Genomic DNA, 132,159 nt, shown 5'->3' with positions numbered 1-132,159 from the left:
ACAGCCATTGCATAAGTCAGTGTGGAGATTCTGAAACAGCTCAAAATAGACTTACCATATGCCCCAGTAATACCTATCCTAGGCTTATATCCTAAGGACTCTACTCACTACCTTAGAGATACTTGCTCATCCATGTAAATTGCATCTTTATTCACAGTAGTTAGGAAATGGAACCAGCCTAGATGACCCTTCACTGATGAATGGATAATGAAGATGTGGTACATTTATACAGTGGAGTTCTATTCATGCTCAAACAATGGTCCTCATCTGACAAAAATAATTTCAAGCTCCGTGGTTCTGTTTCCAATGTTCTCTGGGTAATTGGTACCCACACAGGTATCTAACTAATCAAAAATGTTTTCAAACACAGATGCTAAGACTTTATACTGTCAAGCACTTCTCTTAATATTTATACCCTTATATTAATGCTACTCTCACTTTGGGTAGAAAATCTTCTCTTTTCAGATGGCAGTGACCTTGGGATGACTCAGAAGGTATCATAGTGCTGGAAAGAAGTGACTGGAGTACTGAGTAACATCTCAATCACACCTTCCAAGGCTCAGGGTCTAATGCAGAAGAGGTGGCAGAAAGAATGTAAGAGCCACAGGAAGGGTAGAACTCCTTACAACGTGCTCCTCCAGACACAAAATGTGTGGCCTGCATATCCATGACCTCATAGTGCCTGACACTACCTACACAAGACCATCATAAGAGGAGGAAAAGATCATGACATCAAATAAAAGAGAGACTGGTTGAGATGGGGAGGGGATATGATGGAGAATGGAATTTCAAAGGGGAAAGTGTGGGGGGGGGCGGGTATTACCATGGGATATTTTTATAATCATGGAAAATGTTAATAAAAATTGAGGGGAAAAAAGACTTTATACTGTCTTACTTGTCCTTTTCTTACAATTTCTAGGTTAAATTAATTAGTCTGTTTGTCAATTAATTGGTATTGTTTTCAAGACTGGTAACAGGCTGGACATGGTAGTGCATGCCTTTAATCCCAACACTCGGGAGGCAGAGGTAGGAGGATCACCATGAGTTCGAGGCCATCCTGAGACTACATAGCAAATTCTAGGTCAGCCTGGGCTAGAATGAAGCCCCATCTTGAAAAACCAAAAAAAAAAAAAAAAAAAAAAAACCCACAAAGACTGGTTACAGATTCTGCCTATCCTTATAACTGTTAGGTATTTAAAGTGTAGGATGTGCCTACTTTCTATACCACAGATATATGGCTTGTGCTGCCACAGGACAACAAAATTTTAAAAGGTTGGACAAAATGGTTTTAGAAGCCCTTGTGCCATTCTTTAACTAAGTCTATTTCAGTAATCAAATGTGCTCTATATGTACACACACCCAGGCTGGTGTAACTACCTTTCTGGGTGTTAGCTACCTATGTAGAAGCCAAAGCCAATTGAAATCATGGGAGCAAAAAGGGCTGATATTTTGGCCTGTTCTCCCAGGTCATGAGGCCACTGAAGATGATGGGACACTTCTACACTGGCCCCCTGGTAAGTCAACTGTCTTCCTGAGCAGGGAGGATTTGGAAACCCAAACAAAATTTGTGTACAGTCTGAAACAGGATAGTCACAATTGAGGAGCAATCAGTCTTCCTGACTTCCCAAAAAAGGGAAAACTATTTGGCCAACATGGCCCTGACTCATCCTAACAGACAGAAAACACCAGTAAGCTATAGGGCTGCTCCTGGGTCCCTAAAGTCTCTTTGGAGAGCCATTAGTGCCCTCCAAAATTAAACCTTAATTAAATTTTGGCTATCTGCAGGGTCTTAAACACTCAGAGAAAAATGTATAACCAAAGATTTAAAAAAAACTTAAATATATAAATGGCTTGTTAAGAAATACAACAAGGGGGGGTGGGGAGGGAGGGAATTACCATGGGATATATTTTATAATCATGGAAAATGTTAATAAAAATTAAAAAAAAAAAAGAAATACAACAAGGGCTGGAGAGCTGGCTTAGCAGTTAAGCGCTTGCTTGTGATGCCTAAGGACTCCAGTTTGAGGCTCGATTCCCCAGGACCCACATTAGCCAAATGCACAAGGGGGCACACGTGTCTGGAGTTCGTTTGCAGTGGCTGGAGGCATTGGCGTGCCCGTTCTCTCCCTCCCTCCCTCTCTCTCTCTCTCTCTTCCTCTTTCTCTCTGTGTTTGTTGCTCTCAAATAAATAAATATAAATAAACACATTTTTTTAAAAAAGAAACACAACAAGAGCTTTCCAAGAGGGGAAACAAACAAGACCTTAAGACATCTTTTCCCCATAGTTCTAATTCTATAATAAAGAAAAACAACTATAGATGTCAAAAGTATTATTTTCAAATCTCGAATATATAAATAAGTTCTGAGGCCAATACAATATATTTGTACAACCTTTAATGACACCCAATGGCTCTCTATGATCAAGGTTAAATGTTGCGTATATGTTTCTGCCAATTCTGCTAATATCTCATCTATTTTACAAGCCATGTTGAATACTACTGTGCCATTTGATGAACAGTTCTGGAACAAAAATCTCAGCCAGCTCATGCTCAGAGGGTCCTGAGACAATGCAAGCCTTTCTACCTGGATTCCCTCAACCACAAAAAGGACCAGTTTGTTGTGTGCTCACTTCTCATTAACTCCTTACTTTTATTCTTTCTCCCCAATGTTCTCTTCCAAGACTATCTTTCTGCACTCCGGGGTCCTCTAGAATAGTTCCCCTCTTTGGAAGAGACTCTCTAACTGCCACAAGCCACAGCTTCATGCCCCATTCTGCAGGAAGTAGTAAGGATCTGAAGTCCTTTGTTCTTTGTCCTCTAACAGCAGTTAAAGTATCTTCTCATAAAAGAGAGAAATAAAGGGGGATAGAATTAGGGTGACTGGACCCCCCGAAGGTAAAAAGGACAAGAAAATTTATCTTATCTCTTGCCCAGTTGCAAAGAACTGTTTTTCCATGTGTGCACTACATTCATGGCTCTGCAAAGGACAGGTGTCGCCCTCTTTGATGCCAGTCAAGTTATGTCTCTCTGCCTGTCCAGTGCTAAGCTGACCAGAGCTGAATGCCTGCTTAATATTTCCATAATTAAGACCAGTTGTGTCAAGACACCCACTCTCCTTTGGTGCAAAAGGAGTAATCACACCATGCATAAATATTTCCTCTCCCACTTATTGTTCCCCAGTCTTGATTGCTTTACAGGTGTATCCCTACAAGAAAAAAGCGGCCTACAAACTGCCTGCGCCATCCAAAAGATATCTTCATCCCCCTGCTGGTGGGCTTTGGCGTGACACTGTCTCTGGGTGCCTCTGGTGACCAACAGCCTCGAATTTCTCCAGAGACAATTGAACTTTCTTGTGGGTGTGGTACTTCAAAACCATCTAGCTTTAGACTTCATTACTGCTGAACATGGGGGACATGTATGGTCTTGGGACAAAAATATTGTGTGTGTGTTTTTTTTTGTTAACAAATCAAATGTTAAGCTGCTTGACTGCAGCCTGAGGACCTCACCACCTGGTTCTCTAACCCTTTAGTTACTTGGCTTCTCCTTAGCCCCCTCCTTACTATAGGAACCCTATTGCTTGTAGGCCCCTGTCTCATCAAATTTCTCAGATAACAAATAACTAATATTGCTAAAGTTGCTACTAATCAGGTCTTTGTACACCACCTAGCTCTATCTGGACCTATGGTAAGTTATAAAGAACCCATTCAGGATGACACTGCCCCATTATAAAAACAAAGGGGGAGTTGTCGGGCACTGCCAGACACAGGCTGGCGCCTTCAAGAGAGGGGCCTGAGCTGCCAGGCATGACTAAGGACCCCAGGGGCTACAGGAGGCCACTCTCTCTCTAAGCCCAGCACACCTGAACTTAGGCTTTGCCCATAGCCCTGTAACCTTTGGCCAGCTGCCTAGGAAACTCCTTATTAGACATTACACAGCCCATCCCTATGAGACCCAAGATCACCTGAACACCCCCCCCCCGCCATTGCCTACAAGCTGGAATGAATGCCCCCATGTGCTAATTAGGCATCAGCAATGAACCTTGTGCATCCAGTCCCCTTAAGACCCTCATCCTGCCCTCAGATGCTTATAAACCCATTTCTCTGACAATAAACTGAGAGATCTGTTCACTGAAAAAAAAACAACCTAGAGCAGGGCGGGGGGGGGGGGCGGTGTCATGAGCCCTAGGGGTATAATTCCTGCTGTTGTCTGGCTAAATGTACATATTATGCTCACCAAACTGTCCTGTAAGCACTTTTGTTAATGTTCATACCCATATATTAATGCTACTCTCACTTTTTAAAATAATTTTTTATTGACAACTTCCATAATTATAAACAATATTCCATGGTAATTCCCTCCCCCCCCCCACTTTCCCCTTTGAAACTCCACTCTCCATCATATCCTCTCTACCTCTCTATCAGTCTCTCTTTTATTTTGATGCCCTGGTGCACCAATTCTCTGTCTCTCTTGCTCTCTCTAAAAACATTTAAAAAAAAATTAAAGCCAGGTGTAGTGGCAAATGCCTTTAATCCCAGCACTTGGAGGGAAGAGGTAGGAGGATCACTGAGTGTTTGAGGCCACCCTGAGATTATATGGTGAATTCCAGGTCAGCCTGGACTAGAGCGAAACCCTACCTTAAAAAAACAAAACAAAACAAAGAAAATTTTAAACAGGTCACCATAATGCTGAAAAGTGATGGTGGAATGTTTAGCACTGAGACATCTCTATCACACCTTCCACTGCTCAGGCTCCATTGTGGAAGAGGTGGTGAAAATAATGTAAGAGCCCTAAGTATCAGATATACGATCTGCATAGTATGTTTCATCAAAAATATGTCTTACTCCTGCTTTGAATGCTCCTGAGTAAACACTCATTTAAAATGAAATTCCCTGGACAGATTTCCCCTGTAATATAGATAGAAATATTCTTTTTCAGAGATTTAGAACACTGTTTTGTTAATTGGTAAGTGGATACAAATGTAAATATGTAAGAATGTTTACTTGCTGCACATAACTTTTTTGATATAAAATAAATATAGAAGAATGTAAGAGCCAAAGGAAGGGTAGGACTGCTTATAATGCAAACTTCTAGACACAAAATGGCCTGGATATCCATGACCTCACAGCGCCTGACACTACCTACACAAGACCATCATAATAGGAGGAAAAGATGACGACATCAAAATAAAAGAGAAACTGATTGAGAGGGGGAGGGGATATGATGAAGGGTGGGTTTGTGAGGGAGAAAGTGGAGGTGGGGAGGGAATTATAGGTTATTATCTATAATTATGGAAGCTGTCAATAAAAAGTTCAAAAATAAATGAAACGAATGAAATTAAATAAATAATTAAAACATGATTTCAGGGCTGGAGAGATGGTTAAAAGGTGGTTGCTTACAAATCCTGATGGCCCAAGTTCCATTTTCCAGTACCCATGTAAAGCCAGATGCAAGATGCACAAAGTGGCACATGTGTCTGGAGTTCATTTGCGGTGGCAGGAGAGCCAGGTGTGTCCATTTCTTCTTCCTCCTCCTCCTCTTCTTCTTCTTCCTCTCTCTCTCTCTAAGTGTGTGTGTGTGTGTGTGTGTGTGTGTGTGTGTGTGTGTTTGTGGTGTGTTCACAAATAAAAATTTTAAAGTCTCTCAGGCCTAGCGCCTTTTTCTCAGCAGAAACCTCTGCGCCATGAGAGTGAAGCCGAGGAAGAAGCGAATGCGCGGACTGAGAAAGACGAGGGAGAGGTCCACGTGGGGGGCGCGTGCACCCTCGGGAGCAGGAACCCGGAGAGCCGGAGGCTGGGGCACCGTGTGCTGGGGCCGCATGCCCACAAGGACAAGCTTGTGTCGCTGGATCTGGAGCTGCCACCGTGTGATTGCCACGACCAGCATTGGGCATTGGCCTGGCTTACTACCTGCCAACTCCGTCCAGGTGGGTGCTTTGACCTGAACCTCTGGCATTTTGGACTGGTTCTGTTCTCCTTTGTGGCCAAGTGTAACTCGTGTACAGCAAACCACCTCTTTTGCTGTCTCTAGAGAATCAAAAACAACATATATATATATATATATATATATATATATATATATATATATATATATATATATATATACATACATACACACACACACACACATATATATGTGTATATATATATATATATATACACACATATATATATGAAAAATATTATTTTTTCAGAACCATTCAGTTTTACTAACTAAACAAAATTCAAACAAAATATACACAGTATTTTAAAGTCCATTCTATGGTCTCTTGAGAAAATAGTATACAAATCTTTAGAAAGCTAGTTCTTCAGATAGAATGGCCTGAGAGTTGTACATTGTGAAGGTTATTATTATTATTATTTAATAGAGAAAGAGGGAGATAGAGGGAGAGTGATAACGGGTGTACTAGGGCCTCCAGCCACTGCAAACAAACTCCAGACGTGTGCACCCTCTTGTGCATCTGGCTAACATGGGTCCTGGGGAATTGAACCTGGGTCCTTTGGCTTTGCAGGCAAATACCTTAACCATTAAACCATCTCTCCAGCCCCATTGTGCAGTTTTAAATGGACAAGTTTGTAAAATTGGGATAAGTTTACATTTGCTCAGAAATGAGTTATCTAATGACTAACATCATAACATCAGTGTTCTATTTCTTTCAACCACATCAGCTAATGATGTAAAACTATAGACAGAAAGGCTGGAGAGATGGCTGAGCAGTTAAGATGCTTGCCTGCAAAGCTTAACAACCTGAGTTCAACTCCCCCATACCCATGCAAAGCCAGGTGTACAAAGAGCACATGCATTTGGAATTCATCTTGCAATGTCTGGAGGCCCTGGCATTCCCCTGCTCGCTCACGCTATCTCCATCTCTTTCTCTCAGTGTCTTTCTCTGTCTGCTTGCAAATAAAAATGCTAAAAACAAAACAAAACAAAACAAAAAACTATAAGCAGGGCTGGAGAGGTGGCTTAGCCATTAAGGCACTTGCCTGCAAAGCCGAAGGATCCATGTCCTCCATCTCTCCAGATCCCACTTTAGCCAGATGCGCAAGGCGACAAAAGTGCAAGGCCACGCATGCCTGCTAGGCAGCACATGTGTCGACTTTATTTCCGTGGCTGGATGCCCTGGCACACCAATTCTGTCTCATAAAAAAAAAAAAATAAGCAGAAGTTCAAGGTTTTGCCACATTCCACATATCTATACAATTTCAGTCCTATATGAATCCTGTTATGTTCATTAAGATCTAGATGTGAGTAAAAGTTCACTTTCTTCTTTATACTTATATAAGGATTTCAAGTATGACTATCTAGCTAACTTGGGGGTCCACATGATCACACTGAAGGTTTTTCTCTACTATGGGTTCTTAAGGTGTCCAGTAAGCGTTTTATACTTGTTCAAGGTCTCACAACAATCTGTGCATTTGTAATTTCCCTCCTGTATAAGTCTCGTGGTGTCAACTCAATGCTGTAGTGTTGATCAAGGCTTTGTCACATTCTTGACATTTAGTATTTATTTATTTATTTATGAGAGAGAGACAGAGGAAGAGGCCGAAAGAAAGAGAGAATGCGTACACCAGGGTCTCCTGCCACTGAAACGAACTCCAGATGTATGCGCCCCCTTATGCACCTGGCTTACATGGGTCCTGGGGAATCAAACAGGGTCCCTAGGCTTTGCAGACAAACACTTTAACCACTAGATAGACCATTTCTCCAGCCCCACATCCTTGACATTTAAAGGGATTTTTCCCTTTATATTTGTTGTGTTTTTTTAATATAAATTTGTTATTGTTGTTTTTCGATGTAGGGTCTCACTCTGGCCCAGGCTGACCTGAAATTCACTATGTAGTCTTAGGGTGGCCTCGAACTCATGGTGATCCTCCTACCTCTGCCTCCTGAGTGCTGGGATTAAAGGCGTGCACCACCATGCCTGGCTTTATTTTTATTTATTTACTTATTTGACAGAGAAAGAGAGAGAGAGAGAGAGAGAGAGAGAGAGAGAGAGAGAGAGAGAGAATGGGGTGCCAGGGTCTCCAGCCACTGAAAACGAATTCAAAACACGTATGCCCCCTTGTGCATCAGGCTAATGTGGGTCCTGGGGAATTGAACCTGGGTTCTTTGGGATTTCAGGCAAATGCCTTAACTGCTAAGCCATTCCTCCAGCCCTCCTTTTATATTTGATGTTAAGTGTTGAACTACTATTGAAGGCTTTGACTTTCTTTACACTGGTAGGGTTGGAGTATGAATTTCCTGGTGACATGTAAGTCTTGTGTCAGATAGCCTCATGCTGCTGGGATGAACCTCCAGACCAGACACAGTTTATGGGAGGAAGAAGTGATTTGTTTGAAGTTTACAGATTCAGGGAAAGTTCCACAATGACAAAAAAGAGAAAACCCGCCACCAAAAGCAAAAGCCAGCCAGGTGTGGTGGCATATGCCTTTAATTTTTAATCCCAGAACTTGGGAAGCAGTGGTAGGAGGGTCACCATGAGTTCAAGGCCACCCTGGGACAACATAGTGAATTCCAGGTAAGCCTGGACTAGAGTGAAACCCTACCTCAAATAAATAAGTAGGGCTGGAGAGATGGCGGTTAAGCGCTTGACTGTGAAGCCTAAGGACCCCGGTTCGAGGCTCGGTTCCCCAGGTCCCACGTTAGCCAGATGCACAAGGGGGCGCACGCATCTGGAGTTCGTTTGCAGAGGCTGGAAGCCCTGGCGCGCCCATTCTCTCTCTCCCTCTATCTGTCTTTCTCTCTGTGTCTGTCTCTCAAATAAAAAAAAAAAAAAAGCTGCTTCTGACTTACAAAGTTTGAGAGCCAGCAATTTAATAAATAAATAAATAAATAAGTAAATAAATAAATAAAAGCAAGATCCAAACCTCAGGGAGTCGCAGGTAGAACTGAGGCATTTTGCATTTCCTGGTGTCATTTAAGCTGGGAAGAGCAGCAACAGGCTTGGCCACATCCCTTACACCTACTGAGTTTCTCTCCAGTATGAATTCTCTGGCGTACACAAAAAGTTGAGTGCTTCTGAAAGGTGTTGCCACATTCTTGACAATGGGAGGGTCTCTTTCCAATATGAATTATCTGATGTCATTTAGGCTGTGAAGAGCAGCCATAGGCTTTTCCACATTCCTTATACCCATAGGGCTTCTCTCCAGTATGAATTCTCTGATGCTTAAGAAGATCTGAAGGGCAGATCAAGTTTTGCCGCATTCTTGACATATATAGGGTCCCTCTCTGGTATGAATTCTCTGGTGACCATTAAGATGTAAGGAACATTTGAAGGATTTACTGCATCCTTTGCATCTACAGGGCAGCCCACAGGATTTTCAACTGTGGGATCAAGTATGCAGAACATTTAAAGGTTTTGTCACATTCTGTACAATTGTAGGGCTTCTCTTCTGTATGAGTTACCTGGTGTTGACTAATGCGTTAGGTGACGATGGAAGGTTCTGCCACACTCTTGACATTTGTAGGGTCTCTCCCCAGTATAGATTATATGGTGTTGGAGAAGAGTGGTGTTTAAAGGCTTTGTCGATTCATCACGTTGGTAAGGTCTCTCCACTGAGACTTCTTTGGTGCTGAGTGAGGGTTGAGTGTGTAGTCAAAGCTTGGCATTCTCTCCCATGTGAATCACATGATGTCGAGTGAAGCTTGCTTTACTGCTGAAGATTTGCCACACATTCTTTGGTCTTTTTTTTAAATATTTTTTTTTTTTGAGGTAAGGTCTCACTATAGCCCAGGCTGACCTAGAATTCACTATGCAGTCTCAGGGTGGCCTTGAACTCATGATGATCCCTTACCTCTGCCTCCTGAGCCGGGATTAAAGGCATGTGCAACCATGCCTGGCCTCCTTTTTGTTTTTTTGAAATAGGATTTTGCTCTAGCCTAGGCTGACCTGGAAGTCACTAAGTAGTCTCAGGGTGGCCTTGAACTCATGGCACTCCTCCTACCTCTACTTCCTGAGTGCTGGGACTAATGGTGTGTGTCACCATGTCTGGCTTCATGTTTGCTTTTAACCAAAGAATTGGATAAAAGGAGAATGAGAAGGGTAACTTATGAAACACCTCATTTTTACTTAGGAAGAGAGAGAGAGAGGATCTGTGAACCAAGGAAGGGAAAATGAGCACACCCACATAGTCCATAATCCCATGTGGAAGAACAAAAATGAGCCTTGGAACGAAAAAAGGTGTTTAGAGAAGAAAGTGCAGAGAGATCCTGCATGCGACATGGGAGGCAGGAGTGGGTAGAGAGTCTATGGGGGGTAGGGGTCTCCCCTTGTCTGAGCTGGGAAGGCTTACCAGAGCAAGATCCAGGAAGTTCAGGAGAGATGACCAGCCAGCCAAGACAGCCCTGTCCACCTGGTAAGTGGCTACTTAAAACCTTATTGGCTTCACCTTCAGGCTTAGGTGAGTCAGAGTCAGGGCTCATTGGTCTGAGCTAGGGGCTGCCCAGTGAGAGGCCAGCCAGGAAGCCAAGTTTTAGGGTTGAGGTTAACTGATCCTATACCAGGATCAAATTTAAATTCTAGGAAAGGGACTGGAGAGATGGCATAGCGGTTAAGCGCTTGCCTGTGAAGCCTAAGGACCCTGGTTCAAGGCTCAATTTCCCAGGACCTATGTTAGCCAGATGCACAAGGGGGTGCATGCAACTGGAGTTGGTTTGCAGTGGCTGGAGGCCTTGGAACGCCCATTCTCAATCTCTCTATATCCACCTCTCTCTCTTTCTCTCTCTCTCTGTCACTCTCAAATAAATAAATAAAAATAAACAAAAAAATTTAAAAAAAAATTCGAGGAAAGGGGAACTCCTCCCCACAGGAGGTGCTCAGGTTGTTAGTGGAAAAACAGATCTAGGTAACTCCTTTTGTCAAGAGATGAGAAGATGGGGCTGGAAAGATTGCTCAGGTGCTTGCCTGCAAAGCCTAGGGATCTGGGTTCAATTCCCCAGTACCCATTGAAGGACCCAGAAACTGAATGACGCCATGACAGACTTCAAGAGAGTGCTTCCCTGGTTAGGCCTAAGTTACAAGTTTCAGCTTAAACAAAGGCGCAGCTGCCCTGCCCCCTGCCCAGGACACCTGAGACTTGCCAAGACTTGTCCCTCCTACCTCCCTGCCCCGGCCAATTAAGAGATTTATTCCTCCTACTTCCCTGTCTCGGCCAATTGAAATACATAGAAATGTTATTGCTGCTTATTGCTTAGTTACCTAGCTTCGGCCCACCAACTTTGCCGCCAAAATCCTAAGCCAATCAGAAGAGTACATGCAGTTACTGTTTAAATCAACCAATCATGTACCCATCCCCTTCTTCTATGTTCAAATCCCTATGAAAACCCTACCCTCCCACTGCTCCAGGCTCTTGCACTGATCCAGGATCTACTGCCTTGTTGAAGTCAAGAGACTGAGCTTAAGCCCGAATTAAAGCTCCTTGCCCTTGCATAAGTTTTTGGTTCTCCTTGCTGGTCACTGGGGGTGCTGAGAACTGGGCATAACACCATGTAAAGCCAGATGCACAAAGTGGTGCATGCAACTGGAATTTGTTTGCATTTGGCTAGAGACCTTAGCGCACCCATTCTCTGTCTTCTTTCAATGCATCTTCCTCTCTCTCATAAATAAACAAATAAATAAATTTTTAAAAAGAGATGAGGGAGGAGAAATCCATTTCTGATCTCTAATAAAGTGGAGATTGTAAGGCAGATTTAAGGACATTTCTGCTTTTTAAATTCAGGGACCAGCCACCCCAAACTACCCTACAAAGTTACCTTGAGAGGGAGTCAGGTAGCTTTGTTAGGTAATTTAGGGTAATTGGGCCCCCACAAAAAGTCAGGAATGCCCTTACAATCTCCACTTTGCAAGAGATCAAAGAGTGATCTGACTTCTTATCTCTTGCCTAAAGGAGTTCCCTAGACTTGTTTATAGCCCATTATTTTGATTGGGTTGTTTGATTTCTTATTTAGTTTTTACAGTTCTTTGTATATCTTGGATATTAATCCTCTGTCAGATGTATAGCTGGCAAGGATTTTCTGCCATTCTGTAAGTGTCCTTTTCTGTACAGAAGCTTTGTAATTTCATGAGGTCCCAGAGGTTGATTAGTGGTTTTACTTCCTGAGCAACTGGGGCTATATTTGGAAAGTCATTGCTTAGGCCAATATGTTGAAGTGTTTCTCCTATGTTTTCCTGTAGCAGTTTTAGAGTTTCAGGTCTAATATTAAGGTCTTTGATCCATTTGGACTTGATTCTTGTACATCAAGAGAGATAAGGATCTATTTTCATCCTTCTACATATAGATATCCAGTTTCCCAACACCAGTTGTTAAAGAGGCTGTTTTCCTCCAATGAATATTTTTGGCCTTTTTGTCAAAAATTAGATGGCTATGGATGCCTGGAGTTACATCTGGTTCCTCTATTCTGTTCCATTGATTTATGTATCTGTTTTGTTTTTAATTTATTTTTTATTGACAACTTCCATAATTACAGATAATAACTCATGGTAATTCTCTCCCTCCCCCCACTTTCCCCTTTGCAACTCCACTCTCCATCATATCCCTTCCCCCTCTCAATCAGTCTCTCTTTTATTTTGATGTCATCAGCACTGTGAGGTCATGGATAGCCAGGCCATTTTGTGTCTGGAAGAGCATGTTGTAAGGAGTCCTACCTTTCCTTTGGCTCTTACATTCTTTCTATCACCTCTTCTGCAATGGATCTTGAGCGTTGGAAGTTGTGATAGAGATGTTTCAGTACAGAGCACTCCTCTATCACTTCTTCTCAGCACTCTGGTGCCTTCTGAGTCATCCCAAGATCACCACCATCTGAAAAGCTTCTATAATCAGAAGTGGGAGTAGCATTAATATATAGGTATGAACATTAAAAGAAGTGCTTAAAAGCTAGTTTGATAAGTATAGTATATACATTTAGCCAGACAGCAGCAGACATTACACCCCTAGGCCTCATGACTACACTTGTTGTAGGTTTTCAGTATCAGGCGTGTATTCCCTCCCATGGAGTGGGCCGGCCTCCATTCCATTTAGAGAGCATCTGGTTTCCACCATGACAGATATGTCACTATGGCAGCCATTGGCTCATTTGGCCTGGCTGGCCAAATTTAAGGCTTGCAGTGTCCACTGTTAAGTATCTTCACTGGTGATTTCTCTCTTTTCCATAGAACTGCATGAAGCATAGCTTTTTCCAGCTGTCAGCTGGTCTACATGGAGGAGGTTTTCAGCTCAGCTCCATCAGGGTTTCTCAGTGACCTTGTGGCCCAAGTATGTGGAGTTTTCAGCAATAGGGTCTTACCATCTAGTCCTGGTGGGGAACCAAGAGCCTCGGCAGTGGCTTGTAATGTTTTGGGGGTATCAGAGACCTCCCTGGCCAACAACTCACTGGAAGGTATCCCATATCTGGCACTGAACATTTTCTACTAACAATCTATGGCTTCTGAGTGTCCATTGTCCAAAAAGTAGGTTTCCATATAACTTATTCATACCCTCTTAGAATTTTTAAAAATTTATTTGACAGAGAAAGAGGCCTTCCTCATTGGGGATGCAGGTCAACCCCATGGGGATTGTGGTGTGGAGAGCTGCGATGCGCCGCGCCCTAAAGATGGCGTCGGCTTCTGCCTTCCGCTAGCCCGATAGCGAGCGCTCTCTGGGATAAACAAGTCCTTATTTGGCTGAGGCTGCTTAACTAATTCTGCTTCCTTAATCGCGGACCTATCTGCATGGGCCACGTGGCTCATTAGGGTTGGCTAGCGCAGGACTACTTAGCTTGTGGGTCGGCTCTCCCCGGGGTCAGAAGACTGTTCAAGGTTCCTGAATAAACTGCTTAAAGAAGAGCTCTCGGGTCGCGTCATTCTTGCTGGTCGAGGTGGTCGCGACAAGTGGTGGCCCGTACGGGGAACCTCTCTCGAAGGAGGAGGCTCAGAACTTTTTGCAGTCAGGGCAGCGCTGGTAAGTTCCCTAAGGTAAGGTGGGACAATAAAGATCGTGGGGAAGCGACAACTTGTGCTCTACTCTGTAGATAAAAAGAGAGCGAAGAAGAGTTCGCGGTGATAGCGAACCCAAAGTAAAGTCACTGCGGACCAGTGAGCAGAGTTAAAGGTAAAAGTAACTATGGGCACTTCTCATTCACACCCAATTTTTTTTGGCTCTTCAGGAGCTGCTTTTGTCAAAGAATTTAAAAGTTAAGAAAAGTACCCTAATGTGTTAAATGGAAAGATGTGCTCACGGGAACGTGGCATGGCCCTGATCCTATATTGACGTGGACGAGAGGGTCTGTTTGTGTTTTTCTGCAGGATCATCAGGATCCAGTGTGGGTGCCCGAGAGACTGACCAGAAAAGTCCAACATGAAGACCCTTCCGCTAGCTGGTCTCCTGGTGCTGGCCTTCTTGGTGGGCCTGTGGTGTCTATGCAAGATGAGGGTCACACAGCAAAGGAATGCAGCTATGATTATTCAGGCCTTTACAGCCATTGAGGCAGGACAGTCCCCTTACGCATGGCTTGCTGTCATGAAGAGCTAGAACACTCAGCACGTTCAGGTTGCGAGGCAAAGCACTGCACTCTCGGTATGCCGCCTGCAGTTAGCAGCCTAGAGGAGAGAGCATGTCTGAGAGAAAGCAGGTTAGTACCGTCCTTTCCCCGTAATATCCATCCTTACTCCCGCCTCTGGAAAAATCGGTACTGGGTTTCACTACAGAGCTCAGACCTCTACTCTCACCTGTTTCGTTTAAAACAAAAAGGGGGAACTGTGGAGAGCTGCGATGTGCCGCACCCAAAAGATGGCATCGGCTTCCGCCTTCCGCTAGCCCGATAGCGAGCGCTCTCTGGGATAAACAAGTCCTTATTTGGCTGAGGCTGCTTAACTAATTCTGCTGCCTTAATCGTGGACCTATCTGCATGGGCCACGTGGCTCACTAGGGTTGGCTAGCGCAGGACTACTTAGCTTGTGGGTCGGCTCTCCCCGGGGTCAGAAGATTGTTCAAGGTTCCTGAATAAACTGCTTAAAGAAGAGCTCTCGGGTCGCGTCATTCTTTCTGGTTGAGGTGGTCGCGACATTGTGGGTCATGCATTATGGGGGCAGCAGTCAGTTTATGGGGGATAGGCAATGTCTTTGTGCAAAATGTCCCAACTTGTGGCTCCAATAATCTTTCTGCTTCCTCTTCAACAAAATTCCCTGATCCATGATGGGAGCATTTTAAGTCTACTTCAGTGATGGGCACTTAGGAGCATCTGGATGTCTGGTTTGGTAGGTGTTGCGTGTCCTCAGTATCTTTCTCCATCACCCTTGTGCTTATATCAGATTAACTAAGAAAGCAGCATTCTTGCTTGTTTCACCAATTCCTTTGTGGTTTCAGCTGGGGCTGGGATGGAGTGTGCTGGGTCACTTATCTCCTCAAGTCTAGTTTCCATCTGAAAAAAAGAAGCAGATTCTCCAAAGGAGTGTGAAATCAGTACCAGTTAATTGGGATAACCATTATTATTTTAGAGAGAATTAAAAGGGCTGAGACACTTTTATAGTCTAAGGTTTGTGGGAGCTTGACAATGGAAAGCAGAATCATTATCTGGATATGATTCTGACTTGTTTCCCAGTTCCAGATATGGTTTCTTTTCCACTGAGCAGATCTGTTAGCCAATCCAAGAGCAGTTGGTTACCCACATGGCTGTGTGCCACTATTGCACTTGTGTGAGCATCACATCAGGTTGCTTGCTTCTGAGTTGCTTAGACTTTGAGTTGCTTGGACAGATCTTGGCCACTTACCCCTGGTAGCTCATGTAGCACCTTCCAGCACTAGATGGGCTAACTATCTGAGAACTGGCTCTCCTCCAGATTCCAGCCAGGTCTCTCCATGGTCTGTGCTGACAGCATTTGGTGTCTTCAGCAGTAGGGTCTTACCATTAACCTCTGGTGGGTAATCAAGTGCTCTGACAGAAGTCTGTCTTGTTTGTTTTGGGAGATCTAGTAGGTATCTCTGATTAACAGCTCATTGTGGATGTAGACCATATCCTGGTATAGTCACTTAAAGCTATAGCTTTCCCTCTTTGGCTAACTGCCTTCATTGTGTCCCCATAGGTTTTGGTATGTTGTGTTATCATTATCATTCAATTATTTGAATTTTTTATATCCTTCCTGATTTCTTCAATGACCCATTCATCATTCAGTAGTGTACTGTCTAGTCTCCACGGTTTTGTGTATGCTCTATAGTTCTTGCATTTGTAATTTATCCCATTGTGATCAGGTAAAGTACAATGAATTGTTTCAACTTTCCTATATTTGCAGTGGCTGGAGGTCCTGGCACACCCATTCCCTTTGTCTCTCTGTCTTTTCTCTCTCTCTCTCCTTGAAAATAAGTAAATATATTTTTTAAAAGAGTTATTATGGAAAGGTATGCATTTATTCTTGTTTGTAGTGCTTCCTGCTTTTCCTTGACTCTTTTGTATTATCTGTTTTTTGAGTATTCTATTTATTTATTTATTTATTTGGTACAGAGAAAGGCAGGTACAGAGAATGAGTTCACCAGGGCCTCTAGCTAGTGCTTATGAACTCCAGACACATGTGCCCCCTTGTGCATCTGGCCTACGTGGGTCTTGGAGAATTGAACCTGGGTCCTTAGATTTCACAGGGAAGCATCTTAACCACTAAGTCATCTCTCCAGGCCCTATCAATTATTTTGAACATGGTTTACTTTTCTCCTGTTTTCTCATGTGTGTGCTTTTCTTTCTCTTCAGTGTGAAGGATCCCTTCAAGTATTATCTTTTAAAAATTTTTTTTTTAAATTTAGGTAGAATCTTGCTCTAACCCAGGTTAACCTGGTATTCACTATGTAGTCTCAGGGTGGCCTCCAACTCATGGTGATCCTCCTACATTTGCCTCCCAAGTATTAGGATTAAAGGCATACACCACCATGCCCACCCCTTAAGTATTTTCTGTAGAGCTGGCTTAGTGGTCATATATTTCTTCAGCCTGTTTTTGTTGTCAATTATGATGGATAGCTTTGCTGGATATAGTAATCTTGGTTGATAGTTACTATCTTTCAGAACTTAGTATACTTCATTTCATGCCCTTCTGGCCTATAAAAGTTTGTGTTGAATAACCCGCTGTTATCTTTATGAGCTTGCCTTTATAGGTAACTTGATTTTTCTCTCATCCTCCTTTCAATATATTTCCTTTGGTGTGTTTGGTAGTTTAATTATAACATAACATGTCAAGGAAAGGCTCTTTCCTGATTTTCTCTGTTTGGTGTTCTAAAGTCTTCCTGTATCTGCATTGACATCTTTTTCTCTACTAGGGTGACATTTTCTTCTTTGATTTTGTTGAAAAGACCTACTATGTCTTTGGAATGAAATTCTTCTTCTACTATACCCTGAATTCTTATGTTTGATCACTTCATAGTGTCTCAAATGTCTTGAAATTTTCATTCATACCTCCCTATTAGTTTGTGTCTGTTAGACTGATATTAGATCTGCCAACTGATCTTCTAGTTTAGATATTCTGTCCTCCTCTTCAATTTTATTGGTGAGACTTTCTACAGAGTTTTCTTTGCTCTAGCTCAGGCTGTCCTGGAATTCAATATGCATTCTCAGGGTGGCCTCGAACTCATGGTGATCCTCCTACTTTGGCCTCCCACATGCTGGGATTAAAGGTGTGCCACCATGCCTGGATTATACAGAGTTTTTTATTTGACTTCTTGTGTTTTTTATTTCTAGTATTGCTGATTGTATTTCTTCAGTATTTCTATTTCCTTACTCATATCTTGTATTGACCGCTTCAATTTGTTTTCTTCTTTGATGTCTTTGAGCATTGTTATAATCATTCTTTTGAATGATTCTTTGTCATGCATTTCAACTAAATCAGTCTCACTGGCAGACATTTCTGATGGATTTATAATTTTTGGTGGAATTATATTGTCTTGTATTTTTGTGTTTCTTGTATTATAATGCAGAGATTTTTGCATTTTTAGATAATTTGGTGCTCGGGTTTTCTAATTTTCTGCATTATTCTTAGGCATGTAAATCAGATGTTGTATATCTTTTTTTTTTTTTTTTCCAAGGTAGAGTCTCACTCTAGCCAGCCTAATCTGGAATTCACTCTGTATTCTCACAGTGGCCTCAAACTCCTACCTCTGCCTCCTGAGTGCTGGGATTAAAGGCATGCGCCACCACGCCTGGCTGTATATCTTTACTTATACTGTAGGAGCCTAAGATGTCAGGTGTGGCTTTTATATTACTCCCAGAGTAACAGCAGAGGTGACCCCAGGTGTTGGCGTTGCCTGTTATGCAGATATTCTAGTCGGCTGTGGGGGAGCAAAATACAGGTTTGTTCTAAAATCCAACTGAGCAATATACATACTCAATCAAAACCAGCAGGAGTATTTATGCAAGAGTGGGGACAAACAGATAACCTAACAAAGCCAAAGTCCCTGAAGGTGTGTTCTTCCCCACACCCTTAATCCTGTTGACTGGGAGGCTAAATGAGATTCCTGGTCTGTAAAGGGTTCCAGGTCAGCCTGGGACCAAGTGAGACCCTGCTCTAAAGAAAGACAAAAGAAAAAGACAAAAAGGCACTATAAATCAGAGAATATAAAAAACAACAAAAGCCAACCCCAAAGCACAGTTTATTTAAGAATGATAAAGCTAGACTGAAGAGATGAATTAGTGGTTAAGGCACTTGCTTATGAAGCCTAAGGACCTACATTGGATTCCCCAGTACCTACGTAAACCAGATGCATAAGGTGGAGCATGCATTTGGAGTTCATTTGCAGTTACTGGAGGCCCTGGTGTGCCCATTCTCTCTCTGTATGTCTCTCTTTCAAAAAATAAAGAATAAAAAATAAATAAATTGAGCTGGGTGTGCTGGTGCACGTTTTTAATCCCAGCACTTGGGAGGCAGAGGTAGGATGATTGTCATAAATTCAAGGCCACCCTGAGATTACATAGTGAATTCCAGGTCAGCCTGAACTAGAGGAGACTACCTTGAAACAAACAGACAAACAAAATAAATCTTTTAAAAAAATGGCTAAAATGACCAAGAATACATCAATCAAATTTAACACATACTTTTGCTCTGACATGGAAGATGCAATTAGCACTTTCAGTACAGGGCCATATACCTCACCTTGGGGCAGGTATTGACGCAGTGTAAGTGCGGCCTTGTTACCTTTTGGGGTGGGTTTTGGTGGTTAGAGGTGTGCACCACTACCACCTGGTGAAATCATCTTGACCTTGGCTCAGTGGGTAGAGCGCTCACTGAGCATGCTTGAAGGCCTGTGTTCCATCCCCAGCAACACATAAACCAGGTGCTCTGCTGCTTGAAGGTTATCCCAGCATTCAGGAGTTGGAGGCAGGAGGGTCAGTAATCCAAGGTCATGCTGGTCTACATGAGTTCACAGTCAGCCTTGGCTACCTGAAACTGTATCTTAAAAATAAGTCCAATTTTGAAGTTGTGTATGGTTGTGTACCTAAGCTCAGAATTTGGGAGGCTGATGCAGAGGCCCAGGATGCCCTAGAACTCACTGTATAGTCCAGGCTGGCCTTTAACTTGTAGCAACCCTCCTGCCTCAGCCTCCAGTGTGCTGTGATGACAGACATGAGCCATTATGTCCAGCTTATCTTTTTTTTCAAATATATTTTTGGAAGCGGGTGTGGTGTTGCATATCTTTAATTCTAGGAGGATCTCCTTGTGTTCAAGGCCACCCTGAGACTACATAGTGAATTCCAGATCAGCCTTTGCTAGAGTGAGACCCTACCTCCAAAAACATATATATTTCCCCTTTGGTTTTCTCCAAAACCATCTATAGGTTCCATTGTCTGCAGCATAAAAGTCAAACATGTCCATATGTCATTCCAGGTTGGCTCTGTGTTGACATTAATCTGGGGTAGGTCTTTCCTGCTTGGCCACCAGCCCCTACCCACTTTTTTTTTGAAGAAAGCAAAGGATTTATTTTGGTTTCCAGTCTCAAGGGGAAGCTTCATGAAGCAGGAGAAATCATGACATGAAATAAAGCTCTATATCATGTCTTCCATAGCAAGTGGCAACAGCAACAAGAGAGTGAGCCAAAGTCTGACAAAGGGGAGCTGGCTATAACGCCGCTAGGCTGCAGAAGCACACCTCTAGAATGCTTCCACATGCCAAATTATCACTAGGTGGGGACTAAACATTATTGAGGACATCTCATTCAAGCCTCCACAAAAGAGGTCTTGTAATTATCGCTAAAATAACTGGAGCTTAGAGAAATTAAGTGATTTTTTTTTCTAGGTTGATAGATTTGAAACATAGAAAATAAATTATATATATATTTCTTTAGTTTTTTGTTTTTTTGAGGTAGGGTCTCACTCTATCTGATCTGTAATTCACTATGTAGCCTCAGGGTGTCCATGAACTCTCCATAATCCTCCTACCTCTGCCTCTCGAGTGCTGGGATTAAAGGTGTGTGCCATGATGTCTAGCTTTATATTAGAATTTTTTTTAAAATTTATTTATTTTAGAGCGACAGACACAGAGAGAAAGACAGATAGAGGAAGAGAGAGAATGGGCGCGCCAGGGCTTCCAGCCTCTGCAAACGAACTCCAGACGCGTGCGCCCCCTTGTGCATCTGGCTAACGTGGGACCTGGGGAACCGAGCCTCGAACCGGGGTCCTTAGGCTTCACAGGCAAGCGGTTAACCGCTAAGCCATCTCTCCAGCCCTAAAAGTGATTTATAAATAAGCCATTAAAGGATTTTTTTTAAAAATCATGTAAATTAATTCTCCATTCTTGTTGGTTTCATGTATTTATATTTTTTCTTGTTATTTCCACTTATGTGGAAAAATATATTGGTACAAATAACTTTTGTAGTTTATTTCACTTAGACAAATTACAGTATTTATAATATACTACTTTGGAAGCCACAATTGTGATGCTTAAAATTTTATCATATGAAGGAACAATTTAGTTGACCACTACCCCATATTTGAATTTACAGTGTATTGACAACTTGATATTGTCATAGTTGATGCTTTGCTTTCTATTATTACCTTACAACACACTATCAGAGAGGTGACTACTGGATCATGTTATATTTGTTTAATTTTTTTGTTTCTTTTTTTATTAGCATTTTCCATGATTATAAAAAAAAATCCCATGGTAATTCCCTCCCCCCCCCCACTTTCCCCTTTGAAATTCCATTCTCCATCATATTACCTCCCCATCTCAATCATTGCACTTACATATATACAATATCAACCTATTAAGTGCCCTCCTCCCTTCCTTTCTCTTCCCTTTATGTTTCCTTTTTAACTTACTGGCCTCTGCTACTAAGTATTGTTTTGTTGGGTGGCTGAGGGTACATTGTGTCTCTCAGCAAAACTGGGTAGAGTGAGACCCCACCTTGAATGCCCCCACACAAAAAAGAAAAAAGAAAACATAAACACCAGACTGGAAGTGCTTGCTTGTAAAGCCTGTTGGCCTGGGTTCAATTCTCCAGTTAAAGCCAGATGTACAAAGTGGCTCATGTGTCAGGAGTTCATTTGCAGCTGCTAGAGGCACACCAATTATCTCTCTTGCTCTCTCTCTGTCTCTTAAATAGATAAATAAAAATATTTTAAAAACAAACACACACTATAACCTAGGGTAGCCGGAATGGTGGTGCACGCCTTTAATCCCAGCACTTGGGTGCAAACAATGTCTACCACTAGAGGGCTGTCGAGACTGAATGGAGAGGTCGGTCAGTTCCAGCCAATCACAAAACATCCAGTTACTTCTGTCTGTGGGCAGGTGAGCTGCTTTTCATGCCTCCTGGTTTTTTTCCCTCCTTTCTTTGGAGCCCTGGAATCCTATGTTAAATAGATGCTGAGTATATGTGACTCAGTCAGTTACCCTTCTGCCCCATTTTCAAGCTGTCAATTGCTCTGTAAAGTTCTTAAAATCTATTAGCCTGGCTTATAGCGCTGGGCTGGGTGGCAATAGCAAACATTGTGTCCTTTCCATAAGTAATGAGTCATAAGCCAAAAGTAGCCCCCCACCCCACAAAAAAAAAAAAAACAAACCCTAGATACTGTAACACAAAAGGGTTACTATGTTTTTTATTTATTTTTTTTTTTAGGGGGCCGGTATTTCCCAGGCAGGGTCTCATTCTAGCTCAGGCTGATCTGGAACTTACTCTGTGACCCAATCTGGTCTTGAATTTATGACGATTCTTCTATCTCAGACTCCTGAGTGCTGGGAATAAAGGTGTGTGCCACCATGCCTGGCTCTAAGTATGAGTTTTCTTTTCTCCTCCTGCTCTTCTTCCTCCTTCTCCTCCTCCTCCTTCGTTTTTTTTTTTTTTTTTTTTTTTTTTTTTTGCCTTACTGTAGCCCAGGCTAACCTGGAATTCACTATGTAGTCTCAGGGTGGCCTTGAACTCACAGTGGCCCTCCCATCTCAGTCTCCTGAGTGCTGGGATTAAAGGTGTGCACCACCACAACCAGCTAACTATGATTTTTTAAACGTTATTTATTTATTTGCAAGCAGAGAGAAACAATGAGCATGCCAGAGAGAGCACATCAGGGCCTATAGCCTTTGCAAATGAACTCCAGATGCATGTGCCACTTTGTGCTTTTGGCTACATGGGCTCTGGGGAATCAAAGCTGGGTTGTTAGGTTTTGCAGTCAAGCATCTTAACTGCTGATCCATATCTACAGCCCTATGACTTAAAAATATTTTATTTATTAGCGATAGAGAGAAAATGGGTGTGTCAGGTCCTTCTGCCACTGCAAACAAATTCCAGAACTACATACCACCTTGTGCATTTGGATTCAATGGGAACTGGAGAATGGAACCTGGGTCCTTAGGCTTCACAGGCAAGCGCCTTTACCACTAAGTCATCTCTCCAGCCTTCCTAACTATGATTTTTTTTTTTTTTTTTTTTTTTTTTTTTTTTTGAGCCAGGGACTCATGTAGGCAGGCTGGCCTCAAACTTTAGCTCCTAAATCTACTGCCATTACCCCTTCCCCACCCAACAAGTTCTGGGATGACAAACATGTTCTACCATCCTCACAACTTTACTCTTAGTTTTTTTAATTTTATTTTTTATTTACAGGGGGGGGCGGGGGGAAGAATGGGTGTGTTAGGCCTCTAGCCACTGCATACAAACACATGTGCCACTTTGTTCCACATGCTTTATGTGGGTACTGGGGAATTGGGCTTTGCAAGCAAGTGTCTTAACTGCTAAGCAATCTCTCCAGTCCCCAACTTTACTCTTCTTTATGGCCAAATAAAACTCCATTTAAAGCTCGGCACAGGGGCTGGTGAAATGACTTAGCTGTTAAGGTGTTTGCCTGCAAAGCCTAAGGACCCCTGTTGGATTCTCCAGGCCCCACGTAAGCCACATGCACAAAGGAGTGCATGTATCTGGAGTTCATTTGCAGTGACTTAAGGACCTGGTGCACCTATTCTCTCTATCTGCCACTCTCTCTTTCTCTCTCTCCCCCACTTCTCAAATAAATAAATAAAATATTAAAATAAAAAGCTGGGCATGGTGGTGCACACCTTTAATCCCAGCACCTGGGAGGCAAACATAGAAAGATCACCATGAGTTTGAGGCCACCTTGAGACTACAGAGTGAATTCCAGGTCAGCCTGGTCTAGAGTGAGACCCTACCTCGAAAAGCCAAAAAAAAAAAAAAAAAAGAAAGAAAATGGGGCTGGAGAGATGGCTTTGTGTTGAGGCATTTGCCTGGGAAACCTAAGAACCCATGTTTGACTCTCCAGATCCCACCTTAGCCAGATACACAAAGGTAAGGCAAGGCCACATATGCACACCAGGTGGCTCAAGAGTCTGGCATTCAATTGCGGTGGCTCAGGCCCTGGCATGCCAATTCTCTTTTTCTCTGTGTTGCTCAAAAAAAGGGCGGGGGGGGGGCGGAGAGATGGTTTAGTGGTTAGGGCACTTACCTGCGAATCCAAAGGACCCAGATTCAATTCTCCAGGATGTATGTAAGCCAGATGCACAAGGTGGCACATGCACCTGGAGTTTGCAGCAGCTGATGACCCTAGCACACCCATTCTTTCTCTCTTTCTATCTATCTCTGTCTGCTTCTTTCTCTCTTATATATATATTGGTTTTTTGAAGTAGGAAGTTGTCAATAACAGAAAGTTAAAAAAAAAAAAAGAACTCCACTATAGGGCTGGGGCAATGGCTTAGTGGTTCAAGGTGCTTGTTTGCAAAGTTTAATGGCCTGGATTCAATTCCTAGGACATGCACATATGGACGGACACACACACACACACACACACACACACACACACACACACAAATTTCGCTGGGCACAGTGGCATATGCCTTTAATCTCAGCACTCCAGAGGCTGAAGCAGGAGGATCACTGTGAGTTTGAGGCCAGCCTGAGACTACATAGTGAATTCTAGGTCAGCTTTGAGCTGGAGTGAGACTCTACCTCAAGAAAAGAAAAAAAAAAAAAAAAAAAAAAAAAACAGGGGCAAGAAAGATGACTTAGTGATTAAGGCACTTGCCTGTAAAGCCTAACAACTCATGTTTGACTCTCCAGATCCCACGAAAGCCAGACATACGTGATGCAAGTGCACAAAGTTGCACATGCACACAAGATAGTGCATGTGTCTGGAGTTTGATTACAATGGCTGGAGGCCCTGGCCCACCAAATCTCTCTCACTTTCTCTCTGTCTCATAAAAAAATTTTAAAAAGGAAAAGGAAAAAAAATCCATCATCTGCAGACCACATTTTCTCTTTTTCACAGTCCTCGCCTGTTACCTTCACTTAGTTGTTCCCCTTCCACCCTCTGTTCACTGAGCTTCTTCTCTCCAACTCATCCCTGTTATGTTTGAATGTCTTTTTGTTGTTGTTGTTTTTGCCTTCCTATACCACTCATGAGGACATGTTGTTGATGGCATGCAGCCATTAAGAGGTCTACACACTGTGAGTTCAAGGCCAGCCTGAGACTACAAAGTGAATTCCAGGTCAGCCTGGGCTAAAGTGAGACCCTACTAATCTATGGGCATGAGTATGAGTGTTTAGAAGGTAATTGATGGGCACAGCATGTCCATTTAGTCAAACAACAGTAGTAGCTTCCTTCCTAGGGCCTATGACCTTCCCAGTCATACACTTAAAAAATATATATAGGGCTGGAGAGATGGCTTAGCAGTTAAGCACTTGCCTGTGAAGCCTAAAGACCCCAGTTCGAGGCTCGATTTCCCAGTACCCACGTAAGCCAGACACACAAGGTGGCACATGCATCTGGAGTTTGTTTGCAGGGGCTAGAGGCCCTGGTGCACCCATTCTCTCTCTCCCTCTCTCTCTCTGCCTCTTTCTCTGTCTGTCGCTCTCAAATAAATAAATAAAATAAAGTAATCTTAAAAAAATATGTATATATGCATACTTACTACAGAAAGACAGCTCATCCCATAGGTCATCCCTGACACCTTCATTGGATCTCCACTGCAACCTGCAGTTCATCCTCATGGCTCCATCAGGCAGGGACTTCCAACAACGTTGCCTCACATTGCCCATGGCCATTTCTAAATAACAAAACCATGCTGCATATCCAACGACCCTCTCTTTCCTACATTTGTTATACTCCATATTACCAGGTAGGCTACCAAATTTGTTAATCCATGGGGGAAAGAAAGCTGACTTTGAAGAACAGGACACTCCTTCAGCACTCTGCCGTCTCAAGAGTCACCATTCTTCCTGCTGATCCAATCTCAATGGTAGTAATCTCTCAAATAATTGCAGCTGAAAAGGTACTTTTTCTTTTTATTATTTGAGAGCGACAGACACAGAGAGAAAGACAGATAGAGGGGGAGAGAGAGAATGGGCACGCCAGGGCTTCCAGCCTCTGCAAACGAACTCCAGACGCATGCGCCCCCTTGTGCATCTGGCTAACGTGGGACCTGGGGAACCGAGCCTCGAACCAGGGTCCTTAGGCTTCACAGGCAAGCGCTTAACCGCTACGCCATCTCTCCAGCCCTGAAAAGGCACTTTTCCTAGCCTGAACCTTTCTATTCCATATCCATCTGCTCGCACGAGTCCATTTCTACACAACACAACTCTGCACAAGTGTTCAGAACAGAGGAGGAATGAAGCAAGCCTCTCACACAAATGCTTTTAGACCAGTCCCAACAAGGTTCTTCCTCTCATTAGCCAGAGCTCACAATCCAGAGTTCTTGCTGCATTCAGGTCTTTCAATTCTAACCAGAATGGCCCATGAAACTCTGCCTTCAACACTGTAAGGTGTCTCTTAGACCAAGGTCAAATCCTTCAACGTCCCTCCTGCAAATCAGTTCCAAAAGGCCAAGAGCCACGCAGACAGGTTTCTAGCAGAAAAACTTACTTCTCAGTACCAATTTTCTGTTATGGTTACCTTCTCATTGATGGTACCAAGCACCCAAGCAAAAGCAGCAGGGAGGAAGGGCTTGTTTTGATTTAAAGACTCGAGGGGAAGCCGTGGTGGCACACGCCTTTAATCCCAGCACTTGGGTGGCAGAGGTAGGAGGATTGCCGTGAGTTTGAGGCCACCCTGAAACTACATAGTGAATTCCAGTTCAGCCTGAGCTAGAACAAGACCCTACCTCAAAACAAACAAACAAACAAACAAAAGACTTGACTTGAGGGGAAGCTCCATGATGATGGGGAAAGCATGGCATGAGCAGAGGCTGGACATCACCTTCTGGCCATCATTAGGTGGACAACAGCAGCAGGAGAATGTGCCAAACACTAGCAAAGGGAAGCTGGCTATAACATTCTCAGGCCCAACACCCAAAACACACATCCTCCAGCAAGGTTCCACCTCCCAAATTGCCCCTAGCTGGGGACCATACATTCAGAACACCCGCTTTTATAGGAACATCTGATTTAAACAACTACAGTGCATATATTTTTGAAAATATTTTATTTATTTATTTATTTAAATTTTATCGGTTTGAGACATGAAAGAGAGAGAGAAAGACAGAGAGAATGGGAGCACCAGGGCCTCTAGCCACTGCAAACCAACTCTGGACACATGGGCCATCTTGTGCATCTGGCTTATGTGGGTCCTGGGGAATCGAATCAGGGTCCTTTGGCTTTGCAGGTAAATGCCTTAACAGCTAAGCCATCCCTCCAGCCCTTAATATTTTATTTTTATTTATTTATTTGCTTGAGAGAGAGGAAGAGGGAGAAAGAGAGAGAATGGGTGCACAAATGAACTCCAGATGCATTGTAACCACGTGCATCTGGCTTATGGGGGTCCTGGAGAATCAAACCTGGGTCCTTCGGCTTTACAAGCACGTGCCTTCACTGCTAAGCCATCTCTCCAGCCCAGTGCATATGTTTTAATTGCTGGATGTTCTAGACATCATGTCACAATCCCATCAACCCAGTTGTTTTGGGAAGCTGAGACAGAAGGACAGCTTGAACACAGAAGTATAAAGTTAGTCTGGGCAATAATAACAAACAAGGGCTGTAGACATGGCTCAGCCATTAAGGTGCTTGCCTGAAAAACCAAAGAACCTAGGTTCAATTCCCCAGGGCCCATGTGAGCCAGAGGCACAAAGTGGTTCATGCGACTGGAGTTCATTTGCAATAGCTGGAGGCCCTGGCACACCCATTCTCTCTCTGTCTCTATCTCTATCTGCCCCCTCTCTCAAATAATTAAATTCTTATTAAAACAACAAATAAAAGAAAAAAATTAATTTGCTGAGTATACTTTAGACGTTGTCAACTAGGGGTATGACTCAACAGTTAAAAGTGCTTGCTCATGAGCGCGCAGGCATGTGTTTAATTCCCCAGCCATCCCACACAAAGCTGAAGTCTGGCATTCATTTGCAGTGGTAAGAGACCCTTGTGTGCACACACACATGCAACTAAATAAATGTTCTCATCACAAACACATAAGTGTGGGGCTGGAGAGATTGCTTAGTGGTTAAGGTATTTGCCTGTGAAGCCAAAGGACCCAGGTTCGATACCCCAGGACCTATGTTTGCCAGATGCTTAAGGTGGCACATGCACTTGGAGTTCATTTCCAGTGTCTGAAGACCCTGGTGTGCCCACTCTCTCTCTTTCTCTCTCTACTTCTCTCTCTTTCAAATAAATAAAATAAATTATAAAATAAAAAAAGCATGAGATGATGGATATGTTAATTAGTCCAATTTCTCATCCCAAATGTCTGCAAACATAGAATTTCACCCCATAAATATATACAATATATGTTTGTTTCTTTCTTTGGTTTGGTTTTTTCTTTTTTTTGAAATTTTTGTTTATTTTTATTTATTTATTTGAGAGCAACAGTCAGAGAGAGAAAGAGAAGAGAATGGGCACGCCAGGGCCTCCAGCCACTGCAAACAAACTCCAGACATGCGCGCTCCTTATGCATCTGGCTAACGTGGGTCCTGGGGAATTGAGCCTCAGACCCGGGTCCTTAGGCTTCACAGGCAAGTGCTTAAGCACTAAGCTATCTCTCCAGCCCTGTTTTTTTTCTTATATATATAAAGTTTCACTATGTAGCTCAAGCTGGCCTCAAACTCTGGAACCTTCCTCCCCTCATCTTCCAGAGCTAGATCATAGAAATGAGCCATCACACTGGGTTTACAATGATCTATCAATAAAAAAAGTGGGACTGGATAGATGGCTTGGCAGGTAAGGCACTTGCTTTCAAGGCCTAACGGCTTGGGGTTCAATGCCCCAATACCCATGTAAAGCCAGATTCACAGAGTCAGAGTGGTACATGCATCTGGAGTTTGGTTTCAGTGACGGGAGGCTCTGGTGATGTGCCTTATTCTCCCCCCAACCCTCCTCCTCCTCCTCCTCCTCCTCCTTCTTCTCCCTCTCTCTCTCTCTCTCTCTCTCTCTCTCTCTCTCTCTCTCTCTCTCTCTCTCTCTCATCTTTCTTTGCTTGCAAATGAATAATTAATTTTTTGAGGTAGGGTAATCCTCTAGCCCAGGCTGACCTGGAACTCACTCTGTAGTCTCAGGCTGGCTTTGAATTCATAGCAATATTCCTACCTCTGCCTCTCAAGTGCTGGGATTAGGGGAGTGTGTCACCATGTCCATCTCTATAAAGACTTTAAAATTTAAAAAAAAATTTTGGGGGGTAGGGTCTCACTCTAGCCTAGGCTGACCTGGAATTCACTATGTAGTTTCAGGGTGGCCTCAAACTCATGGTGATCTTCCCACCTCTGCCTCCCAAGTGCTGGGATTAAAGGTGTGTACCACTACACCTGGCAAAATTTTTAAGTTTTAAAAAATTTATTTATGTGGGTACTGGGAAATCAAACCTGAACAATCAGGCTTTGCAAATAAGTGCTTTTAACCTCTGAGCCATCTCCCCAGGCCTTCTATGGGGGCTTTTAAAGTTGAACTGAATGCATTGAATTTTATATCATAAATGATCATTAGTTTATGGGGGCCAGGGAGGGAATATGGTGGTTCTCATAAACTCGTGTTCTGAATGCTAGGTACCTAGGTGGTGGCAATTCAGGTCTAGCCTTGCTGGAGGAGGTGTATTTTGGGTGGAAGGTAGGCATATGGGTGTTATAGCCAGCTCCTTCTTGCCAGTGTTTGGCACTCTCTCCTGCTGCTATTTTCCATCTGATGTTGGCCAGGATGTCTCCAGCCTCTGCTCATGCCATGTTTTTCCTTACTATCATGAAGCTTCTCCTTTAGTCAATAAGCCAAAATAATAAAAACTTTCCTCCCATCAGCTCCTTTTTTTGTTGTTGTTTTTGAGGTAGGTCTCACTCTAGCTCAGGCTGACCTGAAATTCATTATGCAGTCTCAGGGTGGCCTTGAACTCACAGTGATCCTCTTACCTTTGCCTCCCAAGTGCTGGGATTAAAGGCGTGTGCCACTACACCCGGCTCCATCAGCTACTTTTGGTCATGTGTTTTGTGCCAGCAACATGGAGGTAACTACACATACGCTTTGGGCTGGAGAGATGGCTCAGTGGGTGAAAGGCTTGCTGAGCAAGTGTGAGGACTGCGTTTGGATGCTCAGAATCCACACCTGTAATCTCAGTGCTCCTGTGGGGAGATGGGGGGTGGAGACACCCAGAAGTTTATAGATCAGCCAGCTTGGCACACTCAGCTGTGAAAAACAAGGGCCCCTGCCTCAAACACGGAGGGGACTGACACTGCAGCTGTCCTCCGACCTCCACATGCATGCTGTGGAATGTGGGGGCCCGCACTTAGGTACACATGCACATCACACATCATAGATATACAGAAAGATATAAAAGTAGACATTATTATTTGCTTACATCTGTTTTCCCAGCTATTTTGGAGACTAAGGTGTGTGGGTCACTTGAACCCAGAAGTTTTAGAATAACCACCCCCCAAAATAAATACATAAATAAAATGCTGCTGAGCGTGGTAGTGCAGGCCTGTTGTCCTACATACTAGGGTGAAGGGAGTTGAGGAAGAATTTTGGAGTTCAGGGCCAGCATGGACTAGGCAGTAAGGCCAGCCTGGGCAACTTTGAGAGCCCCTCCATCTCCAAAGGGAAAAAAAAAAGTGGCTTGAGGATGTAGCTCAGAGGTAGAGAGCCTGCAGGACCTGCGGGAGGGTCCAGATTCATCTCAAGTGCTGCAAAATACACAAGTAAGTAAAGTAAACATCATCATTAGACATGGGCACAAGGAATCATCCGTTTGTGGAGCTGAACAAGAAGCTCCTGGTTATTTTAGCGTTTTAACTTTTATTTGTTGTTGTTTTTGAAATAGGGATTTGCTCTAGCACACACTGACCTGGAATTCACTATATAGTCTCAGACTGGCCTCAAACTCACAGCAATCCTCCTACCTCTGCTCTCAGTGCTGGGATTACAGGATGTGGTATTTTAGTTTTTTTTAAGTTTTTTTTTAAAAGATTTTATTTTTATTTATTTATTAGAGACAGGAGGGGATGGGCGCACAAGGGTCTCCAGCCACTGTAAATGAACTCCAGACGCATGTGCTCCCTTGTGCATCTAGCTTACATGGGACCTGGAGAATCTAACTGGGTCCTCAGGTTTTGCAGGCATGCACCTTAACCACTAAGCCATCTCTCCAGCCCCATTTTTAATTTTTTCCCAAATTTTTATTAACAACTTCCATGATTATAAAAAATATCCCATGGTAATACCCTTCCACCCCCTACTTTCCCCTTTGAAACTCCATTCTCCATCACATCTCCTCCACATCTCAATCAGTCTCTCTTTCATTTTGATGTCATCATCTTTTCCTCCTTTTTTGATGGTCTTGTGTAGGTAGTGTCAGGCATTGTGAGGACATGGATATTCAGGCCATGTTGTGTCTGAGGGGAGCACATTGTAAGGAGTCCTAACCTTCCTTTGGCTCTTACATTCTTTCCACCACCTCTTCCACAATAGAGACTGAGCCTTGGAAGGTGTAATAGAGATATTGCAGTACTGAGCACTCCAGTCGGTCACATCTTTCTAGCACCATGATACATTCTGAGTCATCCCAAGGTCACTACCATCTGAAAAGAGAAGAATCTCTACCAAAAGTGAGGGTAGCATTAATATAAGGGGATGAACATTAAGAGAAGTGCTTACTGGGCAGTTTGATGAGCATAGTACATACATTTAGCCAGACAGCAGCAGATGTTACACCCCTAGGGCTCATGACTACCCCTGTTTTAAGTTTTCAGTATCAGGGATATATTCCCTCCCATGGAGCGGGCCTCCAGTCCAATTAGAGGGCAGCTGGTTTCCATCATGACAGATGTGCCACTATTGCACCCATTGGCTCATTTGGCCTAGCTGACCAAATATAAGGCTTGCAGTGTCCACTGTTGAGTATCTTCACTGGTTATTTCTCTTTCTTCCATTGAACTTCATGCAGAATGGCTTCTTCCAGCTTTCTGTCAGCTGGTCTACATGGAGGAGGTTATCAGCTCAGTTCCAGCAGGATTTCTCAGTGGCCTTGCAGCCCAAGTATGTGGAGTCTTCAGCAACAGGGTCTTACCATCTATTCCTGGTTGGAAACCAAGGGCCTTGGCAATGACCTATAATGTTTTGGGAGCATCAGGGACCTCCCTGGCCAACAACTCACTGGAAGGTATCCCATCCCTGGCACTGAAAAATTTCTAGCAACAAGATATGGTTCCTGAGTGTTCCATTGTCCAGAAAAGTAGGATTCCATATGATTTATTTACATCCTCTTAGATTTTGATTAGTTCTCTCCACATTTTCTTTACTCAATCTCTTCCTTTGACCTTATTTGGGCCTTTTCACCCCATTAATCTATTCTTCTACTTACATATATACAATACCATCCAATTAAGTACCCCCTCCCTTCCTTTCTCTTCCCTTTATATTTCTTTTTTAGTTTACTGGCCTTTGCTACTGAGTTTTCTTCCTACTCACATGTAAGTCCAATCATCTGTATCTAGGATCCACATATGAGAGAGAACATGTGATGCTTGGCTTTCTGGGCCTGGGTTACCCCACTTAGTATAATCCTTTCCAGATCCATCCATTTTCCTGAAAATTTCATAACTTCATTTTCTTTACCGCTGAGTAGAACTCCATTGTATAAATGTGCCATATCTTCATTATCCACTCATCAGTTGAGGGACATCTAGGTTGGTTCCATTTTCCAGCTATTGTGAATTGAGCAGAAATAAACATGGTTGAGCAAGTATTTCTAAGGTAATGAGATGAGTCCTTAGGATATTTGCCTAGGAGTGCTATAGCTGGGTCATATGATGGATCTATTTTTAGCTGTCTTAGGAACCTCCACACTGATTTCCACAATGGCTGGACCAGATTGCATTCCCACCAATAGTGTAGAAAGGTTTATCTTTTTCCACATCCTCACCAGCATTTATGGTCATTTGTTTTCATAATGGTAACCAATTTGACAGGAGTGAGATGGGATCTCAGTGTAGTTTTAATCTGCATTTCCCTGATGACTAGAGATGTAGAACATTGTTTTAGATGTTTATATGCCAACTGTATTTCTTCTTTTCAGAACTCTCTATTTAGTTACATAACCCATTTTCTTAATTGGTTTGTTTGATATCTTATTATTTAATTTTTTGAGTTCTTTGTGTATCCTACATATTAATCCTCTATCAGCTATATAGCTGGCAAGTTTTTTCCCCATTCTGTAGGTTGCCTCTTTGCTTTATTCACAGAGTCCTTTGCTGTACAAAATCTTTGTAATTTCATGAGGTCCCAGTGGTTAATCTGTGGTTTTATTGCCTGAGCAATTGGGGTTATATTCAGAAAGTCTTTGCCAAGACCAATATGTTGAAGGGTTTCCCCTACTTTTTCTTCTAGAAGTTTCAGAGTTTCAGGTCTGATGTTAAGGTCTTTAACCCATTTGGACTTAATTCTTGTGCATGGAGAGAGAGAAGAATCTATTTTCATCCTTCTACAGATACATATCCAGTTTTCCCAGCACCATTTGCTGAAGAGGCTGTCTTTCTCCAATAAGTAATTTTGGCATTTTTATCGAATATCAGGTGGCTATAGCTACCTGGACTTACAACTGGGTCCTCTATTCTGTTCCGTTGATCTACATGTCTGCTTTTGTGCCAGTGCCATGCTGTTTTTGTTAGTATGGCTCTGTAGTATAGGTTAAAATCAGGTATGGTGATACCACCAGCATTATTTTTTGTTGCTCAGTATTATTTTAGATATTTGAGGGTTGTTTTTTTTTTTTGTGATTCCAAATGAATTTTTGGATTTTTTTTTTTATTTCTGTGGAGAATGCCATTGGAATTTTGATGGGGATTGCAATAAATGTGTATGTTGCTTGTGGTTAGATTGCCATTTTCACAATATTGATTTTTCTGATCCAGGAACAAGGGATGTTTTTCCATTTCCTAGTGTCTTCTTCAATTTCTTGCTTGAGTGTTTTAAAGTTTTCATTGTATTGTAAAGATCCTTTACTTCCTTATTTAGGTTTATTCCAAGGTACTTTATTTTCTTTGATGCAATTGTGAATGGGAGCAATTCTCTTATTTCATTCTCTGTGTGTTTGTTGTTAGCATATAGGAAGGCTACTGGTTTCTGTGTATTTATTTTGTATCTTGCTACATGGCTGTTTGTGTTTATCAGATCTAACAGTTTGCTGGTAGAGTCTTTAGGGTCCTTTATGTATAGAATCATGTCATCTGCAAATATGAGAACTTGATCTCTTCTGTTCCAATTTATATCCCTTTTATGTGCATCTCTTACCTTATTGCTATGACTAAGACTTCCAGTACTATATTGAATAAAAGTGGGGACAGTGGACACCCTTGTCTTGTTCCTGATTTTAGTGGAAAAGCTTCCAGTTTTTCCCCATTTAGTAATATGTTGGCTGTAGGCATGTCATAAATAGCCTTTATTATATTTAGATATGTTCCTTCTATTCCCAGTCTCTGTAGCACTTTTATCATGAAGGGATGTTGGATTTTGTCAAATGCTTTTTCTGTGTCTAATGAGATGATCAAGTGATTTTTGTCCTTCAGTCCATTTATATGATGTATTACATTTATCGACTTGCATATGTTGAACCATCCCTGCATCTCTGGGATAAGCCTACTTGGTCAGGGTGAATGATCTTTCTGATATATTCTTATATTCTGCTTGCTAATATTTTGTTGATAATTTTCTTGTTTATGTTCAGGAGGTAGATTGGTCTGTAATTTTCTTTTTTTGTTCTATCTTTGCCTGGTTTTGGTATCAGGGTGATGCTGGCTTCATAGAAGGAATTTGGTAGGATTCCTTCTTTTTCTGTTTTATGGAAAAGCTTAAGAAGCAATTGTGTTAGTTCTTCCCTGAAGGTCTGGTAAAATTCACCAGGGAATCCATCTGAGCCTGGACTTCTTTTAGTTGGGAAATTTTTGATAACTGCTTGGTTCTCCATGCTTGTCATAGGTCTACTTAAGTGATTAGTCTCATCTTGATTTAATTTAGGTAGGTCATATAAATCAAGGAAGTCATCCATTTTCTTTCAGATTTTCATACTTAGTGGAGTATATGTATTTAGTATGTCCCTATGATTTTTTGAGTTTCTCTGGCATCTGTTGTGATGTTGCCTTTTTCACCTCTAATTTTATTAATTTGTATCTCTTCTCTCTTTCTTTTGGTCAGATTTGCTAAGGGTTTATCAATCTTCTTTATCCTTTCAAAGAACCAACTCTTTGTTTCATTGATTTTTTTGGTTTCTATTTTATTAATTTCTGCCCTAATCTTTATTATTTCTTCCCATCTACTGATTTTTGGTTTGCCTTGTTTTTCTTTTTCCAAGGCTTTAAGGTGAAGCATTAGGTCATTTACTTTCGACCTTTCTAATTTCTTTTTCTTTCTTTCTTTTTTTTTTTTTTTTTTTTGGTTTTTGGAGGTAAGGTCTCACTCTAGCCCAGGCTGACCTGGAATTCAGTACGGAGTCTCAGGGTGGCCTTGAACTCACAGCGATCCTCCTACCTCTGCCTCCCGAGTGCTGGGATTAAAGGAGTGTGCCATCATGCCCGGCTCTTTTCTAATTTCTTAATATAGGCACTTAACGCTCTAAATTTCCCTCTTAGGACTGCCTTCATTGTGTCCCAAAGGTTTTGGCGTATTGTATTCTCATTATCATTTGGCTCTATGAATTTTTTTGATTTCCTTCTTGATTTCTTCATTGACCCATTCATCACTTAGTAGTGTATTGTTTAGTTTCCATGATTTTTGTATGCTCTATAGCTTTTCTTGCTATTTATTTGTAGTTTGATTCCATTGTGGTCAGATAGAATGCAAGGAATTATTTCAATTTTCCTGTATTTGTTAAGATTTTCTCTGTGTCCTAAAATATGGTCTATTTTAGAGAATGTGCCATGTGCTGCTGAAAAGAATGTATAATCTGCAGCATTTGGATTAAATGTCCTGTATATATCTGTTAGGTCCATTTCTTCTATAACCTCATTTAATCCAGATGCCTCTCTCTTTATTTTACTTATTTATTTATTTTATTTATGTGTGTGTGTGTGTGTGTGTGTGTGTGTGTGTGTGTGTGTGTGTGTACGCATTCGAAGTAAGATCTCACTCTAGCTCAGGCTGACTTGGAATTCACTCTGCATTCTCAGGGTGACCTCGAACTCAAGGCAATCCTCCTACCTCTGCCTCCCAAGTGCTGGGAGTAAAGGTGTGCACCACCACAACCAACTCTATTTCTTGCCGGGATGATCTGTCAATTGATGAGAGTTGGGTGTTGAAGTCACCCAGTACCACTGTGTTTGGTGTTATCTGTGACATTAGTTCTAATAGTGTTTGTTTGATGAATTTGGGAGCCCCCATGTTAAGTGCATACATGTTTAGGATTGTAATATCCTCCTGTTGGAGGGTGTCTTTAATCAATATAAAGTGATCTTCCTTATCTTTCCTAAATTAATGTTGGACTGAAGTCTACCTTGTCAGATATTAGGATAGCAGCCCTGCTTGTTTTCTAGGCCCATTTGCTTAAAACACCATTTTCCAACCTTTCACCCTAGGATAGTGTCCATCCTTTGTAGGAAGGTGAATTTCTTGGAGGCAACAATTGAAGGATCCTGCTTTTTAACCCAGTCTGCAAACCTATGTCTTTTGGTTGGGGTATTGAGGCCATTGATATTAAGAGATATTATTGAAAGGTATGTATTTATTTTTGACATTTTTTTTGTAGTTCTTTTGGTTTTACCTTTGCTGCCTTGTGTTAACTAGAATTTGAGTATTGTTTGCTTTTTCCAGGTTTCTTATATGTGTGCTTTCCTTTCTGTTCAGCATGGAGGGTTCTTTCAAGTATTTTCGTTATATCTGGTTTTGTCTTCAAATACTCCTTTAGCCTGCTTTTGTCATGGAATGTCCTTATTTCTCTATTTGAGTGGATAGCTTTGCAGGATAAAGTTACCTTGGTTGGCAGTTGTTATCTTTCAGAACTTAAAATGTATCACTCCAAGCCCTTCTGGCTTTTAAAGTTTGTGTTGAGTAATCTGCTGTGATCCTGATGGGCTTGCCTTTGTAGGTAATTTGATTTTTCTCTTAACTACTTTAGATATATATATTGTGTGTGTGTGTGTGTGTGTGTGTGTGTGTGTGTGTGTGTGTGTTTGGAAGTTTGATTAAAATATGGTGAGAAGAGGTTCTTTCCAGGTTTTGTCTGGTTGGTGTTCTAAAGGCTTCCTGTAACTGCATTGTCACCTCTTTCACAGTTTGGGGGAAATTTTCTTCTATGATTTTATTGAAGATGTGTCCTATGCCTTTGGAATGAAATTCTTCTCCTTCTACTATGCCCTGAATTCTTATGTTTGATCTTTTCATAATGTCCCGAATATCTTGAAATTCCCATTCATACTTTCCTATTAGTTTGTCTTTCTTTTTGTTGGACTGTATTAGATCTGCCACCTGATCTTCTAGCTGAGATATTCTGTCCTCTCCTTCATCCATTCTATTGGTGAGATTATTTCTATTTCCTTATTTATGTCTTGCATTGTCTTCTTTATTTCATTAAATTGGTGTCCTGTGTCTTCTTTGATTCCTCTGATTTCCTTTTTCATTCCTTTGATTTCTTCTTTGACTTCTTTGAGTATATTTATAATCATTCTTTTGAAATCTTTCATAGGTATTTCCTCCAACTCATTCTCACTGGAGGTCATTCCTGATGCATTAATACTTTTTGGTGCATTTATATTGTCTTGATTTTTGGTGTTTCTTGTGTTATAATATATGTATTTTTGCATCTTGGATTAATTTAATGCTTGAATTTTCTAGTTAGCTGTAGTATTCTTTTTTTGGTTTTTCGAGGTACAGTCTCACTCTAGCCCAGGCTGACCTGGAATTCACTATGGAGTCTCAGGGTGGCTTCGAACTCACAGCAATCCTCCTACCTCTGCCTCCTGGGTGCTGGGATTAAAGGTGTGCGCCACCACGCCCGGCTAGCTGCAGTATTCTTAGCTGTATCAATTGATCTGATGTTATATATCTTCAGGGTAGGAGCTTAAGATGCTAGGTGTGGCCGGGCGTGGTGGTGCACGCCTTTAATCCCAGCACTTGGGAGGCAGACATAGGAGAATCGCCTTGAGTTCAAGGCCACCCTGAGACTATAGAGTTAATTCCAGGTCAGCCTGGACTAGAGTGAGACCCTACCTCGAAAAACCAAAAAAAAAAAAAAAAAAAAAAGATGCTAGGTGTGGCTCTTAAGACTCTCAGAGTATCTACAAAAGTGATGCTAGGTGTTAGGTTTGCCTGCTATGATAGTATTCAAGTAGGCTGAGTGGAACAAAATACAGGCAGATCCTAGTCTCCCTTCCACTGAATCCTTCTTTTCAACTAATCCCTCTTCTGGCTTTTTTTTTTTCTTTTTTCTTTTTGCTCTCCTCCATCATCCATGACAACAGATTGTTGAATCCAGTGTTGTGCAAGTCTTGTGCCTTGTGCAGGTAAACAACAGTGGCTGTGTGGTCTTGAACGCAACAGCCACCACATGTCCTGAAGACAGCATTCCATAGCACTCCTTCCCTTCCCCTGGCTCCTACATTCTTTCTGTCCCCTCTTCCATAATGCTCCCTGAGCCTTGTAGGGCTGATAGTGACGTCATGCTTACTACTGAACACTGCTCTTTCACTTCTCAGCACTTTGGTGAGTTTTGACTCTCCCCAGGTAGTGACTGCCAACTGCAAAAAGAAACATCTCTGTCCAAAGTTGAGAACAGAATTAATATATATATTGGCATACAGGGATGGGATAACTTCCAGTTAGTTGTTGACCAGGGAGTACCCTGATGCCCCCCAAAACAGTACCGGCCATTGCCAAGGCTCTTGTTTCCCACCAGGAATAGATGGCAAAGCCCTATTGCTGAAGACTCCACATACTTGGGATGCAAGTTTACTGAGAAATCCTGCTGGAGCTGAGCTGAAAGCCTCCTCCCTACAGACCAGGTGACAGAAAGCTAGAAAAAGCTGCACAGGCGCTGGGCGTGGTGGCGCACGCCTTTAATCCCAGCACTTAGGAGGCAGATGTAGGAGGATCGCTGAGAGTTCGAGGATACTCTGAGATTACAGAGTGAATTCCAGGTCAGCCTGAGCTAGAGTGAGACCCTACCTCAAAAAAACGAAAAGAAAAAAAAAAAAAAGAAAAGAAAAAGCTGCACAGCATGCAGTTCCATGGGAGAGAGAAGTCATCAGCAAGAGATAAACATCAGTGGACATTGCAAGCCTTAAATTTGGCCAGTCAGACCAAATGAGCCAAAGGGGCAATATTGGCATATCTGTTACGGGGGAAATCAACCACTGTCTAACTGGACTGCAGGCCTGCTCCACAAGTGGGAATACATGCCTGATACTGAAAACCTATGATAGTCATGAGTCCTGTGGGTGTAACTTCTGCTGGTGTCTGGCTAAATGCATATACAATGCTCACCAAACCACCTGGTAAGCACCTTTCTTAATGTTTATACCCATATATTAATGCTACTCTCACTTTTGGTTAGAGAAACTTCTCTTTTCAGATGGCGGTGACCTCTGGGATTTTGCCTCAAAAGGCACCATAGTGCTGAGAAGAAGTGACAGAGGAGTGCTCAGCACTGACACCTCTATCATACCTTCCAAGGCTCAGGGTCTATTGCAGAAGAAGTGGTGGAAAGAGTGTAAGAGCCAAAGGAAGGGTAGGATTCCTTACTCTTCCAGACACAAAATGGCCTGGATACCCATAACCTTGCAGTACCTGACTCTACCCACACAAGACCTTCATAATAGGAGGAAAAGATGATGACATCAAAATAAAAGAGAGACTGGCCGGGCGTGGTGGCGCTCGCTTTTAATCCCAGCACTCGGGAGGCAGAGGTAGGAGGATCGCCAAGAGTTCGAGGCCACCCTGAGACTACATAGTGAATTCCAGGTCAGCCTGAGCCAGAGTGAGACCCTACCTCGAAAAACTAAAAAAAAAAGAGAGACTGATTGAGAGGGGGAGGGGATATGATGGAGAGTGGAGTTGTGAAGGGGACAGTGGGAGGGAGGGAATTATCATGGTCTATTGTCTATAATTATGGAAGTTGTAAATAAAAAAATTAAGAAAATATATTGGCATAAACACAAATATTTAAGGTCAATTTTAGGGGCACTACATATCCATTTAGCTGAACAACAGTAGTAGCTTCCCCTCTAGGGCTTATGACCTTCCTGACTATAAGCTTCTGACTAGGTTTTCAGTACCAGGCGGGAATTCCCTCCTGCAGAGCAGCCTCAGATCCAATCAAAGAGCAGTAGATTTCCCTTGTAACAGAAGTGCCACTATTGCAACAGAGGGCAAATCTTGCCTGGCTAATTGTTTGTGTAGCTTGAAGGGGTCAATGTTGGGTAAGACTATTGGTGACTTTACTCCCCCAGGTGGCTGCGCTAAGGCAGCTAGCCAGAAAGGAGGCGGCTTCCAGCTCAGTTCTAGCTTGATTTCTCTGAATCCTGCAAGTGATGCATGTGGTGTCTTTAGCAATAGGGACTTACTATCTAGTTCTGGTGTACAACCAGGAACACCGCCCTGTTCCTGAGGTACAAAGGGATAAACAGAGGGGGCTCTCTTCATAGGATAGAGTCGGAAAGTTCCTCTCTACACTAAGCAGCCATAGATGGACAGGAAACTTGAAAGTGTCAGGGTTGGAGAGATGGCTTGCTTGCAAAACCTGATGGCTTGGAATTGATTCGCCAGTACCCATGTAAAGCGGCGCATGCATTTGGAGTTCGTTTGCGGTGGCAGTAGGCTCTGGCATCCCCCTTCTCTCTCATAAATAAATAAATTAGTTAATTAAAAAATTTAAATTTATTTGAGAGACACAGAGGCAGAGAGAGACAGACAGACAGAAAGAGAGCATGTGTGCAAGGGAGAATGAGCAAGCCAGGGCTTGCAGCCACTGCAAACGAACTCCAGACACCTGTGCCACCTTGTGCATCTGGCTTACATGGGTCCTGGAGAATCGAACCTACGTCCTTTGGCTTTACAGGCAAGTGCCTTAACCGCTAAGACATTTCTCCAGCCCAATAAATAATTTTTTAAAAAGAAAAGTGTACCCATGCTTTCCTCCCTTTCCAAGGCTCGAACCTACGCCCTCAGAGCCTACAAGGAAACTCCCGGGAGAGTGCGAGGGCCCAGCGCTCCCCAGGCCCCCAGGCCCCTCGTCTCCACGTGCGGCTGGCTCCTAGCGCTCCCCTCAGGCCGCGCTCTCCTCGGGCTGGCCTCCCGCCCTCCTCCCGCCCTCTCCAGTGCCAGCTTCCTATTGGCTGAAGGCTTCGTCCCTCAGCCCGCGGCCCGGCAGGCCCCCACCGCGCCGGAAATCCCGCCTTACGAGTGGGTTTCTATCCTTCTGATTGGTCCGGGATGTTGTCGGTCGGAGCGGCGGGGCCCGAGTCGGCGGCTGGGGGGCCCGGCGGTCGGTGAGCGACCCGGGCTGGCGGTGGTTTCCGGTTCCGCGGAGCTGGCTGGCGGGCGGGCGGGCGGCCCGGAGCGGCAGCGGCGGCGGCGCCTGGCGGACAATGCGGGCGGCGGGGCGGCGCTGAGCGGCGGGAAACGCGGCCGGGGGCGGGGCGGCAGCCATGGACAATCAGGTGAGCGGCGCTTTGTGCGCTCATCCGGGACCCCCAGGGACCAGTGCGACCCAGAGGTAGCCCCCCCTCCCCCGGGACCAATGCCACTCAGAGCCCCTTGGGACCTCAATGCGACCTAGAGTTCCTCGAAGATCCCCATGCGATCTAGATACCTCCGGGTCCTCACCGCACCCGGTGGACCCCAGCCTGGCCCAGAGCCCCCTGAGGTGCCCCCTGGAACCCTAATGCACTTATAGTATGTTGGGGACACTAGTCTGGCCCAGAGCCTCCAGGGATGCCCTTTGGAATCCCAGCGCCACCCACAGCACCTGGGGACCCCAGGTTGGCCCAGTACCACGTACAACACCCAGAGACCCCCAGCCTGGCCCTGACGCCCCTAGGTTTACCCTTGGAACCCCAACGCTAGGGGACCCTAGCTTGATCCTTAGCCCCCTAGACTGTCCTGTGCCACTCACAGCACCCCAGGGATCCCAGCCTGGCTCAGTGCCTCCTGGGGCACTCGTTGGAGCCCAGTGCCTCTCATAACAGTCTGGGGATGCTGGGCCATCCCAGAGCCCCTTGAGGAGCCCCTCCGACCCCCAGTGGTTTCCACCTACCCCAAGCACCCTAGTTTGGAGCAGAAATCCCCTGTGGTGCTCCTTGGAACTCCATTGTCACACAGGGCGACCCTTACAAACCCAGTGCTACCCACAGCACTCTGGACATCCCTTGGAATCTCAGTGCTACCCAGCCCCCTGGGAACTCCAGCCTGGCCTTGGGCCTCATGCCCACAGACAGCTCTCAGGACTTCTAGCCTTACCCCCCACCCCCACCCCTTCTGGTCCCTGCACTGGCCAGCTTCTCTGGATCTAGGACCGTAGGAGGCTTCTGGTTCTGGGAATTCCTAGGTGCTTGCTCCCCTTCAGCCTCAGCTGGGGGTTTGAATCCCCCAGAATCCCACCCCCTCCTCATCCCTCTTCAGACCCAGGGCGTGAGGGGATTCTTGCCCCCATTCTCTCCTAGACGAGAACCTCAGGCAGTTTGTTCTCTGACCTGATATCCCTAAACCCTTCAGACCCCTGTCATATTATTTGGCCCAGGACAGCTTTGCACTTGAGACTGGTTTACGTGCCCCCGTTTTAAAATGTGAATCCAGGTCCAGGTCTCTTGCCCAAGTCTGGTTGTATACATTCCTCAAAGCCTGAGGCTCCCTCCTTATATTTGGGGTCTCCCACTCTATTACATCTCCCCCTCTTCATTTTCTGGTCCTTCCCCAGCATCTCAATCTGAATCCCAGGTGTTCTCCCAGGAAACCACCAGTGCCAGTCCTGTTGGTTCTGGTAACCCTGAGGCCTTTCGGAGTTCCCAGAGCCAGTGTCACCAGCTCTGGATGTAAACTGCTGCTTCCCTACCTCCACCCAATGCCATGGCCATCCCCGAACTTGGTCGCGCCTTCCCCTGCTGCCCTGACTTTGAGGGGCACAGGGCCAGGAAAGGCGTGGGGCTGTGGGGGTGGCATTTGATGTCTTTGCCTTTAGCGAGGGCAGGTTGGGGCGTCCCTGACTGCTGGCGCCGAGGAGGCGGCTCTGTCTGGTAGGGCTCTGTGTGGTTTTAGGGGCAGGGGACTGTCTTCCTGACTGCCCCATTATCTGTGGTCCAGGATCTTTGGAGCAGGATCTGTGGTCCAGGATCTTTGGAGAGATGGCCCTGTCCCCACTCCTGAGTCCCCAGAGGTTGTAGGCTCTTCCTTTGTTATGTGCTAGGCATTGGAGATCTGGAGAGAAGTGACATTCCTGGTCTGTGACAGGGAGGGGAAGGTCCTGCTCAGGTAGAGCAGCTGGCTCTCCTGCAGTGCTCCGTTGCACCTGTGACTTGTAAGTTTCAGCCAGGTAGCATAGAGAGTTCAAGTCTTGGCCATGTGCTGGGTGACCACCACGACTGTGCCCTCAGCCACTGTAGGGCACACACCAGACAAGTCCTACTGGCTGCACTGTGTCTGTACAAAAGTCTTTGAGAGTGAGATAAGTCCCCTAGGAAGGGATGCCCACCCCAAGTCAGTCTCTTCCCTGGCCACACTGCCCTGCAGACTGGAAGAGACCTAGCAGTTCTGTCCTTTGCTGCCAGAGCAAGACCTCCAGGGGGCTGGGGGAATGGTGTCATTTGCCAAGTATGCAGGTTCCCCTGAGTGTCCCAGAGCAACTCTGCACACCCAGAAAACTCCGGGTCTTGGCCTGCTGGAGTAAAAACCTTGGCTCTCTTTCTCGCTGGACCAGCCTCGGAACTGTGAGGTTGTTAGTCTGGCTTCCAGCTTCTCTCAGTGGCAAGAAAAGTGACTGTCTGCCTGCTGGTGTTGCCTAGGGCTGGTGTCTGTGGTATCGTATGAGAGCTTTCGGGGGTCCATCTGGCAGGAATAAGGTGTCTCCAAGGCTGGAAAGGTGGGGAAGGGGCTGAGCTCACTGGGGACTGGGTGACCCAACACACTGGGAAGTGTTGTCAGTATCTGACAGTCCCTCTCCCTGAAAAAGACCAGGTATCCCCCATCCAGAGGACAAGGCCTGGCCTCTGCCGTGGGGCAGTGTCGCCCTAGACAGTGCAATTGGACTGCGAACTGTCCAGCACCTGCTTCGCTGTGATGCTTTTCTGGGGGGAAGGTTTGGCTCTGTCCCTGCCCAGGGGCTCAGGGCTGGGTTGGGATCTTGCCTCTTTTCTTTTTCCCAAAGCTTCTGTTGAAAAGTCCAGAATTACCTAAACTGTTAGCCTAAGTGGCCCCTGCTCGCAGCCATGGCCCTCCTGCTGCTAAGGCTCTGTCCTAAATCCGCCTTAGTGTAAAACGGGATGCTGGGGACCCGTGCTGGCAGCCTCCCCGCCCTACCCACTCCGCTCTCTACTGCACTCCTTCCACTGCTCCAGCCAGCTGACCAGGTGACGGGGGTCTGGCTTCAGGTGTGGACACTAAAAATCTGTGGTGGCTTCCTTTGCTTCTAAGAGACACCTGCTTCATGATCCCCATATTGGGCACCTCATACATAACTGTCTCACACCTGTCCTGACTGACAGTCTCAGTAGCAGGCATGTCCACAGGGTCTGACACCTGTCCTTCCAGAGTGTTTCATTGAGCTCTCTCAGTGTGCACCTTTGCTCTGGCTTGTTGGTGGGGCTGGAAGAGGATAAGGCATGGGGGTTGGCTCCCTTCCCCGCTGTGGACAGTGGTTGCAGGGCAGGGCCCTGGGCAGCTGCCATAGCATCACTGGCTCGTCCTCTGTTTTGAGCAGGCAGTCCTCTGCTTGGGAGGATCATGGTGAGGTGCCATCAGAGCCCCCCCCCCCCTTTTTTTAACCATCCAAGTCTGTAGTTGCTCCCAAGAGCCTCCAGCTGCAGCTGGGAGAGGAGAGAAAGTGTCACAGGGCGTCATTAGTCTGGTCTGGTTTGCTAGTGTTCACTGGGGATAGACCTCATTACCTTTCCCACCGGTTGTGCTGGGGCCACCCTGTAGTCCCACTGGACCTGCACATTTGGCAGACCTGGCACTTTCTCCTCCTATGCATCCCTGGGAGTTCTGTTCAGGAGCCAGTCGTCAGGTGTAATTAGACCCCAAGGTAGAGGTGATGTGGGAGTTTCCAGAGGAAAGGACATTTCTCAGGAAGAATTCCACCAGGAAGTTGGGGAATCTTGAGGTAAACTGGCAACTAACATCCTGCCTTATGAGCAAGTGCTCATAGCAGGGTTCAAGGGGATGGAAGGCTAGGTGATGATGGTGATGGGTGGATGGATGTGTGGTGGATGGGTAGGGATGTGTGGGTGGTGGGTATGTAAATGGATGGATGGATGTGTGGTGGATGGGTAGGGATTGTGGGTGGTGGGTATGTAAATGGATGGATGGATGTGTGGTGGATGGGTAGGGATTGTGGGTGGTGGGTATGTAAATGGATGGATGGATGTGTGGTGGATGGGTAGGGATTGTGGGTGGTGGGTATGTAAATGGATGGATGGATGTGTGGTGGATGGGTAGGGATGTGTGGGTGGTGGGTATGTAAATGGATGGATGGATGTGTGGTGGATGGGTAGGGATTGTGGGTGGTGGGTATGTAAATGGATGGATGGATGTGTGGTGGATGGGTAGGGATGTGTGGGTGGTGGGTATGTAAATGGATGGATGGATGTGTGGTGGATGGGTAGGGATTGTGGGTGGTGGGTATGTAAATGGATGGATGGATGTGTGGTGGATGGGTAGGGATTGTGGGTGGTGGGTATGTAAATGGATGGATGGATGTGTGGTGGATGGGTAGGGATTGTGGGTGGTGGGTATGTAAATGGATGGATGGATGTGTGGTGGATGGGTAGGGATTGTGGGTGGTGGGTATGTAAATGGATGGATGGATGTGTGGTGGATGGGTAGGGATTGTGGGTGGTGGGTATGTAAATGGATGGATGGATGTGTGGTGGATGGGTAGGGATTGTGGGTGGTGGGTATGTAAATGGATGGATGGATGTGTGGTGGATGGGTAGGGATTGTGGGTGGTGGGTATGTAAATGGATGGATGGATGTGTGGTGGATGGGTAGGGATTGTGGGTGGTGGGTATGTAAATGGATGGATGGATGTGTGGTGGATGGGTAGGGATTGTGGGTGGTGGGTATGTAAATGGATGGATGGATGTGTGGTGGATGGGTAGGGATTGTGGGTGGGGGGTATGTAAATGGATGGATGGATGTGTGGTGGATGGGTAGGGATTGTGGGTGGTGGGTATGTAAATGGATGGATGGATGTGTGGTGGATGGGTAGGGATGTGTGGGTGGTGGGTATGTAAATGGATGGATGGATGTGTGGTGGATGGGTAGGGATGTGTGGGTGGTGGGTATGTAAATGGATGGATGGATGTGTGGTGGATGGGTAGGGATTGTGGGTGGTGGGTATGTAAATGAATGGATGGATGTGTGGTGGATGGGTAGGGATTGTGGGTGGTGGGTATGTAAATGGATGGATGGATGTGTGGTGGATGGGTAGGGATTGTGGGTGGTGGGTATGTAAATGGATGGATGGATGTGTGGTGGATGGGTAGGGGATTGTGGGTGGTGGGTATGTAAATGGATGGATGGATGTGTGGTGGATGGGTAGGAATTGTGGGTGGTGGGTATGTAAATGAATGGATGGATGTGTGGTGGATGGGTAGGGATTGTGGGTGGTGGGTATGTAAATGGATGGATGGATGTGTGGTGGATGGGTAGGAATTGTGGGTGGTGGGTATGTAAATGGATGGATGGATGTGTGGTGGATGGGTAGGGATTGTGGGTGGTGGGTATGTAAATGGATGGATGGATGTGTGGTGGATGGGTAGGGATTGTGGGTGGTGGGTATGTAAATGGATGGATGGATGTGTGGTGGATGGGTAGGGATTGTGGGTGGTGGGTATGTAAATGGATGGATGGATGTGTGGTGGATGGGTAGGGATTGTGGGTGGTGGGTATGTAAATGGATGGATGGATGTGTGGTGGATGGGTAGGGATTGTGGGTGGTGGGTATGTAAATGGATGGATGGATGTGTGGTGGATGGGTAGGGATTGTGGGTGGTGGGTGTGTAAATGGATGGATGGATGTGTGATGGATAGGTAAGGGATTGTGCGTGGTGGGTGTGTAGATGGATGGATGTGTGGATGGATGGGTAGGGGATATGTGAGTGGTGGGTGTGTAGATGGATAGATGGATGTGTGGATGGATGGATGAATGGGTAGAGGATGTGTGGGTGGTGGGTGTGTAGATGGCTGGGTAGGAGATCGTAGGTGGCTGGGTGGATTGATGTGTGGATTGATGCATGGATTTAGACTCATAGAACTGTGCAGTGGGGCTATGACCATACCCAGAGAGAGGGTCCTTTTCAGGGGAAGGGCCTGTGCTGTGTCCTGTGTCGTATCCTGTGGTGTCTATTGTCTTGCTGTGTTTAGGCTTCTGCCTTTGAGTGTCCTCTGCCAGCTAGGCTGGCAACCTGCAGCTTACCTGCTCCCAGGAGGCCCTTAGAGGTCTTGGGCTATCCCGTCTGTCCTAGTTCTACTTTCCCAGGGGTCTGCTCCCCTCTCTGCTCGGGGCCTTTGTTGAAGAGTGGGTAGCAGGATGGTTTGCAGACATGTGGGAACTCAGAGTCCCTTGCAGCCTCCTACTCTGCAGAGTGATGTCTAAGCAGCAAGTGGTCTTGGAACCTGGGAGAACCTTACTAGGCTTGAGGCCACCATGGGAATGTGGGGTAACAGCTCCTGCATTTGTTCTGCGAGGGCCCCCACTTCACCTGAGTGCCACCCAGGGACCACTCTTGGAGAGACAGTAATGGCTTTGTTTCAGTGTGCTTCTGTTGGTCTTGGGAGGATTCAGGCAGCCGTAGAGGAAGGAGGACATTACCTTGCTATGACAGCAGACCCTGTGTTGTCCCTCCATCATTGCTTCTCAGAAGATTCCAACACAGACAGGGTACATGGTCAGGCAGGGAACCTGGACTCTGCTGGCTGATCCCTTGGCCAGGGGTGTTACTGCCAAAGTTGGCACCAGCCCCTGGGGCTTGGATGTCTCTGGGTGGTGGTTTGGGCACAGCCTGCCCCTGTGGAGATTACTGCTGCCTCGCCTCGGAACCTTCCTGTTTACTTTGGCCAGGCTGGGCTGCTTTGGCGCCTGCCTTCTCCAGCTCCCTTCTTTCGCAATCGCTGCTCTGCCTTCACTTGTGTGTCGTGCTGTAGGAGCTCTGTGTCATCAAGAAATGCCCGGAAGGCAGCCCAGGCCTGAGCAGCTGGACTGCCACTAATGGCTCGTGACTGAGAAGAAACTCTGGTGTAGTGTCCTTGTCACTCTGTTTATGCAGCACCTGAGACCCTCCCAGCCATTCAAGAATTGTTTTCCTCTACATGAGCAGGTTGGACAAACTTGCCTATGGATGTGCCAGCTCCAGCCAGTTGGGAATACTGTGAATATTGACTATTCTTTATATGCAGTCCTATTCACATAGACACTTGTCCGTTAGAGTTCACCCACATGGGCGGTCCTCTGGTCTGGCTCCTTTTTGCTTTGGTTTGCTGTTTTGAGCCAGGCTCTAGCTATGTAGCCCAGGCTGACCTCAAACTTAGAATTTGAAGGGCTGGTATGACAGGTGGCCACTGCTGTGCCCAGCTTTGTCAGGCCACCTTTCCTGAATACCCCTTCAATGAGTGGCAGCCTTCTACCTGCTCCCTTGACCTGCCACCCTCAGTCCCAGTGGGCCTCCCCTTTAGAAAGGCCTCTGTGTTCTCTGAAGCCTCTCCTTCTGCTTGCCTCCTAGAGGGCTGCTGGCCACCTCGCCTCACTGAAGTCCCTTGATGGCTTCTTTCAGACACCCTAGATTGTCAACACTGTCTCCTTGTGACTATCACCCACTCTACTCCACTCTGTTACCACACCTGCTGCTCAGTTCATATGTTTCCAGTGTCCCCTGCCTGTCCCTGCACTCTTCTCAGTGCCTAGAGAGACCATTGTCACGAGCAGGGGAGCTACCTCTGCCTCTTCTTCCTCCTCCTCCCTTCTTCCCTCCCTCCTTTCCTCCCTTCTTCCCTCTTTCCCTCCTTCCCTTCTTCCCTTCTTTCCTCCCTCCTTCCCTTCTTCCCTCCCTCCCTTCTTTCTTCCTTCGTTCCTTCTTTCCTCTTCCTTCTTCTTTTTTTTTTTTTCCAAAATAAGGTCTCATTCTAGCCCAGGCTGACCTGAAATTCACTATGTTGTCTCAGGGTGGTCTCACATTCACAGTGATCCTCCTACCTCTGCCTCTTAAGTGCTAGGGATTACAGATATGCATTACCATGCCTGACTACTATTCTTTCTTTAATTTTTTTTATTGACAACTTCCATAATTACAATAAATCATGATAATTCCCTCCTCCCTCACTTTTCCTTTCACAACTCCACTCTCCATCATATCTCCTCCCCCTCTCATTCAGGTTTTTTTGTTTTTTTGTTTGTTTGTTGTTTTGTTTTGTTTTGTTTTGTTTTGTTTTGTTTTGTTTTGTTTTGTTTTGTTTTGTGGTAGGGTCTCACTCTAGCACAGGCTGACCTGGAATTTACTCTGTATTCTCAGGTTGGCCTTGAACTCATGGCAATCCTTCTACCTTAAAGGTGTGCGCCACCATGCCCGGCTTCATTCAGTCTTCTTTTCCTCCTATTGTGAGGTCTTGTGTAGATAGTACCAGGCACTGCAAGGTCATGAATATCAAGGCCATTTTGTGCCTGGAGGAGCACATTGTAAGGAGTCCTGTCCTTCCTTTGTCTCTTACATTTTTCATACCACCTCTTCTGCAATGGACCCTGAGCCTTGGAAGGTGTGATAGGGATATTTCAGTATTGGTCCTTCCTCTGTCACTTCTCAGCACTATGGTGCCTTTTGAATCATCTCAGAGGTCACTGCCATCTGAAAAGAGAAGTTTCTAACCAAAAGTAAGAGTAGCATTAATATATGGGTATGAACATTAAGAGAAGTGCTTCCTGGACAGTTTGGTGAGCATAATATATGCATGTAGCTAGACCCCAGCAGGTGTCACACCCCTAGGGCTTATGACCTCCCCTGTCATAGGTTTTCAGTGTCAGGCATGTATTTCCTTCATGAAGTGGGCCTCTAGTTCAATTAGAGAGTGTTTGGTTTTCCCCATAACAGACATGCCACTATTGTACCTGTTGGCTCATTTGGTCTGGGTGGTCAAACTTTAGATTTGCAGTGTCCATTCTTGTTTATCTCCACTGATGACTTCTCTCTCTGATAAAGTTGTATGCAGTATAGCCTTTTCCAGCTTTCTGTCAGCTGGTTTACAGGGAAGAGGTTTACAGGGAAGAGGTTTTCAGCTCCATCAGGATTCTTAGTGACCTTACAGCCCAAGAATGTGGCATCTTCAGCAGTAGGGTCTTACCATCTATTCTTGGTGGGAAACCAAGAGCCTTAGCAATGGCCTTTAATGTTTTGGAGGCACCAGGGACTTCCCTGGCCAACCCACTGGAAGGTATTCCATCCCTGGCACTGAAATTTTTCTAATAACAATCTATGGCTTCTGGGTGTGCCATTGTCCAAAAAAGTAGGTTTCTATATAGCTTATTCATATCCTATTAGATTTTGATTAACCCTCTCCCATACTTCCTTTACTCATTCTCTTCCCCTGACATCACTTAAGCCATTCCACCCCCAGTAATCTGTTCATCTACTTACATATATAGAATTCCCTGTCCTCCCTCCTTTATATATAGCCCCTTTCTAGCTTACTGGCCACTACTACCAAGTTTTTTTCCAACTCACATACAAGTCTAAACATTGGTAGCTTGGATCCACATATGAGAGAGAACATGCAGCACTTGGCTTTCTGGGCCTGGGTTACCTCACTTAGTATAATCCTTTCCAGATCCACCCATTTCCCTGCAAATTTCAAGTTTCTTTATTGCCAAATAGAACTCTATTATATAAATGTACCACATCTTCATTATCCATTCATCAGTTGAGGAACATCTAGGCTTGTTCCATTTCCTAGCTGTTGTGTATAGAGCAGCGATAAACATGAGCAAGTGTCTGTAAGGTGAGAAGCATCCTTAGGATATATGCCTACGAGTGCTGTAGCTGGGTCATATGGTGAATCTATTTTTAGCTGTCTCAGGAACCTCCACACTGAATTCCACAATGGCTGTACCAGTTTACGTTCCTACCAACAGTGTAGAAAGGTTCCTCATTTTCTGCATCCTCGCCAGCATTCATTGTCATTTGTTTTCTTTCTTTTTTTATATATTTCTTTTTTTCTCAATTTTTATTAACATTTTCCATAATTATAAAAAGTATCCCATGGTAATACCCTCGCCCCCCCTTTCCCCTTTGAAATTCCATTCTCCATCATATCCCCTTCCCCATCTCAATCAGTCTCTCTTTTATTTTGATGTCATGATCTTTTCCTCTTCTTATAGAGCTGGTTTTGTCTTCAAATACTCCTTTAACCTGCTTTTGTCATGGAATGTCTTTATTTCTCCATCTATTTGAATGGATAACTTTGCAGGATAAAGTAACCTTGGTTGACAGTTGTTATCTTTCAGAACTTGGAATATATCACTCCAAGCCCTTCTGGCTTTAAAAGTTTGTGTTGAATAATCTGCTGTAATCCTGATGAGCTTGCTTTTGTAGGTAACTTGATTTTTCTCTCTAACTGCTTTCAATAATTTTTCTTTGGTTTGTGTGTTTGGAAGTTTGATTATAATATGGCGAGGGGAGGTTCTTTCTGGGTTTTGTCTGGCTGGGGTTCTAAAGGCTTCCTGTATCTGTATTGGCACCTCTTTCCCAAATTGGGGGAAATTTTCCTCTATGATTTTGTTGAAGATGCCTACTATGCCTCTGGAGTGGAGTTCTCCTTCTACTATGCCCTGAATTCTTATATTGGATCTTTTCATAGTGTCCCGAATATCTTGAAATTCCCACTCATACTTTTCTATAAGTTTGTCTTTCTCTTTGTTGGACTGCGTTAGGTCTGCCACCTGGTCTTCTAGCTTAGATATTCTGTCCTCTCCCTCATCCATCCTACTGGTGAGATTTTCTACAGAGTTTTTTATTTCATTAACTGTGTTCTTCATTGCTAGTAATTCTGACTGGTTTTTCTTTATTATTTCTATTTCCCTATTTATGTCTTGTATTGCCTTCTTTATTTCATTAAATTGGTGTCCTGCCTCTTCTTTGATTCCTTTGATTTCCTCTTTGATTTCCTCTTTGATTTCTTCCTTGATTGTTTTCATGTGTTCTTTGACCTCTTGGAACATATTTATAATTATTCTTTTGAACTCTTTCTCAGGCATTTCCTCTAACTCTTTCTCTCTGGAGGACATTTCTGATGCATTAATACTTTTAGGTGGATTTATATCATCTTGCTTTTTAGTGTTTCTTGTGTTATAATGTATATATTTTTGCATCTTGGATTAAGTTTATGCTTGGATTTTCTAGCTAGCTGTGTATTCTTAGCTGTATCAATTGATTTGATGTAATATATTTTCAGGGTAGGACCTTAAGGTATTAGGTGCGGCTCTTAAGACTCTCAGAGTATCTACAAAGATGTTCTTAGGGGTTGAGATTCCCTGCTATAGGAGTATTCAAGCAGGCTGAGTGGAATAAAATACAGGTAGATTCTAAAATTTAACTAAACACTGTACACGTTCAATCAAAAACAGCCCCGAGTATGTATGCAAGAGTAGTTATTATAATGACCAGATCGTCTATCAACAAAGAGGTTTAGATTTCTGGTCTGTTGAGGGATCCAAGTCAGCTTGTGACCAGTGAGACCCTTCCCTGGTGCAATCCCAGTTACCTTGGGTGATTTTGGTCTCAGTCAAGTTGCTGCCTGGGTCGTCGGGCTGCTGTTCTGATTTCTGGAGCTGGGCACTTGCTTTTCCTACGGGGCAAACCGAGCCGCTGCTGCTGCCTCCGCTGCTCCTATAGCTGCCACCACCACTGCTGAAGCTGCCGCCCGTGACCACCGCCGCTGCTCCCCCCCTGCTGCGGGATCTGCCGCCGCTGCCGCTCCTGGGTCCGCTGCTGCTGGGGCCGCTGGTACCAGTGCTGGAGCCGCTGAAGTTGCTGCCGAACTCTGCTCCTGCTTGGGTCCCGCTGTCAGCCCAAGTTGGCGTGGCCGGGTCCCGGGCCGCTGCTGTGTTCGTTGGAGCTGGGCTCAGGTGGTGGGGGAGGGGAGGGAGCCGCGGCTTCTCTGGTTGTCTCGCTGCTCCACGTGTTCAAACTCGCGGTCTTCTCCTCCCCTGCTTGCTGCTGCTCTCCCCTCACGTTTCCTGAGTTGCTGAGAGCGTGGTGTGAGGGGAAAATCCCGCACCTGGCTTTTCCTGCGGCTCAAGCTGGTCTGGCGGTTTTCTGCTGCGCCGCGGCTGCGGCGTTTGGCCGAGCTGCCTGAGCCGCTGGAGCCGCTTATCCCGCCTGTGCGGGCTCTGGCTGCTCTATAACTCTTCTACTTCTCCTCTGCCGCCTCAATTTCCTATACACCTCACTTTTTAGTAAAAACGTGTATTTTGCTGCGTTTTTTTGGTCTTTTTCCCCCCTAGGCTGCTTTGGCGTGGTACCTACGCCGCCATCTTAACCGGAAGTCTTTTCCTCTTCTTATGATGGTCTTGTGTAGGTAGTGTCAGGCACTATGAGGTCATGGATATCCAGGCCATTTTATTTCTGGAGGGAGCACATTGTAAGGAGTCCTACCCTTCCTTTGGCTCTTACATTCTTTCTGCCACCTGTTCTGCATTAGACCCTGGGCCCTGGAAGGTGTGATCGAGATATTACTCAGTACTCCAGTCACTTCTTTCCAGCACTATGATACCTTTTGAGTCTTTCAAAGGTCACTGCCATCTGAAAAGAGAAGATTCTCTACCCAAAGTGCGAGTAGCATTAATATAAGGGTATAAATATTAAGAGAAGTGCTTACTGGGCAGTTTGATAAGCATAGTATATATATATTTTCCAGACATCAGCAGATGTTATCATTTGTTTTCTTGATGATAGCCATTTTGATAGGAATGAGATGGAATCTCAAAGTGGTTTTAATTTGCATTTTCCTGATGGCTAAGGATGTAGAACATTTTTAAAATGTTTATAGACAATCTATATTTCTTCTTTTGAGAACTCTATTTAGTTCCATAGCCCATTTTTAATGTTTGATTTCTTATTATTTAGGTTTTTGAGTTCTTTGTATATCCTGGGTATTAATCCTCTGTCAGGTATATTGCTGGCAAAGATTTTCTCCCATTTTGTAGGTTGCCTCTTTGCTCTACTCACAGTTTCCTTTGCTGTAATTCCTTTGTAATTTCATTAGTTCCCAGTGGTTGATTAATGCTTTTATTTCCCGAGCAACTGAGTTATATTCAGAAAGCAATTGCCTATGCCAGTATGTTGAAGGGTTTCCTGTATTTTTTCCTGTAGCAGATTCAGTTTCAGGTCTGATATTAATTTAAGGTCTTTGATCCATTTGGACTTAATTACTTTTTTTTTTCTTTTTGAGACAGGCTCTCACTCTAGCCCAGGCTGACCTGGAACTCAGTGTTCCTCCTTTCTCAGCCTTCTGAGTGCTGAGACTAAAGGCATGTGCCACCATGCCCACCCTGCATCGTTTGTGAAATTAACTTTTTCTTATATATACGGGTGTATGGTATGCATGTGTGTGTGGGTACACATGCATGAAGCCCACGGATGTGTGTGTAATGTAGAGACTTAGAGCTTATGTTTTCAGCAAGCCCCAGGGACCCCCTATCTGCACCTGCCCAGGGCTGGGATTACAGGAGTGTACCACCACACCTGGCATGTTCCATGGGTACTAGAATCTAAACTCAGGTCTTCATGCTTGCACAACAAGTACTTTACATACTGAGCCATCTCCTTCCCCCCCCCCTCTCTCTCTCTCTCTCTCCGTCTCTTGCTTTCTCTAAAAATAAAAAAATAAAACATTTAGCCAGTTGTGGTGGCACACGCCTTTAAACCCAGCAATTGGGAGGCAGAGGTAGGAGATGGCTGTGAGTTTGAGGCCACCCTGAGACTACATAGTGGAAGCCAGGACAGCTTGGGCTAGAGTGAGACCCTGCCTCGAAAAACAAAATAAAGCAAAAAAATAAATAAATAAAAATAAACAGTGACCTTGGGATGACTCAGGAGGCACTATGGTGCTGAGAAGAAGTGACAGAGTAGTGCTCAGCACTGAAATATCTCAATCACACATTCCAAGGCTCAGGTCCATTGCAGAAGAGGTGGCAGAAAGAATTAAGAGCCAAAGGAAGTGTAGGATTCCTTAATAACGTACTCCTCCAGACACAAAATGGTTTGGATATCCATGACCTCACAGTGCCTGACACTACCTACACAAGACCATCATAATAGGAAGAAAAGATGATGACATCAAGATAAAAGAGAAACTGATTGAAAGGGAGAGAGGATATGATGGAGAGTGGAGTTTCAAAGGGGAAAGTGGGGGGAGGGAGAGAATTACCATGGGATATTGTTTACAATTATGAAACTTGTCAATAAAAATTATTTTAAAAAATAAAATAGAAATAAAAATAAAAAGGAAAAAATATATATGTAAAAAGGAAAATAAATAAATAAATAATTTAAAGTCACTAATGGAAATCATATCTCATACATGTGTTTTCTTTGCAGGGGCAGGGTCTCACTCTAGCCCAGGCTGGCCTTGAACTCATGACGATCCTCCTTCCTCATCCTTCTGAGTGCTGAAACTAAAGGCATGAGCCGTCATGCTCAGAGCCATGTGTTAGTTTTTTCCCCTCTCCTGTACACATGGTTTGAAAATTTGTCTTTTTTTTCTTTTTATTTACTTATTTATTTATATTGGTTTTTCGAGGTAGGGTCTCACTCTGGCCCAGGCTGACCTGAAATTCACAACGTAGTCTTCAGGGTGGCCTCGAACTTACGGCAATTCTCCTACCTCTGCCTTCTGAGTGTTGGGATTAAAGGCATTTGCCACCACGCCCGGCCTAAATTTGTCTTTTTTAAAAAGTATTTAGAGCCAGGCATGGTGGCACACGAGTTCGAGGCCACCCTGAAGACTACATTGTGAATTTCAAGTCAGCCTGGGCCAGAGTGAGACCCTACCTCGAGGTAGGGTCTCACTCTAGTTCAGGCTGACCTGGAATTCACTATATAGTCTTAGGGTGGCTTCAAACTCACTGCCATCCTCCTACCTCTGCTTCCCAAGTGCTGGGATTAAAGGCGTGTGCTGCCACGCCAGCCAGGTTCAATTCCTAAACTGCTCACATAAGCCAGATTCAAACACTGGTGCAAGTGGTGTTTGCAGTGAACTGGCAAGAGGCCCTGGTGCATGCCTTCCACATGTGCAAGCAAATAAGTTTTATAAGGACTGATTATCAGGCCTGGAGAGATGGCTCAGCAGTCAAGGCACTTGCCTGCAAAGTCTAAGGACCCAAGTTTGATTCCCCAGTACCCATGTAAAGTTGATTCACAAGGTGGTGCATGTGTCTGGAGTTAGTTTGTAGTGGCTGGAGACCCTGGCGTGCCCATTCTCTCTCCCTATTTATCTCTCTCTCTCTCATAAGTAAATAAATAATTATTATTAAAAGACTGATCATCAACTTTATATTTAAAAGTTGCCTTTGATCTTGGAGTTAGGGACAATAGAATTCTGCCATGCAGAGAAAGGGTACCCTGACTATGGGCTTGGAAAGGAAGCAGCCAGTCAAAATAGACATCCTGGTATGTTTGGGGGCTGACCAGTCATTTAGTTTTGGGTTATGTGTCAGCCTCTGTGCACATGTAAGCACATATGATAGACAGGAGGTGCCCCTCAAAGCCTGGAGCTGATCTGTGAGCTGCCAGAAGTGTGACGCTTGAACACAGATGAGGGCCCTTAAGCATGGGGAAGACAGAGGAGTGCTTCTGAGCTGGGGCCTCCTGAGAGGGCGGCAGGCCTGGATCAGGGCCAATCAAGTACAGGTGAGCGTGACCAGGTGCCAGGGGTCGGGACAGAGGCACACAAGGGACTGCCCAGTCAGGTGCCAGAGAGGGAAGGCTGGGAGGTGCAGGTGGGCTCCAGGACCAGAGAGTGGCTCTATTGGCACAGTCCCAGCTGCGGCTTATCAGGCACTTAGCAGCCAGCTTCCCTGGCGCTCAACTTCACTTTGTAACACTGTATTTAATACAAAGTGTCAGTCCTGGGAGGGCTGGGTTTGGGGGTGGTGATGTGTGCTTGAGATCTGGCATTTGGGAAGCAGAGGAAGGAGGATGGAGAGTTTGAGGCCAGGCTGGGCTGCATAGTGTGACCCTATCTAAAGAAAAACGTCTGGGAGGACTTTACCAACCCGAGTGGTTGCTTATAGTTTGGTCCTTGTGGGAGATTTGGGCTTGCATAGATGCCGAGAGCCCTTTCAAGGCTGGTGTTGAGGGGAACTGGCCTGAGCTGCCCTGTATTTGGGGGTGCCAAATGCAATGTCAGAAACCTGCATGAAAGAAGGAGCCTGAATGTGGATGCTCCTACTCTGCCTACAACCTGTCACCAATGGGCTACATGCTTGTCCCTCTGGACTCATTGGTGACAACCCCTGTGCTATTAAAACTCAAAGCCTCTGTTTACTGAAAGCTCTTTGGGAGGGAGAAGAGCCCCTCAATATCAAGTGGAGGCAGCATGAGAAGAAAGCACTCCGATTGGCTGGAGAGGATAGGTGGCAGATGGTCAAGGGAGCCAACCTTGGGATGCCCAGTCTTGGGTGTGCTCCCAGCTAGCCCAGTGGCCCCCTGTTAATGTAGCTCTCTGAGTCTCAGTTTCTGCCTCTACAGCACAGCTGTTTATTCAGTGAGGTCTCGGAGTCAACGAGGCACCCCCCAGGAGCTATGCTTACCTTAGTTTAGGGGACAGGTGAGTAGCAGCTGGCAAGATTGTTTCCCTGACCATCCAGGGAAGGAACAGGGGCCTCAGAGGGCCTCAGGTGCCAGGGCTGATGGAGGACCATGGGAAGAGGTGGAGAGGTCTGGAGGAGCTTCAGCCCTGTGTGCACATGCTGGTGCCCTGGAAGCTCCTGGCTCCATCTGTACTCTCCTTCAGTGGCATCTACATAATGCAGCCAGTACTGAAGTCAGCTCATAGGGGCAGGCGCAGGACAGCTGTGGGCTCTGTGCTGACCCTGTCTGTCCCCTCTCCCCTGCAGTGCACCGTCCAGGTCAAGTTAGAGCTGGGACACCGTGCCCAACTGCGCAAGAAGCCCACTACGGAGGGATTTACCCATGACTGGATGGTGTTCGTCCGTGGCCCTGAACAATGTGATATTCAGCACTTCGTGGAGAAAGTGATCTTCTGGCTGCATGATAGCTTCCCCAAGCCCAGGCGTGGTGAGTGGCCCTGGCTCCTTCCCTACAGACATTCATCCCTGTCCTCCTTCCCTGATGGCTGTGATGGGCTGCACACCATTTTCCCATGCTCAGTGTGTACCCATGGGGATGGGGCTCAGAGCCAGCCTCCCAGATGTGGTCTGTCACCATGGCATGCATAGGCACTGGAACTACTACTGAGCTCTCAGGAGCCCATCCCAGGCCCATGTGTGATGAAGGGCACCATTTAAGTCTGCACATTGGAGAGGGCTGGAGAGATGGCTTAGTGGTTAAGGCATTTGCCTGCGAAGCCTAAGGACCTAGGTTCAATTTCTTAATACCCATGTAAGCCCTCTGCACAAAGTGGCACATGTGTCTGGAGTTCGTTTGCAGTGGCTAGAGGCCCTGGCGTGCCCATTCTCTCTCTTTCATTCTCCCCCTCTCTCAAATAAATAAAAATTAAAAAAAAAAAAAAGAATGCATATTGGGCTAGAAAGATGGTCAACAGTTACAGACACTTTGCTTGCAAAAGCCTGACAGCCTGGGTTCAGTTTCCCAGTACCCATGTCAAGCAGATGTACAAAGTGGCACATGCATCTGGAATTTGTTTGTAGTGGCAGGAGGCCCTGGTGTGCCTGTTCTTATTCTGTCTGTCTCTCCTTGCAAATAAATAAAAATATATTTACAAAAAGAATGCATATTGTTTGGGGTGGAAAGATGACCATCTTTTCTGGCACATGGTTCCTTTCAGGGGTCACACTTTCCTTAGGCTGTTGTTGCTTGAATGTACTCATGCCCCACTCACATCCCACTGCTAACATGGAGTGGCCTTCCTGGAGGGACATAGTCTGCTGGAGACCTTCATAATTGTCAGCGTGAATCTGGGCTTGGTGGTCTCACCATTGAGTCCTTAGGGGGTTGGGACAGGCATGTCACAGGGCCCAATGCATTTTCTTTCTTTTTTTCCGAGGTAGGGTCTCACAGTAGCTGACCTGGAATTCACACCATAGTCTCAGGATGGCCTCAAACTCACAGTGATCCTCCTACCTCTGCTTCTCAAGTGCTGGGATTAAAGGTGTGCACCACCAGCCCAGCTCCCAATGCATTTTCTTAATTTATTTTATTTTCACTTACTTATTTATTGGGAGGTGGGGAGAGAATGGGCATGCCAGGATCTCTAGCCATTGTAAATGAACTCCAGATGCATGTGCTACCATGTGCTTCAGGCTTACATGGGTCTTGGGAAATTGAACCTGGGTCCTTTGGCCTTGCAGGTAAGCACCTTAACTGCTAAGCTATCTCTCCAGCCCTCATTCATTTATTTTTGTGCTGTACTGGGAATGGAAGACAAGATTTCATACATGCAAGATAGGTGCTCTGCTGCCCACCACACCCCAGCCCTGCACTGTGGATTTTAGATGGGAATGCTGCAGCTTACTACATTCCCAACATCACTGGTTTCTAGGCTGTCACTCCACCGCTGACCACGCCCCCAGCCCTCACTGGATTCTAGGCTGTCACTCTACTACTGACCACACCCCCAGCCCTCACTGTGGGTTCTAGGCTGTCACTCTACCACTGACCACGCCCCAGCCCTCACTGTGGGTTCTAGGCTGTCACTCTACCTCTGACCACGCTCCCAGCCCTCACTGTGGGTTTTAGGCTGTCACTCTACCGCTGACCACGCCCCCAGCCCTCACTGTGGGTTTTAGGCTGTCACTCTACCTCTGACCACACCCCCAGCCCTCACTGTGGGTTCTAGGCTGTCACTACCTCTGACCATGCCCCCAGCCCTCACTGTGGATTCTAGGCTGTCACTCTACCACTGACCACACCCCCATCCCTCACTGTGGGTTCTAGGCTGTCACTCTTCTGCTGACCACGCCCCCATCCCTCACTGTAGGTTCTAGGCTGTTACTCTACTACTAACCATGCCTCTAGCTCCTGTGGGGTCTATGCAGTAAATGCATTTTATTTATTTATTTGCACATGTGTGTGTATGTGTCTGTTTGTGTGGGCATGCCTTGGTCACTTGTCACGATAAATGAATTCCTGTCTGGCTTTACATGGATGGCTGGAGAATTGAACCTGGGCCAGCCGGCTTTGCAAGCCAATGCCTTTAACCACGGAGCCATCTCCCCAGCCTCATAATATTTGTTGACTTGGTGTGTTGATAAGTACATGATAGCAGGGCCTCGCTTACTGAAGTGTGTCTGGTGAGCAGAACCACTGCTGATGGTACCACCTCAGCACAGTAGTTAACAGGCATGCAGCACATGGCTTGTAGTGACAGTTGTCACACAAGTAGAATCTTGTGCTCCCTGAAAAAAAGACTAGATAGAGATGTCTGTAACCCTAGCATTAGGGAGGCAGGAGAATCACCTCATCAGGCCAGCCTGCACTTTGATAACACCTTGTCAGGAAAAAAAAAACAAAAAACAAAGATGAAAGGTCCGGGGAGCTGGCTCAGTAGGTAAGGCACTCCCCATGTAAGCACGAGGACCTGAGTTGGATCCCTGGCACCCATGTAAAATCTGGGTGTCATTACACATACCTGTAAGCTAGCTCAGCAATGGGGACATGGAGACAGGAGAATCCCTGAGACTTGGTGGCTGCCTGGTCTAGGTGAATCCATAAACTCCAGGTTCAGTGAGAGACCCTCTCAAAAAAAAATAAAATAAAAAAAAGATGGAGGCCTGGAGGGATGACGTAGTGATTAAGGCATTTGCCTGCAAAGCCAAAGGATCCAGGTTCGATTCCCCAGGACCCATGTTAGCCAGATGCACAAGGTGACACATGCGTCTGGAGTTCTTTTGTAGTGGTTGAAGGTCCTGGCACATCCATTCTTTCCCTCTCTCCTCCCACCCCTTTTTCTGTCAAATAAATAAATACATTTTTTTTTTTTTTTAAATGGAGAGCTCCCATTCTCTTCTCTCTCCCTCTTTCTCTGTTAAATAAATAAATAAATATATTTTTAAAAAGAGTTTGGAGGGTTGGCTTAGTGGTTAAGGCATTTGCCTGAAAAGCCAAAGGACCCAAGGCTTTACTTTCTGTCTTCTTTTCTTCCCTCCTTTCCTTCTTCCTCTTCCTCTCCATCTCTCCACCTATCCATCCTTCTGCCCACCCATCTCTCTGTCCGTCCATCTAACCCATCAGTCTATCTGTTCCACTGTCCATTGTCCATTGACCAGCCCATGCACCTAACTCTCTGTCACGTTGGTATTGTTGAACAGCACATGTGGTTGCTGTCACCAGCAGATACACAGCACTGTTTCGTAAAGCTCACCACAGACAGGGTCATTTTGCATCTTCTTTGTATCCCTTATTGATGGGAGCAGGCTCAGGGGCAGGGCATGAGTCGGAGCTGAGCAGTATGCATACATGGAGTCCCAGTACTCAGGAGCTTGAGACAGGTGATCATAAGTTCATGCCTGGCTTGGACTACATTGTGAGACTTTGTCTCAAAAACAACAAAAGCAGTGCTGGGGAGATGGCTCAGTGGTTAAGAGCACTTATGGTTAGGCACAAGGGCCTCTTGACTCCCCGGAAGCCAAGTAAGAAGCTGGTATATGTCTGCAATCCCAGTCTACGAGGGATGAGGTCGGAGACTCACTGAGCTTGCTGATGGCCAGCAGCACCAGGTTGAAGGAGAGACCCTGTCTCAAGGAATGGGGCAGATAAGTGATGAAGACATCTGATGCTCTTTTCTGGTTTCACATGCATGTACATGAAATGTGTATCTACACACACGTGCATACACATGCAAAATGAATGTTGATGAATGAATGATGGACATAGAGCTCACAACTGCAGTGGAGCCAGGCCAGTGCTGCTGGGCTTTTTTGGGTAGGCACAGGCCTCTGTCAGGGGCTTTTTGTTGAAGACAACACTGAGACTGGCAATAGCTGCTCTTCCCTAGGTGGGGTCCTCTGCCGCTGTGCAGCTGCTGTCCTCCTACCTGCCCCTCTCAGCATGGTGGTGGCACACAGTGGCATGGTGGTGGCATCCATCCCTGTTCCCTCCACAGCAAGTGGCAGTCCTGAGAGGTCACACAGTAGCAGTCTGACTTCCTTCTGCTTACCTCCACGCATGTGACACACCCTCCCTGTGGTCTGGGGACAGCCCTGCACCTGGGCCTCCCAGGAACCCATGGTGAGGCATGGAAGTGGAGGTGAGAGTGGCCCAGCCACCTCATCTGGTGGTGGGTGAGCTGAACCTCTGTGGGTGAGCTGAACCTCCTATAGTGTGGGTTTCTGTGTGAGGACCTTCCTACATAGAGAGGCTCCTCAGCTGTAGTCTCTGAGGCTTGTGCGGGTGAGCAAGGGTGTCGTGGACCAGCAGCCTGGTTCCCTGACCAGCTCAGCAGGCGTATTGATGGCAGTCATGACCCAGCTTAATGGACACATTGCATAGTTACTACCAGCTCAGCACAGCATCACAGTGTACTTACCCAGTACGCTGGGTGGTCTTTTACTAAAGATCACTAGCTGTTGGAAAAAGCTCATCATTTCAGGGAGGGACTGGTTAGAGGCCTCATCTCAGAAGGGTCTTACCTCAGAGGCTGCTTTATGTCTTTAGAAATCCTCTTGCCCCATAGGTACAAGAGTGGGAGCAGAAGGTAGCATGCCACCTGTCTCCTGAGCATCTTGTACTGCCACCCACTGCCATCTTTTTAGCAACCGCCAGCCACAGTGGGCTCCTAATTTTTGATAAGGTCTCATGTGAAACCCAGGCTGGATTTGAACTCATAATTCTCCTGCTGTCCTCCGAGTGATGGGATGAGGAACATGTGTCACCAGGCCTAGCCTGTGTCTATCTTACTTTGTTTGCTATGACCCTGTGCTCTCCTGGGAGCACTCTACTGTCCCTCACTGGGTGTTTTCCAAGTTAATGGTGGCTTTTCCACCATGGCCGCTTTGGCCCTGTGTTCTGGCACTTCACTAGGGAAGCTAATGGTGATAGAGACCCCCTCTTGATTCTTCTAAAACCTTCTAGGGCCCTGTTGAACCTGGGTGAGAGGGGTCCAAGGCTGGCGTGGCCCAGCTGATGGCCAGGCTGACTGAGGGCCCATGTTTATTTTCCCCTGTGTACCACATCTCCAACTGTGCCACTCAGGAGACCAGTCATGATTATGACAAGATCAACAGGGCATTTAGATGCTTTTGCCTTACGAGTGTGTGTTGGGGGCTTGGGGGTTGAATCCAGAGGTTGATGTTAGTTATCTTCCTTGGTTACTCTCCACTTTACTGAGATGGGGTATCTCACTGAACCCAGAGTGCACCAGTGTGGCTAGTCTAGCCAGACAGCTTGTCCAGGGGATCACCTCCCATGTGCTGGGATGACAGGTGGTTGCCATGCCCAGTCAGCATCTGTGTGGGTGCCAGGATCTGAACTCTGGTCCCACATTTGAGCAGCAAGGACTTTGTCCACTGAGCCATTGCCCCAGCTTCTGTTTACTTGTGTGTGTGTGTGTTTATGAAAGAAAGAATTGGTATGCTGTGCACATGTGCGACCTTGTGTGCTAATGTGGGATCTGGAGAGTGAAACATGAGTCCTTAGGATTTGCAGGCAAGTGTCTTAACTGCTAAGCCATCTCTCTAACCCCATTTTTTTAAAATATTTTTTTCATTTATTTATTTATTTGAGAGCAACAGATACCGAGAGAAAGACAGATAGAGGGGGAGAGAGAGAGTGGGTGCGCCAGGGCTTCCAGCACTGCAAATGAACTCCAGATCGGTGCGCCCCCTTGTGCATCTGGCTAACGTGGGACCTGGGGAACCGAGCCTCGAACCGGGGTCCTTAGGCTTCACAGGCAAGCGCTTAACCGCTAAGCCATCTCTCCAGCCCCCCCTTTTTTTTAATTTTTAAATTTTTATTAACATTTTCCATGATTATAAAAAAAAATCCCATGGTAATTCCCACCCTCCCCCCTGACACTTTCCCCTTTGAAATTCCATTCTCCATAATATTACCTCCCCATCTCAATCATTGAACTTACATATATACAATATCAACCTATTAAGTACCCTCCTCCCTTCCTTTCTCTTCCCTTTATCCCCCCCCCCTTTTTTTATTTAAGACAGGGTCTGTCTGTGTAGCCTAGGCTGGCTGTGAACTTATGGTCCCCCTGCCTCCACCTACTGCCTGCTGAGATGCCTGGCAGAGCGGTGACATTCTGAGCTACCAGTGCTTCTCCCTGTAGTCTGTGTCTGCTTCTCAGTGTAAGTGTGTGTGTAATATGCGTAGTGTGTGTGGGTGTATGTGTGTGGGGGTGGAGGCTAGGGCAAGACATGGGTATCATCTATTGCTCTTCTATCTTATTTTCCTAAGACAGAATTTCTGATTGATCTGAGAACTACCCATTTTTGATTAGGCTGGATGACCAGGGAGTCTTTAATGAGCTTTCTGAGTCCTGCCCCCCTCATTGCTACGGTTACAGGTATGTGCACCTGTGCCTGGGTTTTTGATGTGGGCGGTAGGGATCAAACTTAGGTCCTCATACTTGCTTAGCCATTGAGTACACACGCAGCTGTCAGGGCTTGTTGACATTGCAAACAAATGCTAGATGTTTGATCACTTTTTTGTGTGTCTGGTTTACATGGATGGCTTGGGAATTGAACCTGGGCCAGCAAGCTTTGTAAGCAAGCACCTTTAACTATTGAGCCACCTTCCCTGATTTTTTTTTTTTTTTTTATTGTTGACAACTTCTGTAATTGTGAACAATATCCCATGGTAATTCCTTCCCTCCCCCCGTCATATCCCCTCTCAATCAACCTGTCTTTTATTTTGATGTCATAATCTTTTCTTCCAATTATGATGGTCTTGTGTAGGTAGTATCAGGCACTGTGAGGTTCAGGATATTCAGGCCAATTTTTGTCTGGAGGAGCACATTGTAAGGAGTCGTACTCTTCAGCTGGCTCTTCCATTCTTTCTGCTACCTCTTCCACAATGGGCCCTGAGCCTTTGAAGGTGTGATAGAGATATTTCAGTGCTGAGCACTCCTCTGTCACTTTCTCAGCACCATGGTGCCTTCTGAGTCATCCCAAGGTCACTGCCATTTGAAAAGAGAAGGTTCTCTACCAAAAGCGAGAGTAGCATTAATATATGGGTATGAGCGTTAAGAGAAGTGCTTACTGGGCATTTTGGTGAGCATAGTATATACATTTATCCAGACATCAGCAGACATTCCATCCTAGGGCTCATGACTACCCCTGTTTTAGGTTTTCAGTATCAGGGATATACTCCCTCCCATGGAGCGGGCCTTCAGTCCAATTAGAGAGCGCTTGGTTTCCCCCATAACAGATGTGCCGCTATTGCACCCATTTTCTCATTTGGCCTGGCTGGCCAAATTTAAGGCTTGAGGTGTCCACTGTTGGGTATCTTCACTGATGATTTCTCTCTCTCCCATTGAATTGCATGCAGTGTGGCTTTTTCCAGCTTTCTGTCAGCTGGTCTACATGGAGGAGGTTATCAGCTCAGCTCCAGCAGGATTTCTCAGTGATCTTATAGCCCAAGTATGTAGAGTCTTCAGCAATAGGGCATTACCATCTATTCCTGGTGGGAAACCAAGGGCTTCAGCAAAGGCTTGTAATATTTTAGGGGTATCCAGGACCTCCCTGGCCAACAACTCACTGGAAGGTATCCCATCCCTGGCACCAAAAATTTTCTAGGAACAATCTATAGCTCCTCATTGTCCAAAAAAAGTAGGTTTCCATATGACTTATTTATATCCTTTTAGATTGTGTTTGGCCCTCCCTCTACCTTTCTTTTACTCATTCTCTTCCCCTGACCTCACTTAGACCTTGTCTGTTCTACTTACATATACAATACCATCCTATTAAAGCCCCCCCCCCCTTTCTATTACCTGTATATCTCCTTTCTAGCTTATTGGCCTCTACTACTGAGTTTTCTTCCTACTCACACAGAAGTCCAATCATTTGTAGCTAGGATCGACATATGAGAGAGAACATGTGACATTTGGCTTTCTGGGTGGGCCTGGGTTACCTTACTTAGTATAATCCTTTCCAGATCCATCCACTTTCTTGCAAATTTCATAAGTTCATTTTTCTTTACTGCTGAGTAGAACTCCATTGTGTAAATGTGCCACATCTTCATTATCCACTCATCATTTGAGGGACATCTAGGCTGGTTCCATTTTCTAGCTATTGTGAATAGAGCAGAAGTAAACATGATTGAGCAAGTATCTCTAAGGTAGTGAAACAAGTTCTTAGGATATATGCCTAGGTGTGCTATAGCTGGGTCATATGGTCTATTTTTAGCTGTCTCAGGAACCTCCACAGTGATTTCCACAATGGATGGACCAGATTGCATTCCCACAAACAGTGTAGAAGTGTTCTTTTTCTGCATCCTCGCCAGCATTTATGGTCACTTATTTTTCATGATTGTAGCCAATCTTATGGGGTTGAGATGAAATCTCAACATAGTTTTAATATGCATTTCTCTGATGACTAGGGATATAGAACATTTTTTTAGATGTTTATATGCTGTCTGTGTTTTCTTCTTTTGAGAACTCTCTATTTAGTTCCATATTGTCCTTTTGTTTTTGGTTTTTTGACGTAGGGTCTCACTGTAGCCAAGGCTAACCTGGAATTCACTATGGAACCCCAGGGCAGCCTTGAACTCATGATGATCGTCCTATCTCTGCCTCCCAAGTGCCAGGATTAAAGGCATGCATCACCACACCTGGCTTAATAGCCCTTTTTTATTTTTTATTTTTATTTATTTATTTGAGAGTGACAGACACACAGAGAGAAAGAGGCAGATAGAGAATGGGCATGCCAGGTCCTCCAGCCACTGCAAGTGAACTCCAGATGCATGCGTCCCCTTGTGCAGCTAGCTTACATGGGACCTGGGTAATCGAGCCTTGAACTGGGGTCCTTAGGCTTCACAGGCAGCCCTTAACTGCTAAGCCATATCTCCAGCCTTTTTTTTTTTTTTTAATCTTGTGGTAGGGTCTCACTGTAGCTCAGGCTGACCTGGAATTATATGTAGTGTCAGGGTGGCCTCGAACTCACGGTGATCTACCTGCCTCAGCCTTCCAAGTGCTGGGATTAAAGACATGTGCCACCATGCCCAGCCATAGCCCATTTTTTTAACTGGGTTGTTTGATTTCTTATTATTTAAATTTTTGAGTTCTTTTTTTAAAATTTTTATTAGCATTTTCCATGATTATAAAAAAATATCCCATGTTAATTCTCTCCCTCCCCCCACACACTTTCCCCTTTGAAATTCCATTCTCCATCATATTACCTCCCCATCACAATCATTGTACTTACATATATACAATATCAACCTATTAAGTACCCTCCTCCCTTCCTTTCTCTTCCCTTTAGAGTTCTTTATATATCCTAGATACTAATCCTCTATCGGATGTATAGCTGGCAAAGATTTTCTGCTATCTATAGGTTGTCTCTTTGCTTTATTCACAGTGTCCTTTGCTGTACAAAAGCTTTGTAATTTCATGAGGTTCCAGCGGTTGATCTCTTCACCATACCCCAAGGGACCTGGGGCCAATCCCTACCACACCCAAGGGACCTGGGGCCACACTCCTTCTCCTTTCAGCCTCTGATTCTGCTGCTTACATCTGGGTCCTGTATTCTGTTTCATTGATCTACATGTCTGCTATTGTGCCAGTACCATGCTGTTTTAGTTACTGTGGCTCTGTAATATAGGTTAAAATCAGGTATAGTGATATCACCTGCCTTATATTTGTTGCTGAAAATTGTTTTAGATTTTTGAGGTTTTTTTGTGCTTCTAAATGAATTTTTTAATTGTTTTTTCTATTTCTTTGAAGAATGCCATTATAATTTTGATGGGGACTGCATTAAATGTATAGATTGCTCTCAGTAAGATTTCCATTTTCACAATATTGATTCTTCTGATCCAAAAACAAGGGTTATCTTTCCATTTCCTAGTGTCTTCTTCAACTTATCACTTGAGTGTTTTAATTGTAGAGATCCTTCACTTCCTTGGTTTGGTTTATTTCAAGGTATTTTATTTATTTTTATGCAGTTGTGAATGGGAGTAATTCTCTGATCTCATCCTTTTTGTATTTGTTGTTAGCATATGGGAAGGCTACTGATTTCTGTGTGTTTATTATGTATCCTGCTGTATGGCTATACGTGTTTATCAGCTCTAACTAACAGTTTGCTGGTAGAGTCTCTAGGGTCCTTTATGTGTAGAATCATGTCATGTGCAAAGAATAATAGAATAATAGGTTGATCTCTTCCTCTCCAGTTTATATCCCTTTTATGTGTCTTGCCTTATTGCTATGGCTAAGACTTCCAGTACTATATTAAGTAAAAGTGGAGACAGTGGATACCCTTGTCTTGTTCCTGATTTTAGTGGAAAAGCTTCTAGTTTTTCCCCATTTAGTAATATGTTGGCTGTAGGCTTGTCATAAATAGCCTTTATTATACTGAGATGTGTTCCTTCTATTCCCAGTCTCTGTAAAACTTTTATTTAAAGGTTTTTTTTTTAAATTTTATTTATTTATTTATTTGAGAGTGACAGACACAGAGAGAAAGACAGACAGAGGGAGAGAGAGAGAATGGGCGTGCCAGGGCTTCCAGCCACTGCAAACGAACTCCAGATGCGTGCGCCCCCTTGTGCATCTGGCTAACGTGGGACCTGGAGAACCGGGCCTAGAACCGGGGTCCTTAGGCTTCACAGGCAAGCGCTTAACCGCTAAGCCATCTCTCCAGCCCTCTGTAAAACTTTTATAATGAAGGGATGTTGGATTTTGTCAAATGCTTTCTCTGTATCTAATGAGATGATCATATGATTTTTGTCCTTCAGTCCATTTATATAGTGTATTACATTTATCAATTTGCATATGTTGAACCATCCCTGCATCTCTGGGATAAAGGTTACTTGGTCGGGGTGAATGATCTTTCTAATACATTCTTGTATTCTGTTTGCCAATATTTTGTTGAGAATTTTTACCTCTATGTTCATGAAGGAGATTGGTCTGTAATTTTCTTTTTTTGTTCTATCTTTGCCTACTTTTGGTATCAGTGTGATCATAGAGGAGTTTGGTAGGAATCCTTCTTTTTCTATTTTAAGGAAAAGTTTAAGAAGCATTGGTGTTAGTTCTTCCCTGCAGGTCTGGTAAAATTCACCAGTGAATCCGTGTGGGCCTGGACTTTTTTTAGTTGGGCTATTTTTGATAACTGCTTGAATCTCCATTCTTGTTATACGTGTATGTAAGTGGTTAATCTCATCTTGATTTAATTTATGTAGGTGACATAAATCAAGGAAGTCATCCATTTCTTTCAGATTTTCAAGCTTAGTAGAGTATTATATCCTTTAGTATGTCCTTATTATTTTTTGTGTCTCTTCTCTCTGTCATTTGGTCAGATTTGCAAAGGGTTTATCAATCTTTTTTTTTTTTTTTTTTTTTTTTTTTTGGTTTTTCGAGGTAGGGTCTCACTCTGGTCCAGGCTGACCTGGAATTAACTCTGTCATCTCAGGGTGGCCTCGAACTCATGGCAATCCTCCTACCTCTGCCTCCCAAGTGCTGGGATTAAAGGCGTGCGCCACCACGCCCGGCTGGGTTTATCAATCTTGTTTATCCTTTCTAAGAACCAGCTGTTTCATTGGTTCTTTGGATTTTTGTTGTTGTTGTTTGTTTCTATTTTATTAATTTCTGCCCTAGTCTTTATTATTTCTTCCTGTCTACTGATTTTTGATTTGCCTTGTTCTTTTTCCAAGGCTTTAAGGTGAAGCATTAGGTCATTTACTTGAGGCCTTTCTAATTTCTTAACATAGGCACTTAAAGCTCTAAATTTCCCTCTTAGGACTGCCTTCATTGTGTCCCAAAGGTTTTGGCGTATTGTGTTCTCATTATCATTTGCCTCTATGAATTTTTTTGATTTCCTTCTTGATTTCTTCATTGACCCATTCATCACTTAGTAGTGTATTGTTTAGTTTCCATGATTTTTTGATGCTCTATAGCTTTTCTTGCTATTGATTTGTAGTTTGAGCCCATTGTGATAGAGTGCAAGGAATTATTTCAATTTTCCTATATTTGTTAAGATTTGCTCTGTGTCCTAAAATATGGTCTATTTTAGAGAATGTTCCATGTGCTGCTGAAAAGAATGTGTATTCTTTTCATCAGCATTTGGATGAAATGTCCTGTATATATCTGTTAAGTCCATTTGTTCTATGATCTCCTTCAATCCAGATGCCTCTCTGCTTATTTTTTGCTGGGATGGCCTGTCAATTGATAAGATTGGGGTGTTGAAGTCATCCACTACAGCTGTGTTTGGTGTTATCTGTGACCTTAGTTCTAACAGTGTTTGATGAAGTTGGGAGCCCCCATGATAGGTGCATATATAGTTAGGATTGTAATATTCTCCTGTTGGAGTGTGCCTTTCATTAATATAAAGTGACTTTCCTTATCTTTCCTAACTAATGTTGGACTGAAGTCTACCTTGTTTGATATTAGGATAGCAACCCTTGCTTGTTTTCTAGGCCCATTTGCTTGAAACACCATTTTCCAACATTTTACCCTAAGATAGTGTCCATCATTTGCAGACGGGTGAGTTTCTTGGAGACAACAAATTGAAGGATCCTGCTTTTTAACCCAGTCTGCAAACCTATGTCTTTCGGTTGGGACATTGGGGCCATTAATATTAAGAATTATTATTGAAAGGTGTGCATTTATTTTTGCCATATTTCTTGTTTTGTAATTCTTCCAGTTTTACCTTTGTTTTCCTGTATTAACTAGTATTTGAGTATGGTTTGTTTTTTCCAGGTTCCTTATACGTGTGCTTTTCTTTCTCTTCAGTATGGAGGATCTTTTCAAGTATTTCAAGTATTCAAGTAGAGCTGGTTTTGTCTTCACATATTCCTTTAGCCTGCTGTTGTTGTCGAATGTCCTTCATTTTCCATCTGTTTGAATGGATAGCTTTGCAGGATAAAGTAACCTTGGTTGACAGTTGTTGTTTTTCAGAACTTAGACTGTATCATTCCAAGGCTTTTAAAGTTTTTATTGAGTAATCTGCTGTGATCCTGATGGGCTTGCTTTTTTATGTAACTTGATTTTTCTCTCTAACTGCTTTCAATATATTTTCTTTGTTTTGTATGTTTGGTAGTTTAATTATGATATTGCGATGAGAGGTTCCTTCCAGGTTTTGGCTCTGATGACTCTCAGAGTAACACAAAAATGACCCTAGATGTTGGCTTTGCCTGCTCTGAGAGTATTCAAGTAGACTGAGTAGAACAAAACATAGGCAGATTCTAAAATATAACTAAGCAATGCACACATTCAATGAAAAACAGCTCAGAGTGTTTATGCAAGAGTAGTTTTGACAACCAGGTCTTCTAACAAAGTCACAGTCCCTTAGGATGTGTATTGCCCCATGCCTTTAATCCTGTCAACTAGGAGGCTAAGATTTCTGGTCTGTTGAGGGTTCCAAGTTAGCTTGTGACCAAGTGAGTCCATTCTCTAACAAATGACAGAAGAGGAAACAAAGGCACTATAATTCAGGAAGGAACAAATGACAAGCCCAAAATATAGCTTATTTAAGAATGGCAAATCTGACCATCCATCAGATTTAACAATAATTTATTCTGGCACGGAATATACAATTAGCACTTCTGATTCAAGCCTATATACCAGGCTTATTTGGCAGGTACTTACCTGGTGTGATCCCAGTTACCTTTTGGGATGGTTTTCTCAATTATGTTGAGCTCCTACTTGGGTCCCTCTGTTGTGCTGTGGGCTCAGGTAGCCTGGCTGGGTCACTGGGTCGCTGCTCTGATCACCTGTGCAGGGCGCTGTGTAGGTGAGCTCCCTTCCCCAGGTGTCTGGTGTTGCTGGTGCTTGTGCTGGTGGTGGGGGAGGGGAGGCTCTGGGTGGTGGCTGAAGTTCTTCTTCTGGTCTTCACTATCCTGTTCCTCACGAGGGGCTCCTCCGTTCTTCCGTGCCGTCCTCCCTTCACGTTTCTTGAGTTTATGAGGAGCTCCAGTATGATTGGAGAATCCCCTCACCTGGCTTTTCTTGAGGCTTAGGCTATGCCTTGCGGCTGTGGCCACATGGACCTGGTACCACTGCTGTTGGAACTGCTTCTGCCTCCTTCTGCGGGTTCTAGATGCTCTGAATGTCTCCTACTTCTCTGGTGCAGTTGATAATTTATTATACTCCTCATTTTTTAGTAGAAGAGTGTTTTTTTCTGGGTTTATTTTTGGCTTTTTCTTCCCTAGGCTGCTTTGGTGTGGTTCCTATGCTGCCATGTTAACCAGAAATCCTGTTTTTAAATTTATTTGATTTTTTATTTTAGACACAGAGAGAAAATGGCCATGCCAAGGCCTCCAGCTCTTGCAAATAAACTCTAGATGTATGTGCTCCCATGTGCATCTGGCTTATGTGGGTTGTGGAGAATTTAACCTGGATCCTTTGGCTTTGCAGGCATATACCTTAACCACTAAGCCATCTCTCCAGCTCTGAGTTTGTTTTTCTGAGACAAGGTCTCCTGTTGCCTCACCTGGCTTTGAACTCATTATGTAGGTTGTACTGCTATTAGGTTGCTGCACTGATCCTTCTTTCTCCATCTCCTAAGTGCTGGGATCACACTGTGTCCAGCCAAAGCCATTTTTCTGTCCCCAGGCTGGAGGTCAAGGAAAGGCATAGAGATCCCTGCCGTGAGGTGCCCTGACATGGGTCTTAGTGGCCAATTGAGAGGTGATAGACACAGGGTTAGGTATTTACACAGCTCCTCAGCTTCCAGCCTTGCCTTTGCCCTCCTTTGTGTGAGCAGTTCAGTGAGCAAAGCCTGCCCTGGCTCCTTGCAGTCTGTTAATGCATCCAGGGTGCCTGGCCCAAAGCTGGGTTCTGGGTACTGAGAGACAGCAGCAGATACTCTCAGCCAGTGGGATTGGGCAGCCAGGGACCCTGTGTCCTGTCTATCTGCCCAGAGAGACATTGACCACAGCTTGGCCTGTCCCATCTAGTACCACATGGTAGTGGCTGTTTTTTTTTTTTTTTGGTCATGCCCCCTCTCACCCCAGGTAGGTCTCACTGTAGCCCAGGGTGACCTGCAATTCACTATGTAGTCTCAGGGTGTCCTCAAACTCACAGCAGTCCTTCTACTTCTGCCTCCTGAGTGCTGGGAATAAAAGTATGCACCACCATTTTGAGGTAGGGTCTCACTCTAGCCCAGGCTGACCTGGAATTCCCTATGTAGTCTCAAGGTGGCCTCGAGCTCATGGCGATCCTTCTACCTCTGCCTCTCAAGTGCTGGGATTAAAGGTGTGTGCCACCACGCCTGGCTCCGGATTACATTTTTTAAAAATATATTTTTTTTATTTGCAAGTAGAGAGAGGGAAAGAGAGAAGGAATGGGTGTCCCAGGGCCTTTTGCTGTTGCAAACATACTCCAGGTGCATGTGCCACATTGTGTATCTGGTTTTACGTGGGTACTTGGGAATCAAACCTGTGCCATCAGGCTTTCAAGCAGGCACCTTAACCACTAAGCCAGCTCCTTTTTTATCAAGAGCTTTTTGTTTATTCTTTTAAATATAATTTTTTTATTGACAACTTCCATAATTGTAGACAATATCCCACGGTAATTCCCTCTCTCCCCTACCTTTCCCCTTTGAAACTCCACTGTCCATCATATCCCCTCCCCTCTCAGTCTCTCTCTCTCTCTTTTTTTATGTTATGATCTTTTCTTCCTATTATGATGTCTTCTGTTGGTAGTGTCAGGCACTGTGAGGATGTGGATATCCAGGCCATTTTGTGTCTGAAGGAGCACATTGGAAGGAGTCCTACCCTTCCTTTCCCTCTTACTTTTATTTTTTATTTTTATTTTTTGGTTTTCTGAGGTAGGGTCTCACTCTAGCTCAGGCTGACCTGGAATTCACTATGCAGCCCCAAGGTGAACTCATGGCAATCCTCCTACCTTTGCCTCCCAAGTACTAGGATTAAAGGCGTGCACCACCATGCCTGTCTTGCCTCTTATATTCTTTTTGTCACCTCTTCTGCAATGGACCCTGAGCCTTGGAAGGTGTGATACAGATATTTCAGTGCTGAGCACCCCTTTGTCACTTTTTCTCAGCATCATGGTGCCTTCTGAGTCATCCCAAGGTCACTGTCATCTGAAAAGTGAGAATAGCATTAATATATGAGTATGAACATTAAGAGAAGTGCTTACTGGGAAGTTTAGTGAGCATGGTATATACATTTAGCCAGACACAGTAGATGTTATACCCATAGGGCTCATGACTACACCTGTTGTAGGTTTTCCTTATCAGGTAGTTATTCCCTCCCATGTAGCAGGCTTCCAGTCCAATTAGAGAGTGGTTGGTTTCACCTATAACAGATATGCCACTATTGTACCCATTGGTGGTGTATTTTTTGGGGTGGGCTTATGGGTGTTATAGCAAATTTCCCCATGCCAGTGTTGGGCCCACTCTCCTTTTCCTGTTGTCCATCTGATATTGGCCGGGGGGTGATGTCCATCCTCTGCTTCTGCCATCGTTTTCCCTGCTTCCCCCTCGAGCCTTGTAGCAGACAACTTCAGGTTTGCTGAGATGAACTTTCAGACCAGGCACATTTCTGGAGGAAGGGATATTTACTGAAGCTTATAGATCCAGGGCAAGTTCCATAATGGCAGAAGAAGCTGGCCTACTTTCACAGGACCAAACACAAAGAGAGAAGAAGCCTAAAAGCCAAAAGCCACACAGTACAGCACACTTCAGGAATTCCAGCTAGCACACTTTGCATATCTTTAGATTGAAATCTCAAACCCACCACCACAACTTAAGATCAGCCCAGTGACACTGCTTCCAGCTAGATGGCTGCAGATGCAAACTATAAACTAATAAAACACTGAATATATAAACTACCACATTCCACCCCAGTAGATTTATAACCATCGCACATTGTAAATTCAAACAAGTTAAATACTTCCAACATATAAAGGCACAGAATAAGCATTTTCAACTGGTATAATGCATAGCAAGGAGAGACTAAAACAATGCAAACTCAGCCACCATCAAACATTAGACTTCTGCAGTTCAAGTTCATTATAACCATAGACTGACATTGTACAGATTTTCCAATTCTGCCCCTTCAGCTGGGCAGATTAGCCAGAGAACACTTCCATCCTAGGCCAACAGTGTGCTCTGTGGTAGCCATTGTATAGTCCTGATATATCTGAAACATCTTCAGGTCTTTGTGCAAACCATGGTCCATCTTCTAAAGACTCTTTCAACCTATCAGGGCATCAGGACCTGCCTCATACTGCATCTCAGCAACAGCTCCTAGAATCATGTTCAGTTCATGACCACTCCTCATATTTTTCATGCTTTCAAAACTAATACCAGGTGTGCAGTACACAGCCACATTCTTAATTCAGGGACAAAATATATCATAACCTTGAAAAGCAGGTTCCTTCGCCAGTCAACTCTTTCCAAAAGAGTTTACATTTCTATGAGAGTCCTTCCTCAGGCATCCTTTCCATTGTTTTAATATAAGGCAGTTGGACCATCTTCCTTAAGATTGCTAATATGCTTGACAATATAGCAGGTTCAGTAACCTAGGACCAGTCTCAGTGTCTATAATTTTAATTTGCTTGAGGTTTTCCAGCTTAAAAATCTTAAACCTCTCAGTCCAACTATCTTTAGCCAAGCACATCAATCCACTACAAATTTTACCTTGATCAAATTCTTTGGGTCTGGGCCACAGAATACAGCCAGCCCTTATGCCAGTAGCTCAGTTCCAACAAAGTCCTCTGCAGTCTTTCCTTTCCCTTAGAAAGCTCACAAGACAAGCCTCGAAGTTCAATATTGTCTGTACCTAGAATTCTCAAAATCTTTATCAGGATAGTCCATAAAACTTGGCTTACCACTCTAGAAAGGGTCTTCAGTTACAAGCACCAAGTCCATGCCCATTCCTCCAAAACAAAAATTCCAAAAGAGCAACATCCACATGGTCATCATCCCACTCCTGGTACCATCTTCTGTAGCAAACAGCTTCAGGTTTGCTGAGATGAACTTCCAGATCAGGCACAGGTATGGAGGAAGGGATATTTATTGAAGCTTACAGATCCAAGGGAAGTTCCATAATGGCAGAAGAAGCTGGCCTACTTTCGCAGGACCAAACACAGAGAGAAGCACAAGCCAAAAAGCCAAAAGCCACACAGCACAGCACACTTCAGGAACTCAAGCTAGCACACTTTGCATATCTTTAGATTGAAATCTCAAACCAACCATCACACCTTAAGATCTGCCCAGTGACACTGCCTCCAGCCAAGTGCCTGCAGATGCAAACTAATAAAACACTGAATATATTGGGTGCCATCTATTCAAACTACCACAAGCCTGTAAACCCAAAATAAACCTCTTTTTCCCACAAGCTGCTCTTGGTCGGGTGATGTCTGCCAGCAATACGAGCCTGACTACAACAGTAAAGTGGTACCAAGGAGTGATGTCATTTGCTGCTAGACACCTGACTGTGTGGCTTTTGCCTTTTGGAGCTGATTTTCAAGAGGAATATAGGAGGATTTGAAAAGTTGGTCCAAGAAACACCTTGCAGTGCTGTAAGTACTAGTCAGAGTTGAAGACCTGAATGCAGTAAAAACTATGGACTGTGAGTTTTGGCTTAGTGAAAAAGAGCTTTGTCTGGACTAGGCTACAAACAGTTTGTGTGAGAGGTTTGCTGTTAAAAATGGGTTGCTTTGCGTAGAAAACTGGTGTGAGCAGGGGGATATGGCACAGAAAAAAATGAAATCTTTGGGTGAACTGTTGCCTGTTCAGCTGCAATCGAGAGATTACAACCTTTGAGATTGGGCCAGCTGACCTGTAGTGGGGCAACAGGAAGAATGTAGACTCTCTTGAAGGGGCCTAGGTGTTCAAGGAGTGTCTTGTTCTTCAAAGTCTGCTTTATTCCCCCCTGAATTAACAAATTGGCACCCCACCTGGTATTGTAGAGTATAGAAAATGCAGGAAAGAGTCATTGAGTTTGCAACACGGTCTTGTGTTTTGGAAATGACCATGGGCAGTGTGAAGCAGGTTGGATGCCTGCATGGAGGCTATGAGGATGAGGATGAATCATAGATTGCACTGGAGACCCAGTGGAGATGCCTGGACCACAAGATAGCTGCTAAGGAAAGCTGCTAGCCCTGATGAAGCTTTCCAAGATTGTGAGTAGCCTGGCTGGATGGGCAGAAGTGGGATGCCAGAGATTTATTGCTGGTAAGAATTATCAAACTTGGAGATTTATCACTGGCTAGACTTGTTGGACTTGAAGCTCCAGAGTTTGATGTTTGTACTGGTTGTTTTGAATCTTATATTGGTTGAATATTTCTTTGCTATGCCTGTTGGGCACTGCCAGGCACCAGGTACTGGCTGGAGCCTTCAGGAGAATGGCCTGAGCTTCCAGACACAGCTAAGGACACCTGGGCTACAGGAGGCCACTTCCTCTCTAAGCGCCAGCACACCTGAACTTAGGCTCTGCCCATAGCCCTGTGACCTTGGGCCAGTTGCCTAGGACACTCTTAGCCTTCACACAGCCCATCCTCCTAGGACCCTAGATCACCTGACACACACACCCCTTGCCTATGTGCTAGAATGAATGTCCCTGTATGCTAATTAGGCATCAGAAATGAACTTGGTACATCCAGTCGCCTTAGGACCCTTCCCCCCACTCTTAGATGCTTTATATCTCTTTTCTAGCTTACTGGCCTTTGCTACTGAGTTTTCTTCCTACTCACACAGGGTCCAATCATCTGTAGCTAGGATCCACATATGAGAGAGAACATGTGACACTTAGCTTTCTGGGCCTGGGTTACCTCACTTAGTATAATCCTTTCCAGATCCATCCATTTTCCTGCAAATTTTATAACTTAATTTTCCTTTACTGCTGAGTGGAACTCCATGGTATATATAAATGTGCCATATCTTCGTTATCCACTCATCAGTTGAGGGTCTTCTAGGCTGGTTCCATTTCCCAGCTATTGTGAATTGAGCAGCAATAAACATGGTTGAGCAAGTATCTCTAAGGTAATGAGATGAGTCCTTAGGATATATGCCTAGGAGTGCTATAGCTGGGTCATATGGTAGATCAATCTTTAGTTGTTTTAGGAACCTCCACACTGTTTTCCACAATGGCTGGACCAGATTGCATTCCCACCAGCAGTGTAGAAGGGTTCCTCTTTTTCCACATCCCTGCCAACATTTATGATTATTTGTTTTCATGATGGTAGCCAATCTGACTGACAGGAGTGAGATGGAATCTCAATGTAGTTTTAGTCTGAATTTCCCTGATGACTAGTGACATAGAACATTTTTTTAGATGCTTATATGCCATTCGTATTTCTTCCTTTGAGAAGGCTCTATTTAGCTCCATAGCCCATTTTTTGATAGGCTTGTTTGATTCCTTATTATTTAACTTTTTGAGTTCTTTGTATATCCTAGATATTAATCCTCTATCAGATATATAGCTGGCGAAGATTTTTTCCCATTCTGTAGGTTGCCTCTTTGCTTTTTTCACTGTGTCCTTTGCAGTGCAAAATCTTTGTAATTTCATGAGGTCCCAGTGATTAATCTGTGGTTTTATTTCCTGAGCAGTTGGGGTTGTATTCAGAAAGCCTTTCCAAGACCAATATGTTGAAGGGCTTCCCTTACTTTTTCCTCTAGCAGTTTCAGAGTTTCAGGTCTGATGTTAAGGTCTTTAATCTATTTGGACTTAATTCTTGTGAATGGAGAGAGAGAAGAATCTATTTTCATCCTTCTAAAGATATATATCCAGTTTTCCCAACACCATTTGCTGAAGAGGCTGCCTTTTCTCCAATGAGTATTTTTATTGAATATCAGGTGGCTATAGCTACCTGGACTTACATCTGGGTCCTCTATTTTGTTCCACTGATCTATATGTCTGTTTTTGTGCCAGTACCATGCTGTTTTTGTTACTATGGTCTACACAGTTTTTAATTTCATTAACTGTGTTCTTCATTGCTAGTAACTCTGACTGGTTTTTTAAAAATTATTTGTATTTCCTTATTTATGTCTTGTACTGACCTCTATTTCATTAAATTGGTTACCTGTTTCTTTTTTGATTCCTTTGATTTTCTCTTTGACTTCTTTGAGCATATTTATAATCATTCTTTTGAAATCTTTTTCAGGCATTTCCTCTAACTCATTCTCAATGGAGGTCATTTCTGATGCATTAATACTTTTTGGTGGATTTATATTGTCTTGATCTTTGGTGTTTCTTTTGTTATAATATGTATATTGTTGTATCTTGATTTAATGCTTGGATTTTCTAGTTAGCTATATTAGATGTATCAATCAATCTGATGTTATATATCTTCAGGGTAGGAGCTTAAGGTGCTAGGTGTGGCTCTTAAGACTCTCAGAGTATCTACAAAAGTGACCCTAGATGTTGGGTCTGCCTGCTATGAGAGTATTCAAGTAGGCTGAGTGGAACAAAATACAGGTAGATTCTAAAATTTAACTAAATAATGTACATATTCAATGAAAAACATCACAGAGTATTTATGTAAGAGTAGGTATTATGACAACCAGATCCTCTAACAAAGTCACTGTCCCTTAGGGTGTGTATTGCCCCACACCCTTAATCCTGTCAACTAGGAGGTTAAGATTTCTGGTCTGTTTAGGGTTCCAAGTCAGCTTTTGACCTAGTGAGACTCTTCCCTTGTGTATTCCTAGTTACCTTTTGGGATGGTTTTGATCTCAGTTATGCTGCACTTCTGCTTGGGTCCCTCTTTGGTGTGCTGTGGGTTCAAGTTGGCTGGCTGGGTAGTTGGATTGCTGCTCTGTTTGCCAGTGCTGGGTGCTATGAGCTCCCTTCCCCTGGTCTTGGGTGCTTGTTCTGGTGGTGGAGCGGGAGGCTCTGGATGGTGGCTCTAGTTCTCCCTCTGGTCTACGTGATCCTCTACCTGGTCATCTGCTCCTCCGTTGTTTGCTGTGGTCCTCTCTTGTTCGCTGTGGTCCTCCCTTTACGTCTCTTGAGTTTGTGAGGAACTCCAGTGTGAGTGGAGACTCCTCTCACCTGGCTTTTCCTGCATCTTAAGTGGAGCCTTGCAGCTGTGGCCCCACAGACCTGGTGCCACTGCTGCTGGAGCCGCTTCTGCCTGTGTCTGTGGGCTGTAGATGCTCTAGATCTCTCCTACTTCCTTGCTGCCATTGGTAATTTCTTCTAGTATATTTTGCTGTTTTTTGTTGTTGTTGTTGTTGTTGGTTTTTTTTGTTTTTTTTTTTTTTTTTTTTTTTTTTGCTTTTTCTCCTCTATGCTGCTTTGGCATGGTTCCTACACTGCCATCTTAACCGGAAGTCCCGGCTTTTATTTTTGTTTTGTTTTTGACTTAAAATTTTTTTTTAATTGACAGCCTCTCTGAAAATCTTATAGTTTAACATAAAAAAGGCACGTTTTCTTAAGTTCATTTTCTGGCCCACCGAAGAGTGCCTTCCTGTTGAAAATATGCATGTTGAGTGCCTCATGATCTCATTCTTGTGGACCCGAAATAGCCCACATCAGAGTTGGAGAGGCGGAATGTACTGTGGCTGCTGGGGCCTGGTGGGGTGGAGCTGGGGCGTGTGGTATGTCTCTACTGTGGTATGCCTTGTCATGAGCCTTGAAACTGGTTGCGAATGTTTTCAGAAAAATAAATACTTAGAAGGACAGGAACCAGCCATGTCTGTGGTTGTGATGATGACAGTATCATCATGTATACATACCCCTAAACTTGCTGCAGTGGACAGGACACGAGCATGAAATGCTACAGCTGCCTGTGTGTCCATTAAACCTCAGTGCGAGGTCCCAGAAGTGCCTGCCGCAGCAAGGAGGGCAGGGACCTGTTTGCTCCTGCTCTGTCTTCCAGAGAGCTGGGGACAGTACTGTATGATCTCTTGTCTTCCAGCCTGACAGCAGACATGCCAACACATGGGTAGCTTGATTCAGATGGACTGGGAAAAATTGTGCTTTGCTGTTCACTGTTGGTTTAAGTCTGCAATTAGCTGCTGTGTGTATGACTTGGGAATGCCCTTGCTGGCCTCCAGGAGAGCCCTGAGACCCTGTGCCTTGCATCCCCATGTGTGTTGCAGGGACATGGACTATTGCTGAGTGCGGGAGCAGAGCATAGGTCTGTGACAGTACCCTCCTTCCTGTTCAGCTTTGCTGCGCACACAGGGACATCTGCCTTTTCCCTCCATGGCTCTACCCCCTAAGGATCATTCCCAAGATCCTTGGAATGGGTTGTGTCACTCTTCCCAGGGAGGCTGGAGAAGCCACCATCCCAGAGGAGGGAGGGCAGGCGGTGTGGCCGAGGATGGGCAGGAAGCTGACAGGTACTTTGGCCTTTCTTTGCAGTGTGCAAGGAGCCCCCCTACAAAGTGGAGGAGTCGGGCTATGCAGGCTTCATCATGCCCATCGAAGTCCACTTCAAGAACAAGGTAGGAGCCCAGAGGAGCCAATGGGGTGGGGAGGTGTATGTGGGAGGAGAGGGGAGAACGGGAGGGAAGGGAAAGAGGAAAGGTCAACACAAGTAGTGTACCAGAGAGGCAGCAGAATCTAGCACAGAGCTGCACACCTGTCATTCCAGCACTGGGGTGACTGAGGCAAGGGGTGCCATGATCTCCAGTACTGCCTGGGCTACATGGAACCCTAACTCAGGAAAACATTGAGGGATGGGGTGTCCCAGTCTCCAGGCACAGCCATGACAACTGGACACAGGTGGGGCAGGGGCTGACCTCTGAGGGTTAGTGACCTAGAAAATTAGCAAGCAGGGACCCATCCCTTGTGGCAAAGATCTGCAGGTGGTCTGCATGTCTTAGCACAGGCAAGCAGGAGACCATGCTTGTGGTCTGTCTTGAGTGGCACCTTTGGAGAGGAGGACTGTTAGAGGAGGAGCTGGCCATCAGCAGTGTTGACCAGCAGCTGTTTGAGGGTATTTTAGGCCATTATTTTGCCATAGTCAGATTAATTTTTAATTTATTTTATTTTTGGTTTTTTGAGGTATGGTATCATTCTAGCCCAGGGTGACCTTGAATTCACTGTGTAGTCTCAGTGTGGCCTTGAACTCACGGAGATCCTCCTACCTCTGCCCTCTTTGTGCTAGGATTAAAGACGTGTGCCATAACGCCTGGCTGTTTTTTGTTTGTTTGTTTTGATTTTTGATTTAATTTTTTTTAATTTATTTATTTTGTTTTTTCGAGGTAGAGTCTCACTCTGGCCCAGGCTGACCTGGAATTCACAATGTAGTCTCAGGCTGGCCTCAAACTCAATGGCGATCTTCCTACCTCTGCCTCCCGAGGGCTGGGATTAAAGGCATACGCCATCATGCCCGGCTGGTTTTTAATTTTTTGAGGTAACGTCTCACTCAAGCCCAGGCTGACCTGGAATTCTCTCTGTGGTCTCAGGATGGCCTCAGATTTACAGTGATCCTCCTCCTTCTGCCTCTCAGGTGCTGGGATTCATGGTTTGTGCCATTTGTAAGCAGAGCGAGAGAGAATATGAATGGGTACACCAGGGCCTTTTGTCACTGCAGATAAACTGCAGGTGCATGCGCCACTTTATGTATCTGGCTTCATATGGGTACTGGGGAATCAAACCTCAGCTGTCAAGCTTTGCAAGCAAACAACTTTAACAATCTCTGCAGCCCCATTGTTTTGTTTGTTTGTTTTGAGACAGGATATCTGTCTAGTCCAGACTGTCCTCAGCCTCCTGAGTACTGAGATTACAGATGTGAGTCACCAAGCCCAGCCTCAAACAGTTTTCAGTCGACCTGACTTTTCACTTAGGGCATAGTATCGCTTGAGACAGATGAGTCCATTGGTGGAAGCAGTGGCTAAAGTCCCTTCCCCTCTAGTGTGGCCTTTTCCACACTGGAGCCACAGACTCCATGAATGATAAACTGTAGACCCGCTGTGTGAGTGAACATCCAGCTTTCTTACTTTGCTGGTCTGTGTTCTGTACTCATCTTTCTTGGCCTTGTAATAAATGAAAAGAGTGGTGGTACTCCTGGGTGCCCTCTTCCCAGGGGGTCCCTGAGCCGTACCTAGGCCTGCACAAGACGTGAGAGGGTGGCAGTAAGGTGTCCTGTTGTGCATGCTGATGCATCAAATGTCTCAGACCAGGCATGTACTGGCTGCTGGTTATATTCTCCATATTGCTTTGTGACGAATGTGGTCACAGTCATGTGTGCTTCTCAGTCAAGCTATGCCACCATTGATTATTTCTTCCACAGTGGCCCTCATCAGCACCCAGAGTCCCAAGTGCACCACCACTCGCAGCATCCCGTGGTCTAATCACCTCACAGGCACAAACCTTTCCTAGTGTTCACCACAGGGATTCAGTCCCACGTGTGCGCATGGAAGAAAGAGTGAGGGAAGTAACAGGCATGGCCAGTGAACTGTTGCTGAGACACAGAAGGTTGCTCCCCCTCCCCCCCCCGAGGTAGGGTTTCACGCCAGTCCAGGCTGAGCTGGAATTCACTATGTAGTCTCAGGGTGGCCTCCAACTCATGGTGATCCCTCCACCTCTACCTCTTGAGTGCTGGGATTAAAGGCGTGCACCGCCATGTCTGGCTATGAGATACAGAAAGTTAAAAGGAATAATCTGCCAGTGGTCAGGGTGCAGAGGTGTCCAGTAGGACATCCACAGTGGTAGGGGGCAGCTGAGAGGCTCAGGGTGGCTGTGCCTGTCATTCAGCACTTGGGGGCAGTTGTGAAGGCCAGGCTGGGCTACAGGGTGAGCATCTTTCTCAGCAGCTGCACAGAGTCCAGGGTAGAGCTGACATGTGGGTTTAGGTGCTGCAGCTGCCGGAGCCACCACTGACGGGTGATGGGTCCCCTCAGGGCATCAGTCTAACACCTCCCCCAAGATGTTCAGAGACTGTCCACTGGCAGTGAGCAAAATGAGCAAAACCAGCCTCACCCCCAGGGGTGGGTTGGTACCATTGCTGAGTTCTCCTGCCGCCACGTGCAGGAAGGAGCAATGAAGCTTCAGGAGTAGAGAAGGTGCTACTTGTCTTGTCGGAGGCAGGGGCCGGGTCTGTGATGCAGGCACAGGCTCCACTGGATGCAGAGCTCAGGCGCCCCCACTTACAGTGTTTTGATTGCAGTGCCTCACTCTAGCGCAGACTGACCTGGAACTTTGTAGTACCAGGTTGGCCTCTAATTCACAGCAGTCCTCCTATCTCTACCTCCCAAGTGCTGGGATTAAAAGTGTGAGCCACCACACCCAACTTTTTTTTTTAATTTTTTTTTGTTTTTATTTATTTATTTGAGAGTGACAGACAGAGAAAGAGGGAGAGAGAGAGAGAGAGAGAGAGAGAGAGAGAGAGAGAGAGAGAGAGAGAGAATGGGCGCGCCAGGGCCTCCAGCCACTGCAAATGAGCTCCAGACTCCCCCTTGTGCATCTGGCTAATGTAGGTCCTGGGGAATCGAGCCTCAAACCGGGGTCCTTAGGCTTCACAGGCAAGCGCTTAACCACTAAGCCATCTCTCCAACCCTCAACTTGTTTTTTTAAAAATATATTTATTTAGTTATTTACTTATTTGACAAAGAGAATGAGGCAGAGAGAAAGAGAGAGAGAACAGGCCAGCCACTGCAAATGAACTCCAGATGCTTGCACAACCTGGTCCATCTGGCTTATGTGGGTCCTGAGGAATTGAACCTGGGTCTTTTCGCTTTGCAGGCAGGTGCACTAATTGCTAAGCCATCTTTCCAGCTCCTGACTTTTTTTTTTAATTAATTATTTATTTGCAAGCAGAGCCACTTCCCTTCCACATCCTCATTCTTTTTATTTTTTAAGGTTTGTTTTTATTATTCTTATAAAAAAAATGGTCTCACTGTAAATCCCAGGTTGACCTTAGCCTCCTATTTTAGAAGTGGATTTTGTGCTGGAGAGATGGCTTAGCAGTTAAGCGTTTTCCTATGAAGCCTAAGGACCCTGGTTCGAGGCTCAATTCCCCAGGACCCACATTAGCCAGATGCACAAGGGGCCGCACGCTTCTGGAGTTCGTTTGCAGTGGCTGGAGGCCCTGGTGTGCCCATTCTTTCTCTCTCTCTATCTGCCTCTTTCTCTCTATGTCTGTCGCTCTCAAATAAATAAATAAAAATGAACCAAAAAATTATAAAAAATGAAGTGGATTTTTTTTTTACTTGAAAGAGAAATAGGGAGGGAGGGCGGGAGGGTGAGAATAGGTGCACCAGGGCCTTCAGCCACTGCAAACAAACTCCAAATGCATGTGCCACCTTGTGTATCTGATGTACGTGGGTCCTGGGGAATTGAACCTGGGTCCTTTGGCTCTAGGCAAGTGCCTTAGTGGCTAAGCCATTCCTCCAGCCCGAGAAGTAGATTTTTGTGGTGTTAGGTACCAGGGCTGATGGAGGCCATGTTTTATTGGGCTATCAGTTTTCATTCATTTCTCTCAAGGAAAGACTCTGGGGTCTTCATCTAATTATGGAGGTTGTTTATTTGCATGTGCTGTAAAGACTGCATTGTGGTGAAGTTCATGTAACATAACTGCTAAGTGTTTGGGACATTGGCAGTCTTTCATTATTCAAAGAGAACATCTGTGTCTCCCAGGCCTCTTCTGCCTTTGTTCTGTGGTTGCACCCCTTGTGGGCGTGGTGGCTAAGTGGACCCCTGTTGTGGGCCTCTGCATCTGTGGCTTCCTTCTCTGGGAGCGTACTGACATTCTCCAGATTGTAGTGCCCAGACACTGCTCATGAACCGGAGGTCCTTGGGCTACACTTACACCTGGGAATCTTATCTTTTGGACCCTGGTGAGAGCAGGTGTTTGCCTCATTTGCTCTGGGGCTGTTCTTGCCAGTGTGTAGACACACTGCATGTATAGCCGCCTTTCCCTGCATCTGGAGCTTTATCTCACTGGTGTGTAGACATACTATGTGTCTGGCAGCCTTTCCCTGCATCTGGAGCCACTTCTCGGCTTCAGTGGCTTACGTCTGTAATTTAAGGCTTGGCTTGTGTAGTCCGCCTGCTCTCAGAGCTCCTTTACTTCTGTGGTTTGGGTGCCTTCCGTTTCCAGCGCAGGGGAGGAGAGCAGTGGTAGGAGTGGGCGTCCCTGCCATGTTCTCATTGCAGGAGACTTTCTGGCCTTGTAGTCCCATGAAGTGGGATGTTGGCTATGACATTATAAATGCCCATTATTGGGTTAAGAAAACCCGTTTCTAAAAGGAAAAATAGAATTTCTTCTTCCTCTCTCTCCATAGCATTTCTGCATGTATTTTGCATGTATTACAGTCTCTCAGACAAGAGTCCTGAAAATACAAGTCAGTGCTGATAGGCTAGGGCTGTGTGTCAGGTGCCTAGACCACAACCACATAAGTAGGTGTCCTGTCAGCCAGTCACTCAGGGAGTGACAAGGGCTTAGAAGCTTTGTGCCAGCACTAGGGGCTGAAACCAACTCCATGTTTCTATGTCATACTTTCCATTGCTAGTTTTCTTAGTGTGTATGTTGATCATGGAGGGTGTTGAATTTTATTGAATGCTTTTTCCGCCACTGTTGAGGAAGTGGTTGTCTCTTACCTTGGTTACATGGATGGATTATGGGGAATCCCCCTTGCCTTCCTGGGGAAGTCCCTCAATGGGATGGAATCTTCCCACACGCACCTGTGTGTGCATGAAGCTCCGAGTCTGGCTGTAGTGCCCAGACGCTGCTCATGAACCGGAGGTCCTTGGGCTACATTTACACCTGGGAATCTTATCTCCCTTGTGGCTGTGGTCTCAGCGTCTGCTGACTTAGCGTGTTCAGAGATGGGCCCTCCACTTCTGAGCATGGCCTTGAGGAGAGAGACCTTGCATGCTCTACAGCATTTACAGGGTTTACATGCTTTACAGGGTTTGCCAGAGAAGCCATGTCTTGGGCTTATTTGTTTTTTTGGTTCTTTTTTTAGAATGTTTGTGTGCAAGTGTACGAGTGTCTGGAGGTCAGAGCAATTTCAGCTGTCACCCTCAGGAGCACTTTCATCTCTTTGAAATGGGGTCTCTCACTGGCCTGGAGCACAGCAGTTAGTGGCCACTGAGCCCCAGGGATCTGTCATCTTTCCAGGCCTGGGATCATAGCACGTGCTGCTATGCCTAGCATTCAAAAAATACTTTTTGCCAGGCATGGTGGCACACGCCTTTAATCCCAGCACTCAAGAGACAGAGGTAGGAGGATTGCAATGATGCTACCCTGAAAGTACATAGTGAATTCCAGGTCAGCCTGGACTAGAGTGAAACCCTGCCTCGAAAAACAAAGAAAAAAAAAAATATATATATATATGTATGTGTATGTATGTATGTATGTATACATACATATATATATATATATATATATATATATATATATATATATATATACACACACACACACACACACACACACACACACACACACATACATATATGTAGTGCCAGGAATGGCATTATAAATGCCCATCTATAATATAATATATATAAACACATATAAATATAAATGCTCACCTTTCTTTAATCCCAATACTCAGGAGGCAGAGATAGGTGGATCACCATGAGTTCAAGGCCACCTTGAGATGACATAGCTAATTCCAGGTGAGCCTGGGCTAGAGTGAGCCCCTACCTCAAAAAACCTGAAAACAACAAAAAGTTTTTTTTAATTAATTTATTTGAGAGAGAGACAGACTGTGAGAGTGAGTATGGGCATTCCAGGTCCACCTGCCCCTGCAAACAAACTCCAGACGCATGCACCCACCACTTTGTACATCTGACTTTATGTGAGTGCTAGGGAATTGAACCTGAGTCAGCAGGCTCTGAAGGTAAGTGCCCTTAACTGCTGAGCCATCTCTCCAGTACCTATTTGATTTGTTACATTTTATTATTATTTTAGGTCAGGGTCTTGCTCTGTAGCTCAGGCTGGCCTGGAACCTGGGATCCTCCTGCCTCAGCCTTGGAGTGCTAGGATGATAGGTATGCACACTACACTTGACTCCTTAGTGACTTCTTATTTGATACCATGATTTTTTTTTTTTTTTCAGTTTTTTGAGGTAGGGTCTCACTCTAGCTCAGGCTCACCTGGAATTTGCTATGTCATCTCAGGGTGGCCTCGAACTCATGGTGATCCTCCTACCTCTGCCTCCCAAGTGCTGGGATTAAAGGCATGTGCCAACACACCCAGCTGACACCTTGTTTATTTATTTATTTATTTGAGAATCACAGACAGAGAGAAAAAAAGGCAGATAGAGACAGAGAATGAGCTCGCCAGGGCCTCCAGCCACTGCAGATGAACTCCAGATGCATGTGCCCCCTTGTGCATCTGCCTAACGTGGGTCCTGGGGAATCGGGCCTCAAACCAGGGTCCTTAGGCTTCACAGGCAAGCGCTTAACCGCTAAGAGCACTCTCCAGCCCACCTTTGTTTTTTTAAGAGTGTTTCCATTGCTCCCAAGTTCTCTGTCTCCTTCTGCTACTTTCTAGCTAAGTGTTGGCTTTTCCTCTGGATCTCCTCATCTCATTATTTTGTCCAGTAGGAACTGTGGGGGTGTGGACCTGTGAGGGAGAGTATGGACCTGAGTAGGGCAGATGCCAGAGGTACCTGCCTGGTTCCTGGGAAGGAGAGCTGGTAGCTGGCTGTTACAGGTGACAGTGGACAAAGTCACCATGGATACATTCAAAGTAGTTTTCAGCTTGTTTGGGAAAATACTAGGACCAGGGTTGCCAGGTTGGCCAGAAGTGTCGGGAAGGCTGTAGGATGCAGCCCACTATTTCTCTCATGGGTGCAGTTGCACTCTGTCCCTGCCTCCTACCCTTAGTAACTGTGTGGAGACAGTTCCAGAATGCACAGGTGCCCCTGCCTCACCACCCCATGGCTTCCATGGTCTTGGCGCCATTGCTGTGATTCTTGGTCCTGTTAGTGGTTATGATGCACTTGTTGGGTGACTTCCAGGTGTTCTCCACACCAGCAGACACTTCTGTGGCCATGGCTGTGGACTTGGCACTGGTGCCCTGGGTTTGATTTCTCCTGCCTCATGACATTGGGCATCTTCTTGTGCTCACTTGCAGTTTGTGTCTCTTCCTCTTCCCCTTTAATTTATTATTTGTTTTTGAGACCGTTTCTCATGTGGCTCAGGCTGGCCTCAAACTCATGATCCCCCTGCCTCTGCCTCCTGGGTGCTGGAATCACGGCCTGTGCCCCAGGCCTGCACATCTTCTCTCTTCACTCTTCACTGTATCTCTTGCTGAGCAAACTCAATTTTCATGGTCAGTTGATTGTCATTTTATTTTTCTTTGATGGGTTGTGTCTTCGTTAGCTCCAGGCCCCACATGGCTACATATGCCAAATGATGTTGCCCTGTATGGAGAGGTCAGGGGTCTGTGCAGAGAAGGCGGGGCTGGGAGCTGGCAGGATATCCTGCTGTCACTCTTCACTTTTGAGGGCTGTGAAAGCAGGTTCACTTATAGAAGGAGCTAGACCAGTTCCCCTCCTGGCTGTTTATTAGCTGGTGTGTGCAGTGGGTATTAAGTGAGCACAGGGGGCCACAGGCTTCTGTGCTGGTCCTGACTGATGCCGATGGGGATGGGGCCGTAGGCACCTGCCCAGGCGACTTGGCAGGGCCACCAGACCCTCCATACTCCTGTCCATTGCCTTGGAATAGAAACACCTGTGGCCACCTAGCCCTTATGTGGCCAGGCCAGTACCTTCAAGGTGTATTTATCCTGAGTGGAACTAGGATTCTTCTGGCGTGGCTCAACCACCCTCTCTGGAACCCCTGTTCTGCCAGCAGGTAAGCTGCCGGCTAGCTCACTGGGCTGTGTAGGACACAGGATGCAGCTTCCCCTCTACAAGCCAGTTACAGGCGGTGCTGCTGAGCTGGACAGGCCATGTTAATGACTGCTAACTCGCCTCTTGAGTTCCTTTTTGGATGAGGGACCTGGGTACTTCTGTCCTTCCAGGCAGGTGGGTCTAAAGTGGGAGACCAGCACCTTATAAGGGCTGTGGTGCCAAAAGAGGAGCTTCAGCTTGTGCAGCCACAGGATTCCACGAATCTCACCCCGCCACCCCTCCCAGACCACCGGATTCCTGAACTGGAACACAGTGTGTCCACGAGGCTTGCCCTGCCGCCACTCCCAGGCCATCAGAGAAATGGCTGGAGACATTAACATCTGCTATGCCCTCACGTCATCCTCTTAGCCCTGTGCCTTCGACACTACCCCTGCCTGACCCACAGGCACCTCGAGGAATCCTGCACGCAAGTGCAAACTGGCGCAAGTAACGTGCATTTGCAGTCTTGAATCTGCCTCATGGCCACCATGTGAATCAAGCCAAGTGGCCCCTTGTGGAGAGGACAGACACAGGGATGGTCAGTTATGCAGGCTGTGTCGGGGCACATGGCTTCAGGGGACTCATGCTGGGTGGGCTCTTCCATGCGAGGGGACCAGCTTTGCATATTACATTGCTGTCGGTCTCACATGCCTGCATGTTGCCGGCTACTCCCCATCATGGTGTCAGACTGCATGAGGACTCCATTGTCCCACAGGCACTACGGTTCCTGTCTGCTGTGGTCTGCCTAGGGCCCCTTCTCCCTTCATCAGCCCAGTTGGCTGCTTCAAGGTGTTTCCTTCATATTTGCAGTCACACATGAGGCACCTTTCTGCAGGCAGTGACTCCCAGCTGGTGCTTTGGAGTGTGTGTCTTTCCTGGCAACACTTGGAGCTCTTGCTTAGGGGTGAGGAGTTCTGTTCAAGCCTCTTTGCAGGTGGGAGGCTGGGGCGCAAGAAGGAGAAGTAATCCACTCCACACAGTCTACACAGGCACCAGTGTGGCTCCTTCTGCCCTCTTTGTCCCTCAGTGTAACTGGGGCTCATCATCCAGCAGGACCCAGAAAATGCCCTCCACTCCTTAACCCTCTCACAGATAGGACTGAAGTTGCCCTGCCTGTCCTGGTGGGCTGGTGGCTGCTTAGATTGCACCTGGCACTGGCTGGGCCAAGTGCACCTGTGGGAGGTCCTCTGCCTGTCACTGCCGAGAGTCAGGTGACTGACACTGAGCATGGGCCTTGCCGCCTCTTCCTCCCATTTCATCTCTTCTTTCACTGAGGCCAGAGGTCAGACGGCACAGTACTCGGGGGTCTCTGACCCAGACTGCTGTTTAGCTCATGTTGTACTTTTTTGTTTGTTTGTTTGTTTGAGGCAGGGTGTCGCTGTAGCCCAGGCTGACCTGGAATTTGCTATGTGGTCTCAGGGTGGCCATCAACTCACAGCCATCCGCCTCCCAAGTGCTGGGATTAAAGGCATGTACCACCACACCCAGATAGTACTGTTTTTCTTAAGCAGAGTGTGTGTGTGTGTGTGTGTGTGTGTGTGTGTGTCTGTCTGTCTGTCTGTCTCCTGGATTCACTCTATAGCCCCATTCTGTCTTCAAGCTTACAGTGACTCTCCTACCTGGTATTAATGGTGAGCACCACCAAGCCCAGCTACCTTTAAAAATATATATTTATTTATGACAGAATGAGAATAGGCATTCCAGTGCCTCTTTCTACTGTAAGCAAACTCTAGACACATGTACCATTTTGCATCTGGCTCTGCATGGGTACTAGGAAGTCAAACCCAGGCCAGCAGGCTTTGCAAGTAAGCACCTTTAACCACTGAGCCATCTCCTCAGGTTTTCTTCTAGTTACAAAGATGATGTTTGGGTTGTAGGAACCGAAATCCTCTCTGGCCACTGCTGTGACATGACTTTGAGCAGTGACCAGCTCCCTATGTCCATGTTGCTGGGGACCAGGACTTGAGATCCCTGTGCCAAAGGCACATGGTCCAGTACCACCAACCCTCAGCTCCCTCTGCTGCTAGTCTAAGAACAGGGACTCTTGAGTATTTGTGCCATTGAAGCAGAGAACTAGCCGCTCACTGGGTGGCCCGAGAGATCCCTGGAGAGAGTGGACAGGTGGAGAAGTCTGTCTGGCTGGGTCTGGGTTTTGAGAGGCCAGCCTTGTGACCCACTGTCCACCTGCACCTAGCACCAAGATGGGGACATGGAGAGTGCAGAATGGAGCTCAGAGCTATAAGGAGGGTTGATGTGGAGCCAAAAGTATTCAATTAACACTTTAATATAAAGCACTTAAAAAAATCTATGTAGAGAGAGGGCTGAAGAGATGGCTCAGTGATTAAGACATTTTACCTGGAAAGCCTAAGAACCCAGGTTCAATTTCCCCAGTACCCATGTAAAGTCAGATGCACAAGGTGGCACATGCATCTTGGAGTTCATTTGCAGTGTCTGGAGGCCCTGGTGTGCCCATTCTCTATCTGCCTCTTTCTCTGTGTATAGAGGGATGGGGAGATGACTCAGTAGTTAAAAGTGTCTGCTTGCAAAGCCTACTGGTCTGGGTTTGATTCCCCAGTATCCATGTAAAGCTAGATGCACAAAGTGGTGCATGTGTCTGGAGATCATTTATAGTGGTAAGAGGTCCTGCTGTGGTCATGCTTACTCACTGTCAATTTCTCTCTTTCCCTCTTCTCCCTCTTCCTTCTCTCTCTCTCAGACTGTGGAGCTGGCCGTGGTGGCACATGCACTTGGGAGGCAGAGGTATGGGGATTGCCATAAGTTGGAGGCCACCCTGAGACTACATAGTGAATTCCAGGTCAGCCTGAGCTAGAGTGAAACTACCTCGAAAGAAAAAAAAATTCTAGGGCTAGAGGGCTGGCTCAACAAGGCACTTACCTGCAAAGCCTAACAACCTGAGTGCAGTTCCCCAGTACCTACATTAAAGCCAGATGCACAAAGTGGCACATGCATCTGGAGTCCGTTTGCAGCAGCCGGGGCCCTAGATTCTCCTATATCTCTCTGCTTGCAAGTAAATTCATATGTATGTATAAATAAATATATATATATATTTGTTTTTATTTTTATTTTATTTATTTATTTTTTTAGGTGGGATCTCACACTGGCCCAGGCTGACCTGGAATTCGTTATGTACTCTCAAGGTGGCCTTGAACTCACTGTAATCCTCCTACCTCTACCTCCCAAGTACTGGGATTAAAGGTGTGCTCTACCCTGCATAAAAAAAAAAGGTTTTTTTCTTTTTTTTTTTTGTTTTATGAGGCAGGGTCTTGCTCTAGCCCAGGCTGACCTTATTTCTCTGAATCACAGTTTCTCACTGAACCTGAAACTCCCCATTTTTCAGTCAGGCAAGCTGACCCGTGATCCTCCTGCCTCACTCTCCCCTGCACTCGGGTCACAGGCTGTACGGCTTTGTACATGGGTGCTGGGAATGGAACTCAGGTCCTCATGCTTGTGCAGTGCGTGTCTTTCCCTGCCTTTCCATCTCCCCAGCACTAGTTTTTCTTAAATGATTGCTTTTGATCAGGATCTGGCTTTTGATGGCTGGGTGTCTGAGGCCTCTTAACTCTTCCCTCATACAGTATTGTGAGAAGCTGTAGCTTGTCTGTAGGAACAATCCTGAGGGTAGTCCTGAGGCAAGGTCTTGTGTGAACTTGCATTTAGACCTGGGGCCACGGTCACATTTCGGTTCCTTAGGTACATGTGGGCAGGATGGAGGTGGATGGGAGCCAGGAGGCCACTACTGTTCTCCGGCACCGAGGATGGGAATGTTTCCAGCAGGGTACCATTGTGGTGCATGTGAGGATTGCAGGTCAGCTAGTCCAGGCCATAGACCAGGGCCAGCCTGGACTCCAGCCACATCTGAGGGCTTTGCACAGGTGAGCTGAAGCCTTTGGCACTAGCAATGGTTAGGCTGGTTCGGTGGCATTGTAGTCTGCTGAGTGTGGAGGGACAGACACTGGCTTGGGGCCCATGGTCTGGGTGTGGGTGGCTGTGTTAATCTGGCCAGAGAACATGGGAAGCCTACAGGTGACTGCTGCTGCTTGGAGTGAGGGTAGACTGGGGACCGGCTGTAGTGATCAAGGACCACACCCTGGGGCTCCCTGGCTGGCTGGCCACCTTTGGCCTGTGCTTTCAGATCCTGTTGTCAGCCTTGAGGCCTAGAGTGTGGGTATGTCAGCCTGTGGGAAGCCCCGTGGCAGCCCCTCTGGCCCCCATTTGTGCTGATAGCTCCAATGGCGGCGAGTCCAGCACTACTTTCTCTGAAAAGAACTGCTGGGCCCAGTGGGTTTCTGTGGACCTGAGGATTCTCTCCAGAGACCAGGGACTCTCCAGAACCTTCTCATTCAGGGACACAACATCCAAACTGGAAGACATTTATGGAAGGAAAGGGTTTATTTTATTTTGGCTTACAGTCTTGAAAGGACAATTCATCATGGCATGGCAGAGCAGAGGCTGGGCGTGTCATGTTGCCTCAGCCTTTGGGAGGTTGCAGCAAGAGTGAGTGAGCTCTGGCAAGGAGAGCTTGGGCTATAACACCGTGGACCTTCCCCAAGTGACACACCTTCAGCAAGATTCCACTTCCCAAATTTCCAGCAGCTGGGCATTGAGTATGTGGCCTAATCATGAACACATGAAGCTATGGGGACATTTCACATTCAAACTGGCCCCACAGGCCTGGACTAGTTCTGCCTGCTTTTGTTGTCTGTGGAATGGTGACACTCAGACACCTGTTTGGGGCTGGGCAGCTTTGAATCCTAAAGGGAACCCAGAGCCACTGACCACCCATCCAAGCATGTGCCTTCCTGCCTGCCCTTTTGTGAAGGCCAGGCACCCCACCTTGGTCCTGGTCACAGGTCTAGGGATGAGCGTTGAGGACTAGGTAGTCAGCAGCGCACAGTGACTACAACTTAAGGAACCTCAGTCCTCTAAGTGATGGCCTATGGCTGATGAGGTTGTTGGCAGGGCTCCCTGACCCTCAGGGAGTCGCGCTCAGTCTTGTTTCTTTCATAAGACCATAGGATATAATCTTGAAATTTTGTAGGCTACCTTTGCCTGCCTGCTCTCTCCTACTTCCCAGGTTTGCCATCAGATAGTCACTCTGCTCATGTTGGGATGTCACAGTGCTGGCCAGGCCTCTACTTTCAGACACCACTGGGACTCCAGAACTTGCAGAGCTGGCTTCTGCTTACAAACTGTGGCCCCTGGCCATTGGGAACCCAGCATCTTGGCTAGTGTCAGCTGTAGGGCCAAGGTCTTTGTGGCCATCAGCCTTCAAGGCTCCCTAACTCCAGGGCCCAGTTTCTTATCTTGGCTCTTTGAGGACTTCCATTTTTCAGCCTTGGCTTCCTTCCTTCCATGGCCACCTTGCCACTGCCACTGCCGCCCTCTGCCACTCTTCGGCTGCCTTTGTGGGAGGTGCTATAGTAGTGGCCTCCACTGTTACAAGCTCAGCCACTCCTGATGATAAAGGATAGAAAAGCCCAACAGGACACCAGGAGGCCATGCAGGTCTTCTGTGGCTGAGTGTGGCCACATGCCAGTGCCCCCTGTAAAGGTGCAGTGTCTGTGGTGTCTCAAGTTCACAAACTATGCAGTCATCCTAGCCTCCTTGGTTTTATTTGTTTGTTTGTTTTATTTATAAAAAGGGTCTCAGGTATCCCAGGCTGGCCTTGAAACTCATGATCCTACTGTCTCTACCTTCCATGTGCTGGGTTAACAGATGTGCTAGTGCTAATCAAAATAGTTTTTAATTCCAGAATATTCTCATCAGTGTGAAAGGAAGCCTAGTCCCCACTCATAGTCTCTCCAATCCCCCAAGTCCCTGGTACCACAGATACACTTCTTGTCTGTCCCTTGCCTGGCTTCTCTGCTGACACTTGGTCCTTGAGGCCCAGCTATAACATGTGTCAGCCTCGCCCTTCTCATGGCTGAGAGTTAGGCCTTCATGGAGCTGGGCCTCTGTTGATGACTGGGTTGGTTCTACATTTCCACAACTGTGAGTGTGAGCATGTTTTCGTTTCTGTGCCTGTGAACTTTGGAGTGATCTGGCCACATGATCTCTGTGTTACTTGTCTTTATTGTTGCTCTGTAAGACCTTTTGTATGTTCTGGATCCTAAGTCCTTCAATGAGTGACTGGTAGGTCACAGTCACACTGTGATTTTCTTTTGAGAGTTTTATAATATTTGCTATGACATGTAGGCTTTTTTTAATTTATGAGAGGGGGGGGGGAGAATGGGCATGCCAGGGCCTCCAGCCATTGAAAATGAACTCCAGATGCATGCACACCCTTGTGCATCTGGCTTACGTGAGTCCTGGGGAATCGAACCGGTGTCCTTCGGTGTCCTTTGGCTTCTCACACAAATACCTTAATTGCTAAGTCACTCCCCAAGCCACATGTAGACTTTTTGTTTTGTTTTGTTTCGAGGTATGGTCTCGCTCTAGCTTAGGCTGTCCTAAAGAATTCACTATGTAGTCCCAGTCTGGACTTGAACTCAAAAGTATCCTCCTACCTTGACTTCCGGAGGAGTGCTGGGATTAAAGGTGTGTGCCACCATGCCGGGTGCCTGCTCTGGTTTGAATTGTTTTATATGTGGTGTGACACAGGAGTTCAGTTTCATTCTTTTGCATGTGACTGTTGAAGAGACTTCTGGAATTGCCTGGCTTCCTTGTCAAAAGCCAGGTGTGTACATGAGGCTGGTGCTCTGTGTCTCTGGGTTCTGAAACTGTGGATTCACCTGACCTTGGACAAAAACACTAAGAGGAAAATGGGTCTGTACTGAACTTGTGCACACTTACGTGTGTGTCATACTCAGAGCAGTTCAGTATGTCATGTCTGTTTACATAGCATTACACGACAGTAGATATTCCAGATCACATAGAGATGACAGATTCTACAGGAGGTCACGTCCAAGCTCCACCCAGATTCTGTAATATTGCATAGAAGGCATTGGCACCTCCATAGGCCTGGACCCCATGTGTCCTGGGACCCCTCCCCCATTGGTCCCGAGGGCCTCCTGTGGTAAAGAACTTGAAATTTTTCACCATGGGATTCTGTGCTCCTTCCTCTCCTGTGCTGCTTATAGCCACACCCTGCAGGGGCAGATCTGTGGCTTATATAACTTGGGGTGCACAGGATTGTAATAAAAAGATGAGGAAAATGCCAGTCACTGCAGGTTGAGGCTCAGTTTCCCCATGTGTCAGTGGTACTTCCTGTGAGGCTGTCCACTCAGGGGCAGGGCTGGTTTCAGGAGCGTGGCCCTCTTTCAGCAGTGGTCTCTGTTCTGTGGAGGGCGCCTACCCTGCCTGCTTCAAGTAATGTGTGAAGGTGTTGGTCGACAGGAGGAGAGAAGCAGCCAGGGGCCTGAGAGCAGAGCGTCATCTGTGGGCAGGTGGCAGCTGTCCTGTCCCTCACAGTGGCTTCCCACCCATGCCTGACGTAGACTGTTCCTTGTTTCCTGTGTGCCAGGAGGAGCCCCGGAAGGTGTGCTTCACCTACGACCTGTTCCTGAACCTGGAGGGCAACCCACCCGTGAACCACCTGCGCTGCGAGAAGCTCACCTTCAACAACCCCACCACCGAGTTCCGCTACAAGTTGCTCATGGCCGGTGGGGTGAGTGCATACCGAGGCAGCCCAACCCCAGCCTGGGCAGCTGAGGTGCCAAGCACTGGCTCTGGGTGACTGGCTTCTTCCTACACACAGCCAGGAAGGATAGGTGCCAGGCTGGTCTGTCCTCATGGCCAACCCTGGGCAGCACTCAGCAGGTGCGGCAGGCCTGCTTCTGGGCATCCAACCATGTGGGTGGGGCCAGGGGCTCTTTTTTGCAGATCCCCTGATGCCATGCTCCTGCCTGGCCTCTCAGGACAGGTTTGCACAAGCTGGCTTGAGTACAGACTGATAGCCATGCTGGAGATGGGTGGGCACAGGTACTTGTCAGTGTGGACAAGGCTAGTGCAGCTGCTGATCACACAGTCTGCCAAGGGACCTGCAGGCTGAGGCTGGTCACAGGAGGACAAAGCCACATAGGGACACCAGGCATGTCTAGATGCATCTGGATGCCTGCTGTAGTCCCGCCAGGGCTGTCCTGTTTGTATTGTGTGCCGTATGCATGCAGTGTGAAGTGGTGTGGGGGAGGGGAGATGTATACTGGTAGTGGAGTATGTGGTGCATGTTTGTTGTGATGTGTATGTATGGAGTATATACAGTGCGTAGTGTGTTTGGTTGTGCTGTGGGAGGCATATAGTGTGTGCTTTGGGTTGTGTAGTATGTATGGTATGGGGGTTAAGTGTGTAGTGGGAGGGTGGTGCATTGTTGCTGTTCTTGCTGTTGTTGTTATTATTATTATAATTTTGTAGTCTCAAGCTGGCCTCAAACTCACAGTGATCCTCCTACCCCTGTCTCCCAAGTGCTGGGATTAAAGGTGTGTGCCACCACACTGGGCCAGGCTGTTGTTATTTGTAAGGGGAATGTGTTCTTTTAAGGTTTGTGGTATGTGTAGTGTCTGTGTATGTGAGAGCAGGAGCTTTGTGGTATGGAGGACATATGTGGGATGTCTGTCAGGGGTGTATGTTGTGTTATTTGAGAGGTGTGTATGTGTTATGTGGGAGTGTTGGTGTTACGTGTGTGGTGAGGTGTGTGGTGCTTCTGTGTGTCAGGTATGGAAATCTGTGTGGTGTCTATATGAGGAGTGTGTGTTGGTGTTAATCTAAGGTGTTTATGTACTGTGGGAGATATGTATAATGTCTGGCTTAAGGCGTGGGGTAGGTCTGTGCGAGACATGTATAAATGGTATGAGGTACATGTGTATCTGCATGGGGTGAGGTGTGCATGTGTTGTGGGGGGATGTGTTTTGTTTGGTATTTGTTATGTCTGAGGTGTAGAGATATGTGAGGTATCTGCGGGAGAATGTGTTGAGGTTATTTGAGGTGTGTGTGGTATGTGTGCTTGTTGTCTGTGAGTTGTGTATGTGGGGTGGGTGAGTGAGAAGTGTGGTGGTATTATTGGTGAAGGTTGGGTGATAGTGTATGTGGGTATTTGATACATTTGCATAGTGTCTTTAAATGTAGAAAGGGGGTATGCGTATGTGGTATCTGGAGGTATTGTTTGAGATGTGTATGTATAGTACAGGTGTTTGTGACAATGTGTATGGTGTCTGGTATGGAGATGCATATGTATCTATATGGTGAAGTATTTTGTTACTTGTGAGCTGCATGTGTGTGGATGTGTGGGGTGTTTGTGTGATATATGTATGCATATGGTGTCTGAGGGGGGGATGTCTGGTATTTATATAAGAGAGTATGTAGTAGTGTTTGTGTGGTATACTTATATGTGATGTCAGTGTGTGCTGGGGGATATGCATGCTGTTTATGTAAGGCAGTATATAGTTGCATTATTGTGTGTATGTGTGGTGTGAAGGGGTGTGTGTCTGAAGTACTGAGGTATGTGAAAAGGGTAGAGTGTCTGTTTCACCTGGAGGAATTATATGCATGGTATGTATGTGGTAGAGGTGTGTGTGGCAGTGTTACTTGCTAAGAGTCTCTGTTGCATGTTGCTTGTGTGGTATATGTGTGTGAGGTGTGGAGATACATGGGGGATGTGCATAATGTCTGTGTGAGTGGGGATGTGTGTGGTATTTGCATAGGGTAGTGTGATAGTGTTATTTGTGTTGTGTGTGTGTGTTGTGGGGATTTTTCACTTTTTTCTTTCCCGAGGTAGGGTCTCACTCTAGCTCAGGCTGACCTGGAATTCACTATGTAGTCTCAGGGTGGCCTCAAACTCACGGTGATCCTCCTACCTCTGCCTCCCTAGTGCTGGGATTAAAGGTGTGTGCCACCATGCCCAGCACATGTTGTGGGGATTTTTATGTGGTATATGTGCACTGTAGCTGTGTGGGAGGATATGTGGTATTTATGTGGGGGAGTACGTGGTGTGGTTATTTGTAAGTATGCATGTGCTGTGAGGGGTGGTTATGTGGTACTTGTATGGGGTGTCTGTGAAGTTGTGCTGTATGGGTGGCATTTATTTATAGGAATATGTGGTAAGGTTATTTATGAGGTCTGTATGTGTTGGGTTTGTGGTATCGATGTATGTGAGAGAGGTGTGGAGTATGTGGGGGAATCTGATGTGTGTTGTGTGAGTGAGCTGGTATTGTGGGGCAGGTATGCGAGGATCTGTGACGTGTGCTCTGTGAATGTGAGCTGGTGGCATGCTGGACCTGTGAAGTATGCTGTGTGAGTGTGAGCTGGTGGTGTGGGACAGGTGTGCAGGGATCTGTGATGTGTGTTGAGTGTGAGCTGATGTTGTGGGGCAGGTGTGTGTGGATCTGTGATGTATTGTGAGTGAGCTGGTGTGGGACAGGTGGGGATCTGTGACATGTGTGAGTGTAAGCTGGTGGTATGCTGGGCCTGTTAAGTGTGCTGTGTGAGTGTGTGAGCTGGTGGTGTAGGGGGATCTGACGTGTGCTGTGTGTGATCTGATGGTGGTGTTGGGCAGGTGTGGGGGATTTGTGATGTGTGCTGTGTGGAGTATGCACTGGTGGTGTTGGGCAGGCCCTGCCTCAGCAACAGGTAGCTATGATGTTTTTGGAGTCAGAAGCATCCCCTTCCTCTTAGTTCCTATAGCTGGGTCTTTCTGGAACTCTGCTTGTAAACTCACATGGTGGTATTGGTGAAATGACAGTTGGATCAGTCCTGCATGTTTCTTACTAAAGTGTTGCTTGTGACTGCCTAGCCAATGTGGGCTATGAGGTTGACTGAGAAGCAGTGGCCTGTGCTGGATGTGTGCAGACTGGGAACTGTTTTGCCCTGAAGTCTGGGCTGTGGCAGAGGCTTCCCCACTCCACTCCCCACTTTTATGTGTGGGCGTCCCCTAGGGTCCCAGATCAGCTTCCTTAAGGAGTGCCAGTGTGCCCTTGCCTCTCTGAGTGCCTCACAGCCTCCTGGGTGAGATGGTGCCCACGCTTTGGAGATGAGGCCCTGAGGGCATCTCCAAGATGTATAAATCCAGCAGAGGAGCAGGGAGGGCCAGTCCCTCTCAGCCTGCCTTTTCAGGACCAGTCTGAAAAGGAGACCATGGAGAGGCCCGCAGGTGGTTTCCATTAGAGAAGCCTGGTGGCTGTCAGTGACTCCCAGGATCAGGTAACTGTCTTTGTATGGCTCTCTGGACCATGAGCATCTCAAGGATAGTTTTCCAGGTACACACAGTGCCTGTTCCTAGCCCTGCGCTGAGAGACTGTGCAGTGGAGGTGGTACCAAGATGACCCTGAGCACTCCCACCTGACCTGTGTCACTGCTGAGGTTCCAGAGTTTTGGAGTGTGCTTATCCTTAGCAGTGATGAGATGGTTTCCACTGTCCTCAACCGTCAGCCAGCGTCCAGGGGGTTTCTTGTCTTCTGCTTGATGGCCAGGGAGCCTGGGTCCCACAGAAGCTGTGTCGGTACTTAGGTGTCTTTGTAGAGACCGGAGGCTGCTTGCCTTTCAGGGCCCTGGGTTGGCTAGGGAATGGGAGGAAAGTGAGCCTCAGCAAAGGCCCCAGGCTGGGCATTTATCCTGCTCTTGGAAGGGTGGGTATGTGTCTGAAGTGCAGATCTCAAGGGGTGGTTTTAGGAACTGGTGCACATCAGGCCCAGCTGGGGAAAATGTGTTCTCGGTGGTGTATAAGTGTGTGTTCCCAGCCCTGAAGTGTAGATTTTATGGAGTGTGTGTGTGTGTGTGTGTGTGTGTGTGTTGCCCATTTCAGGGGAGGGGTTATGTTTTAGGAACTGGCTGGCTGGTGCATATCAGGCCCGGCTGAGGAGGATGTGGCCTCGGTGGGTGGGTGGGTGTGCGTGCATGCTGTGTGTATATGTGTAGTGCAGATCTCGGGGGCGGGGCTTTGGGGGTTAGGAACTGGCTGTTGCACATCAGTCAGGCCTGGCTGGGAAAGATATGGCCTTGGTGACATGCCTCTGTGTTGTAGTCAGGCTCTGGTGAGCATGTCATGGTCAGGATAGTCCTGAGTCTCTGCCCTCTTTCAACCTGTGTTGCGTGACCACAGGACATCAGTGTCCTCAGATGAAAGAATTGGCTGGTCACAAAGGGCTACGAGGGACACCTCTTCTGCCAGTTGCCCTTTCCTTTAAATGCCTTTCTTTTGCTCGGATGGCTGCCATGTGGACCATGTTCAGAGTCCCAGTAGCTGTCCCACCTGCCGAGTGAAGTCATATTTGGAGGACATGTCCCAAACTTGTGACCTGGGAGCTGCTTGCAGGAGACAGGTGTTTCCAAGAAGGACCTGAGGCCCTTCCTCATTGCAGCCTTGTGACCAGAGCAGAGCTGGTGTCCCCTCCTAATCGTTCCACTCTGGGAAGGTCTTCCGCCTCCCTCTTGGCTTCCACATTGTCCTTGATCTTGGGCTTGCCTTGCTGCTGTCTGTGCAGCTCCAGCCTGCTGGACCTGGAGGCATGTTGCATCTGTACAGCCTCTTGGAAGCTGCTCAGTCAGGCCACCTTCTGCTTCTCCCAGCTGTGCCTCTCTCTGGCTTCTCCTTGGTGGTCTGCTTGGCTGGGGTCCCAGCTGCCATCTCTAGCTTTGCCTGAGTCTTCTTGGCCTGGTCTGGCATATCTGTGGGGCTGTGATGGAGATCCTGCCACTCCTCAGCCTGCTTTACTCCCAGCACTTGCCCACCCCCATGGACACATGCTTGCAGCTCTTGGAGCCGGCCTCCGGCTCCCCTTCTACCTCCTCTGGGAAGCCAGCTCCACGGCCCCGCCCTGCCTCCTGCTGCCCTGGATAACGTTGTCTCTTCTTTGTCACTAGGTGATGGTAATGCCCGAAGGAGCAGACACGGTGTCCAGGCCCAGCCCCGACTACCCTATGTTACCCACAATTCCACTCTCTGCCTTCTCTGACCCCAAGAAGACCAAACCATCCCACGGCTCCAAGGTTAGTGAGGCGGAAGGCCAGCTCTGAAGAGGAAGAGCGAGCGTGGGCCGGGCCCAGCTGCGGCGCTGCCTTTGTCCTGTCATCTCTCTTGAGCGCTCTGCTTGCCTGCCGCCCGCCTCGGTCGCTTCCCTAGCATCGCAGGATTAGGGCTTGTGATCTGCTTTGTACCCCATCCCCGTTCCTCTTGAGGCCAGAGATCCTGCCCAGGTCCTTTTCCTGTGTAGCCTTGGACTATTGCTGGATGGAGTGTCTCCTTTGCAGCTAGGCACCCACCCTCTGGGCTCCTGGCAAGGCCCCTGCTGCTTGCTATTAGCTATTCCTGCCTTTCTGAGTGGCACAGAGGAGAGCTGGCCTCAGGGAGGGCAGGGGTAGCATGTAGGTAATCTTGCTGACCTGTTGAGACATAGGCATTTGGTCATTTTGCTTGGCCTTTTTGAAGGCTCCAGTGGGTGGTGTCACAGAACATCTAAGCCCATGAAACTATGGCCTGTCTCTCTTTGGCCACTTGCCAGCCTTGGCCTTCTTGGGAACTCTTAGGGCAGTGGGCTATCTCATGCACCTGCCCTTCCTCATATTCTCATTCTTGCTTCTCTGCCCTTGGGGTGTTGTTGGCTTGGGCACCCCCCATAGGTCAAGTTGGGGTCTCAGGCCATCTTACCTATGGGGCTCACTCAGGCCAGGTTGTTCTGTTTCTTTCCCCAAGGCAAGTAGGTCCATGATATCCTCGGGGTGGATCGACATCTTTGTCACTTGTGCTGGCCTCTGGGAGTTTGGAGGTCAGATTCATCCTCACTGGGGACCTCAGGGCTTCTCCCCAGCTGCTGCCATTCCCTGGAGGTCCATGGGACGTAGCACAAGTGCTATGATGGTCATCTTGAGCCTGGGAATACATGCCTCCCTGGTGGCAAGGATGCCACCTCTGGGGTCATTGAAGGTGGCTGCCTGGGGATCCCAAACAGCAGCATGGGATCCCGCCAAGGTTCTCCTCTCTGGACAGCTCTCTGAGAAGCTGCTTTGGCTGGCCACAAGCTGCCATAGCCATGGATGCTCTGGTGGCTCTGCCCACATGGGGTCGCTGCCCACTGAGTCCACCTTAGGGCTGTGTTGCCCCAGCAGGATCCAAGTCGTCAGCCTTATGGATCCTCAAAGCTCAGGTTTTAGTTGTTTTGGGACATGATTTTTTTAGTTGTTTTGAGTGTCATATGATCTTTGTCCTTACCTCTATATGGATTTCAGAGAGCCTGGGGGCTCCAGGTACCTTCAGGAAGGTCTTCTGCTGAGAAATAACCCCAGTGGCCATGGATATGCCCCTGAACACTCATCTTCTGTTCCTTGTGACTGTGATACTGACTAGCTTCTGGCAGGCTTGTCTACTGCAAGAAGGGGTGGGAACCTCAAAGGGCTTCTTCCTACTTCCTCACAGCTTGCTGGAGAGTGTGGCCCTTGCTGTGTTGCAGCTTGTTAGAGAGTGTGGCGCCTTCTGTCACAGCTTTCTGTTGAATGGTGGCCCCTTCTTCGCCACAGCTTGCAGGAGAGTGCGGTTCTTGTGCTGTTCCACATGTGGACCCTCTTGGGTATCCTCTTCCCACAGCCCAGGGCTGTCAGAGCCAGGCTGACACACAGCCCGCCCTTCTGGGAAGCTGTTCCTGACCTCTGGGTACTGACGTGGGTGGCAGGTTTGAAGGAAGATGGTGACTGCAGATCAGAGGTCTGTCTCTGGATCCTCAGGCAGCACAGTGAGGCCCCTTCTGCTTCCAGGGTCAGCTTGGCCCGCCCATGCCCTCTGCTGCTCTTGGCTAGTTCTGAGGTCACCTAGGGCTTTGATCACTCTTGAGTCGCCTGCCCAGGAGGGAGGATCCTTTTCTGGAGGGCTGAGCTGCAGGCGCCTGGCTTCTGGTTGCATGCCCCACAGCTGTTTGTAGCAGAGGTGTGGGTCCACACCTCAGAATGCTTGGAGCAACTGTGGGGTGTTGACAGGGAAGCTGACACCCATATGCAGGGGGTGCTGTCTTGGGGAGGGGCCCTGGGACAGTTGGGGACAGGAGACAATACAAGAAGAACTTAGGCTGCGGCCCTGCCGCGTGCCCCTGTGATGGTCTCCACCTTGTGAGGTAGGTGCTCTTACCCTCACTCGGAAGAAACACTGGTGTAGGCAGATGGGAGTCACCTGCGTGGGATCTGTGCTGTTCTTCTGTCCCCCGTGAAAGTGTCACAGGCCAACCCCTAAGCCCTCTGAACTTCTAGGGCAGAGGCCCAGGACTAGCCCAGACCAGACCAAGGATGGGCTAGAGAGGTCCTTAGAGGAAGGCTGGAAGCATTAGGTCCTATGCCAGGACCTAGAGGAGTAGAAGAGGTGGGCAGGGCCCGTGTCCATCACTGAAGTCCTGTCCTGGGGCCTAGAGGAGGGGAGAAGGGCAGGGTCTGACCTGACCTCCCCAGCATGGACAGAGCTGGAGAGACAGCTCTGTATGTCTCTCACTTGCTGTCTCCCATTTTCACTCGGAACACTTCCTAGAGTCTCATTAAGGCAGATCAAACTACAGGGACAGGGTGGCAGAGCCGCACAGCCTGTAGATGCAGGTCTGACATGTATCTCCCCCCCTCCCTTCCCTGCCCCTCTGCCTTGCAGGATGCCAACAAGGAAAGCAGCAAGTCCTCCAAGCCACACAAGGTGACCAAGGAGCACCGTGAGCGCCCCCGCAAGGACTCAGAGAGCAAGAGCTCCTCTAAGGAGCTGGAACGGGAGCAGGCCAAGAGCTCCAAGGACACTGCTCGCAAGCTGGGCGAGGGCCGGCCGCCCAAGGAGGAGAAGGCCCCACCACCCAAGGCTGCATTCAAAGAGCCCAAGATGGCCCTGAAGGAAACCAGGCTGGATAGCATGTCCCCCAAGGGGGCGCCCCAGCCCTCCACCCTGCCCAAGGCTTCCAGCAAGCGGCCAGCTGCCACGGACTCACCGAAGCCAAGCGCCAAAAAGCAAAAGAAGAGCAGCTCGAAGGGGTCACGGGGTGCTCCTGGCACCTCGCCCCGCACCTCATCCTTCCCCGAAAAGAAGCCAGCCAAGGACAAAAGCAGTGGCAAAGGGGAGAAGGTGAAGGCCGAGAGTGAGCCGCGAGAGACCAAGAAGGCCCTGGAGGCTGAGGACTCCAACTCAGAGGATGAGGCCTCCTTCAAGTCTGAGGTGAGCGCGTGTCCCGCCCTTCTCACAGCAGCATGCAGTGCTCTCCCCGCCCCCTGATGCCCACGCGTGCTGGCCAGCCCTCCACACTCGTCCAGCCTGTTTCCTGCCTGCCTGGTGTGCAAGCCTCCTTGGAGGCTGCCTCTGTGCAGGTTCCCTCCTGGGCTGTGTGTGTGTGGCGGGGGGTGGCTCTGGTAAAGGGTCATTGCAGCCCTGAGCCCCTGCATAGGGCACAGCCTCAGTCACCACACAGGAGCTAGTGTTGTGCCCACCCTTGCACCATCCCTCCCAGCATTTCTGCCAGTCTGGCATCCCATGAGGTTCATGCCTTCTCCATCTGAGTCATTCCCAGATCCCTCCCCAGGTGGCCCATAGCTCAGGGACATCATCATAGCCCCACCCATGAGTGTGGAGAGCAGCCTGTCTCTGGGAGGGACTGAGAGTTGCCTCTGAGCACTGTGCCCTGGTGACTGGAGACTCGGGAGTCTCCAACCAGAGCTAGGCGTCCACTCCGGCTGTGAGGCTCCCCAGCATTGTGGACCCTGAGCATCTGCATTCCATCAGGCACCTGGCATCCGTCCCTCACATAGTTGCTTGTGCCAGCCTCACAGCAGCCTGCCTTCAGGGCCAGCTGGGGGCTCTGAGCAAGCTGGGTGAGGCTTCTGTCAGCAGCACTTTCTAGGGATGGGGTCACTGGACTCCTTACTGGAGGAGATGCCTGCTGGGAGGCCAGGTGCTGGGCTCTGCACCTCCTTACCAAAGCCCTGGGCTACCTCGTGCCCTCCTAGCCTGCAAGCTCTATGGTGCCACCTCAGTACCTGCTCTGCAGCCGCCTCTGCCTGTGTATGGCCCCGGGAAACCCAACTGCCTAGAGCCAGGCCCTCCCCAGAATCATCTCTGTACCTCAGCTAGGACTTGGCACTTGGGACAGAGATGGAGCTTATCCCCCCCTGCCCCCACCCTCCGGTGGATACTTTGGGGTGGTGGCCCTTGGGGTTCCTCAGACAGTCAGCCCCTCCACTTAGGGCCTACACACGGAGTGGGGCAGCCAATAGCTAAGCTGTCTGCCCTCTGTGGTGTATCTGGCCTTTCTTGCTGGAAGCCTTAAGGTTCCTTGAGTCCCTGTCCCCTGAGTCTGCTTGAAGAGAGGCGTTAGGCGTGGCAGCAGTGCTGCAGCTCTGCTGCTGTTCTGGGCTCTTCCTGCCTTCAGCCCCCGCTCCCAGCATGGCCCCACCAGCAAATACCAGCTCCTAGCAGATGGGGAAACTGCAGCTTCATTAAAAGTGGGGCCTGTCCTGGCCTACAGAGCAAGAAGAGAAAGTTGAGGTGTACACGGGACCCCAAGGCGGCAGCCATCTTTATAGTTTTCTCCTTTTGTCTGCCCAGACCACTGTTAGGGCTGTCGTGAGGGCAGTGGGCTGGTGGGACCGGGGCTGGTCGTGCAGAACCAGTTGTCCTGTCACCTCAGCAGAATAGCCCCAGGTGGGTCCCCAGGGAACAGTGCTCGCCAGTGGGAAGGTGAGGATGGGACAGTGAGCCCTACAGAGACGATTTCACTCAGTCGAGAATGCCCCGTCGCCAAGCACACTGACTTCTTTCAAGCTACTGAGTGGGCAGGGCCTGGAAGCTGCTGGGCTCAGGGTACCCTCTTGCCATCCACCCCTCCCCTCTCCTTTCCCCCCTTCTGACCAGGGGGTTAGGTTCGTTCCATACCCCCAGGTGAGGGGCAGCTTGACAGGTCTGAGAGCTCTCCCCAGGGCCTAGACCCTTGAGAATGTGCTGCTGCTCCTTGGTTGCCCACACCTTTAGGCAGTCTGGTGGCAGAAGCCCAGGCCTGGGGCAGGTACTGTCCTTACCCATAAATGCAGCAGGCTGAATCACACAGCATATGCTACACACCATATACCACCTTCACACCACACGTTACATACCATGCTCACCGCATACCCTGCACATGCCCACACACCATGCCATAACTGCACACCAACCAGACAAACCACATGTAGCATATCATTCCACACAGACCCCCACACTCACCCAACATGGGGGGAAGGTTCTCACTTTTACTTGCATTTGGCCTCTGCTCTTGTTTTGGCTTTTGCTGCCCCCTTGTGGCAGAGTTGAGGCACAGCCGCAGAGAGGAAAAACAAGCCCTGTTTTTAAAATTTTTTTTAAATTTGTTTGTTTGAAAGAGGCAGAAAGAGAATGAGTGTGCCAGGGTCTCCAGCCACTGCAAACAAACTCCAGACTCATGTGCCACCACATTGTGCATCTGGGGGTACTGGGAAATCAAACCTGGGTCATTAGGCTTCCTAGGCAAGCACCTTAACCACTAAGCCATCTCTCTCCAGCCCAAGGCCCTGTTCTTAAGTGTGTCTGTTGTACAGTCATATACACACCCACTACCTCTGGGCAGGTGGGGTCTGGGCTCTGGGAAGATGTGTGGGTCTGAAGGGGAAGTCTCTGGAGTCTTGTCCCCTTCTGCCACTAGACATGTAGGAAAATTACTGGGTTGGAAGGGAAGCTTCCAGTGAATGATACCCTGGGCTCTGGGTCCAGGAGCAGGCGGAAAGGCGGCTGCTTCCTGTAGTCTTTGAAGTGGCATCCCTGTCGTCTCCAGCCTGAAAGATGACAGTGCCTTCTCTCCCCTTGCCCACTCCCTACTACGGGTGAAGTCTGCCCAGTCCAGCCCGTCCAACTGCAGCTCCAGCTCTGACTCCAGCTCTGACTCGGATTTTGAGCCTTCGCAGAACCACAGCCAAGGTGTGTCCACCAGGAGGTGGGGGCGGCATGGTCTCATTTTCACTCCAGCCCAGGCTGACCTCAGACTTTCTGTGACCCTCCTGTCTCAGGCTCCCCAGTGCTGGGATCACAGGTGTGAACTTCCATACCCACTATACAGTATTTAAAGGGAAGCAGGAGGCCTGAATGTTGGGAATGTAGTCTTCCTTCTGCTGGGCCTCAGTGGCAGTCCCTGGATTCCGTAGCCTGGAGCCACAAGCTCTGGGGCCTGCTAGCTGCTGCAAGAACATGTTGGCTTCTCTGCCCTGGTGTGTCCTGTCCCATTCCACATTAAGCCCAGGGCCACCTCAAGGCTTTCCTGGGAGGAGGCTGAAGGCCAGGTTGTCTGCTGTCTCCTGCCTTAGAGGGTCCTGGACAGCCTTCAGGGGGTCTTGAGCATGGCCTGACCTACCACAGCTCCAGCTTCAGTGAACCTGCTTCCCCACAGTGACCTCCATTGGGGGGCAGCCTGGGGCTGGTTGGGGGATGGGGTCATTGAAGCCCATATTCTCCAAGGTCTTATAGGCTGGCTAGGGAGGGAACCGACTGAAGCACCATCATGTGACCAAGGTAATTGAGGGCTTTGTGTCCCTCTGTTGCCTTGGCAACAGGAATCTAAACCAAGATGCCGTCTGGAGGGGACTGAAATGGACCTCTGAGGAAGGGCTGACAGTGGCTGGAGCAGCACGCAGGGTTACAGGGTGCAGGCTCCGCTGCAGGCCTTGCACCAGCAAGGGCAGGCCGGCCTGGGCTTGATCTTTTGCCGCTGTGATGGAGGGTCCCTGTGGGCTGGTGGCAGGCCAGCGTCCTGAGGCCTGTGAGGAGGGCCAAGAAGGTAGAGGCGGGGAGACAAGGAGGCCCTGCTTGCAGGGCTGTGGGTGTTTGGGAGGAGCCCTAGGGGAGTCAGCCCTGGAGGCTCAGCCAACAACCCCCCTCGCCCCAGGCCCCCTGCGCTCCATGGTGGAGGACCTGCAGTCGGAAGAGTCGGATGAGGATGACTCGTCGTCGGGAGAGGAGGCCCCCCTCAAGGCCAATCCAGGCCGGGAGTCCAGGTGACTGGGTCACATGAACAAGTGGGCATGGGTGACAGGCCATGCGGTAGTAGGGCCTGGGGCTGGCAGAGCCCAACAGGCTGGAGGGGGCTCTGAGTGTTGGGGCCTCTGTGGGCCAAGTCAGGGTCAAGGGAACTCTTGAGCCGGGTCTTGGCCTCTGGGCAGCTGACCATGTGGACACTGGGTGGACTAGCTGTCCTCCCCTGGGCTTGTCTTCCACCGTTGCAGCATTCGTCTGCAGGCTGTATTTGTATTGCACATGGGAAGGCTGGGCATGTCGGGCATGCCAGGGTCAGCATGTGAGAGTCAGGAAGGGTGGGGCGCCCATCATTCAGCTCCCACAGGACCTGAGAGCCAGGACTGCTACAGTCTTCAGCTGCCCTCAGTGTACTGTCCCTGCACAGGGGAATAGTGAGGGGCAGCTTATTGAGGTCCTAGCTGGCCCACAAGGACTTGTTTTCTGGCCACAGGGAGGACAGGGAAATTGGCTTCAATATGGCTTGGTAACTGGCTTCTGTGAGCCTAAAGAGATCGGCAGGCATGGTGGGAACCCTTGTGGGGACTGAGGCAAAGGCCTTTCCATCTCCTCTCTGGGATTTCTTTATTTTAATATTTTATTTTTATTTATTTGCCAGGCAGAGAAAGAGAATGGGCATGCCAGGGCCTGTAGCCACTGCAAACAAACTCCAGAAGCCTGCACTGGCTTGTGCTTCTGGCTTACATGGGTCCTGGGGAAATCGAACCTGGGTCCTTTGCAAATCCAGCCCCTCTTTTTAAAAAAATTATTTTATTTTATTAATTAGAGAAAGAGTGGGTGCTCCAGGGCTGGAGAGAGGGCTTAGCAATTAAGGCACTTGCCTGCAAAGCCAAAGGACCTTGGTTCAATTCCCTAGGACCCACATAAGCCAGATGCACAAGGTGGCACATGTATCTGGAGTTCGTTTGCAGGGGCTGGATGCCCTGGTGCACCCATTCTCTCTCTGTTTCTCTCAAATAAATAAAAGCAAAATATTAAATAAAAACAAAAGAATGGGTGCTTCAGGGGCCTTCAGCCACTGTAAATGAACTCCAGATACATGTACCACCTTGTGCATCTGGCTTACATAGGTCCTGGGGAATTGGACCTGGGTCCTAATCACTAAGCCATCTCTTCAGCCCCTCTCTGGGACTTTTATAGGAGATTCTGGGTAGAGCTCCTGGACTGACAAAGTTATATCCATATCCCCATGTTGTCACAGAAATGCCACACAGGTGGAGGCACTGGCAAGTCCCCATGCTTACGAGGCCTAGGGTCTGCAGTGGCCCTACCTCTTGGACCCTGGAATTAGAGAGGCTGTTGTTGCCTAGCAACCAGTCTGACCTGGACCAAGTCCCCTGGTGTGGGCAGGGTGGGCTCTCCTGGGAGTAAGAAGAGTGTTCTCACTACCTAGCTCCAGCCCCACAGTGGGGTGGCTATAGGTTGGGGTACATCCTGGCACTTCATGTGGCCTGTTAGAGACAGGGAAAAGTGGAAAAATGTATGAAGGGGGCAGATGTCGGCTCTACTTACCAGGTCAGGCCTTGTAATCAGTTCTGCGTTGCTGGGATGAATATCCAAACCAGGCACAGTTTAGGGCAAGAAGGGGTTTATAAGCACCTGAGTCTATGGGAAACATGTATTCAAGCTACCACAGACCCCAGATGTTCTGGGAGATGGCCAGGGCTCTGTGTCCAGCTCTGAGGTGCAGAGGGGCCCCTGCACAACCCTCAGAGTCTCTGACATGGTGGAAAGATGCCTCGCAGCTGAGCCCAGTGGGGCTGTGGGGTGGTTGTGTGACACAAGCTGCGGCCATGATCCATCCTCACGTAGCCTGCTTTCAGTTATGCTCAGGCCACCAGCAGACATCTCTGGTGGGATTGGACTTAGTATCTAGAGCTCTCAGAGTCAACCAGGGAGGGTTGGCACATAAGCCCTCCCTCAGGAGGAGTGTCCTGGGCCACTGTCCTCTGCTGACCAGGCACATGGCAAGGGCGTCTGGGTAGGCCACCGCTGACCCTGATGTCTGGCGTTTAGGCTGAGCTTCAGCGACAGTGAAAGTGACAACAGTGCTGACTCCTGCCTACCAGGTCGTGAGCCTCCACCTCCCCAGAAGCCCCCCCCTCCCAACAGCAAGGTGAGTGCGGGCATAGGTGAGCAGCCGGAGAAGGCCGTGGAGGGTAGGAGCTCACAGCTCAGGCTGGCTCTGGTCCCTGCAGGTGTCTGGCCGGAGGAGCCCTGAGCCCTGCGGGAAACCCGACAAGATGCTGAAGAAGGGTGCCTATGACAAGGTGGGGCTGCTGCCATGTGGGTGGGCCTAAGGTACAGGGGTGGGCTGAGGAGCAGGCTTGGGGCCTCCTAGGCCTGCTCAGTAACTGCTCATGCTCCCACCCCCTCCACCCCACTGCCCACCCCAGGCTTACACGGATGAGTTGGTGGAGCTACACCGGAGGCTGATGGCACTGCGGGAGCGCAATGTGCTGCAGCAGGTACACCCTCTTCCCTTTCTGCCCCTCCTTCCTCTTTGGGCTGTGGGCAAGAACTCACCTACCTCTGTCCTGACCCACTGCCCACCTTGCAGATTGTCAACCTGATTGAGGAGACCGGCCACTTCAATGTCACCAACACCACCTTTGACTTTGACCTCTTCTCCCTGGACGAGAGCACTGTGCGCAAGCTGCAGAGCTACTTGGAGGCTGTGGCCACATGACCGTGCGCTGGTGCCCGCCGGGGAGGCCGCATCTCCGCTCTGTCCACAGCACCCACCCCGGCCTCAGCCCACTGCACTTTCCAGGGCTGGGAGTGCAGGCAGGGGTCCAGGGTGGAGGGTCAGCCACGCTCTGCTGGAGGGCTCTCAGGGCCCCTCGCCACCTCACTCCAGTCCTGCACCCTGTTTGGGGCTGTGTGGCATGGGGCCAATGCCTGGATCTCTCTGAGCAGCCTAGACCTTAGGAGGCTTCAGCTGGGTGTCCACGCCCACATGTGGACACAGCTGCCGTCCTCTGGGCTTACCGTCTGTGTCCTGGAGGCCCCTGGCCAGGCTGCCCTGCTGTACAGCTCCGTGTGTTGTATGTATGTATGCACTGGGTGTGGTCCTTCACGGCCTGTGCTCAGGGGTTAAGATGTCTCCACGCTCTTATGGCTCAGAGGGTATCTGAATCCCAGAACCCAGCCATCTCCTGTGGGCCAAGTCCAGTCCTCGGGTTGCTCTCCTCAGTCAGCACCAACACTTCCAGAGCTGCACCATTGCCCCTGGCTGCCACCTCCCATGGAACCTTCCTCTCCTTTTCTTGATCAACTCTTTGAACTTTGGAAAAAATGAGCTTTTGCCAAATACAATGGGATGGTTTGTGCTCAGAGGACATGGTGCCCAAGATGTGTGTGGCCTGGCCCCACCCTGCCCCAGGCTGCCTTCTCTTCTTGGCCATGGCCTTCGCCTCCACTCTGGGTCCTGACTGCCCAGGGCAGGGTTCGCCCTCCTCCACTCAGCCCACCTTCCAGGCCTGAGGCCCAGTGTGCCCACCGTGGGCCCCACCAGCCCTGCCCCACCCTACTCTGTTGTCTTGTGCTCGTGCCCTGACCAAGGTGTGAGAGAGGACCGCTGTGACCACCTTTCTCTGTCGCTTGCTCCCAGTATGTGAGTTCACACTTGGGAGGCCTGGCCTTTCTTCTCCAGGTCCCTCACCCCATCCCTGCTCCAGTCCGTCTGTCCAAAAGACCCTGAACCCTCTCGGGGGACCCCTGTCTCCAAGTCTTTCCCTCAGTCCCTTGGAAAGGAGCAAGCCCAGCCCATGGCTGTCATCCTGCCATTGCTCCTGGCTCACTGCCTCCAGCTGAGAGGAAGCAGGTGTCCCGTGCCCTTCGGTGGCCCTATGCCCCTTCCCCAGGCAGGCCAACAATACTCTACAGCTGCAGCCTCACCTCTGCAAACTCCAAGACACGGGACAGAAGCACCGGTGGCATGCAGTCTCGGTGTCCTAAGCAGAGCCTCAGCCCCAGCCCAGGGGGCCCCGTCTTCCTTCCCGAGCATCACCGGGAACACCCAGCCCACCTGCTTCCCTGGGCCAGTGTCCAGCCCTTCTAAGGGTTCCCAAGGTCTCAAAGCACCGACCATATCTCAGTTACCTCCACTGGCCGGAAGGTCATGCTGTCCTCCAGAGCTGCTCTGGGTCCCAGACTGGCCAAGTGACCACCCAGTGGGTACAGGGCAGCAGAGCCTCAAGTGCTCTGGGGATACTTGCATAGGAAGGGGTGGCATCGTGTGACAGCCCTCGTCTGTTGAGCCACCCCCTGAAATCCCTCTGCTCCGTGGTCTCCCTCCGGGGGCAAAGGTATGGGATACCTGCCCCGCCCCCAGGGTTTTTACCTAGCATGTGTCTCTAGGAAGGACACATCCTTGGCCCCAGACCAAACCCTGGATAAAAGGAATAAGGAGATTTGTGTTTGTAACCAATTACAGGATCACTTCTGTCCTGGATTTTAAACCTTTTTTTGTTGTTTAATTGTGAAATTACGGAGGTGTTTTCTAGAAAAGTTGAAATAAAGTTGGATGGAAAGCAGACTCGTGCTGCTGCCTCAGTACCAAGCCAGCAAAGGGTGCTGTAGAGAAATGTGCCCACACCACCTAGGAACTGAGGTTTGGGGCTGCAGAGGGTACTGTGCTACCTTGGAAGGAGGGCCGAGGTCCCCATGCCAAGCAGACCTGAGCTTGGTTGGGTGGGTCCATGGCTGGGATGGAGGGTGAGTGGGTGGGTGGGTGGTTGAGCAGGAGGATGGGCAGGGAGGGGCTTGGATGATGGGCAGGTGGTTGCACAGATCACTGAATGGATCAAGGGTGAGTGTTGGGTGGCAGGTAGACAGAAGGGCAAATGTGGATGGAGGAGGCATCTCTTGCCAGACTTCTGTTGGCCATTAGCCAGTCACATGACAGATCTAGCTTTGGACCCAGCTGAGCTGATGAACCCCCTCCAGCAGAACAATGGCTGGCCCCATTTCTGTAGATGAATCCACTTGGCATCCAGCGCCCACCCCACGTGGCACTGGAATGGACTGGAGTGGCATTCCTTAGTCACAGCTCAGCCCAACCCCCTCGGTCGGCCACAGTGCGTGGGAGTAGCTAGTGCTGAAGACCCATCACGTGAGCAGGTGGCAGCTGGGGCTTCGGCAGGACGTGGCTTCCCCTTCCAAGGCAGCACCAGCCAGCCTTGGAGGTCCTCCTGCCTCCACCCACCATAGTGACAGGTGTGCATGGTGTGAAAATGTGGGTTGTGGGGATTCAACCCAGGTTCTCTTACCCACTGAGCTGTCTCCCCAGTTCTTACGAAACAAGTCAGAATTCACTAAGTACAGACTTCCAATATGAACTTGGCTCACCCAGCAATACTGTAGTAATCTTTGTTTTCCTAACAAAATACTTGAGGCTGGGTGACTGTAGCAGTTACCTTTTCATTACTGGAACAAAATTACTGGCCAGAAGCAGCTTATGGAGGCAGAGGGCTTATTTCTGGTTTCAAGAGGGAGTTTCATTATGGCAGAGGAATCATGGCAGAACACAGCCGGGCATCACATCTCCAGCAGGGAGGGAGGAGGGCTGAGTGTGGCAAGTGGGGCGGGGTCATTCATAATACCCTGAGGCCCACTCCCAGTAACCTCCACCCCACCTCCAGCAAGGCTCAACCTCCCAAAGTTCCCACCAGGGGACTTCCGGTTAAGATGGCGGCATAGGAGCCACAGCAAAGCAGCCTAGGGGGAAAAGCCCCCCCCCAAAAAAAAACCCAGCAAAATACACTCTTATACTAAAAAGTGAGGTGTATAAGAAGTTACCAATGGCAGCAGAAAAGGATCCAGAGCATCTAGAGCCAACATAACAGGCAGAAGTGGCTGCAGCAACGGCACCAGTTCCAGGGGCCACAGCTGCCAGGCTTGGCTTGAACCACAGGAAAAGCCAGGTGAGTGGATTTTCCACTCACACCTCTGAGTGTTCCATTATCCAAAAGAGCAGGTTTCCATATGGCTTATTTATATCCTCTTGGATTTTGATTAGCCCTCTCTCCACCTTTCCTTTACTCAATCTCTTCTGCTGACCTCACTTAGGCCTTTTCACCCCCATTAATCTGTTCTTGTACTTACATATATACAATACCATCCTACTAAGTGACCCCCCTTCCCTTTATATCTCCTTTCTAGCTTACTGGCCTCTGCTACTGAGTTTTATTCCTACTGACATAGAAGGCTTTTCAGGCAAGCACTGTAACTGCTAAGCCATCTCTCCAGCCCAATATATTTGAGAGAGAGAGAGAAAGAGTGGGCACTCCAGGGCCTTCAGCCACTGCAAACAAACTCCAGATGTGTGTGCCCCTTGTGTGCATGTGCAACATTGCATGCTTGTGTCACTGTCCATCTGGCTTATGTGGGACCTGGAGATTCAAACATGAGTTCTTAGGCTTCACAGGCAAGAACCTTAACCACTAAGCCATTCCCCTAGCCCTATTTTTATATATTTGAGAAAGAGGCACAGAGAAAGAATGAACACACCAGGGCCTCTCGCTGTTCCAAATGAACTCCAGACACATGCCACCTTGTGTATCTGACTTTATGTGGTTACTATGGATTTGAACCTGGGTCCTTTAGCTTTGCAGGCAAGCACCTTAACCACTAAGCCATCTCTCCAGCTCCTGTTTTATTTTTTGATATGTGTGTATTTTGACCAGACTGACCTGGAATTCACTATGTACTCTCAGGGTGGCCTCAAACTCATGGCGATCCTCCTACCTCTGCCTCCCAAATTGTGGGATTAAAGGCATGTGCCACCACGCCTAACTTTGTTTTATTGTTTTTAATGTAATTTACACTTGCTTCCAATTTACTATGTATCTGAGGATAACCTTGAACTCTTAATCCTTCTGCCTCCATTGTACAAATGCTGAGGATCAAAGGTATGTTTTACAGGTTTTGTGCTGGGGATAGTACCCAGAGTTTTGTGCAAGTAACAGCCTAGAATCCACAGTGAGGGCTAGGGGCGTGGTCAGTGGGAGAAAGAGCTTAGAACCCACAGTGAGGGCTGGGGGTGTGGTTAGAGGTAGAGTGACAGCCTGGAACCCACAGTGAGGGCTGGGGGCGTGGTCAGAGGTAGAGTGACAGCTTAGAACCCACAGTGAGGGCTGGGGGATCCACAGTGAGAGGCTGGAGCATGATAGTCAAACACATCTCAAGACATGGCCATGGACCCTTGGAGGCACTCTCCTTCCCTGGGTCAAGTAATCCCTCAGAGCATGTCATGGCCACTTGTCCTGCTCAAACCCAAGGACAGGGCCCACAAATTGGGGGGCCAGAGAAGGTTGGCCCCAGATGATGAAGTCCCATGTGAGACACTGTCTACTCCACAGTTTTTCAGATTTGTGGGAGGAGCCAAGGATGTCTCCCCACATAATCCACGTTTTCACTGTGGACACTGGTGCTGGCTTGCCTCCTGGCAGGGCATCCTGGGTCTGTAGGGTGCTTTGTAGTGTCACCACTCTCCACCCACGCCATGACCAGACTCCCCACTCACAACTCACATGTGTCCCCAGAAATGGCCCAGTATTCTCTGGGAGTAGAATCACTTCTGGGTGAATCCCTTTAATGAATCTTTTCTTTTCTTAGTGGGGAGATTTTATTATTCGTTTGCAGTTTAAGTCAAAGTTCCAGCCCCCCTCAGGAGCCCTTCCTGTAGAAATAGTCCCTTTGTGGCAGGAACAAGGAGGGGGTTCCACAGGCCCATGAACCAAGGACGGGGTGCATGTCTAAAGCACACTCTGCTTTTCCTCATAGAGCTTCTGAATTTCCTCCTGGTACATCTTTGCCACAACTGTCCTCCTCATCCTCGTCATGGCCCCTGTGACAGAAGCAAGCCAGAGGTGGGCACTCTATTCCCTCCCACCACAGTACCCCATGCAGCAGTGTGGAGCTTCCCGATCCCGATCAAGGCTGCACAAAAGGGGGGAAGTCAGGGCAGCCAGCAGAAAGAATTAGGGGCAGAAGTCTGTCACAGAGCATCCCTACGAGGCCCACAGCCACCCCTGTGGCACAGCAGCCTTCACTGTACAATGGTTAAAGCACAGCTGGGGACCCCCTTTCCAGAGGACTGGGGCATCTCTACCAGCACAGAAGGGCCCAGGGTACAGACAGACTCAGGCTGTTCTCTGAAGATGAAGTTTAACACTGTCCGGTTGGCAGGAGGCTCTGTCCCCACAAACCCAGGGGTCAGGTCTGGGGACAGAAGAGGATGTGAGGGATCTCTGTATGGCATGCACAAGGTGGAACTTAAATGTGGAGGTTATGTTTTTGAGACAGAAGCTGATGTAGCTCAGGATGCCTTGAACTTACAATCCTCCTGCCTCAACCCAAGTGCTGGGATGACAGAGGTGAGCCACTACAGCTGGTTGGCATGTGTTTTGCTATAGAATCGGCCACAAGCCCACACCTGCCTTCAGCCCGGAGCTTGCAAGAAGAAAGGTGTCAGCTGGGACCTCCTCCTGTGCCCATGTCCGAGTCATGGCTCATCCCGCCACCACTCACCCAGCTCCCCATTGTTCACAGAGAAGTCGTTGTCCAGAATGATCCACTTGACTATCTTTTCTGTCTCTGAGGACACCTCGCTGTTAGCCGCCTCAATGGCCTTGTTGATAAACTCAGTGATTACATGGTCACGGCCATCCAGGACATCGACAAGCCTGGTGGCCGAGCTGTGGAGAGTCCTACAGAAAGCTGTGGCCTCGCTGGTCAGTGTGCCCCGAGGTTCTCCTGTGTCCATATTGATTTGGCACTGTGGAGGGGAACAGAGGGGCGGCGTCAGGATGTTCTGCAGACCACCTTCTGTATCCATCCCACGCTGTTCCCATGGCAACCCCAGGATGGCCGGCCCCCTCAAACTGTCCTGACATTGGGGGCAAACATGACCAGCTAGCCTCACTTGGGAGGGTGAGGGGTGGGTCATACTTTTCTCTGACACTGGTTCATTCACACTGCTGTTTGAGATCATGGCTTCCAGCAGGAAGTGGGGGGTGTTCCCCTGTATCAACTGGCCACTGACCCCAGACATCAGGAAGCCTTGCAAAGCAGAAGCTCCGTGACTCTGCTTTAGGGAAGGATGCTATGGGGGCCCCAGAGTCTCCCTGCTCCACAGCCAGAGTACATTCAAGATGTTTAGCACCCTAGGTACCAACAGCTTACGTCCACACTTGCAGATGGCCATATCTTTGTTTCTTTGCGTTTATATGTATGGTGTGTGTATGCGTATTTATATATGTGTGTTGGGGTGTGTACATGTGCATGTGGAGACCAGAGGTCAATTTCATTGTCTTCTTCAGTCCTTCTGTAATGTTTTGTTTGTTTTTTCAAGGTAGGGCCTCACTCTAGTCTGACCAACCTGGAATTCACTCTGTAGTTCCAGGCTGGCCTTGAACTTACAGTGCCTACCTCTGCCTCCTGAATGCTGGGGTTAAAGACATGTGCCACCATGCTCAGCCTATACATCATCATCATTATTTTGGCTTTTCAAGGTAGGTTCTTGCTCTAGCCCAGGCTGACTTGGAATTCACTATGTAGTCTCAGGGTGGATCCAAACTCATGGCAATTCACCTACCTCTGCCTCTGGAGTGCTGGGATTAAAGGTGTGTGCCATCACTGCGGGCAATACCTTTTTTTAAAATATATTTTTTTTTATTTTTATTTATTTGACAAAGAAAGAGGGAGAAAGAGAGAATGAGTGCTCCAGGGCCTCCAGCCACTGCAAACAAACTCCAGACGCATGTGCCTCTGTGCATCTGGCTAATGTGGGTCCTGGGGAATCAAACCTGGGTCCTTTGGCTTTTCAGGCAAGTGCTTTAACCGCTAAGCCATCCCTCCAGCCCTATACCTTAGTTTTTGAGACAGGGTTTCTCACTAGAGCTCACCAGTTGGGGTAGACTAGTGTTGTAGTCAGCTTCACATTGCTGAGATGAACCTCCAAATCAGGCATTGTTTGGGGGAGGAAGGGATTCATTTCAAGGCTACAGATCCAGGAGGGGAAGTTCCATCAGTGGCAGAAGCTGTTTCCATACATTCAAGTAGAGAGAGACCACTAAACAGCCAGCACACACCAAAAGCAGCAAGCACACAACCCACAGCAACCAGCAGGGGCCCAGGCAGAGCTCAGACCTCGGCAGAGTGGCTGGAATTCAGATCCGCCTCCAACATGCCTTAGGGCTGGACCCCAGGATCTGTCTACAGTGACCCCTCCTCTAGCCAGGGGGCTGGAGACAAGCTTTAATAAGACATCCAAGTCTATGGGAGACATACATTCAAACTCCCACAATTAGCTACCCAGCAAGTCCCAGGGATAATTCTATCTCTACCTCCTCAAGTACTGGGATTGCAGGAGTGTGTCATCACACTTGGCACTTTGTTTTGGGGTTTTTTGAGGTATGGTCTCACTCTAGCCCAGGCTGACCTGGAATTTACTATGTCGTCCCAAGCTGACCTCAAACTCACAGTGACCCTACCACCTCTGCCCCCCAGGGGGGTTGGGATTAAATGTGTGCACTACCAGCTTAGCTACACACCTGGCATTTTATGTAGATGCTGGGGATTGAATTCAGGTCCTCATACTTCTGAGGCAAGAACTTTACTCATGGAGCCATCACCCAGCCCCTATGGTGTTTATAGAAAGATATAACTAAGGAAGACCTGCCCTCAGTGTTTGTGGAATCATCCCATGGGCTGTAGTCCAGGACTACACAGAAAAGAAAAGTTGAGCCACGTCTAAGGACCAAGGTTCAATTCCCTAGTATCCACATAGGATAGATGCACATGGTGGCAAATGCATTTGGAGTTTGTTTGTAGTGGCTAGAGGCCCTGGCACACCCATTCTCTCCCTCCCTCCCTCTCTCTCTCTCTCTCTCTCAAATAAATAATTTTTTTAATCATTAAAGGTTGGAGAGATGGCTTAGCAATTAAGGAACTTGCCTGTGAAGCCTAAGGACCCAGGTTCAATTCTCCAGGTCCCACATAAGCCAGATGCACAAGGTGGAACAGGAGTCTGGAGTTTGTTTGCAGTGGCTAGATGCCCTGGAGTGTCCATTCTCTTTCTCTCTCTTTCTATCTTTCTCTGTCTCAAATAAAAATAAATTTATTTAGTTTTTTGGTTTATTTTTATGTATTCAGTTGAGTGCAACATATACAGAGAGAAAAACACAGATAGAGAGAGAATGGGTGCACCAGGGCCTCCAGCCACTGAAAACAAACTCCAGATGCATGCGCCACCTTGTGCATCTGGCTTACGTGGGTCCTGGGGAATCGAGCCTCAAACCATGGTCCTTAGGCTTCACAGGCAAGTGCTTAACCGCTAAGCCAACTCTCCAGCCCCTAAAAATAAATTTAAGAAATTAAAATTAAAAATAATTGTTACGGGCTAGAGGGGTGGCTTAGAGGTTAAGCCATTTGCCTGCAAAGCCAAAGGATCTGGGTTTGATTTCCCAGGACTCATGTAAGCAAGATGCACAAGGAGGCACACATGTCTGGAGTTCATTTGCAATGGCTAAGCTAGAGGCCCTGGTGCAGCCATTCTCTCTCTCCTTTCTCTTTCTCTCTCTTAAAAAAAATAGAGCTGGGTGTGGTGGCGCATGCCTTTAATCCCAGCACTTGGGAGGCAGAGGTAGGAGGATTGCCATGAGTTCAAGGACACCCTGAGAATACATAGTGAGTTCCAGGTCAGCCTGGGCTAGAGTGAGACCCTACCTCGAAAAACCAAAAGAAAAAAATTATAATCATAATAAGCCGGATGTCGTAGTGCACACCTTTAATCCCAGCACTCGGAAGACAGAGGTAGGAGGATGGCCGTGAGTTTGAGGCCACCCTGAGACTACATAGTGAATTCCAGGTCAGCCTGGACTAGTGTGAGACCCTACCTTGAAAAACCAAAATAATGATAATGATAATAATAATAATAATAATAATAATAATAAAGAAGGCTAATTGAGATGGGGAGGGGATATGATGGAGTTTCAAAGGGGTAAGTGGGGGGAGGGAGTATATTACCATGGGGTATTTTTTATAATCATGGAAGTTGTTAATAAAAAAAGAAAGAATGTGAACCAGGCACCAGCATTCATCACTCTGCTTTCTGACTGTGGGCAGTGTGGTGAGCTGTCTCCTGCTCCTGCCACCATGAGGGATGGCTGCCCTGTGAGCCCTATGCTCAGTACATCCTTTCTCCTCTAAGTTGTTTCATCACGTATTTGGCCACAACAATGAGGAAGTCATGCATGGGTGAAAAGACTGAGGGCAGAATTTCTCATCTAACCAACCCATGTCCCCGCTGTCTACCCCACCACGGCACCCCTCAGGCACCTTGATGGTGAGGAGTATGCACAGGTACGGGGCACCCTGGCCCACCACCATGGCGTAGCGCACAATGGGGATAAGTATCTTCACCCGCTCCTCGATGGGGCAGGGGTTGACGGTCTCCCCGGAGCTGAGCGTGATGATATCTGCGTGGGTGAAAGAGAAACACTGGTATCTAGAAAGCCCTGTCGAAAGACCCTGGTAGAGGCCTGCGGTGGTGCACAAGCTGCGGCACCATCCACGACTGCCTGTCTCGCTCACCTTTGCTAGTGCCCACGACGTACAGGAAGTTGTCATTGTCTAAGAAGCCCAGGTCTTCCGTGTGCAGCCAGCCCTGGTTGTCTATCATCTTGGAGCTGCTCTCCTTGTCATGGAGGTATCCCATGAAGACATTCCGGCCCCAGATGCTGATATTCCCGATTCCTTCCTTGTTTTCCTCCTCCACATTTGTGCGGGTGTTGGGGAGGCTTTTTCCAGAGCTGGGGACACCGAGGGGGATTTCTAGACACAGCGGGACACACTTCCCGCCTGGCCCCCATCCTTCACAACACCCAGGTCAGAGCACTACACACGCACTACATACCAAAGCAAGTAGTGGGGCCAAGGCTCAAGTCCAGTGGGAAGACTGCCATCTCGTCACACACGGCCTGCCCAGGGCTCAGCCACAAGCTGCTCCCATCATACACTTGAACCGCTGAGGTCAGGATGGTAGGGTACCCTGACTAACCACTCAGAATGCACTTCCAATCTTGGGCCCACAGAAGCCCAAGGTTGAGAGTGGGGATGCATGCCTGTCATCCCACTACTTGTAAGGCCAAGGCAGGAGAATTGCTACAAGTCTGAGGCCAGCCTGGGCTACATAGCAAAACCCTACCTCACAAAACACAAAGAACTGGAGAGACAGGTCAGTGGTTAGGTACACTTGCTGTGTAAGCCTGAGGGGGCCTGAGACTGAGAGAGTTCAAATCTCCAGATCCCATGTTTATACAGCTGGGTCTGGCCGTGTGTGTGCCTGGAACCCCAGTCCCACAGAAGAGTAGCGAACCCAAAAAAATCTTTGGATCTCTGCAATCTTTGGACACTTTTAATCCCAGCACTCAGGAGGCTGAGGAAGGAGGATCACTAGCCTGAGGCTAGATAGTGAATTCTAGGTCAGCCTGGGCTAGAGCAAGCCCCTACCTCAAAAAATAAAATAAAAAAATAAAAAAACAAGGGTTGGAGAGATTGTTTAGTGGTTAAGGCACTTGCCTGCAAAGCCTAAGGACCTGGTTCAATTCCCCAGGACCCACATAAGTCAGATGCACAAGGTGTTGCATATGTCTGGAGTTCATTTGCCATGGCTAGAAGCCCTGACATGCCTATTCTCTCTCTCTCTCTTTCTATCTGCCTATTTCTTTCCCTCTCTCTCTCTCTCTCTCTCTCACACACACACACACACACACACACACACACATATAAATATTTTAAACAAACAATCAATCAAGACCAGGAAATGGAGTGGTTCACACAATAGTCCACTCTGGCCTCTGCAGACCAAGCGTATAGGGCTCCACAAGGGTGCATGCATGTGTATATGCACATCACACACACACACACACACACACAGAGAGAGAGAGAGAGAAAATACCCAGACACATTAAAGGCTCAGGCGTAGGAAGGAGTGCCGGGCACAGCCTGCCCCATCCTCAGAGCCCCGCCTCACTGACTCCTGAGTGGACGTTCTGAGGGAGGCTGGCCGCCATGTTGGGAGGTGAGCCCTTGCTTACTTAGTATTTGGGGCATCCTGGGTTCCATCCCAAAATTTTAGGCCCATCAAAGATACAAATCTGGGGGGCATTCTAGTTGCGCCACAGGGACAGCCTATAGTGGCCCTGGGTGAGGACAGAAGCTCATGGGCCATCTTCCAGCTGTCTATCCTCCACACTGACCTGAGCAGCCGGAAGGCCTGCTGGCTGGACAGACAATGGATCCCTGTGCACTGGGTTAGGCCATAGACCTCGAAGATGGTGATGTCCAGGCTGAGGAAGAAGTCCAGGATGGAGGCCGGTAGGCCCTGGCCCATGTTGAAGAACTGCTCACATTTACTCAGGCCCAGAAACTTCCTGGCAGGGTCGAAGGTCAGCATCTTGGCCATACCGAAGCAGAGTGGAAGATGTGTCAGCCTTGAGGAAGAGATCCACGAGGCCTGTCTGGCCCACTGGCTGGGGAGGGGTCCACCAGCCCTGGCCCTGCCCTGCCGGGGGATGCCGCCTCACCCCAGCATGCGCTTCTTGTTGGCTTTCAGGCCCAGCTGCATGGCCCACTTGTGAACCTTCCTCCGGAAGGCGGTGGAGTCCAGATGGCTGGCCTTCAGGTTGTCCAGCATGTGGTCCCACACCCAGGGGATGCCATAGAACGTTGTGGGCTGCACCTCTCGCAGCATGTCCATCAGAAAACCCTGAGTGTGATGCGATGGGACGCTGGGGCATGTTTGGCTCCTCTCATGCATTCCAGGTCATGTGGGATACCCTCGGCCTGAGCCAGGGACACAGGCTGGGGGTTCAGGATGAGGCTGGGGACACTAATCAGAGCTGCAGGGCCTGGGCTGATGCAGTCCCACACGGGAATGTGGCAGGCGCCAGGGGATAGTGGGGTGTGAAGCTACACTGAGGGCGTCTGGGGCTCATGCCCACCCTGACCCTAACCTTGACTGGAAGAGAGGGAGGTACAGAAGGGGTGGGGAGTGAGAGAGCAAGTAGAGATGGGATCCTGCCCGTCATTCCCGTCATCAGGAAAGAGCTCACAAAACCTCCAGCCAACATATTAATCCAGGATGGATGGAAGAATCCTCCTGCTCAGTCTCACCAGTGCCAGATGACAAGCTGCACCACCATGCCTACCTCATTCATTTTTTTTAAAAAATAAAATGCCAGAGCCAAAGCTGGGTGTGGTGGCATATGCCTTTAATCTTAGCACTTGGGAGACTGAGGTAGGAGGGTTGCTGTGAGTTTGAGACCAGCCTGGGCTACAGAGTGAGTTCCAAGTCAGCCTGGGCTAGAGTGAGGCTCTGCCTTGGAAAAAAAATTTTTTTTAAATGACAGAAGAGGCTGACATGTGGCCTAGTGGTGAGTGCTGGCCTCACACACAGTGGACGTGGGTTCTATGTCCAGCACCATGGGTGTAGGCCAGCCAGACTTTTTGAGAATATTATCAGAGGATATGGCATTCCAACATTCAGGTCCTTGTTTTGTTCCCACTCTCATTCGGTATGTCAGAGGAACACCGGTCACATCTTTGCTAGACCAGCATTGTACTGCAGAGTCATGCCCCTCCATTGCAAATTCTAGGCACATTAGTATGGTGGCACAACCATTTCACCACATCTCTCCAGAACTCTCCATCTGTCCACACTGAAGTTCTTCCCCATTCAACAGTAACTCCAACATCCCACTTCCTGTCTCTGGATCTGAGGAGTCCAGGGACCCCGTGGCAGTGGGACCCTGCTGTGTGTGATTCTGAGGAGGCCAGGGACCCCTGGCAGTGTGATCCTGTTGTGTGTGGATCTGAGGAGGCCAGGGACCCCTGGCAGTGTGATCCTGTTGTGTGTGGATCTGAGGAGTCCAGGGACCCCGTGGCAGTGTGATCCTGTTGTGTGTGGATCTGAGGAGGCCAGGGACCCCTGGCAGTGTGATCCTGTTGTGTGTGGATCTGAGGAGTCCAGGGACCCCTGGCAGTGTGATCCTGTTGTGTGTGGATCTGAGGAGGCCAGGGACCCCTGGCAGTGTAATCCTGCCATGTGTCGTTTCTGTGGTTCATGTTACTGAGCCTCATATCCTCCAGAGTCACCTGTGGTGACTCTTCCTTCTCATGGCTATACAATATTTCACTGTGTAGATGGACCCCACTGTGTGTGGCCATCCACCCATACAGCCAGGGACACTGTAGCTTCCTCTAGTCATGTTGTCATCCTGATGGGTGAGGCATGTGCCTCCCGTTCCCTATGACGTATCTGTTCCATCTCCATCATAGCCAAGACCACATGACCAGGGCAATGCTTGGCAGACTCCCATCCTTGACCAAGCCCTCCCTTCTCTTAAGCTCCCATCTCTCCCCTTCAACACTCACTGTGCCAGGGGCTTGCATTATCCCACTGGTCTTCCCCACATCTGACGGGGGAAAGTAGAGAGTCCCAGCCACATAGATCGTCACCCATATGTCAAAGATCTGGGGCCCCATGTGGTTAAGTGGCAGGTAGCTCACGATGACCTCCTGTCCCTCAGGGGGATACTTGTAGCTCAGGCTCTGGACAATGGCTGCTGTGGTCCATGTGATCTGAAAGGCATGGAGGCATTGACTCTGTTCTCAGTTCCCTTGAAGTAAAAGCCAGGCAGCCCCCTCGGGAGGGGGCTCACATTGTCGTGGCTGAGCATCATGACTTTTGGGATTCCTGAGGCCTCTATGTTGAACATTAAAGTACAGCACTGGTTGGGTTTCTGGGAGTCAATGACCTGGTCCAGCCTTTCATCTGTGATGTCATCTGCAAGGTCCAGGAATTCTTTCCACTGCAGAGAGGCAGCCCAGGGAAAGACCCCAGAGGCCCTCATCAGCCACATGGGAATATTACTCAGCCATGAAAAGAGAAAGCCATTGTAATATGTGCGCCAACACAGATGAGCCCCAAGGACATGCTGCTCAGTGATATGAGCCAGAATCAGGACACACTCGCCAGCATCCCTTGAGGGTTGCCTGTGCTGGGCTTGGCCCTTAGTCCCTTAGGGACTATGGCCGTCCCATCCCCCACACCCCCTGCTGACACCTACAGAGTAGAGATTCGGCCGCATCTCTTGGATCTCCTCCTTGTACTGTATGATGGCTTTGAGATGCTTCAGGTAACCCTGGATCTGAAGGACAGTGCTGGATCAGCCCAGGGAAAGGTGGGGAGTCCAACAACCCCAGACTCTGCACTCCCCAACAGGAAATCCACTATGACTCCATTTAGACATAAAGCCCAGAACAGAACTGAGGAGATGACTTAGTGGGGCAGGCACTTGCCACACAAGCAAGAGGACCTGAGTTCCATCTCTAGCACCCACAGAAAAGCCAGGTATGACAATGTACGTCTGTCATCCCAGTGGTAGTGAGGGGGAGGAGGATTCCCTGAGCTCATTGGCCAGCCAGTCTAGCCTAGCTGGTGAGCTCCAGGCTCAGCGAGACCCTATCTCAAAGAATAAAAGTGGAGAGAGTGAGTGAGGAAGACACCCAAATGACATAGACTTCTGGCCTCCAGAAGTGGATGAAACTGTGTGTGAACCCTGCACACGCCCACCTGTCCACACACATACGCGCCTGCATGAACACCATACACAAAGTCCAGAACAGGCGAAGTTACGGAAACAGGAAATGGATTCATTCTTGCCAGGGGCAAGGAGGGGGGGGTGTGGATTAAGTGCTCATGGAAATGAGGTCTGCCCTTTGGGATGATGGAATGTTCTGGAATGAAGGAGAGGCTATGGTTTCATAACATGGACAATGTACTTAAGGCCACTACCGTCTTGTCAAAAAATGGCTAAGACATACATCACATACACCCCAGACCCATGAAATGCCCCAATAGTACATTGTTTGCCAATTTTTCTTTAGAGTAGGTTGTGGCAGCATGTTGTACAGCAGACAGATGCACATCTCAGCTCTGCCTCTGCTTTGTGACCGCATTTGGAGAGGACAGTTTCATCTGGAGATCCTTGGTGGGCTCAACTGGACAATGGGCCTGGGAGCACTTTTGTCTCTATGATGCAGAGTGGCACTTTGGTAAACAATAGGCATTCCATGCATGCATATGGATTCTCACTGTTATCAGCCCACCATTAATTTTTTCATGTGTGTGCGTATGCATGCCTGTATATGACATAAGCAAGCAGCTTTATTTGCTGAGACATCCTCCCAGCCCCACATGTGTGTCTGTGCCTATGTGTGTCTGCATGTGTGGGTGCATATGTGTGTGAGGACATGTGCATGTGCAAGCACACACTGAGGATCAAATTTGCTCCAGTTTACAGCTAGGCCTAAGTTTCTGGTTCCCAGAGAGGCAGGCAAGACTTCTGGGAAAAAACACGAACAAAGGGCTGTTAATCAACAGCGCCCCTGACATGTGGCCAGGGAAGATAGCTGCCCAGGGGCCTGAGTCAGTTCCTGCTATACCTCTGGACTATGACCAAAAAGGACTTCCCCAAGATAGTGGGCTCCAGAGCTGAGTTCCTTCAAAGTTTAAACATGTCCAAGAATGGTAAAATCTGGGCCATAGCCAATCAAAGGTGTACAAATGTAACTGTTACTTGCTTAGCCAATCAGATTAGAAGATGACCTACCCCTCCTAAAATTCCCTTAGCTGTGCCTCTTAGAGTCGCCATTTTGTATGAATGGTTGACCCCCACATGCTGGCTGATTCTGCAGTATAAACACTCTTTGCTTTTACATACTATTTTGAGTCCAGGGTCTTTCTTCAGCAATTCTCAGACCCTTACATTTGGGGGCTCATCCTGGGATCACTGAAGACGCCCCAGACTCAGTAGTGGAGCATTTCTAGGGGAGCAATTTGTTCTCCACCAATCGCTGAGTTGGGGTGCCCCTCTGTACTGTGTGTCTTTGTTCTGCTCTGTTCCTTGTTTTTCCAGTAGATCGGGTGTCTGGACACAATCTGAGGCCCGAAGGTCAGGCAGATGCACCAATTATTACCACCAGGCCAGGGGGTTCCGAGGATGCTCTGGACCCCCATCTGTTGGAGCCAGAGAGCTCCAGTCTGAATCTTGTTTTGATAAATGCTGATGGGTCACACCCATCTGGCAGAGCCATTTATGGGATAGGCTGCTGTCAGCATTGTATTGGTTTCTTTTTCACTCCCTGGGAGATTTTTTTCTGCATTTGTGTGTTTGTGTCTTGTTCGTCCTTTTCTACTTTCTTGAGAGACACCATGGGACAGGTGGTGAGTTCCACCCCACTGGATCTAGTCCAGTCACACTTCAAGAATTTCCAATGCCTGGAGAACAATCTGGGTTTAACAGTATAGCTGGGAAAACTAACCATCTTTTGCAGGAATGAATGGCTGACTTTCAATGTGGGATGGCCAGAGGGAGGCACCTTCCATTTTCCCACCATTTACCAAGTTACAGGTATTGTGTATGGGAATCCTGGGCATCCTGACCAGGTCCCATAATCACTGCTTGGCAATATCTGCTGGAGAGCACCCCCTCTTCGCTGAGACCCTTTTTGCCACCTACCCCAATGATCCTTTCAGTTAAGGAGTTGGGGCCTTTGAAGGACCGCACAAGCTGGCAGTCCTGAACCCCTCTGTTCCCAAGGAGGACCTCTACCCACCTCCCTATGTACCTATCCCCGCACCAGAATCCATACTGTAGGTAGTTGCTGCCGATCCAGGCCCAGGGGAGGACAGAGGGAATATGATGAGTCCTCCCCACGCGTGGACCTGGACTGCAAGACAGGCAGACTCCACTATGATTGTGCTGCCTTTATGAGCAACTGGCCCCCCGTATCAAGAGGGCCAACAGTATATGGCCCACATCCCTTTTGCTACTAGTGACCTATATAACTGAAAAATATAGAATCCCAAGTTCTCAGAGAAACCCTCTGCCCTGCTAGACTTAGACTCTGTAATGATTACCCACCAACCCATGTGGGATGATTGCCAACAGCTTTTGTAGGTGCTCTTCACGACTGAGGAAAGAGAACAGGTGCTATCTGCAGCCTAATAGTTGGTTCCATGGCCAAATGGCCAGCCCACAGCAGTTCAGACTGACATTGACATGGCTTTTCCCTTGGAATGCCTGAACTGGGGCCCTAACGAGCCTGCAGGTAAGGAGAGACTGAAGATCTACCACTAGATTCTAGTGGATGCTCTCTGGGAGGCCGCCAGAAGGCCTACAAATTTGTCTAAGATAGTCCAGGTCATACAAGGTAAGGAGGAAAGCCCAGGGGCCTTCCTAGAGTGACTGTTGGAGGTCTACTGGACTTACCCCTTGACTCTGAAGCAAAGGAAAATCAGTCTGCTGTGAACATGGCTTTTGTCAACTGGGTGGTGCCATACATCCTCAGAAAGCTCCAATGACTGGATGAATTCATGGGTAAGCAAATGGCAGAGCTCGTACCCATAGCAGAAAAGGGAGCAATACAGCAATACAGCAATAGGAAGACTCCAAAAGATAGACAAACAAAAGGACTCACCAGAATACTACTGGTGGCTACAGGGAGAGAAAGATCTGGTTCCTGACAATTAAAGATATAACCTATGGAAGGGGGAAAGACAAATAAACCCCTCAAAAAAAGGAGGGATGATCCTGTCTCCAAAAAAACCAGTGTGCTTACTGCAAAGAAATAGGACACTGGAAGAATGACTGCCCCAAAAAGCAGAGGGAGAAAGGACCAAAAGTTTTGGAGATAGAACTGAGTGACTGAGGGTATCAGGACTCACATCCCCTCCATGAGCCCTGGGTAACCCTAAAGGTGGAGGGGAAACTGGTAGAGTTCCTAGTTGATACAGGGGCACAACACTCCATTCTAAAACAACCTATGGGGCCCTTGTCTAACAAGAAAATATGGGTCCAGGGGGCCACTGGAACTAACCAATATCCATGGACTACCTGAAGAAAGGTGGACTTTGGAATGGGATGGGTAACCCATTCAGTTATGTTCATCCCTGGGTGCCCATACCCACTCCTAGATAAGACCTCCAGACCAAGATGGGGGCACAAATCCATTTTAGCCCCAAGGGAGTACAGGTCTTTAACGAAAATGGCCCCATACACGTTCTGACTGTGTTTCTAGAGGAAGAATACAAACTCTATGCCCTGCCCCCTCCAACTGCCAACAAGGAACCGTACTTGGAAAAATTATGGGAGGAAATTCCAGGAGTATGGGCAAAAAGAAATCAGATGGGGCTAGCTAAACATCGGGTTCCAATTTTGGTACAACTAAAAGCTGATGCTAGTCTGGACCAAGTCCATCAGTGTTCCATGTCTTGGGAAGCAAGTGGGGGTAACACCTCACATAAACCGACTCTGGGAACAAGGGATATTAGTTCCTTGCCAGTCTGCCTAGAACACCCACTTCTGCCTGTAAGAAAATCCCATTCCAATGACTACCGATCTGTACAGAACTTAAGGGAAGTTAATAAAAGAGTAGAAGACATTCACCCCACAGTACCCAACCCATACACCCTGCTGAGCAGCTTGCCACCTGAGCATGATGTCTATGTGGTATTGGATCTTAAAGACACATTCTTCAGCTTGTCACTGGCTCCAGCTAACCAAACCTTGTTCACCTTTAAATGGAGTGACCCGGAGCATGGCTTCAAAGGACAGTTGACCTGGACTAAGCTACCACAAGGGTTTAAGAACTCACCACCATCTTTGACAAGGCACTCCATGAAGACCTGGGTGAGTACTGGCAGGCACACCCCCAAATAACCCTCCTACAGTATGTTGACCTCCTTATAAGTGCCCCAAACGAAGAAACCTGTTGTTTGGTGACTGGTGCCTTGCTCAGAGAATTGGACCAGATGGGATATCAAGTGTCTGCAAAAAAGGCACAGCTCTGCCAAAGGAAAGTAACATACCTAGGGTACATACTCAAGGGGGGGCCAACGTTTGCTGTCTCAGGCCTGGAAAAAAATGATCCTCACTATCCCCACACCCAAAACTCAAAGACAAGTTCATGAGTTCTTGGGCTCAGCAGGGTTCTGTAGACTCTGGGTGCCAAGATTCA

General features: G+C 47.4%; 2 protein-coding genes across 3 annotated transcripts in view; one reads left to right on the top strand and one right to left on the bottom strand.

Annotated features, from left to right (window-relative positions):
- The first annotated feature begins 41,402 nt into the window (after positions 1–41,402).
- Mllt1 (MLLT1 super elongation complex subunit) lies at positions 41,403–114,607 on the top strand. Of its 2 annotated transcripts, XM_004655000.2 has the most exons (12): positions 41,403–41,484; positions 58,137–58,317; positions 81,652–81,734; positions 97,570–97,713; positions 102,897–103,022; positions 105,652–106,200; positions 108,873–108,960; positions 109,922–110,030; positions 112,084–112,183; positions 112,266–112,337; positions 112,464–112,535; positions 112,628–114,607. In XM_004655000.2, exons 1-12 carry the CDS (start codon positions 41,473–41,475, stop codon positions 112,754–112,756), a joined length of 1,665 nt encoding a protein of 554 aa, XP_004655057.1. In that variant the 5' UTR covers positions 41,403–41,472; the 3' UTR covers positions 112,757–114,607. The 2 variants fall into 2 exon arrangements, with proteins under 2 accessions (XP_004655057.1, XP_044991015.1); XM_045135080.1 differs by lacking the exon at positions 102,897–103,022.
- Positions 114,608–117,827: 3,220 nt separating this feature from the next.
- Positions 117,828–132,159, bottom strand: part of LOC101612745 (long-chain-fatty-acid--CoA ligase ACSBG2) — a 23,320-nt gene continuing 8,988 nt past the window's right edge. Inside the window, exons 5-13 of the mRNA XM_004654737.3 lie at positions 127,206–127,286; positions 126,798–126,947; positions 126,511–126,717; positions 124,662–124,843; positions 124,335–124,568; positions 122,668–122,885; positions 122,413–122,552; positions 118,603–118,849; positions 117,828–117,919 (exon numbers count right to left, since the gene is read on the bottom strand). Of these exons, the coding sequence (XP_004654794.2) occupies positions 117,828–117,919; positions 118,603–118,849; positions 122,413–122,552; positions 122,668–122,885; positions 124,335–124,568; positions 124,662–124,843; positions 126,511–126,717; positions 126,798–126,947; positions 127,206–127,286 (1,551 nt within the window). The remainder of the gene's footprint in view (positions 117,920–118,602; positions 118,850–122,412; positions 122,553–122,667; positions 122,886–124,334; positions 124,569–124,661; positions 124,844–126,510; positions 126,718–126,797; positions 126,948–127,205; positions 127,287–132,159) is intronic.

Source organism: Jaculus jaculus, chromosome 15 (genome assembly GCF_020740685.1).
Source record: "Jaculus jaculus isolate mJacJac1 chromosome 15, mJacJac1.mat.Y.cur, whole genome shotgun sequence".
NCBI classification, from domain to species: Eukaryota; Metazoa; Chordata; class Mammalia; order Rodentia; family Dipodidae; genus Jaculus; species Jaculus jaculus.
The sequence above is the reverse complement of the archived record's forward strand: the minus strand, read 5'-3'. Positions and strand labels throughout refer to the sequence as shown.

What these genes read in the sequence shown, in the direction of transcription:
- Mllt1 (XM_004655000.2), top strand. An exon ending in AAGTCCACTTCAAGAACAAG is followed by an intron (nt 81,735 to 97,569) that starts GTAGGAGCCCAG and finishes CCTGTGTGCCAG; the next exon opens with GAGGAGCCCCGGAAGGTGTG. An exon ending in AATCCAGGCCGGGAGTCCAG is followed by an intron (nt 110,031 to 112,083) that starts GTGACTGGGTCA and finishes TCTGGCGTTTAG; the next exon opens with GCTGAGCTTCAGCGACAGTG.